Raw genomic sequence first — 144,179 nt, 5'->3', positions numbered from 1 at the left:
AAAGCTACAATCCTTTGATCCTCCATTTTTTTAGTGTTCTTTACCACCTCGTGGTCTCACTTTGCTTCTTACCCAGCTTAGACTCCCTCGCCCCTTTTCCTTTGATTAAATTTTCTGGCAAAGCATCTACTCCAGGTAAATTCACCTGCACTTTGCTTGGCCCCCTGAATATGGATGGAGAAAAACACAAAACCGTGCTGACTAGTGTGTCTTCAAATTCATAACTACTAACCACAAGGGACCCTTAGGGAAGCTAGGTATCACTATTCTCTGCCTTCTCCTCTCTCTTTATAACTCTAACATTTTTTTCACACCTTCTCATGTAGTCTAGTGACCTTGCTTCTTATTTCAGTGAACACATATAAGCAGTCAAAAGAGAAATTTCATAAGGTATCACCACCACATCTACCAACATGCCTGTATCTGAACCCACATGCCATAACTTCTGTTACAATGAATCAACTGCCCATGCTCCTACCAAGGCCAACTGCTCCACCTATATACGAGATACCCTCCACTTTCAGCTACTCAAGGTTATGACTGCAGCAATTCTCCCATTTCATCATCATCTTCTCTCTGGAGATATATTGTGCAATTCAGTAACCACTAGCACATGTGACTATTTAAATTTTAACAAAATTTAAAATGCGCTCGCTGCGGCAGCACATATACTAAATAAAATTTAAAATTCAATTCCTCAGTCACACTAGCCACATTTCAAGTGCTCAATTGCCACACGTGACTAATGATTACAATAGAGGACAGCACAGATATAGACAATAGAACATTTCTATCTATTGAGAGTTCTAGAAAATTATCCCCATCTACATATAACAGGCTGCAATCTTGCATCTTAAAAAATCATAATTAAAGGAGAAAACTCTGCTGGCCTCTCTTCTTCCTCTGAGTACTATTCTACTCCCCTACTACCACTTACAGAATAATTCTTCAAAAGAGGATCTATACTTGCTGTCCTCACTTTCATTTCTCTTTTGAACTCACCAAATTAAGGCTTCCATCCTCACTATTCCACATAAAAATTTTTTTGTCAAAGTCACCAAAGACCTGCTGCTAATTGCAATTGTCTATATCGGTCCTCATCTTAATGAACACAGTTGATCTGGAAGCATGTTCCTTCCCTTGATTTTCAGGACCCCATTCTCTTGATTTCCTTTCTACTTCTCTGCTACCCTTCTCAGTCTCCACGAATAGATCCACTTCATTAACTTCAGGGCTCCATCTTCTGATCTCTTTTTCCTTTCTGCATTCACTCCCTTAATAATCTCATGCAATCTCATTGCTTTAAATACCATCTTTGCACTGATAAACAAAAAGTTTATCTCCAGTCCAGACCTCTTTTTAAACTCCATACTCCTTTATCTAATTGCTTCTTCACGATCACCATTTGCATGCCTAAAATGCATCTCAAATGTGGAATGCCCAAAATTATTCTCTGGTTTTTCCTCCTAAACACAGCCCCGTGTCTTGTTAAGTCTTCCCATTTCAGTAAATATCTAGTCCATTCTTCAAATTGCTCAAGCTAAGTGTTGATTTTAGTAATGACTTTTCCCTTTATCCTACTCCCACATCCAATCCATCAGCAACTCTTATCTGCTCTCTAATTAACATACGTATATCTAAAATGCAGCCGCTTCTTAGTTCCTCTTCCACAACCAGTGAAGTTCAGGCCACCCTATCTCTCACCTGAAGAATTGCTATAACCACCTAATTGTCTAATTGGTCCACCTACTTCATCCCTTACACCTCTACAGTCTATATTTGGTTGGAATGTATTCATTCATTCTGAATGAATGAATGAATGAATGAATGAATGAATGAATGAATGAATGAAAGAAAGACTTTTGTTACAATATAAGCCTTATCATGTTACTACTGAGCTCAATATCTCTGGTGGCTTTCCATCTCACTAAGATAAAAGTTAGAAGTCCTTCTAGTTGCTCTGTAATCTGTGAGGCACCTCTCTGACCTCATTTTCTGCCATTTGTACACATTGGTCTGTGTATTATACCACAGCCTCCTTGAACTGGCCTCCTTACAACTGCTTGCACTTTCTAAGCACACCCCCTCAGAATCTTCCTCTGCTTTGCATGGTCTTCCTTGCTGCCTTCTGTTCTCTGTGCAAATGCCCCACTTTGGAGAACTCTCCTGACTACACTATAAAAAACAGCAATCCGCCAGCACTCTCTCTTCCTCTTCTCCCATGATATTTGAATGACCAATTTGCTCACTCCAACACTTTTTTCTTTTCAAAATAATCCATGAAACCATCAAGATTCAATAAACATTTTATAAAAGAAATAGCAAATAAAGCTGTTGAAGAGGTGTCATAGTCCTTACAGTCTCCATTTTTCTCCTTCTCTTCACACCTACAAATCATCCTGGTCTATTATGACTTATCCTAACATTGTTTTTGATTCTAGTGTTCACACCAGAGCTTTCATTTCTGTGTGTTGCTTGTATGGAGTGGCTTCTGAACTACTTAAGTCTCTCAAATGTGAACTTACTCATTATAAGTAGGTACAAGCATCTATCTGCTTTATTTTGTCTTCTAGTGTATCTATGGTTGAACATTTATATAAAACTCATTTAATTATAAGTTACTTTCCCTCTCTTCCTGCCTTATATTATGGAGAGAATGTTATACCAAGATCCAATAAATTATGTGTGTAGAGATTATAGTGCTTCTGCATTTAATTTTTGCATAGTATAGTATAAAATATTTTTTAATGAGAAGGAGATTCAATCCATATGGTTGTAGACAACTGATCCAACCTCACACCCTCATTTAGCAGATGAAGAAACAGAAGCAAAGACTTCCAAAGACCATAATGTTGGTGACAGACAGAGCTGGCACAGAAAGTGTGGAGTGACTTTCATTTACTCCTCTTTTTCTATAGCAGATTGCTTCAATATGGTTCACATTGTAAAATTATTAATAGAAACACTTGTTAAATTATCCTTCTTGCCTAAGAATTTTTTCTTTTAAAGGGAAATTTTATTCCTAATTGGATTCTCTGAAATTACATCAATGAAATTTTAATCCTAATTGGATTGTCTGAAATCACTTTAATTCTTAATCTTCTTACAGAAGTCTGTAATTTGAGAGACTTGACCTTTTGTAGAAAATAAAGTATACTAGCTCATAAACATAAGCTTTCAAAGGGCCATCGCACACATCCATATTGTGCTGTTGGTTGTGAGTGTTCGGTTTCTATTGATTGTTTGCTGAAGTCACCCCACTGGCACTCTTGCATGTCAGTATCAAATATACAGAAAATGCTTATCTTGTGAGAATGTCTTTAATTCTCATAGAATAAGTCAATACTGCAGACGTGAAATTACACATTGCACAGAGAGATCAGTAAAGTAGCAGCTTTTCAAATTTAACATGCAAATATGACAGAAGTAACAAACTAAGCTCCAGGTTGTAGATTAAAATGTATTTTGCTTATAAGAATGGTATTGGTGGAGGCCAATGCATGAGGTACAATACATGGTAGTCAGCTTTGAAATAGTTTGAAAGGACTTGTCTTAGATGATCTTAAAGTTGTCTTTGAGTTTCACTTCATATAAATCCATAATTTTACTTACTTATCATCAAACAGATTAATTGTGTGCTATCTGTACACAGATGTGAGCATTTCCTCAACAAATATTGTCAGCAATATTAGTGTTTCTGCTATAACATGAGTCACAGTGCTCTTTATTAAAATTATTGGATATGTGTGTGGTCTCATTGCAACACTCATATATTTATTAAGCAAATATGCTTTGAATACCTTCTGTGTGCCAGGTGCTGGGAACATGGAGATAGCGATGATGATCTCTGACTGCTTTCGTAGAACTGTCTGCTCCTGAAGAAGAGAAAGCCATGGTCCTTGCATTCCTAATGCTTATTTGTGAAAACAATCTGTGTCTAAACCTTGCTGACCTCTTTTTGTCCAATAAAATATCATTTGAGAAGCTTTCCACCTAGGTAGTGGTAAGTATAACTGCTCTCAGCACTTCTAGAGGTCTGTGAATCTTCATATTGATTAAAATAAGTAGTGTGGACACGTAGACAGATCTTTCTTTCCTTATACTCTCTCAGGACCACTTGATCCTACTGCCTACCACTTGTTCCTGAAAATATTTCTTTCCTGACATTACACAATTATGGTTCCACTATGTTCTCTGTGACTACACTGTACCGGTTTATTTTGCAGCCTTTGTTCCATGTTTTAAAATATTGCTGTTTCTCTCTCTGGTCTTTCCCTTTTTTCATTAGAATTGTCCTTACCCAAGAAACCATCTATTTGCTAATAAGTCCCAACCCATATTTTCCATGTAGAACTCTCTTGAATCAAAGAACTATGTATCTGTGGTCTCCTGGACACACCTGTTTGGATGGCTTGTGGTTCATCCCAACCAAATAATCCAAAACTAATTCATTAGCTCCCTCTTGATCTCCCTTTCTCTTGTTTGTAAATGGAACTACCAGTTACTTAGTTATCCAAGCAACTGGAAGCTCTCCTTGACTGGCCCCTCTCTCTCAGCCTTCCGAATCCTATTAACAACCAAACATCTTCTCCACTGACACTTCACCAGTCCACACACCCTTTATTTCTTGCTTGGATTACTAGAAAATCTCCTTCCTTGTCACAAGTCTTATTTCACTCTACTTCATTCTCTCTGCTGCAAGCAAAAATACTCCTAAAACATAGAATTCATCATGTAATAACCTGAAAATTCTGTGATGGCTTTTCCACGCTTTTAAGATAAAGACTAAATTTAATTTGGGATTTGTAAGGCCCTTCATTAAAAAGCCCCTACTGAGTTCTCCCCAGTCTTCTCCCACACTGCCTGCTAATACTCTAAGACCCAGGTTAAACTTCCTTCAGTTCTTAAAGTGATATGTTCTCTGTTGCATTGGACTTCTTTCTATACCAGCTTGTCCATCTTTTTGGAATACTCTTCCCTCACTCACACAGGAAGTCTTTATACATAAATTTTTACATTACTTATATCTCAGTTCTTGGATTATAGGTAGTTCAAATATATTTTTGCTATTGTATTTTTTAAATGTTAGACAATGGACATGTATTAATTTTGTAACTTAAAATTCAATAATATATACATACCCTGTGACTCGGTAATTCCACTCTGAATAGATATACAACAGAAATGAAAACATATATATTTCACCAAAATCCAATTACTTTTGGGAGAATTTTTGCTTTTTCAAATTAATTAAAGGTGAATATTTTAGGGTTTTCAAAATGATAATTGCTACTAGGTACAGTGAACCTCTCTATACTATCTTTGCAATTTCTTATTAATTGATTTCAAAATAAAAACTTTAAAATGAAATAGTCATTGACATAAATATTATCTTGTAACTTTAAATAACATCCTCTGAAAAATTAAAATTCAGCTGGTAATTGAATATGTGAAAGGCAATGAATCATTGATAAGATCTGTTCTCAATGCTACTTTATGGTTTAAAAACATTCCTTTAAATGAATCATTTGAATTCTTTATATTTATTGAAACACAAATATCAAAGAGGTAAATGCTGGACTATTATTCAAAACGAATAATTGTATTCTTTTCCTGGTTCCGAGAACTCCGTGAACCCAGAAGTCCATAAATTAGGAAGCCTTAAAGTGACAAATAGAATGACAAATAAATCAAGAAAAGTATGATAGAGTTTCAAAGACTGAGGATTGCAAAACAAAAAGGATCTAGGCCAACTGCTATTTTCCTTTTTCTGGGAAGTGCCTCTTATCAGCTCCCAGAAAGATGGTTTAGACAAGGCACGGGAGAGGAAAAGGAAGTGGCCTTCTCGGGGTCACAGACAGAGTCAAGGCTGGTTTGCTTAGCACGGGAGTCAAGAACAGCAACTACTAACAGTGAAGGTGAGCACCTTCTCCTCCATGCTTCTGTATCCCTCTTCTCTCTCTCTCTTTTTAATTTTTTAAAATGTATTTTTCCATGGCCATTTATATATATTAGTTTCAGGTGTACAAAACAACATAGTGATTAGACATTTCCATACCTCAAAAAGTGATAACCCCAGTAAGTCTGACACCCATCTGACACCCTCTTCTCTTTACTTATGTCTCCTTCTTGTCCTCCTCTCTCCATCTGCCCATACAATCTATCCTTCAGTTATGCAAATAAAAATATTAAAAGTAATGATACCCTTTATAAATGGAAGGGATCATCAGCAATAAAACTCCACTTGGAAGTCTGAGAGAGTTCCCCAGGATCTTATGGCCAAAAGAGAGCTCTTGATACTCCCTCCACAAAGTGACAAAGAGAAGGATTTGAAATGGTCAGAGCCAAGAGAACACACTCAAGTCTGAAATCTGGGACAGCATAGAGAGCTCCTGGATATTTAGTGAAGGGGAGAAATAGCAGTTTTGCAATGAACGTCATGTTTTCAAATGAGCATGCTTGGATTTACACACTCATGAATTTAAAAACTCTTGCTTCTTCTTTCCTTTTTGATTCCACCCATATTTCCACCTAGAACCTGTCTTGGTGTGCTCTCTCCATATTCCTGGCTAGTCCCACAGTGCTGCCACCAGATATACTCTCACTTAAATAGAAGGAAGAGCCTAACTCCTTGTATGAGCATGTTATTAATAGACAGAAGGGCTTTTGCACTTGCTGTTTCTTTTGTCTGGAAGGTTCTCCACCCAGGTACGTGGCTGGCTCACTCCCTCACTTCCTTCAAGTCTCAGCTCACATGTGGCATTACCCATGAGGCCTCTCTTCAACCTACTGAAAATGCCATTACCCTATTGACCTCTATCCACTCATATGCTATTTCATAGCCCTGATAACTCTTGATAACATATATATTCATCTAAATGTGTTCATTTGTTTTTGTGTTTTGCTTGTGTTGGTGACTAGAATGTAAGCTCCACAGGAGAAGGGACTTCCATTTGCCCAATCTCAGCACCTGTAACAGTGCCTGCAATATAGTAGGTGCCTAACAAACCTTTGTTGAATTAATTAATTAGTTGATTAATTGAATGAACCTGATACATTTGATAATCTTTTAGAACATGAAAAATATCCTTTAGAACATGAAACAAAACAAAAAGTAAACCACTGGGCAGATGGAGAAAGAAATTGTCAGGGCTGTTTTCCACCCCCTTGTTTTTATTCATGCTACCTCTTCCAAAGGCTTTACGATAGCTTTCTCTTAGGAGACAATTACAGTTCATGAATAATATGGTAGCTTAGTTGTTTCTTATTTTCTGGATATGACCATAAAGCCGTAATATTCCTAGAAGGAACATTTACAAAACATGCTTTACAAATTTAATTGTTCTGATAATAAAATAATGGCTAAAGTTCAAGAATAGGACCTTGTTGAAATGTAGCTGATGTATAAGGTAACCTATATCCCCCCAACACATTTTTTTTTTTAATTTTAATATTTCAAACCTTGGTTTGGTTGATCTGGCTTAGCTAGTCAGGTTCAGGAAACAAGTTTCAATGTTTAAAATATTAATAAAATTTAGCAATTGTTTAGACACTTTTCTCTTCCCTAATCTTTGCTGGAGGCTACACCAAAAAAAAAAAAAAAAAGTGAAATATAGTTTGCTAGCTTGACAGATCTTAATGAGAATAAAGAGAGAGGGGAGAAAAAAAGGAAATGCTCATTTTGTCCTTCTCTCTTAGATTTGGATGGCAAATCACCAATGTGTTGGGAGCATTTATAAGTTTTAGTTTTCTGAGTGATCCTAGATAGAGGACATTCTCACAGGAGGTGTGTCTGATATTATATTTAGTTTCTGCTTTGCACCAGAAAGTATCTTCTATTCAGATGACTCAAAGCCATTATTTCCATTTCCACTCCAGTCTCTAGATAGCCTGTTGGACTCATCTGTTTGAATATCCCATGAACATCTTGAGAACTCCCTGTTCCTGAATTAAACAGCAGTGGGACTGCACACACTTACTGTGTCCCTATGTGAAATAATGCTGGTGCCAAGAAAAACAACTTAGCTTCTTGACCCAGGAAATTCTCTTTCCTAGAAATTAAGACTGTGAGCCAATTAGACAGATTATTTATCAAGACTTACCAGCTTCTCACCAAGACTTACCTCAAAACATTTGTCTCTGTGTGACCACTAACCCCTACCACTCTCCTCTTTGTAAAACCCTCCTTAAAATCCCCAGCCCAGGCCCTAAAACGCTATCATTCCCCTACCTTAATTCAGTATTTTGAGATATCACTATAACTGGTTAGTTTTCTAATAAACTTAGCATTGTTTGATCACCAGGTTTTTCTGGTAGCCTTCTGGGGAATTGATAGCTAACAATCGACGTGCAATTGTTTGAATTTGACCTCATTATTTCCTCCCCAAACTTACTCTTTTACCTTTAATGGCATTGGAATCCACCCAACATGGTCAGTGAAAACTAGAATTTTTCTTGACTAGCTACTCTTACCCCCAATAACCAATCAATCCTAAAGTCAATAATTTTATTCCTTAAGTATTTCTCAACTTTTCCCTTTCAATTTATTGCTGCTGTTTTTCCACTCTTTTTCCATCCTCACCCTGAGTGTTTTAGGTAATTCCACCTACCTGGCGGGAATGGTTGCAGGCTGGTATTGTGGATGCTGCCTAAATTCCACAGATGCTGCCTAAATCCACATCTCCCAGGCTGAGGGTTTTGAGGGCTTCTCATCCCTTCAGTCTTCTCCATGGATCAGGAAGCAGGATTTGCTGGGCTCTCTCTTCTACCTGAATAACGTATCCCCTTTCTTATACCACAGTGACTGACTCACATGGTTACTGTTACCACTGCTTGTTAAATTGGTTGTGAAACAAGGAATGTTGCTTGGACCACTCTAGATGAAAGACAAGTTTGAAGCTATGAAGGTGATTCTGAATGGGAATGTTCTCTTCTTTCCAGAGTCTAACATTCCCTCAAGAAAACAGCAGGTTTTCACCCCATCAACTCCGTAATAGTGGCTTTGGGAATGAAAAAGAAAGAAGTAGGATTTACCTATTTATAGTCCCATGTCTACCCCATCACCTCATTGGCCACAATTTTTAACATTTTTACTAAAATCTGACATCTTTTTATCATCTTTTTTTCTAAAACTAGCAAGGTGCCAAGCTGATGTCTCAGAACTGAAGTGTCTGGATCTTGGCTTGCGGAGTTCTCAATGAAAGGAGCAACTGAGATGGAGAGCCTGTCATTTACCTATAGAGACAACCTTGCTATTCGGACTTCTTATGGAACAAAATTTCAGCCCCAGGTGAGAAATTCCCAGGTCCTAAGAAGTCAGAATTATAGACTGATAACATGAGCCGCCTGTAGGTTGTAGGAAGACCCACAGGGACTCCCCTCACCATATAAGGAACTTCTTGCTGTCTTTAATTCTTACATAGTTCCAGGTTATTTTTAACAGCACCATTAATTTAGTCAACAGCACATTTGGGCATGGTTTACCATGAGGTAATGATTAAGGTTGGTTTTTGTCTGTTTTTGTTCTTTTGTGGGGAGGCTTCCCCCTTCAAGTCAGCAGATGACCATTTAAGAGGAAATAAGATTAAATGACATGACAGTGAGGAAATCAACCCCAAAATTCAAAGCTGAAAGGTCTGTTTTCAAAGAAAACAGTTTATATTGATTAAATGCTAACCCTGATTTTAATTCATAAAACCTGATGACTTAGACTTCAGTTTTATATTAATTTTACTAATGAAGAAACAAAGGAGGCAAGGTGATTTTAAACAACTTTCCCAAAGTCCCACAGCATTTAAGTGGTGGAAATTGGATTTATCCCTGAGCCTACACACTTAAGCATTTTTACCAGGGTTTCTCAAAACATGTTCCACAGGAAAGTAGTCACAGAAGAATCTCCATTAAAAAAAAAAGGATCAATAGACGTCATCAAAATGGCTGCGTGAGGTGAGCCTCTGTAAAGCTCCCCTGGAATTTACAACTAATCGAACAACAACAACTCCACAAAGGACTCCCTGCAGAGCAGACAGGCAAGACGAAGAGGCCCACTACTGAATTCACCTAAAGGTGGGCGAATTGCATGAGCAGGGGAGGAGGGAAGGGAGAAGTGAGGAGATGGAGCTGCGGGGGTGCAGGACGCAGACCTAGCTCAGTGCTCCGAGCTCGCTGGATCCCGGAACTACCGCAACTGCGGGAGAGGGAAGAACTCAGACTGCTAGGGCTCCGCTTATGGCCCACAGGGCTGAGGGGGCAGCATATAACATGACTGAACCCTCGGAGAAAAGACTGAGGGAAGAAGGCTGAAAACGGTGGTGTAAGCCCTTACTGCTGAGCAGAGAACGGAAGCCTTAGGCACTGAGACTAGCCGCCCCCTCCCTACCCTCCCAGAGCTCGCCTCGCCCCCTCCTGCCCGGTGCTAGAAGTGGAACAGTAGCAGTGTCAGATCAAAAGAACAGAATATTCGCTATTCTGAGAACTGTGGACTGCAGACACAGATTCACAGCCCAACTAGTTCCGGCAAAGGGGAGGGAGCTGTGGAAGCAGGACTGGCTGTGGTGGTGGTCGCTGCCATTGCTCTGGGCCACCTCTCACAACTCACCCCACCCCTGGTCCCACCTATTTGGGTGGATCCCTGCAGGAGTAAACAGAACTGCTAAAACATACGGGCTTTGAATCTGGTACAGGAAGAGCTTTGGAACTTCAAAAGCTCTCCGCATGCCCACATGGACACTGCGCCCTGTGACCCAGGCAAACTATTAACAGAGGAGTAGCCCATCTCTCAGAGAATCCCCCCATTGTGTGAGAAGCTGGAATAGTGCAAAGAAAACATAGCACTACCATGTGAGAGAGAAAATAAAGGTTGTAGTCCAAGAGAAAATAAAACATTCTACCAACAAGTACTGGAAAACAAAAGAAAGACCTCTTCCTATCAACCTGTTGCAGAAGCCACTCCTGTAGATGTCTAGGAAGAGCAATAATAAATCAGCAGTTGCCATGAATAACCAAGGCAACAAGACAGCTCAGAAAGAAAGTGAAAAGTCTCCAGAAAAGGAACTTAAAGATATGGAAATATGTGACTTAAAGACAGAGAATTCAAGATTGAAGTTCTGAAAAAACTCAACGAGATGCAAGAAAACACAGAAAGGCAGTTTAATGAATTCAGAAACGCAACCAAAGAACAAAATGAGCATTTTACGAAAGAGATTGAAATTTTAAAAAAGAACCAAATGGAATTTCTGGAGATTAAGAACTCAATAGAAGAAATTAAGAATGAAATTACCAGCTTAGGCAGTACAGTTGACCAGATGGAGGAAAGAATCAGTGACATCGAAGATAGAAACCTGGAAATTACACAGATGGAAGAAGAAAGAGACTTAAGACTTAAAAGAAATGAAAGAACTCTACAAGAACTTTCTGACTCCATCAGAAATAGCAATATAAGAATAATGGGCATACTTAAAGGAGAAGAAAGAGAGAAGGGAACAGAGAATATATTCAAACAAATTGTCGATGAGAACTTCCCAAACTTGTGGACAGAACTGGATCCTTGAATCCAAGAAGCAAATAGAACACCTAATTACCTCAATCCCAGCAGACCTTCTCCAAGGCACATTGTATTGAAGCTGTCTAAAATCAACGACAAAGAAAGAATCCTCAAGGCAGACAAGGAAAAGAAGACAGTAACCTACAAAGGAAAGCCCATTAGATTATCATCAGATTTTTCAGCAGAAACTCTACAAGCCAGGAGGGAGTGGAACCAAATATTCAAACTGTTGAAAGAGAGAAATCATGAGCCAAGAATAATATATCCAGCAAAGATATCCTTTAGATATGAAGGAGGAATAAAGACCTTTTCAGACATACAGAAGGTGAGGGAATTTTCTAACACACGACCAGCACTACAAGAAATACTAAAGGAGGCTATTCCACCACCATCGACAAGAACAATTTGTGGCAACCAAAACATAAAAAGGGGGAGAGTAAAGGCCTGAACAGGAATATGAGAAAGGAGAAAATAAGCGTGCTGAAGAAACTGGAATACTCTAAATATCAAACTTTCTTTTACATGAACTTAAGGGTAACCACTCAAAAAAAATCCAGAACTGAAATATGTACTGTAATAAAAGAAAAAACAGAGGAAAACATCATAGAATATCACCACACAGAAATAATAGACAACAACAAAAAGGCAAAGAAACAATGGAGACACAGCCTTACCAGAAAACTAAAGATAGAATGATAGGAAATCCTCACATATCAATAATCACCCTAAGTGTAAATGGTCTGAACTCACCAACAAAAAGGCACAGAGTAGCAGATTGGATCAAAAAAACTAAACCCAACCATATACTGTCTCCAAGAGACACATCTCAGCTACAAGGACAAGAATAGACTCAAAGTGAAAGGGTAGAAATTGACACGTCAAGCAAATGGTACCCAGAGAAAATCAGGTGTAGCCAAAATGATGTCAGCTGAAACAGACTTCAGGGTGAAAAAGATAACAAGAGACAAGATGGACATTTCATAATGGTAAAGGGGACTATACAACAGAAGACATAACAGTCATCAATATTTATGCCCCCAATCAGGAAGCACCAAAATATACCAAGCAACTACTAACAGAATTAAAGGGAGAAATTGACTAAAACACAATTGTTCTAGGGGACTTAAATAAATCATTGACAGCTATGGATACATCATTCAAACAGAAAATAAATAACGAAATAGCAGCCCTAAATGACACATTAGATAAAATGGACATCATTGACATATATAGAGTACTTCATCCTAAAACATCAGACTATACATTCTTTTCGAGTGTACATGAAACATTTTCAAGGAAAGACCATATATTGGGACATAAAATCAGCCTCAGCAAATTTAAGAAGATTGAAATCATACCAAGCATATTCTCTGATCACAAGGCTTTGAAATTGGATACCAACTGCAAAAAGAAAGCAGGAAAAAACACAAATACATGGAGATTAAACAACATACTTTTAAAGAACGACTGGGTCAAAGAAGAAATTAGAGGAGAGATCAAAAGATACATAGAAACAAATGACAATGAAAATACATTCTACCAAAATTTTTGAGATGCAGCGAAAGCAGTTTTAAGAGGGAAATTTATATCATTAGAGGCCTATCTCAAGAAACAAGAAAAACCTCAAATAAATAACCTCACGTTACACCTTAAAGAACTAGAAAAAGAAGAACAAGTGAAACCCAAGGTCAGCAGAAGAAAGGAAATAACAAAAATCAGAGCAGAACTAAGTGAAATAGAGAACAAAAAGACAATAGAAAAAATTAATGTGACAAAGAGCTGGTTCTTTGAAAAGATTAACAAAATTGACAAACTCTTGGCTAGACGCACTAAGATAAAAAGAGAGAAGACACTAATTAACAAAATAAGAAATGAAAAAGGGGAAGTTATCATGGACACCACAGAAATACAAAGCATCATCCAAGAATACTATGAAGGTCTATATGCCACCAAATTCAATAACCTAGAAGAAATGGACAAGTTCTTAGAAACGTACAGCCTTTCCAGGCTGAACTATGAAGAACTGGAAAATCTAAACAGACCGATCACCAGTAACGAAATTGAATCAGTCATCCAAAACCTTCCCAAAAGCAAAAGTCCGGGACCAGATGGCTTCACTAGTGAATTCTAGCAAACTTTCAAAGAGGATCTAATGCCAATTCTGCTCAAACTCTTCTAAAAAATTGAAGAGAGACAGTACTCCTTAACTCATTTTATGAGGCCAACATTACCCTGGTACCAAAACCTGGTAAGGACAACACAAAAAAAGAAAACTACAGACCAATATCTCTGATGAATACAGATGCAAAAATCCTAAACAAAATTCTAACAAATCGAATACAACAATGCATTAAAAAGATTATTCATCACGACCAAGTGGGGTTCATCCCCGGGGCACAAGGATGGTTCAACATGTGCAAATCCAGCAATGTGATACATCACATAAACAAAATAAAGGACAAAAATCATATGATTATATCAATTGATGCAGAAAAAGCATTTGACAAGATACATCCATTTATGATTAAAACACTTAATAAAATAGGTATAGAAGAAAATACCTTAACATAATAAAGGCCATATATGACAAACCCTCAGCTAATCTCATAATTAATGGTGAAAAACTGAAGCCGTTTGCTCTACGTTCAGGAACACGACAGGGCTGTCCCCTATCACTGCTGCTTTTCACCATTGTGTTGGAAGTCCTTGCCAGAGCAATCAGGCAAGAGAAAGAAATAAAAGCCATCCAAATTGGGAATGAAGAAGTTAAATTATCACTCTTGGCAAATGACATGATGCTATATATAGAAAACCCTAAAGACTCCACCAAAAAGCTATGAGAAACAATCAACGAATACAGTAAAGTTGCTGGCTACAAAATCAACATACAAAAGTCCATTGCATTCCTATATACTAACAATGAAATACCTAGGAATAAACTTAACCAAGGATGTGAAGGACCTATATGCTGAAAAGTATACAAGATTTTTGGAAAAAATTGAAGAAGACACAAAGAAATGGAAATACATTCTGTGTTCATGGATTGGAAGAATTAACATAGTTAAAATGGCCATATTACCCAAAGCAATATACAGATTTAATGCAATCTCCATCAAAATCCCAATGGCATTTTTTAAAGTAATAGAACAAAAAATCATCAGATATTTTTGGAACCACAAAAACCCGAAATAGCCAAAGCAATCTTAAGAAGAAAGAACAATACTGGAGGTATCACACTCCCTGACTTTAGCTTGCACTACAGGGCTACAATAATCAAAACAGCATGGTATTGGCAGAAAACCAGACACATAGACCAATGGAATAGAATTGAGAACCCAGAAATAAAACCACATAACTATGGACAAATAATTTTTGACAAAGAAGCTAAAAACATACAATGGAGGAAACACAGCCTCTTCAATAAATGGTGCTGGCAGAATTGGATAGCCACGTGCAAAAGAATGAAACTGGACGGCTATCTGTCACCATGTACCAAAATTAATTCAAAATGGATCAAAGACTTAGCATAAGACCTGACACAATAAACTGCATAGAAAAAAACACAGGTACTAAACTTAAAGACCTTGGGTTCAAAGAGCATTTTATGAATAGAAGTAAAAGCTAAAATAAATGAATGGGGCTATATGAAACTTAAAAGCTTCTGCACAGCAAAAGAAACCATCGACAAAATAAAGAGGCAACCAACTGAATGGGAGAAGATTTTTGCAAACGGTGCCTCCGATAAGGGGCTAATATCGAAAATATACAAGGAACTCATGAAACTCAACAACAAAAAGCAAACAACTCAATTGAGAAATGGGCAGAGGATCTGAAGAGACATTTCTCCAAAGAGGACATACAAATGACAAATAGAAATATGAAAAAATGCTCAACATCACTAATCATCTGAGAAATGCAAATAAAAACCACAATGTGATATCACCTCACCCCCGTCAGAATGGCTATCATCAACAAGACAAATAGAAACAAGTGTTGGAGAGGCTGTGGAGAAAAAGGAACCCTTTTGTCCCTGTTGGTGGGAATGCAGACTGGTGCAGCTGTTATGGAAGGCAGTAATTTTTTCTCAAAAAATTACTAATAGAATTACCATATGACCCAGCAATCCCTCTCCTGGGTATCTACCCAAAAAATCTGAAAACATCTATACATAAAGACACGTGTGCTCCAATGTTCATTGCAGCTTTGTTTACGGTGGCCAAGACGTGCAAACAACAAAAATGTCCTTTGATAGATGACTGGATAAAGAAGTTGTGGTATATATACACAATGGAATACTATTCGGCAATAAGAAAAGATGATATAGGAACATTTGTGACAACATGGGTGGATCTTGCGAGTATAATGCTAAGCAAAATAAATCAGACAGAAAAAGCAGAAAACCATATGATTTCACTGATATGTGGTATATAAACCACAAACAACAAAAGAACAAGACAAACAAATGAGAAACAAAAACTCATAGACACAGACAATAGTTTAGTGGTTACCAGAGGGTAAGGGGGCTAGGGGGTGGGAGATGAGGGTAACGGGGATCAAATATATGGTGATGGAAGGAGAATTGACTCTGGGTGGTGAACACACAATGGGATTTATAGATGATGTAATACAGAATTGGACACCTGAGATCTATGTAATTTTACTAACAATTGTCACCCCAATAAATTTTTTTAAAAATCACCTTAATTCATGGCAATTCACTATGAACACTGTCAAGTAAAGAAACTTGTTTGTCTTAGTATTACACAAAGTTTCACAAACTTACTTGAACACAGCACACTTTTCTACATAACCACCCGTGACACCCCAAGAAACACCAAGTTGCAGAAACAGAAGTCTACCATGTCGATAGAGGATATGATCCCAGACTCACTTTACATCTTTTCTGTCTTCAAACACAACATATCACAAAGAGTCTTGCTCCACATTTCCCAATTGAGTCACAGATATGTGTGTTTGCGTGTGTGTGTGTATGTGTGTATGTGTGCTCTTTAGTTTTGTCTCGTTGGAGGACCTTTTTTGAGAAGATAGGCCTATCAATTCTTAGTACATAAGATCACTAACCACATTGCTAGACGTGGGTCATAATTGCTCCATGGCTTTCTAAAATTGAAAATATTACATTGAACTGAGCCCAGCTGGCTACCCTATGAGGTCAGCCAAAGTTCCCATAGGTATAAATAGAACAGATCAACAGAACAGAAGAGAAAGCCCAGAAACAAACCCATGTATACTTATGGTCAATTAATTTATGATAAAGCAACCAAGAATATATAATGGAAAAGGACAGTCTCTTTAACAGATAGTGTTGGGAAAATGACAGCACATGCAAAAGAATGAAAATGGACCACTGTCTCACACCATATACAAAAATCAAGTTAAAATGGAACCAAAATTTGAACTTAAGACCTGAAATCATGAAACTCCTAGAAGAAAATATAGGCAGCAAGCTCCTGACATTGGTCTTGGCAATGATTTTGGGGGATTTGACACCAAAAGTAAAGGCAAAAATAAACTAGTGGGACTACAACAAACTAAAAAATGTTTGTACAGCAAAGGAAGCCATCAAGAAAATGAAAAGGCAACCTACCAAATGGGAGAAAATATTTGCAAATCTCATATAGGATAAGGGGTTAATATCAAAAACATGTAAAGAAATCATACAACTCAATAACAAAGCAAAAACAAAACAAAAACAAAAGAAAAAAAACCCAAACAATCCAATTACCAAATGGGTAGAGGAGCTGAATAGACATTTTCCCAAAGAAGACAAATAGCCAACAGGTATATTCTCTTAGCAACTCTCAACTATACGATATGGTATTATTATTCATTGTAGTCCCTGCGTTGTATTTTTCAGCCCCACAACACTTATTTTACAGTTGAGAAGTTGTACTTTTTAATCCTTCTCTCCCATTTCACCTCCCCCCATCCCCTCTGGGGACCACTTCTCTGTTTTCTGTATCCATGAGTTCAGTTTTTTAAATTGTTTCTTTGTTTTTTTATGTTTTTTTAAAAAATTTCATCTATAAGTTAGAACATAAAGTATTTGTCTTTATCTGTCTTAGTTCACTTAGCGTAATACCCTCAAGGCCTATTTGTGTTGTCACAAATGCCAAGATATTCTTCTTTTTATGGTTGAGTAATATTGCATTGTATATGTACGACTTCTTTTTTGTTGTTGTTTAAAAAATGTCCTGGGTGCTCAGATGATGAGGTAATTAATTCCAACCCTCAAGATTTAGGAAGTTTATAGAAAAGAGTTGAAACATCAAATGAGTCTGTAAGTGATCAAAAGAAAGCTTTCTTCGATCTAATCTATTCTTCTTTGATATTTCTAATTGTTTCTATGTTAGGAAATGAATGTTAACTTTTTTTACTTAAAAAGAATTCTGTTTATATATAAAAAGAAAGGAAAATTTAAGAAGTTAATCTTTTCCCTTCCAAAAATTATGCTCCCTACAGGTAACAGAGGGACAAAAATGTTTAGACACAAAGTCCTTGCGTTCAATGTTGTATAGTATTCACAGTACCCCTTGGTCCTTATGAAATGTGGGGATCTGGACAAATAGTATGCCTTTACTTCATTTCCTCAAATGAAAATGAGATAATAAAAGTCCAGTTCTAAAATGTTTTTGAGTAGTAAGAGAGATAATGCACATAAAGTGCTTGTCTCAGTGCTAGCACTTAGTAGATGCTCATTAAAATTGACTATTATTAAGACAATCTGAGTAGTTCTATAAAAATTTGACCTCAGGCAAGTTATATCCTCCTTCCAAGAATCTGCTCTCATGTGTTAATGATTTTCTCAGTAGTTCCTTGGCCTATCTGAGAAAGCAGTGGGGAAAGGTTGCCTCATTAGAGAAAAATAGCATAAGAAGGTGGTAGCTAGTCTCAACTTGACTCAGAGGTTCTGAGAAAAGCAGCGTGGGTATCCAATTTCAGGACCATCCAGTCTCACAAGTATTAAAATCATTTAACAAAATTCCTTTTGAATAAATCAGGACTTGGTAATAACAGGAAGAGTCTTCTTTTCATCACAACATTAATTATTAATTCAGGGTCAAGGTGAGAAGTATCTTCAAATGATAGTAAAAAGTAGTAATAGCTGAATGTAGTGAGCTTTTATAGTCTCTGGGCTATGCACTTCATAGACATTCTCAAATATTTGATGCTCACAGTAACCTAATGATGTAGGTACAGTTTTTATGCTAACTTTCTAGACAAGAAAATAGATCCTGAGAGAGATTAAGGCACCAGCCTGAGGTCACACACCAGGTAAGTGTGTCAGTGCTTTGATCTGATCTCAGGGGTCCAATTCCAAAGCCAGTACCTTTAACAGCTCTCCTGCACTGTCTGCCTGGGTCAAACCCACTGACTCATTGAAATAATTCATTCTGAGTGGACTAGAAAAAATTGTACACACATGATATAGATGCAGCTTTTAAGTGTCCAGAGAAACAACCAAAATATTATGTTTTAGACTAGGACACACAATCATGTTTCACCAATACTTTGCCCACATTTGCATGGTTTCCAATCATCAAAAACTCTTGTATTACTCGAAAAATGCCAACCGGATTAAAATGATTGATTAAAAATGATCCTAACTGCATATGATGTGAGCCTTCCTAATCTCTCAATACTACAACCTCTGTGTTCGGGTAAGCCAATCTTAGCATGCAGTCCTCTGTAAGATGAAAGGCAGTGACGAGTTCCAGGTATTCTAAAGTCATATGGATGTTACTTGGTGAGATTACACGATAAAGTCATCATATTATTACAATGAAAACAATGAAATCAACCCCAGAATTTCACTCTTCTGAAACTAGGAGCCTTGTGACTGAATTGGTGAGTATTCTATTTTGACATTGTGGAGAACTTGCCTCTCAATAGACTTTTTTAAATTTTGAAAATAGTTCAGTTTTTGTTTGACATACATGTAGCACTTTGGCATCAGGTATATGAAGAAATTAATAGAGAAAGTTTCAATCCTTGAAAATCTTAAATTTTGACTTGAAAATAAAGAAATTATTTTAAAAAAAAAACTACTTAAGAAAATTTAAAACAAAAATACTGATGCAAAATAGTGATCAAAACCAATTTGTTATACTGATTATTTGGGCACCTATCTTATGTAGCCAAGCAGTTTTCTAAGTTGATGCCACAGGTATATAGGCCCTGTATACAACTGCTAACATGATACATGTCTGAATTTGGATACATGCAAATGACGATAATCTCACTTACTGCCATAGTGCTTTCTCTGTGGCAGAGAGTATTCTCATTTAATCTTCATTATAGACCTATGATGAAGGAAAGTGAGGCAATGAGGCCAAGAGAGGTGCAGCAATTCATCTGAGGTCACGTAGAGGTGGCAGAGCTGGGATTTAAACCTGGAAAATGTGGCTCCAGAATCTGAGCTCTTTACCATCATACTCTGACTCAGTGTTACTCCTAAAATATCCGCTTAAAGCCCAAGGCAACACCTAGTCATAAGGAAGTTCATGCACTAGTCTTTCATTCAAGGAACACTGCAAGAGTGACCCAGACTGAAACTGACTGGAAACGCGCAAACTAACTGGCCTAGCCAGGGCCTACCAGAATAATCAGCCCTCACTGAACTGCCTCCTAGCAAGGGAACGCTAGCTCAGGAAGACCAGCTAGAGGTACTGATGGATGCATGTGCTCCTCTGCCTGCAGGGTTTATGTTTGAAGAGAGAAATGTGTTTCTGACACAAGGAAGCCCCCCTAATGATTGCCCCTACAGGTTATAAACTGCTGCATTATGTGACTTACAGGGACTGAGGATAGAGAAGCCATAGATCTCTGCTTTCCAGAAAATCACATACTAAAGTTCCTTAGTGGCAACTATTCTTCAATCTCATTTCCCTCAGATTTTCCTCCGTTATCTTAAGTATTTCATTTTCAAGACATTTCTACTACTACACAATGGTTCCATCTTTATCAAACTGAGAAGTGAGTTGACTGCCATAAGTCAACGTATGAAAACCAGGCAAAGAAGTTAGAGTGAATCCTACACCCTCCTGCCTTGCTCTGCTTCAGCCTAGGCATTACTGAGGCTTAGGGAGTGAGGGGCTGGCCCCCAGCAGTCCTGCTATCCCTCATCTGGGAGCTCTGGGAATGGTATGACCCAACAAGCCTGGGATAGATAGAGAGATTTGGGCTGTGAAAACGACCTGATCGCACACACGCCGAGTGACGTCCATTCCTGAGTTGCCACTGTCAACACCTCTTGCTGTATTCAGAACAGCTGGAACGTCATTGCCAAACTGCCTGACGTATGGTAATACAAAAAATTAAAAGTATTCAATTATGTCAAGACAAGAACTTTGTCTTACAACTTTGCCAAGTAACTTTGCCTGAAATCGTGGGTTTTGGTATTATCATTTTCACTGCAACATTTATTGAACATCTACTGTGAGCCAGGAACTATGTCAGCTTCTTGGACCACAAAAATAAATAAGACATAGCCACCTCCAGTGAAGAATTTATAATATAGTATTAGTGGAAGAAATAAATATTTATGATTAATTGATACAAGGGGAGCAAAATATGTCCCCTTTTCTCCTTGAGAGAGACTTACTTTGATGTTATCTTAGAACACTTGTTTATAAATAGTTTCACCTTCTTAGTCTTAGATTTTGAACAGAGCAACAAAGATCATACTGTTCCCAATTGCTAGGTGAAAACTTTTTAAAGTTTTTGATGGTGACAAAATAAGAAATGACTCTTGTTACTAGAAGTAAAATTTTCATGATGCAAACTAAGAACACTCTCATGTAAAGAAATACATCACTTTGGAGGTAACAAGGTTGCTGACGCTTGGGCCGATGTCTAATTGCTTAATGCAGAATAGTTTGAACAGGGAAGAAAAACATTTATTACTATGATAGCGACTAATAGTTGTCAATCCAATAGCTTATCCCCCTTTTTTCCATGCTAAGAGGATCCTGATTTGACTGTGTGCCCTCCACACTGTGACAGTGTGAATTCTGCCTCCTCAGGATTGAATTGATTGATCTAAATTCAACGTGATAATCCCATTCTCCTCTTCCAGTGACCGGTTTAGAGGTTGACCTGTGACCTATTTCTAGCCAGCTAGATGACAGGGCAGTGTACTAGGGAGGCTCCTGAGACAGATTTTCTTTCCTAGTTAGATAGAAGCACATGATAAACATGCTTTCTTTCTACTCAGAGCATTGTCTTGTGCAGGTGTGATACTTGGGCATTACCACCGCCATCTTGTAATCATGATGAAAGATATTGTCAATGTGATAGGACCATAAGAGCTTTGATAACGTGGTCAACCTGCTGAACCACTCTTAAAACCAACCATTTAATGAATTTCTGTTATGTGAGATCATAATAAACAATGATTTATGCAAATAAGCAAAGTACATTATCCCAGGTTCAAAGACAGCAAATCAGAAAGGCTGAGATTTCAAACACAGATACAAATGATTCAAAAAGCCATTGGCTTGGTCCTGTATACCAGGATAAGGAAGTAAAAACCCAAGAAAGTAAGAAATTGATATTAAATATCCTGGCTGTCTCCTTTAGAGGGTGTCCTGGCACACTACTAAAGTGAAAACCCTTATGGCATATACCGGGCAAGTGCAGAATTGTTCAGGAATTTCTGCTTCCTTTTCCCAAAGTCAAGGTCAGCTGTAGAGCAGCTTGTAGCATTCTGACCAATGGAGTTTAGCTAAATGATCCTGAGCAAGACCGTTTGTTTTAAAGCTGCATAAGGGACTCAAATCCAAATGTCAGAAGTAGCAGCAATTTTTGATAGTTTTCAGTCTAGACAGATACTGCCTGAATATGCGTTCTTTTCGGTTTTTAGTTGTGCATAAATTATGTTCTTCAAAAACTTTCCAGAGCAATCAAACACATTTCTGAAGGTGTTCATATATGTCAAATACTTTAACAACTTCTTTTTCATGGTAAAATTGAGTCACCTTGTACTGAAAACAGAGGTATCTATTTCCCACAAGTCAAAATTACTTTAAGAAGGGTAGAGAAATTTGAAACACTCCAGGAGAAAGAATAACATTCTACTGTCACTGATAAAGATGACTTCGGGAGAAAAAGCAATTCCTAGAAGAAATGCAAATCAAAACTGCTACTTAGGCAGAAAGAACAGTGCACAGAGCCATGGGAGAGAAGGAGGAAGAGAAGAAGGAAGTGTGAGAAACAAAGGAAGTGAGACTATTCTTAAGAAAAGTCACCGCTACAGCAAGTTGTAACAGATTATAATACTATTGACATTGCAGGCAGGTAAAAATCTCCACCCCCTATATCACCATGCCAGTTCTCACAAAGGCCAAGTAAGAACAAGGGAATCCCATCTCCCCATGGGAAGAAGTGGTCAGCAGAGACCCGCCCTGAGAAACACCCTGGGAATGCCTGCGATACTACCCCTGAATATTTCTCACCCTCATTCAAATATAATCCTAAATTTCTTGGTTCTCCAGGGCAATTGCCCTTTTTCCTGGCCTGCCCACATCCATATTTTGGGAGTGTATTCTTTTTCTTTGTTTTAATGAATCCTCTGCTTGCTTGGCTTTGTTCATGTGAATTTATTTGTACATTCTGGAATGCCTTCCTGTAAGGATATAAGAACTTCCTCTTTTCTCCAGGAACAAAACCACAATGAGATATCAACTCATGCCTGATAGAAAGGCTATCATCAAAAAGACAAGAGATAACAAATACTGGTGAGGATGCAGAGGAAAAGGAACCCGGGTGCACTGTTGGTGGGAATATAAATTGGTGCAGCCACTATGGGAAATAGTATGGAGATTCCTCAAAAAATTAAAAATAGAACAACCATATGATTCTACAATTCCACCTCTTGGTATTTATCCAACGTAAATGAAAATGCTAACTTGAAAAGATACGTGCACCCTGTTCATAGCAGGATTATCTGCCATAGCTAAGACATGGACACAACTTAAGTGTCTACCAACAGACAAATAGATAAAAAACCATGTGATACACACACACACACAGGGATATTATTCAGCCATATAAAAGAAGGAAATTCTGACATTTGGGACAATTTGAGGACATTATGTCAAGTGAAACAAGTCAGATAAATAAAGATAAATACTGTATGATATCACTTATATAATCTTAAAACAACAACAAAAACCCTAATCTCATAGAAAAAGAGAACAGATTTGTGGCTACTAGAGGCAAGGGTAGGAGGATAGCAGGGTGTAAGGAAATTAGATAATGAAGGTGGTCAAGAGTTATAAACTTCCAGTTATAAGAGATATATGACCTGGGGATATAACATACAGCATGACTATAATTAACAGTACTGTGTGGTATATTTGAAAGTTGCTAAGAGAATAAATCCTAAATGTTCTCATCACGAGAAAAAAAAATCTGTAACTATAAGGTGATGGATGTTAACTACCCTTACTGTGGTTATTATTTTGCAATATATTATTGTCAGGTCATTATGCTGTATACCTTAAGCTTATACAGTGCTGTACGTGTATGATATTTCAATAAAACTGAACGGGGATAAAAAAGCAATTTCTTTGAAAGAGAAAGAATCTTTCGTAAAAGGCTTGTTCCCAGAACTGGGTGGCGATGGGGAAAGGGGGGAAATAAGCACCTTGGAGCCTGGCTATTCAAAGCAGAGTTCAGGACCCAGCAACATTGACTGCCTAAGAGCATATCAGAAATGCAGGAGCTTCCATCCCAGACCTACAGGATCAGAACCTGCAGGTTAATAAGAGCCCTAGGTGATTTGTATGCAAAACAGCTTGAGAAGCAATGGCTTAAAGCAATGGTTCTCCACCTTGGTTGCACTTTGAATTTTCTTCAGAGCTTTAAAAAGCACTGACCGCTGGATCCAACCCCCAGAACTTCTCATTTAATTGTTCTTGAGTACAATTAGGGAACTGAGATGTTTTTGAAGCTCTCAAGTAATTACAACGTGCAGCCAAGCTTGAGAACTACTGATTTAGTGGGGCTATGGTGGCAGTTCCAGTTTATTTCTTCTACTCAGTGACACTAGGAAGTATGCAAATTTCTGTTTTAGACCTGAAGCCATGAGATCCGGTGACAGGTGAATGCTTTGCAATGAGATGTAGGACATTCAATAAGAGGTCATGGATTTCTGAGTGAAGGCTCACTTTGCCTCTATAATAGATTTCCCCTTACAATTGTACATGTTGAATGAATCTTTATAAATAAGAATAATCTTTGTGCTCTTCACATCTATCATACACTGTGCTAAACAATTATATCTCATCTTCCCATAAACTCTACAAAGAAGGCAATATTGCCCTTCTTTCTCAGATTTGGAAACTAAGGCTCGGAGATCTTAAGGCATTTACCAGGGTCACATATTTGATAAACAGTGCTGTCAGGATTTGAGGACCAGTCTTTCTATCTCCAAAGCTGATATTCCTTCCTTCCATCTAATTGCTTCCATGTAAAGCACAGATCATTTCAAATTCACCAAGTTCATCATTTCCATAAATGTTTAGATAAATCATTTTGAAAAGCAAAGTTATTTGATGCCATCACCCCTAATTCACCTACTTTATACATTACAAAGTTTATATGCAGCATTCCATTGAATCCAGATAGCAGCTCTACAGGGAAGATTCTACTGATTTCAGTTTACAAATGAAGATGGCGAGGCAGGAAGAGGTTAAATGACTTGCATAGAACCACACTGCTTATAACTGATGGACCTAACAATCGAATGGCTGCTACCTAAGTCCAGAGCCCATGTTTTTAGCCAAATACTGCCACTTACAGGGAAGATGGGATGTCACTTCCTATAGGGATATGGTTTAAAAGGAAAAGTTCTGGAAAGGCCTGCCCAGCATCAATTCCCTCTGTTGCCCTTAGCCAGCAGATCTGTGATTTTCCTTTAAGGAAATACCTGTAGTAACCATGTTGTCATCAAGCAGTAACTGTGCTCTTTAAGTGGATTTACCTATTTCCGGTTCCAGGTTATGATTATTCAGCATATTCTCACATCCCTTGCAACAATGTTGAATGTACCCTCGTTCAATCTGCATGAAGAACTGGAAATAATCATTTGACATTGTGAGTAGTGCCAGCAATGGACAAGGAAGCATGTACGCCCAGGTGCTGCAGACAGCCATCTTTGTGACCACGGGGTCACATCCTGGCTGAGGAGTAAGCCAGAATGAAGAGATAGAACCAAGAACTTGACCAAAACATGTCTGATGCTAGATCTTCCTTTGGTTTTCAGTTACATGAACCAATAACTCTACATTATTGTGTAAGTCCCACTGACTCAGGTTCTCTGCAACTGAAGGCTCTTAACTGATATATAGATCGTAGCAATACTGTAAACTTTGGTACTTAAAATAACTTTAAATGAGGGATTCACTTTCTACATTAAGTAACGAAGTCTTCATTGTGGACATCTTCATGAAGGTAAACGATATTGTCTCCAGACCGAAGCAGTGACCAGATCATTGTTAGGCAGCTCATTTAGATTTTGTAATTTAAAATTCATCATGATAAGCTCATAAGAATAAAGGCATCCACAATGAGTTAATCACGTTACTATGCATCAGTTTGTGCAATTGTGTGAAATGCAATTTGGGTCAAACTCACAGAATACAACTTCATTTTTCTGAGAATTTGGAGACAATGTAAGCAGTCATAGGTACCTTTGAGTCTCAGAACAGGAAATGATGTGGAGAAATAAAACATGACCAGACTGATTGCTTCTCATTGAATTCAAAACCATTTCCCCCAGGAAGTCTTTCTCAGGAATTCAGAGAATTACACAAATGGGGCATGACTCAGTCTCCCCACTAACCTCATTTATTGTCAGTTTGCAAAACTTGGCTTCCCACATGGGACCTATAACCTACTTCATAAGCACTTGCCATCATAAGAGACACCTCCCCAATCTATTTCCCCTTCCGCATGTTTCCTGTTGGTGTCTCACTGGTCTTTCTACTTATCCGCAGGTAGTTGGATCAGCTCTAATCAACGTTAGAGGAAACCTCAAAGTTTCAAAATGTCATACAAGCAAATGATAAGAAGTGCACCCACCTAACACAAACTGGATTATCATCTCTCCATAAGCAGTTCTATGATAAAAATGTTTAAAAAGAGAAATATATGACTATATATGCATATATATGCACAAACATATATACACACATATATAAATATATTAAAATATTTGCAGAGGAGGAAAAGTGCCAAGCATTTAATAAAATCTTTGTTAACCTACTACTTGTTGGTCGAAAAGTATACTGAAAATTGGGGAAATTGAGAGAGAAAAATATCGTGTAAGTTAGAGAAGTTAACCTGGAAGGCTAGATTTAGATAAATCAACCTTGCCTCCAATGTTCTAGCTACATTAAATTGAAATTACTAACAGGTGTGTTACCGTGCAAAGGTCCGGCTGCTTGCTGCAGGAAAGCCAAAACTTGAGAGGTGAGGTTGGTGGAAGGAAAAGTAGGTTTTATTCCAAAATGTCGGAATTAAGGGAAGACAGTGGACTCCCTGTCACAAAGACTGTCTTGCTCTCTCATTATTGCCAAAAGGTTTTATAGACACGAAAGCAGGGGCAAAGCAAAGGAAGGAGCATTTGGCCAGGCAACTTCAGGAAAAGGCATTTCCTAGAGGCTAGTCTGTCCCGGGGTCGGGGGTGAATTCCATACAGACATACACAAAAAAATCCCTCCCAAGTTACCAGACCAGGTGTGCACACTGGCCTGAAGTAAACAGAAACATTGAAACTGGTAGGCATAGTAAACACACAGTAAACAGACAGAGTCATCAAGGTTTGGAGGGAGGGGAGGAAAGTGAGGGAGGCAAAGAAAGGAAAAACTACTTTAAAAAAATCCCAAGCCAAACCACTGTCAAATCGAATTACATCAGAGGTCCAAATTTCAAAAATAGAAGATACAGGGTTACTGTTACAGGTGAATTGAAGAAGTTGTCATGCCATCACCCAGGGCACCACAGTAGTTGATCAGTTGACTGCATTGCTCATCATGTGTGAGGGGGAAAGCACACCATGGGGAGAGTGTGTCACTAAAACGGCATTGGGAAGAGCTTACCAGGTCTGACAATGAAGTTCACAAACAGATTCTAGCAAAAGTGCTACAGACCTGTGGGGACAAAGCCCCAAAAAACAGTTTCCAGGCTCTCGGCCTCACAATAGAAAGGTGCTGGCTCGGGTAGTAAATGGCCATCAACTGTGATCAGATGGCCAGCAGCTGTGGCTAGTTGGCCGTCAGCTGTAACCCGTAAGCCATTGGCCACTAATATAATGGCTGTGGCTACGCTAGCAGAAAAGTATGGGGGCTAGCAAGAAGATGGTTGCTGGCAAGCTCAGACGGCTGTTAGGACAGCGGGTTGCAGATTATGTAGATCCTGCTTCCTGTGTCTGCAGCCCAGCCGCCAGCGAGAATATATTGGTTTGACTCCCCTACTTATGGCTCCATGGGTGTTCCTTTTTGGCCTTACCGTGTCCTGCGTTCTTGGGCGGGGAGTGGGAGCAGAGACACTGCCTGACACCCCGCATGACAAATGGCACAGCGAGCAGGGTCCCCTGCATAACAGACCTCACTGCTGAAGATCACTATGGTCACTTTCAAAGTACTTCCCTTGGGAAGCTGTGCACTGACACCAGCACCTAGTCCACCCTTCAAAGCAATTTTGGAACTCTGTTTCTGGAATGGCCATCAGAGCTGTTGTCATATTGCCCTTGATGTTCTGAATGTCATCAAAACGTCTTCCTTTCAATATTTCCTTTATCTTTGGGTAAAGAAAGAAGTCATTGGGGGCCAGATCACATGAGTAAGGAGGGTGTTGCAATACAGTTATTTGTTCACTGGCTAAAAACTCCTTCACAGACAGTGCCATGTGAGCTGGTGCATTTGTTGTGATGCAACAGCCATGAATTGTTGGTGAAAAGTTCAGGTTGTCTAACTTCTTCACGCAGCCTTTTCAGCCCTTCCAAATAGTAAACTTGGTTAACTGTTTGTTCAGTTGGTACAAATTCATAATGACTCATCCCTCTGATATCAAAAAAGGTTAGCAACATCATTGCAACAAGTTCACGAATTTAATTGTCAGACCTTGTGTTTTAGAATTTGGGCTTGTGGTAGGTAATTTGAAATGGGATTGGGCAGTGGGGGGCTTTGCTTTGGGTTGGATGTTGTCAGGGAGTGGGATGAATCATATCCAGACAGAGGGAAGACTAGAGCCACGCTAAAACTGTAATTAGTAAAGAAGCAGCAGGCACTCTGAATAGCCAGGATAGGGGGATGTTTGATTGTTTTTGTGGCTTAAACCATGTTCATGACGTTGTGTTCAGATGTGGTTATGGACTTGGATCAACATGGTGTCTTGGATCAACATTGTCACCAGGTAGATGTCTGACATCAGTGTTCTATGAAATCATTTATTTCAAAAAAGAAAACAAAACAAAACAAAAGAACATTAAGATCTTGCTGGGAGTGCCAGGCCAACTGTTAAAAGTGAGGGGCAGCTTTTCTCTTTCTGAAAACAATTCAAGTGTTTCGGTATCTAATCATGTGAAGTAAATCATCCCACCAAATGAAGAAAAGATCCAAAAAAGGTTAAGAAGGAGATTTGTAAATTTAAAACGTGAGTAGGTAATTGTTTTATTAAGTAGAGCAAGTTGATAAAATTTCTTATGTTTGTCATTCAAGTATGAATATTTTTTTTAGTCTTTGTCCAATTTTTTTGGACAAAGTTTCAAAATTAACTGAACAAATTTTCTTCATACCAAGAAAAATAGGGCCTAATTTTAAGAGTCCACAAATATCAGAACTGGAGATGTTTATAAAGCCTGGGCTATCTGGAAACATATATTTTGATGTATGTTACAGCAAACCTGCAAAACCCTTTTGAAAAGCAATTAGGCCATAGAGGTCAGAAGGTGTAAAAACATACCTGTGCATTGAGTTAGTAATATTAACAATGGGACTTTATTCTCTATAAATATTCTTTTTAAAAAGAAAAACTTCATGCTTAAGATGTTATCACCAAATTATTCATAGTAATTAAAATTTAACAGCATTCTCATTTCAAACAGTAGCAGAAATTTTAAATAAATTTGCATCTAAATTTCCTAGGTCTCTTACTAAGTCGTAACTTAAATGATCATTACCGGAGCTGCAATAGCCAGTCAGAATTGTCCTGCTTTGAGTCAAATGCATCCTAGAAGGGTATGTCCTTGGTGAGGTGACTCCCTGTCACTGGGACGATTGCTGAAGGAGCTGAGCTGAAAGCCATCTGCTCACCATACTCCCATAGCTGGGCAATGAAGGAGATTCTGGGGCACAGCTCATGTCTACTGCAGTCTGCCCACGCACTACCGGGATCCACTGCCTCGCGAACATACAGAGAGCAGCTCTTCCAGGACTCTAGGGGTCTCTTTTTCTTGGAGAAATTTGGGAGAGGAAATCAAGTGGTTAGGACTACAGTCCCTGTCATTGCAAGTAGCCTTGGCATTGCAAACGATTCTATCTCCCTCCTCAATTATCCATTATAGATTTTCTTTCTCTTCATCTGGCACCTCTGCTTGTCTTGGTGACATGATCCAGAAACTTGTCCTCAAAGACCCTAAAGCCCTGGTCTCCGTGACCTTCTCAAGCCAGGATTGCTACACTTGTCTATTTATCATCAAAATTGGGCAAGAGAGTGCCAAGAGACACCTAAGTGGATCACCTGAGTTTGATCCACTGGCCTGGGATCCCACAGAACATGTCCAATCAGAGGACACATTGTCCACAAGGGAGATAAGGGGGCAGCCATGAGCTCCATGGTACTGTACTAATAGTGCCTCGCACCAAGAAAGCTCTCATTATCTTCAGCAAATGTGTGAGGGAAGAAAATGAGCCTACTATGCAGGTAAAATGTCTGAATGTGTGTGTGTGTGTGTGTGTGTGTGTGTGTGTGTGTGTGTGTGTTGTGCTTCACTTGAGCAAACGAAAGCAGAGTAGGTGTTCGATAAATATGAATTGAATGAATTATAATTATACATGTACATTTTGCAAAACGTACATTGTTTCCCTGAAAATAAGACCAGGTCTTATATTAAGACGCATTAGGGCTGATTTTCAGGGGATGTCATCCTGAAAAATCATGCTACGGTTTATTTTCCGGTTAGGTCTTATTTTCGGGCAAACACGGTTTAGTTTTATCATTGACATTCTCTTTTCTATCTCCAAACACCACAGGAAAAGCTGCTCTCCAGACACAGAGAGAAGATGACTCTACAATGGAGGATACAGACTTTTCTATTTCTATTATATTCAGTTACATATTCTATTTTTGTGTTTATGTTAATCCTTCATAGGGTTTCTAACTCTCCTGTATTTGCCACTCCAGTCTCCTATCTGCAGGCTGGAGGATCAAGCTGATTACTATTTTTCAATGAATTAGACATGGTTCTATGCAATATATGCTATTATCTGAATGAATTTAGGCAATCTAATTATTCATCACAAATCAAAAGAATATAGTGAAAACAATCAGTAGTGTGGAGAGCACAATTACTTACTTTATGACTAGCTCAGTTGGCAGATCAGGTCTCTAAATCTATGACCGCTGCTGTATAATGAAACAGTCAGCTGAACCTCAGCTCCTTTCCATTCTAACATGTTGTTAATGTTGACAGTTCTCATTTAAAGTGCAGCTGCAACCTGCACAAAAAAAGCATTTCACTTCTGCCACGAGAGGGCACCATAGCCTAAAACTTGAGATGAGTTTGCCGCTAAGCCTACTGCATTGCAGCTGCAGGGAGACACTGCATTGTATTACATTGTATTGTTTTTTTGCTGTGTTGTACTGTAATGCATTGAATTGCATTCGATTAAATTGTACTGTATGATATGGAAATATATGGTATCTAATTGTATTGCCTTAAAGAAAATGCTCTCTATCTGCTATATTTTTTAAGTGATTCCTATAATTGATGCCCTTAATTGTCATTGTCTTAAATAACAGTGGCTGAAATTAAAGCACAACAAAGAATAATTCATCTCAAAAATTCTTCATCAGATTCATGTAGAAAGTTGAATGTTACAGTTGAAAGGGTGTGCATGATTCAACCTATTTTGGGAACCATGGCCTCTTCAGAGCCTAGAACTCACAGCAGGCACTTAAGAACATGTTTCAATGACTTTGACATGGTTCTATTCTGGGTGAACTTGGACAATTTATTTAATCAAATAGTTCTCAGTGTGTCCTCTGATTACCCTACCCATAGTTAAATCATCGGGGTGTTCAGTTATAATGTCATGTCTTAAACTACCTTAGATCTAATATATCAACACTTTTGTGAGGTGATGGTGGTTGTAGTGGGTAATTTGCATTTTAATCCGCATTTCAATATACAAATCCCTTGTGTATATTGAAGTTTCAGAAGCACTGGCTGAATCTACTCCCTGTCTCACTTTTCTCCCTTTGTTTATCTGAAGAATTCATGAATTAACTAAACCAATCCTTTGTTACAAGTGCCTCTATGGAGTCATCACCAACTGTAAGGAATAGGAAATGTCAGTCCTCACAGTGGCAGAAGCAGAGCTCAGCAGGGGAAGAGTGAGATTGGGGCCCCACCCATCACTTCTAGTCCCTTTCTAGCACAGCCACCAGCAGGGGCCTTGGACGTGACAGCATGACAGCGAGCAACCTTAACCTGGGTACAGGGTCCAGCAGCGAGGATGGAGCAGGATTTTTGCACCCAGCACTGGAAAGAGAAGCAGCAAACAGCAGTTGATTTCTAGGCCAAAGTCTCATCACTGCACCAGCAGCATAGCATCACCTGGGAACTTGTTAGAAATGCAAGTTCTTAGATTTCATCAAGGGCTTGCTGATTCAGAAACTCTGGGAGTGGGGCCCAGTAGTCTGTGTTCTGAAAAGTCCTCAGGCGATTCTGATGCATGCTGAAGGTCTAGAACAGTGCACTGTCTGTCTGTCCGTGGTCCCCTAGCACAAGCTGAGCCTGCAGAACTTGATTTACTATCCTGAGTCCCTAGGGACCCCATGGCTTTTGGGTGGGCGGTGGCCACAAAGCTGGGCCTCTCCTTCATGCGGCAAACAGGATCTTTACAAAGACGATCCTCTTGGAAAGTCTCGCAGACCCTTAAATCATTACTAAAAACACTTCTGTAAACATAAGTGCTTATTTATTCTCACAATGCCACTTTGAAAGAAAAAAAGATATTATCATTATTTTGTTAGTGACTCCCAGGTAACTAAACAATGTGAAAAGGGTTCAGTTTGTTAAGATACAGGGGAAATAGTCCTTTTAAAATTCTCAATCAGATCATATTGTCTATTAGGCTAAAAAATTTCCCCCCAAAATATATCAGCCTAAGATATTCATATGCATGGATGGCAACAGTACTCAGCTTTATGTCTGAGGCTTCAAGAAGGGCTTCATTGTATGTTTGGAAAAATAGTCCATCAGGAGCAAAATGACTCCCTTCTGCAATAGAGGGCCCGATACCATAAGGACCCATTAAACTAAAATTTAGACTATGTCTTTCACCTCATAATGTAGTCCAAAGTAAATATAATTATTGGCATATTCAATCATTTGTTAATCTACTCAATTGACAAATAATTTCTAGTGTCTACTGTATTCCACACACAGCTGAAACCACTAAGAATACAGCTGTGAGCAAAAGAGATGAAAATTCCTGTCCTTGTGGAGTTCATGGTCAAGTGAAAGCAGGTGAACAATATGCAAATAAAGAAACAAAAAGTAATAAGTGCTATGGAGAAAATAATGCAGGGAAGGGAGATAGATGATATTGGGAGGGAATGGAGTTGCAATTTTAAGTTGTTCAGTCAAAGAAGGAATCTTTACAAAAGTGACAATCCTGTAAAAATTTGAGATAAGCCATATGTATGTCTCATCTGGAGGAAATGTATGTCAGCTAGAAGGGACAGCAACGGCAAACACTCTAAGTGATCTCCAAGAGGCCAATGTGGCTAGAAAAAACAGCAGTATAGACAGGATTGGAAAACATGGTTAGTCGTATGAGAAGCCAGATTGCATAGTCTTTAAGGCCATTGTCAGGATTTCAGCTTTTATTGAGTAAAATAAAGAGCGCTTTGAGCTTTTTAAAATATGAATAACATGACCTAGAAGGGGATCTAAAAAACTTGTTCTAAAAGGAACACTTTAAGAATAGGCTGTTTAGGAGGAACAGGATGGCAGCTAGAGACCGATCATTAAGTTTTACAAAATTCAAGAGTGAAGCGATGATGCATCTGACCAGGTGATAAAACAGAGGTGTTAATAATTGGAGCATCCTAGATAGGACAAATAGGATATTTCCATGGATGGGATGAAGTGAGAAAGAGAGAGGGGAGTTGAGCCTTTCTCTGTGTTTCATGGCTTAAACAATTGGAACGATAGATTTACCATTTACTAAGATGGAAAAATTGCAGCTCGGGGTGGGTACTGATCAGGAGTTTGCTTTCAGACATTAGATCTGAGATGCTTGTTGGAAGCCTCAGGGTGAAACACTCAGGCTTGAACACCAGCCTCTCCATAAAGAAACCCAAGGCAGGGGAAACAGTGTGGCCTTAAATGGTTGCATTTGGGGGTCAGGGAAAAGAATATGGGAAGACTGGGTTGAAATCCCTAGAGAAATCTAGACGCCCTTAGAAAAATTTTGCTGGGGCTGATTTCTGGTGCTACTTGTCAGAAAACACATGCCAGTAAATTGTGAACTTACCTTCTGCCATATTGAGCCACATTTCATCCTGACAAGAGTGTCCACATCTTCTTTTACAGTGGTTTTGGGGCTAAGACAAATGTTTAGAGTAAAGAAAGTTAGGAACACAGCCTTTCTCAGTGGCAGCAAAGAAAGTGTCTGCAAAGAAGAGGAACACAGCCTCTCTCAGTGGCAGCAAAGAAGGAGCCATGAATAGGTTAAGTGGTAACGTGTAGAAAAGAGAAACCTGATATGTGTTCCAGAACTGCAGCTTCAACTTCACTGAGCATGGGTTCCTGCAGCCTCAAGTCCCCCAACTTTATAAAAGAATAGCAAAGAAACCAGATTCAAAGACTGACAGGTACAAGGGAACCCTCTGGCTATAAAATTGTAATGGAAATATGAGCCTTTTAGGTTCACGTTCCAGGACCTACACCAATAGGAGCCTGAGCTTTGAAAAAATAGCCAACCTCCTGCTTCTCAGGACTCTTTCTACTTTCACCATCTCGCTATCATATGATCACTATCATATGATCAACTACAGTTGAGGTGGAGTTTAGAGGAGAGGTTGTGTTGTGTTAGGAAATCACTTCTTGTGCACTCAAAGGCTGGAAACACATCTTGAGAAGGGCTCTCAGCCTCCTGCTAGCAGGTGATCAGAAGACCTTGGTCTGGATGGAAGAAGCCAAACTGTGTGCAAAAAAAAAAAAAAAAAAAAAAAAAAAATAGTGCAATGGGTTTTCAAATCCTATCCCTGCTCTCTACCTCTTTATCTTTTCCCCAGGCCTTAATTTTGCTGGGGTGGGTGCCAGAGAATGGAGTAGCTGGTAAGATTGATGTGGATTGATGATCACACATAAAATTAGGAAGAGGAAGAAGAGTTGCCCCCAAAATAAACCCCCACTCTTTTATACCTCATGCACTGACAATTATGAAACAATGCTCGTCCATAGAAAGATACTGTAGAAATGAAAACATTCTTCCTTTTGTCTATTGCCCTTAATAACTACGGTATTTGAAAACTCATTAAATCCAAAGTCCTTTGAATTGTATACAATAAGAGGATTATGTCTATCTTGACATCAATATCATAAAAACCTTGCATATGTGTCTGTTTATATATGTATATGGATGTGCATGTGTATATGTTGGAAAGGAGGAGGGGGCAAAACTGGCAACTACTTCAGGATTTAAAATAATAGCTAACACACATGCTTGCTCTGTGCCAGGAACTGTTCTAAAGGTTTTGCACATTCACTCTGTTTACTCATTCCGTCTCGTCTTCACAATAACTCTATGAGGTAGATATTAATTACTATTTTCATCATTATCCCTGTTCTATACATGGGGAAACTTAGACACAGAGAAGTCAGAAGCAGAGACGATTTAGATTGAGGCTATTAGTGATACAGTCCCTGCCCTCCACGGCCTTTCTCCCTGGGGTCCATTTGAAAAGTACTGGATGGGCAGAGTACCTAAATCTGCACATCTGATCCTACTTAAAGAGATTTTTCTACAGTAGCTTCCTTGTTCAGACTTTTGCTTGCAGGAACATGTTGAGAGTTTGGAACCTTTGCCTGTAGAATGAAAAATGAAAGATTAGGGGAATGGAATGTCACATTTCAGGACATGTCTGGGGGGAATAAAAAAGATTTAGAACATTGAGCTTTTCTACTCATTCATTCCTTCCTTTCAACCGTGATTTTCTGACATTCCTTTTCTTACTGACAAGCATCTGCATAGCCCAAGACCAAAAGAAAACCCCCACTTTCGCCCTAAAATACAGGTCTGGTAGGCATTGAAGGAACAGTATTTGTCAGTCATAAAAAGTGCCTTGAGAATGTTAAAGACAACGTTGATTTAATATTATGTAATTCAAGAAATGTCTTCATCTCTCCCGCAATTATGCAATGATTGCAGCCACCATTTAATGAGTAGCCACTATTGGTTGGGCAGTATCATATGCTCTCACTAACCCATAAGATAACCCTACAAGATATTACCTCCAGTTTACATACAAGGAAACTGAGGCTTACGCATTCTCCTTTGGCTACCTTCACCCTATCTACACTGGATTTTTCTCAGTCTTTTTGTTTCCTGTGCCTTTTTGTTTCCCCTGCTCCTTTCTGCCATCTTTTTTCACATGCTCTTCTTTCTGACTATAATGCTCTTCCACCAATCCTCCTTAAATTATAATACAGTTTAGAACTGATGTAAGAGTGTAATTATACATTCATTAGTGGTATTTTCAAATAATGTCTCTCTCCCACTTGATATTGTGAGGTCCATGAGAGTAAGGATTATCCATCAGTGTCTTTGCTCACTATCATATGATCAGAAATTAGAGCAATACCAAGGACAAGACAGGAACTTAATTAAGGTTGCATTAATTAATCTGCCCAAATTGGCAGAGCTACAAATCCGAACAAGTTCTCCTTGGCTCCAAAGCCTAAACTATCTCTGGTATTCTGCTATCTCCAACATATTCATGACATTTTAGGTAAATAAATCAACCTTAACTTATGAAATTATAAGGAGATGTCAAGGAAATGGAGCCTGGCAGATGACAGCACAACCATAGTTGCAAAACATAATTATGCCTTGGGTTGAATAACATTGCAGAGCCTTTCAAATTTGGAATTCATGGAGACACCCTGTCTTATTGACCTGTCTTCTCTCACAGTTATCTCTCCATCTGTCTACCTAGAAATCTGTGACTTTGGTTTGCATAACTCTTTCTACTTTCACCATCTCAGATTTAATTTCAGTTTGTCACTTAGATAGATAGACATAGATGATATAGCTATAGACACAGATATAGAAATATGTATATATTGTTATGCTTTTGGAAAGGATTAAAACGGATACTTGAGTCACAATGGAAATACAAAAATTTTAAATTTTTTTCTGCATATTTTATTGTTCACTCTACCTTTGTTTTTTGTTCTTCGTTTTTGTTTTTTTTTTTTAAAGTTCCATCCCTCAGTTATAACTCATAATGTCAGTCTTGGAAGCACCATTTTGTCACATCTTTGCTCTTTCATGCTCACACCTCAGTAAACAGAATATATCATTACAGGCCTATCTTAAGGAACAAACAAAATCCCAAATAAATAACCTCATGTTACACCTTAAAGAACTAGAAAAAGAAGAACAAATGAAACCCAAGGTCAGCAGAGGAAAGGAAATAATAAAAATCAGAGCAGGACTAAATGAAATAGAGAACAAAAAGACAACAGAAAAAATTAATGTGACAAACAGCTGGTTCTTTGAAAAGATTAACAAAATCGACAAACCCTTGGCTAGACACACTATGATAAAAAGAGAAAAGACACTAATAAACAAAATCAGAAACGAAACAGGGGAAGTTATCACGGATGCCACAGAAATAGAAAGGATCATCCAAAAATACTATGAAGGACTATATGCCACCAAATTTAATAACCTAGAAGAAATGGACAAGTTCTTAGAAACATATAGCCTTCTAAGGCTGAATCATGAAGAATTGGAAAATCTAAATAGACTGATCACCAGTAACGAAATTGAATCACTCATCCAAAACCTTCCCAAAAGCAAAAGTCGAGGACCAGATGGTTTCACTAGTGAATTCTACCAAACCTTCAAAGAGAATCTAATACCTGTCCTACTCAAACTCTTCCAAAAAATTGAAGAAGAGACAGTACTCCCTAACTCATTTTATGAGGCCAACATTACCCTGATACCAAGACCTGGTAAGGACAACACAAAAAAAGAAAACTACAGACCAATATCTCTGATGAATACAGATGCAAAAATCCTAAACAAAATTCTAGCAAATCGAATGCAACAGTGCTTTCAAAAGATTATTCATCGCGACCAAGTGGGGTTTATCCCAGGGGCACAAGAATGGTTCAACACATGCAAATCCATCATTATGATATGTCACATAAACAAAATAAAGGACAAAAATCATATGATTATATCTATTGATGCAGAAAAAGCATTTGACAAGATACAACATCCATTTATGATTAAAACACTTATTAAAATAGGTATAGAAGAAAAATACCTTAACATAATAAAGGCCATATATGACAAACCTTCAGCTAATATCATACTTAATGGTGAAAAACTGAAGCCCTTTGCTCTACGTTCAGGAACACGACAGGGCTGTCCCCTATTACCTCTGCTTTTCAACACAGTGTTGGAAGTCCTAGCCAGAGCAATCAGGGAAGAGGAAGAAATAAAAGGCATCCAAATTGGGAATGAAAAAGTCAAATTGTCACACTTTACAGACGACATGATACTGTATATAGAAAACCCTAAAGACTTCACCAAAAAGCCATTAGAAACAGTCAACGAGTACAGTAAAGTTGCTGGCTAGAAAAATCAACATACAAAAGTCACATTGCATTCCTATATACTAACAATGAAATCTCAGAAAAAGAAATTAAAAAAAAAAAACAATTCCTTTTGCAATTGAAACAAAAAAATAAAATAAAATACCTAGGAATAAACTTAACCAAGGATGTGAAAGACCTACATGCTGAAAACTATAAGACATTTTTAAAAGAAACTGAAGAAAACACAAAGAAATGGGAAGACATTCTGTGCTCATGGGTTGGAAGAATCAACATAGTTAAAACGGCCATATTACCCAAAGCAATATACAGATTTAATGCAATCCCCATCAAAATCCCAATGACATTTTTTAAAGAAATAGAACAAAAAATCATCAGATTTGTTCGGAACCACAAAAGACCCAAATAGCAAAAGCAATCCTAAGAAAAAGAACAATGCTGGAGGTATCGCACTCCCTGACTTTAGCTTGTACTACAGGGCAACAATAATCAAAACAGCATGGTATTGGCAGAAAAACAATGGAATAGAATTGAGAACCCAGAAATAAAACCACATAAATATGGACAGATAATTTTTGACAAAGAAGCAAACAACATACAATGGAGAAAAGACAGCTTCTTTAATAAATGGTGCTGGTAGAATTGGAAAGCCACATGCAAAAGAATGAAACTGGACTGCTATCTGTCACCATGTACCAAAATTAATTCAAAGTGAATCAAAGACTTAAGCACAAGACCTGAAACAATAAACTGCATAGAAGAAAACATAGATACTAAACTTATGGACCTTGGGTTCAAAAAGCATTTTATGAATTTGACTCCAAAGGCAAGGGAAGCAAAAGCTGAAATAAATGAACGGGACTCTACCAAACTTAAAAGCTTCTGCACAGCAAAAGAAACCATCAACAAAGTAAAGAGGCAACCAACTGAATGGGAGAAGATTTTTGCAAACAGTGCCTCCAACAAGGGACTAATATCCAAAATATACAACTCAACAACAAAAGAAACAAACATCCCAATTGAAAAATGGGCAGAGGACCTGAAGAGACATTCTCCAAAAGGACATACAAATGGCAAATAGAAATATGAAGAAATGCTCAACGTCACTAATCATCAGAAAAATGCAAATAAAAACCACAGTGAGATATCACCTCACCCCACTTAGAATGGCTATCATCAACAAATAGTAACAAGTGTTGGAGAGGCTGTGGAGAAAAAGGAACTCTCATACACTGTTGGTGGGAATGCAGACTGGTGCAGCCGTTATGGAAGGCAGTGTGGAGGTTCCTCAAAAAATTACCAATAGAATTACCATATGACCCAGCAATCCCTCATCTGGGTATCTACCCAAAAGTTCTGAAAACGTTTATCCATAAAGACACGTGTGCTCCAATGTTTATTGCCGCTTTATTTATGGTGGCCAAGGCATGGAAACAACCAAAATGTCCTTCAATAGATGAATGGATAAAGAAGTTGTGATATATAGAGACAATGGAAAACTATTTGGTGGTAACAAAAGATGAAATAGGAGCATTTATGACAACATGGTTGGATCTTGAGAGTATAATGCTAAGCGAAATAAGTCAGACAGAAAAAGTAGAGAACCATGTTTTCACTTATATGTGGTATATAAACCAAAAACAACAAAAGAACAAGACAAACAAATGAGAAACAAAAACTCATAGACACAGACACTAGTTTAGTGGTTACCAGAGGGTAAGGAGGTGGGGGGAGGGAGATGAGGGTAACTGGGATCAAATATATGGTGATGGAAGGAGAACTGACTCTGGGTGGTGAACACAAAATGGGATTTATAGATGATGTAATACAGACTTGTACACCTGAGATCTATGTAATTTTACTAACAATTGTCACCCCAATAAACTTAAATAAATAAATAAATAAATAAATAAATCTCTTCTCTCCTGTGACAGAGAAGACGAATGGAATACATCTTGATGTTGCAGATTGTTAGCTCCTGGAGGGCACAGGTTATCTTATTTGTCTTTCTGTGATCATCTCTGCACCTGCCTGGCACATAGTAATTTTTCTTTTTTTCCCCCTTTTTTTTCCTAAAAGAAGGCAGACTTCCCCTTCAGCATCTTATTTCAATGTGTCTGAAGTCTTGGAAGCATGACTACCTTATGTTCTCCGACAGATGGACCTTGAGAACTTGTTTGGTGGTTTTAGCAGAGGAGCGCAGCTACTCCTACACCCTTGACCGAAGAATGGTCCTCCTGTATCACACAAGATCATTCTCTTGGACCTAGAGGATCATGCAGCTTTGGGAGGGATGGACACGGAGTCGGTGAGGGAGGAAGGGACACGGCCCAGCCAACCAGATCAGCTGAATCAACCCTGGTGATCAGTGGAATGATAGATGTCCCAGCAAGATTGCTGACACATTCCAGTAATTTTACAGTGACTAAGCTGAATTCTTCCCACTGGCCATTACACTAACAAAAAACGATGTATATTGAAGATAAGAAGCTGCCTCTTGGGGTGAAAAAATGCAGTAGAAATGGAAATTATTTTGATCGTTTCTCAATTAATATAACTATTTTTCATTATTCAAGTGTAAATGTAGTTGTGTGGCAATTATCCTCACCATTAGAACAAATCATAGCCTGATTTAAAAATCAATATAACTACAAGAACATACAATCACTACAGAAGGGTGAAGCTTTTTAAAAATGTATGAACTACCTAAAAGTTTTTAAATAACCTGTATGTCCTTCAGTAACAGCATGGCTTTAATTAAAGTTTCGGGGGAATTTTAAAGGGGAATTTCTCCTCCCTTATCATTTTTCTCAACAAATGATTTTTTTTTTTAAATAAAGTTCTAAAGTTTTGTTTTTACAGGAAAGTAATTGCATGTTCCTTAATTTTAAACAGGAAATGACAGTTTATTCTACAAGCTCAAGACAAATTCTGGGATTTTTCCCAGAGACTCAATGTTATAATTGCTGTAATTTATTAAGATCTCTATGACAAAATTCCCAATTGTAAATTATATTTATTTTATACTTTGCATATTGAAAAAGTAATTTACCATGTTGCCTCATTATGAATGCTTTCTTATTAAGGTAATTTCTAGTTAGATTTTTATTGAGAGTCCCCTGAATGCTGGGATCCACTCTGCTTCCTTTCCACTTCACTTAATGCATAGCCTAGGCTCCACCACAGCCTCAGATATAAAATGGGGTATTAGGCCATGAAACAAATTGATATAAGGGGCCCATGGCAACTGGGTCACCTAGTGTTAGACTTAGATGATTTCTCGTTCTCCTTATATTTTCTTCAAGTTATAATCATCTCTATATATTTTTCAGCAGTGATTTAATGGTCTATGGAAATGACCTAATATTAAGATACCTCACATCATCTTTCCTTTTTCTTTTTCCTCCTGCTTTTCTGTTCCATTTCTGTGGGTCATTGCATCCCTGCAACAGAATTGTGGTAGGAGCATATTGTGATACAAGTGTATCTCTTGATTTCCAATTAACAATATATTGGTAGGTATGCACATTCGTGTGTGTGCATGCTCACATGTGTGTGTGTGTGTGTGAAAAACACACCATATGTGTCAGTTAACCTGTACTCTAAAACATAACATGTTAGCATTTAGTGGCTTAACACAACAACCATTGATACAACTCATAGTTTTCTGTGTTGGCACTTTGAGCTGGGCTCAGCTGGGCAGTTCCTCTGTTCTCAACTAGACTCATTTATGGGTCTTCAGTCAACTGCAGGGTAGCTTAGTGGCTCTGCTTTTAGGCTGTCACCTGGGGTAATGGGACAACTGGGCCAAGCGTCTCATAATCCCGTAGGCTAGCCCAGGCTTGTTCGTAGGTAGTGCAGGGCCTTAAGAGCAACAAGAGTGTAAGCCCCATTGCACAATTGATTTTCAACCCTCTGCTTATATCACTTGGTATCGACCCATTGATCAAAGCAAATCACATGGCCAAGCTCAGAATCATTTAGGAAAATCCTTCCAAAAGATATAGAAAGGCAGGAAAAAATCAGGGCTGTTACTGTAGTCAACCCAACACTTATTTCAATGCCCTAAAAGAAGTCATTAAACAAGAAAAGTATCTGTTTTTAGGAGCCTTTCTCCCCTGGTCCTGAAGTTATCATTTACTGATATGGATTAGCCTGCTAGCCTAAGATAAATTGCCAATGATACTGGTGAATGGTGCAAATACTAAATATAAACTAAATAATTTATCTATGTGAACAGTTATCTATGGCATTACAAGGTTACTTGTGAACAATTTGTATTTAACACTTATAATAGTGGTTTCTCTAATCAGGAAAACAGTATGATCTATATTTATTTACTCAACACATATTTATTAAGCCACCATTATTTGTTCTGAACCAATGTTTCTTAAGCCTCTCACCTGGGCCTGGCATTGTTCTAGGCACTGAGGACAGAGTGGGGGAAACTAGAAGTCAAGGTTCCTCTTCTATTAGAGCTTATGTTTTAAGGAGAGGAGGCATAAAATAAACAGGTCACTCAAAACAGTAGATATGCATTCAGTAATAAAACAGTAAAATACATTCAGATAGTGATAATTGCCATTAGTACAACAAAATAGGGGACTGTGATAGAAAAAAATGGAGGCCTTATTTGGATTGAACAATCATGGAAGGCCTGTCTAAGGAGGTAAGATTTGGGGGGGGCGGGGGGACAGAAAAATTAAAACTGTGACAAGAACAGAGCTTGCTTCGCAGAGGCAATATCAAGTACAAAGGCAGTGAAGCAGGAACCAGTCTGGTCTGTTCCAGGAAGAACATTCAAACCAGGGCAGCAAGTACAGAGTCAGTACTCAGGAGTAGAGTACTCTACAGTAAGGTTGAAGATGTTAGGGAAGGGCCGGGTCACGTGGGCCTCGGAGGCCATGGGAAGAAGTTCAGATTAAGAATTTATCACAGAGGCAGGAGGGTTGGAGGCGGCAAACAACAAAAATGTTTTCAGCAAAAGAAATCAGAGGTGGTATGGGACCTGATTTTTGTTTGTAGAAGACTACACTGGCTACGGGTAAGGAATGGACTGTAGTGGGAAAAGAGTGGAAATAGAGACCGATTAGGAGGTCATCGGAAGTATTTGAGCAAGAAGGGATACTGGCCTAATCCAGGGGGTAATGGAGATGCATAGACAGAGATACAACATCAGGACTTGTCGGGAGTGGAAGGAGGAAATAAAAGGAATCAACAATAACTATTCAACTTTTGGCCTGAGCAACCATGAGCTTGCCAGTCACTGTATAAGCTTTGGGGACAAAATAGAGAATAAGACATAGTACTTGCCTTATGGAGTTTATAATCTATAGTTATTTAATAAATGCTACTTGGTTAATAGAGTAATAATTTAAAAATTAAGTTATATTTAAATATCCCAGTTTTTAACACCATAAAGCCCAGATGGGTTGAGATGTTAAATTTAATAAATAAATAACTAAATAAATTAGAAGGAAAAAATACTTGTATGTATATTTTAAGGGTGGAAAAGCATTTTAACACTGAGACGTAAACAATAAAGAAAAATATTAATGGATTTACTACTTAAAGTTAAAAATTTTTTTATGTCTAAAGTGTACTATAAACAAAATTAAAAAGCAAACAATAATGGGAAATATAGTCAGAGCATATATGACAAAGAGCTGATGTTTTTAACATATAAAATAGTCTTATAAATCAATACAGAAAAGATGAGCACAGAGTACGATAAACAAAAAAGCAAAAATACAGAGTTAAGTCTAAAGAAAGAGTTCAATCTTAGAGGTAATCAGTAACATACATATTTAAAATAGGATGTGTTTTTCTACCTTTCAAATTGATAAACGTTTAAAAGAAGAATAAAAATCCAAGAGTTAACCTAGCAGTATAAAATTCACACTTTTTTTTGAGAAAAATTCTTTAAAAATATCATTCCCTTTTACCTGGCAACTTTATTTTTTGAAGTATAGCTAAAAGGCATAATTATCATTGTGTGCAGTTGTTTGTAAACATTTACTGCAGTGTTGTTTATAATTATATAAATTGTCACCCTAGGGAACTGATTAAACAAATAATGATATGTTTATATGGTGTAATATAGTGCAGCTAGTTAAAATCACATTGCAGAAAAATGATTGACATATGGTAAATTGTTCATAATATGTTTTATGTGAAAAAAGCAGGTTATAAAACAATAAGCCAAATGTAGTAACATTTTGGTAAATACCCATAGAGAAACTATGACAATAAAGACAAATTGTTTATAGTAACTAAATTTGGGAGATAGAATTGCAGATGATCTTTTTCCTCTGCATGTCTGTGATTTTCAAATTTCCCACATTGCACATGTGTAGTTATGTACTTTTGATATTACAAAATAAAAATTACGTATTTATAAAAGCGTAAGTACTCAAAAACAAAAGGAGTCACTGAACCTCTAACTAAAGAAAGTGGTTGCAAATCAGTAATCAGAATAAGGGTTTCCAGGATGCTTGCAGATAAAAAATGCAAAACAAGGTTGCCCTGATACGGATAATAAACAAACGATCCCCACAGAGTGCAGACAATGGGGGTGGAACATGGATTTGAACAAAGACTCCTGGAGCCTAGGAGCTGTAGAGACTGTCCTGTTAGTCATCATCCAAAGGTCAGTCCATACCAGTAGGGGGTTGTGGTGCCAACAAGACAATCAAACTAATACCCACAAGTAATAATACCAAGTCACAGTGTCCTCATATATGAGGTTGTAGAAGTTTTAATTGTGACCCAATAAACCTATTTGCTTGATTCTGTTCAGTTTATTAAAATAGCCCACAGAATGATAAACCTGATTGTTTCTGGTCTGTACATACCACAAGTTAACTAGATAAATTGGCTGACTTTTTGAACATATAGAACCCTTAAACTGCTGTATCTGTCAAACATAACCTGCAAATCTTGAGTAGTGGTCAGTCTGTAAATTTGACACTTGAACACGCAGGACACCAGAAATGAACTCTGCCAAATGAACTCATTGAAGGAATTATATTTAATTCTTCCTGAGGATTCTAAGGTTTATAGTTGAAAAATAACCTTTTAAAAAATTACCAGTTGCTTTACGCAGGAAACAGGTAAAATACCAATTATACCAAAAAGTGTGTGTGTGTGTGTTTGTCTGTGTGTGTGTGTGTGTGTAAATAATGGCACTTTGTGTTTCCACAGCATCTGTCACCTGAGGCTTTCTAAGTCTTTCGTGTCTACCTCTTTTTTTTGAACTGATCTTATTTAATTTTAAATAAAAATAAAAAGTTCTGGTATTTCAGTAGTTTTCAAAGAGGGAACTCCTATTTTCTTTTCTTTTCTTTTTTTTTTGCTGTGTCAATGTTTTTATCCCTTTTTTAAAACTTGAGGTATAATTGACATAACATATTAGCTTCAAGTGTACAACATAATGATTTGATGTTTGTATATATTGCAAAATGATCACCACAATAGGTCTAATTAACTAGACATGGGTGCTCTTTTTGAAATTGGAGGTACTAAGGAAAAGCAAAATCCCCATATTCAATCCAACAGATAACAACTCAATTGTTATTCATTTCCTGTTATACTTTATTACAATAGTTTTTAAACGCTGATGTCTACCAGATTCTAATGAGAAGCTTATTGAAAAGAAACACAGCAGCCGACCCCAGGTCTCCCAGATGAGAGTCTCATAGGTGCAAAGGCCTGAGGGTGTTCAGGTTTAGCAAGTTACATTAGGGTTCTGGTGCACCCTGAGGCCCTGAGGTGTGAGAAGCATTGCTCTGGGTGAAAAGGTACTGGGGGACAAAGGAGGTGGCACAAAAAAAAAAAAAAAAGAAAATTATGGAATTTCTAATTGAAAGAGAAAAGATTTGAAAGACAAATGAATGATGACAGTCAGTCCTAATTGGTGTCATTTCTTTCATAGATTATTTCTCTACAGTCTGGATAGACTAGAAAGTAGAGATTAGAATTAGTCCAGTTCAGTGGTTAAAGCGTTAACCAGAATGTCAATTCACTTCTCAAGAAGTGTGACAAGGAGCAAAGGAGTGTTCCTATCAGCCGCTCCGAGGAAAGAAAGTAAACACTCCCAACATGCACTGAGGCACAGGGAGTGGCTCAGGTTTCTGACACTTCCCTGCGGTGGCGAAAAGGAGTAATAGTTAACTGCTTCCTGAGCTTGATGACCGTGAGTGTGGAGGGGCAGTGCCAGCAGAGCCCCAGCGGTGCTCAGGTAAGACGGGGGCGCCCCTCCTCCAGCACTTGGCACCGACCTGCGCCGTGACAGGTGAGTGAGCACTGACTTTCCGACAGTCTGTGACCAAACAGGGGAGCAAACTGTGAAGCAAGTTCAGCCCAGCAACTAAGGTGAAAAGGCTCCTCCGGCTCACAATGTGAATAACAGGTGAAAAATGGGGGTAGGGAAAGAACCCCTCTACCCCACTCCCTGAGGTCAAGTTGAGGACAAGTTATTAGAAAGCAGAATCGATACAGGCAGCCAAGTTAAATGTGTGCATGTATCAGAGAACCTGAAACCCAGACATTACTTTCCTTCTTGATTTTTTTCAGAATACCTATTCCTGACCGAGGTAAGCATGTGGGGAGGAGGAAAAGGAGGGAATGAGGGAGGGAGGGAAAGGCAGTGTGGGGTCAGTGTGGACACTGAGGCCCTTCTCCCTTTTCCTCAAGGGAAATAGCTCAATGAGCTGGAATTGCACGTTACTAGATATTAGAGTTCTGCATGACACCTTTCTCTGAGTATTCTTATGGTTACAATATTGTATTGAATGAGCAGACATGAAAGGATTCAGTTAAACATTTGTCTCCACAAAGTGACAGAGAAATTCTCCACACCCTCACCGCCCAGATAAAATTGAAAAAGATTTCTGATATAATTTAAGTCCTCACCACAATGAGAGAATAAACATAAATAATTAAGTGGGATCCCCTGAGTTAAGGATACAAATTCTGAAGCAGGAGAGCCATAGGTTCAAATCCTGCCTTTTGCCACTTAGTATTTTGTTCCTTAGCAAGTTGCTTAACCAATCCAAGCCTCAGTTTGTCATCTGTAAAACAAGCATCCTAACAGGATCTGCCAATAGGACTTTGATGGGAATTAAACACTTAGCATGTATTCTATAAACAGTTCCTCCTATTAGCATTAAGAAATAAGCTGCTCTTTAAAGGGGCCAGATCAGGGAGTGTGAGCTGAGCTGGAGTTGAGCTGGTTTCCAGAGTGGGTCCAGGACACATGAACAGATGGCAAGTGAGCACAGCATGACCTCTCTGAGTGGCAGTGAAGTTTTTCTGGCTTCTTGCCACTTTTCAAATTGAGTACATGGCGGCAAATTCAAGCTTATTTGCTACTCAATCACTTTTACTTTGGAAAAATCCCATTTATACTAATCTGTTATTTCTAAAATGGAGACACAACTTTATAGTAGGAGAGTTACACACAATCCCGTATTGTGGTACCCATGACATTTGAGTGTTATAAGACAGCTTGCCTTTGAATAATTTTGAGAAAATTAGACCATAGAGTCCGTGTTGTTATATTGCAGCATATTTTGTACTGTTTGTATTGCAGTCATGTAAACTTACGCCTATATTGATGGTCAAGAAATATAAAACAATGATACCTGTGTTTTATTGGTGTTCACCTCTTAAACTTAAATTACAGGGAAATGACCTTATTTTATAAAATTTTGTCTAAAGGGCACTTGTTAATATTGCTGTTAGTTTCATTACATGATAATTTTGAGGCAGGGACAAACTTGGTAGCTGTGACTAGCAAAGTATTTCCATTGATGACATTTTATATTTTTATTAATATAAAACATTAAATGATTTGCAGTTGATCTTAGCTTAATCATCACTGTTTTAATGGATTCTTTTTTCCGAATTGCAGAGTAAATTCTCCAATGTACTTAAATTCTCCAGTTGGATATTGACTGGAGAATTGTGAATGGAATTCTAAAGCCAACCAAAATGAAATTTATTGTTGCCCTCTAGGGTCTGATTTCATTTAGTGTGGTTTAGCTGAAAACTTATAAAAGAATCATATCCATTTAGAATAAATTATAGTACTGGTCTTCACTAAACAGTTTTTAAAAGAGGAAATATATCTTTATGCCAAATAGGTATTGTTAGAACTTCTTAAACCAAGTTATTTGATTATGATATTTCTTAATAGACATATGTCTAAACAATGCATAGTAGCCTCACGAGATAAATCTACTTAACCGTATCTGAGATTAATTTGAGATTAATTTATTTAATCACATAACTGGGGGTAAATCTTCTTGGTTAAAATCTATTTTAGTATACATATGTTTTTCTACTATTTCTAATGCATATAACATTTTATAATAAACTATTAAATGTTTTGGTATAGAGAGGGAGAGAGAGAAATAACAGTAATAAAAAAATTAACTTTTCCAATTATATTCAAAATAGTATAACATGTATATAACATGTCTTTTAACATGTAATTCAAAGATTTATGTCTGATATTTGTTTTAACTTCCTAAAATAAGAAGTATCCTATACATTTAATTGAAATAGAAATCTAATGCTAACAGTCAATTTACTTGTACAGATTCATTGGTTACAATGCAGATAGGGAATTTAGGATTGTTAGAGATACATGGATTTCATATAAAAGTTTATATTTTTAAAAATATTCAAGTATGGGTCAACTAAAAATACAACCTCTGAGAAAGAACGTCTTCTGAATATTCTCTCTTTGCACTGAAGTCTAGAGTTAGAGACAGTTAGGCTTTGTTGCAAAAATTAATGTTATGTTTTTCAAAGCTATTAAATATAGTGATTTCATCACTTCATAATATCATCTCAAGTACCAAACTAATACTACTGCTTTCAGTAGTTGAATATGAAAATGTCTCCTTTTTAAGTGATGAGAGTGTTATCTTAGTAGCTTAAATGGTTGAAGGACAACTTCTCTATCATCATCCCAGAGCCTAGTAAATGGAGAAGAGAGTCCCAATTCTTTAGCAGCCCATATATGAACAGGAAGAATGAGTCAAGATTCTAATGAAGTCAACCTTAGAATCTGTTCTTGGAAACTCAGATGAAGTAGAAAATCCATGAGTTTTACCACAGCAGAATTCCAGAAGATGCTGTTAGCAGACTGAGCATCTCCCTTCCAGACTAAGTTCTGGCAAGATGTGTTAAATCTTTACATGGCTTAAGCTTGCTTCTCCTACTGCTCCTGCTTTTCTCACTTCCCTGAGGGCACTCTGGGGAGAATAATGAGCATGGCATTATTAGCATGGTGTAAATATGCAATAGAATGTTAATGGCTTGGTATTTCAAATTAGATTCCACTGGAACTGACAGCAGTGGCATGCTGACATAGAGGTCTGGTTGTTTGAACTACATCCTGTTTAGTCCTGTCTTTAATTCAAGCACTGTAATACGTTTTTATTTATCTCAAAACAAACAATTCCTAACTGCTATCACTATCACTTAATAAAATGATAGTTTTGATACGCCAACTCTCAACTTTTATTCCCATCTATGCAAATGAGACACATTTCTTAGAAAAAATATGGAGTGAGATGTTTCCCAGAAACCAAACTTTTCTTGACTCTTTTCCTGTTTTGTAAGAATTGGATGATGGATTGAATTATAGATTTTTTTTCTCACATCCTTAAAATGTTATAATTGTATATAGATCTTCTCTTCTCTACTTCAAGTTTGCAGGTCAGAGCTTGGAGAACACTTTATTTTTTTTAGAGCTTTATGTTGGGGCTGAATACATATTTGTAACATTTCATTGTTTATTAGGGCCAAAACAATAATAAGAAAAAGAAACTCCATGTGTACAGCCCTTAATATAATCTTACTTAATAATTGAAATATACACTTGCTGTTCTAATGTGTTACTTTCTGGTTTTTTAATGGTGTATGTTATGTAAGATATGTTTCTTGTACATAATTTAAAAAATACAGATAGAATAAAAAAATAATTATCACTCATTTTCATAGCTCTCAATTATACTATTTTAATATATCTCCCCATATATTGAATATATTCATTATTTTATATATGTTTTATCTATATACTTGTTCATATATATGTATACATATATACACATATTTTGTTTTCTTTTTTTTTAATTAATAAGAGTGTTATCTTAGTAGCTGAAATCTTTGAAGGACAACTTCTCTATCATCATCCCAGTGCCTAGTAAATGGAGAAGAGAGTCCCAATTCTTTTGCAGCCTGTGTGTGTGTGTGTGTGTGTGTGTGTGTGTGTGTGTGTGTGTGTTTGTGAGTGTATTATACATATACACTGTAGGTAATACAAAACTGAAATAAGCAGTAATCTTATTCGAAAGGAACTAATAGTCAAATTGAGTAAAATAAAATATAGTTATAGAGAGAAAGCAGTAAGTAATTAGAAAGCTACAGACATTTTCCTGTGAAAGTTTAGCAGCAGGAGAAATTTGTTTTGGCTGGGGAACATAGAGAAATTGACACCTGTGTGTTTTTATTTGTTTGTTTGTTTGTTTTAGTTTATTGTGAAATTATGACTGTCTTGACACTGCATGTACCCACTGGCCTCAGAAACAAGGGGTTGTAGATACAGATACAGGCTATACTTCCTGTGGTTAGCACAGGACTGGGTCCAGAGAAGGAACTCATGAAATATTTGTTGACTACAAATGAGTGAACCAAATTTTCCACTTTTAAACAAGTAACCATTTAATTAATCCATGCTTGGGCACAAGAAGATACTTTAAATGCCTGGCCCATTTGAATTAATTGGGGCTTGGATTCCCCTTCCATCCTCCAGCTTCCCCACATCTAGCAGGATACAGAGTGGAGGGAGGTGAACCACTGATGCTCTCTCATGCTCTCTGATGCTCTCAGGTCTCACTGCTGCCTGCACACTCAGCGCTCCCGTTCTGCTTCCTCAGGTTCCTGGTTCTGTCTTCCTGCTCAGACCAATTCTACCTACTTAGTCTCCTCCCTTCCCTGCTGAGTCACATAGGTCTATGTGATCCTAGACCAACCTAGTACTTCCAGGACTGTGTATTTCTCCAGGACTTAATTGCTGACTATATAATTCTTATCTCTTGAGCTCCATTCTGTCTGGACAAAATGAAAAAGTAAATAACCACACTTATTAAATAAGAAATCTTACTTCATACACAATCTAAGTCAATAAGCTCTGGCCCCAGGACTGGAAAGCCCTGTACGATTCACCCTCCCAGGAAAGTACATAGATTTGTAACAACCATCTTCCTCCTCAAGTCATCGTGTATTATGTTCTACCAAAATAATTGTGAACTTCCAAATTAAGACCTCCAGGTTTCTAGACCTGTGCTTTTTCCTGTTTTCGTATTTCCTCTCTATTTCTGCTAGTCATGAACTCTGTTATCCTCCTCTTAAGCCTTTGGAGGAAACGAGCTCAGACCCTTAAATCCGCCAAGTCTTTATACTTTAAAAGATAGTCACAAGGGCCCTTCCAGGTTTTAATTTGCTATGAATCATGGGTAATGGGAATAGAGAGGGGAAACTATTTGAATTCATAGAGATATGTCTCACTTCAGCAATTAATAATAAAATGACTTATCAAATCACATTGTTACCTTTCAGGTATTGAGACTGAATACTTTCTTTAGCCATATTTTAGATTCAGACATGGTCAGTATTATTTCTTATTCAATTAGCATATACTGCTTATTCACAAAAATTTTATCCCGTTTTTATTTTCTTCTATAAATTCAATTCTACTGTCTTCCTAAGTTCAGAGAATAATGTAAAGGCTTTTGAAATTCTTTCATCCCATCTGAAGTCTGATTCCCTTCAGCATAGGTCACAGGTTTATATAGCTGTTGTTTGCCATCTTTAATGATACCTTAGCTGTTTTTCAATAAATACAAATAAGGAGCCACTGCAATGATTCTTCAGCCCATCACTGTCAATTTGCACTTTTTTATTGTAAGAAGCTTCCATTGGTGATTCTTCAGTACAAGGTATCTTCCACTTCTAGTCTCAGCTAAAATATAACGTTAACTATGAGGTCAAGAAAAGTTTTATAAATAGTACTTAATCCTCTGGGCCACATCTTCAACTTTACATTTAGTCAGTCACTCAACAAGTATGAATTGAATCCCTTCCATATTCCAGGTATAATTTTAAGAGCTGGACGTATACAGGTAAATTTAAAAAGCCCTTATTGTAAGAAATTCATGTTGTAATTGGGGAAGACAGACAATGTAAATAAATAAGATCGTTTTTCAGATATTAATACATAATTAGATGAAACTAATGTGATAGTGACTGATTGAGACTTGTTCCTCTGAGAGAAGAGACACTAGGACTGACATCTTCATGATGGGAAACAGCCAGCCATGTCACAGTCTAAGGGACAGAAGCTCCAAGTAGGAGGAGGAGCAAGTATAAATCCCTGAGGCAGGAATAAGCTTAGGGAGTGACTGAAAACCAGAAAGAAGGCCAGTGTAAATGATATATAACCAATGAGGGAAGTAATGAAGGGAGTGAATACTAAGACAGTGACAGGACCTTGCGAGTCATCGTAAGGAGGTTATATTTTATGCTAGGTCATTGTTGGAAGTCTTTGCAAGGCTTTAATCATGAGATGACAAGATCTGATTCTATCTTTAAAGTTACCATTCTGGATGATGTAAGGAGAATGGAATACTGGTCACAATGGGATGCAGGGAAACCAGTCAGGAGGCCGACGCAGTAATCCAGAAGAAAGATGGTGGTGGCTTGCCTCAAAGTAGTAGTGTTGGAAATAAAAGCTTTTGAGTTCAGGTTATATATTAAGGTACAATCAATAGGACTTATGTTTGGATTGGAATCTGGTTATGATGAAAGAGTTAAAAATAAGACTGAGTCTTAGTTTTTGGTGCTAAAAGGAAACAATTGTGGAGCAGAGAATTCTGGAGCATTGTACAAAGTCAGTGTTTCTGTTTTGGCCATGTTGATATTGAGAAGCCTGTTAGACATCCAAGTATAGATTAATTAAGTAATGACATGAGTCTGGAGCTCAGCAGAAAGGCTGGGCTGGAGATGGATTAGATTACCTGGAAGAAAGTATAGGTAGTGAAGAGAGGATGGCCACAGACAGACTGGTAGGACAAGCAAGCATTTTGTGATCATCTAGAAGAGTCGGCAGAGGAGGCTAAAATGTTGAGGCCAATGAGACAGCAAGAAAACAAGGCAAGATTGTTGTGGTTGCTGCTTTGTCTCAAAAGCTGTAAGAAAGAATGTGTTTCAAAATGAGGGAACAATCAACCTTGTCAAATGCTGTTCAGAGGCAGAGAAAACAAAGAAAGAAAATGAACTATTGGAATGTGGGAGAAGAAGTACATGAGAGGTTGAATTAAAGAAATAATAAACAATCTGGATCCAGGAAGAAGAAAGTCATGTTTGAGCAGCAAGGTGACCACTGGGGAACTCACTTGGGCACATCAGTAACTCTTTCTGTGGGTGATTAGAATGACAAAATCTAGGGGAAATACTCAGGTTTTAGAATAAAGAGCAAGGGTTATATAAGCAAAGCCAGACTAAATCCTGTGAATGAGTAACTGGGATTTGTTGGGTTCATAGAGCACGCTGTGTCTCTGTCCCAAGGCAGCCTGAAATGCTCACATAGCTTCTGATCTACAGAGTTAATTTACCCGTTTTGCTGAGCTTGAGTCCTCTCCATGAAATCTCCTCCTCTAAATGATATGACATCAAAGAGGATGACATTCCCAACTAGAGGGGCAACATTCTTTGATCAAGAGGATATGAGTAGGAAAGTAGAAGACATAAATTGATAATATCAATTCAAGATGGAATGTGGAAAATGACATCACAGCAGTGTAGATAATAGGCTATGGGAGATTTGATAATGTCCCCTTTGAGCAGAGACTGGAAGGAAGCAGAAACCTGGACCTGCAGTGACAAAAGTCCTCTTATGTGAAAAAACTGGTGAGAAGAGGCTCAGTGGTATGAAATTCCATTAGACTAGAAGGTCTGGTGTTAAAGAAAACTTTAATATTAAGTCTGAAAAGGTAGGTTTGGGTGGGATTACAGAAAGCCTGAATGTCAGGTTAAGGGGCTTGGGCTGTATTGGCTAAGAATGAGATCCCAAGAAAGTCTGTGGACAAGAAGATGATGTGAAATCATAATGGTAAAACTAGTCAAGCATTCAGCTTAGAGACTATTACATATGCCTGATGAGATATGCTCATAGCCTTCAAATAGGTTATATAATTTCAAACTAACAATGGGCTGAGGGGAAATATGCATCAGGAATTTTGTGAGAATAGCTTTTTTCTTTCTTCCTTCCTTCCTCCCTTCCTTCTTCTTCTTCTCTCTCTCTCCCCTCCCCCTTTCTCCCTCCTTCTCTCCCTCCCTCCCTCCTCTTTTCCTTTCCTTTCCTTTCCTTTCCTTTCCTTTCCTTTCCTTTCCTTTCCTTTCCTTTCCTTTCCTTTCCTTTCCTTTCCTTTCCTTTCCTTTCCTTTCCTTTCCTTTCCTTTCCTTTCCTTTCCTTTCCTTTCCTTTCCTTTCCTTTCCTTTCCTTTCCTTTCCTTTCCTTTCCTTCTTTCCTTCCTTCCTTTCATTTTTTTTGATTTTTTTAGACTGGTATTCTCCTAGAGAAAATGACGTGAAATGCCTTCCACACACCTTACCTCAACCAAAATAATCTGATTCAGAAGGGAAAGGAGGCAATCCCTCTTGTTCTTTTTTTAAATAAAATAATTGATCTTGTCTCTCCAGCCACCTTTTTTTTTTTTTTCCAGCCACCTTTTTATTTTGGCTATATTCCTTATGACTGCATAGGCTTAAAGTAATGGTAATTAAATATTCAATTTCTGCAAAATGGAATGACTAGAAATTATTATATTTTAAATCTCTGGTTATACCTTAATGCCATTTATATGAAGACATAAAGGAGGATATTATTCATGTCTGACCACAGTTTCCAGGGCCTGAAGGAGACTTAAAAGCTGTTATGTCACACTTAATCAATCCTGCGTGTCCAAGCTTGATTTCAGTTGCCTGGAAACTTCAAATTATGTTTGCAGGACTGGGCAGGGTTCAGCCAGTTTGGATTGAGTTTCCGTAATACAAGGAATATGTTTCCTTGCACAGAATCATACAGGAAAAAATTCTTTCTAGAATTACCCCAAAACAGACTACCCATATTGGCCCATCTTTCCTTGCCTTGGGCCACTGATTCTGTAGTTTTTCAGCTTACATAGTACAGGCTCCTCTTTTCTTCACACCTCCAAATATTGCCCTACGATCTCTTCTCTACTCTAGCTATCTCGTATTCCCATGTTGCCATAAAAATTTCAGTGATTGCAAAATGCCTCTTTATTGAGTCACAGAAGCCTTTGAGAAGTTAATATCTTCTTAAAGAAAATAACACTGAGCTGCTAAGTAAGCAGAAGTTTAAAAGTGACTGGCTTTGTTTTTCCACTAGTCTCTGGAAATTTTACTTTAAAATAAAGTAACAGCAAGACACCTAACTTTTTTTCATGTATTTCTGAAAGTTTCACTATGAAATATAAAAACAGCAAGGCTTCAGAAACATTATTCCAGCCAGACAGAATTCCTCATGTGGCTTCTCTTTTGTTCTTTTTATACTTCTCAATAAAAAGTAAGCTCTGTAGCAGGAAAGGACAGCTTCAAACACCCCAAGCACATCTGTGCATTTATAGAGAGATGAAACAGGAGGATAATTTTTAAATAACAAAAACCTGGTAGTATCAGAAATGTGAATAAGATGAAAAAAAAATTAGCATGTATTCCAAATTAAATACTAAAAATTCAGAAATAGGACTATTTATAATAGGAGTTATGCCAAATTTGGACACACTGGATACATTCATTACTAGGAGCACAGCTCATACAACCATCAACTGTAAAGTGATTATCAGCATAAGTTTGATCCAGGATTTCACTTATAAATTTTCAAATCATTTGCACATATCATGGGACAACACTGTGGTTTCTATTGTATTTTCATAAAAAAAATGCTTTGCCCCTGTCTGCCTTTCCCTCTCTCTGTCTCTTCATCCCACAGTTATCAGTCTCTCAAATTGATTACCAAGGGGAAGACAATATGTCAAGGTATACATTTGTGGCTTATCTATATTTCTTCATACGTCCTCTTTATCATCTTTTTTTAGAATTTGTCAAAACTGAATTGTATGTTTTCTCTTCCTTTACTACTATTTTCCCCAATTTATATGAAGAACATAATTTTCAATTTAAGGTGGAAGATGATATCAAAAGAAATAAAATGGATTTTTCTCAAAAGCACATATTGAGTAATAAGAACAGAGGGGAACATCTAAACATCTTAAAATTATATGGTAGGGACGGGGTAGGAGGAGAGAGAAAACAACACATTATCACTTGTTCCCAAAACAAGCTATCTTATGAACAATCATGAAAAAGAAGTTTAGAGGATGCCATTAAGAAACTCACTCAAAGCGAGTTATAGTTAAAACTCTGAACCCTAAGCTTATTTTCTGATAATTGAAGATTTTGGAGAACATCTCATGCATGCTCAATATTAGTTCCCTTCGATATATATACATATATATATATATATATATATATATATATATATATATATATATATTTTCAGGGATTTTATATATATATATATTCAGGGATTTATATATATATATTTATATATATATATATTATATATGTATTCAGGGATATATATATATATATGGAGTTTTTAAAAATGTTTTATATATATATATATAAAAAAAAAAAAAAAGCTTCTCTTTTCTTCCCTCCCCAACCCAACCCTCAGGCCAAACATGAAACACTACTTTAAAACTCCCCCAAAATACTTTTACACACTAGGGACACAACAACAAAAAAATTCAATTTAAGTCAGAAACTAATTTATGAATGCATCACAGGAACATTCCATTAATATTATTCTAATGTTTTAGGGTATCCTCAGATGATCTCAAAAAGAGAGTAAAGATAACTATGACGGCTCACCAGTTTTCTTCTTGGATCTTCGTAAATGAGAGGACGTTTATTACCAGGTAACTATATACCTGTATAATATGTTATTCTACTTGCCAGTCATTTGTGGGTTATACCCCAGCACTATGTCATTCTAAGCATGATATATGATCCACAAAGTCAATAATAAGAATCATCAGTTGAGACATTAAATAAGAGGTTGAATAAATACATCCCTAAATACTGCTGAACCATAGCTTTTTATGGAACAATCACTCACATTTCATAACATATTTCATTTTTACTGTTTCCCTCTTTACATTGGGTTATACAATTTATGGCCACATCTACAGCTATTTTCTTATACACAGCACATAATATCTTATGTTGCTTTGGAAATAACACAGTAAGGATTTGAAAATTATAAGAGTAAAGATGAGAAGTGAACCTCACTGAGCTAGAGCAGAAGCTAAGAAGGGGAAAAACAAAATGGTAAGGGGAGAAACAGTGGCACTGGAACATGACCCACTTCTTATAAATAAGAGAAACAAAGCCAAATAAGTAAGAGAGGGAAGTAGATGTAAATGATTCAGGATTGGGAAATAGGAAAGCAGAAGGAACAAATATGGTCAAAAATGGAATTAAAGCCACAGCTGGAGGATTGCGTGAAGTATAAGAGGTGGGAAGAAGACATAAAGTAAAAGATAGTGGATTCATGTATTCTTCTGGATCCTGAGCATTCAGCAATGAACCAAACAAGACCTCGACCCTCATGGGGTTGCCTCCTAAAAAGGAAACACAGTAGTCCTCCCTTATCCAAAGTTTCACTTTCCAATTTCAGTTCCCTGCAGTCAACTGCAGTCTGAAAATATTAAATGGGAACTTCCAGGAATAAACAATTCATAAGTTTTAAATGGCATGTCATTCTAAGTAGTGTTATGAAATCTCACCATCCCACTCCAGCCCACCTGAGACATAAATCATCCCTTGTCAAGCATATCTACTCTATATAGGCGCCCCGCCAAGTAGTCACTTAGTAGTTGTCTGGTTATCAGATAGACTGTCATGGTATCGCAGTGCCTGGTTTAAGTAACTCTTCTTTTACTTAATAATGACCCCCGAAGAGCTAGAGTAAGAGCTAACAATTCAAATACACCAAAGAGAAGCCATAAGTGCTTCCTTTAAGTGTAAAGGTGAAATTTCTCGGCATAATAAGAAAAGAAAATATTTTTTTATGTTGAGGTTGCTAAGATCTATGGTAAGAACAAATCTTCTATCCATGAAATTGCCTAATTTATAAATTAAACTTTATCGTAGGTATGTATGTATAGGAAAAAACATAACATATATAGGGTTCAGTACTATCCACAGTTTCAAGCATCCAACTTCTATGGGTCAGGGGGCATGACTGTATACTAAATATGTAAGATACATGAGTTACAATATACACTGTCAGGTGCTGAAAGGTATGAAGAATAAAAATAAAGCAGGAAAGGAAGTAATGAGTACTGGGGGTGGAGAGCAGGCCAGTTATGATTTCATATTAAGATAGCCAGGGAAGTCCTCAGTGAGTATGAGAGCAAGCACCTAAAGGAAGCGAACGAGAAAGTTGTGCAGGTATTGGTCAGGGAACATCCAGGCAAAGGGGACAGCAGGTTTATAGCCCTGAGGCAAGTGTAAGCCTAAAAGGAGGGAGGAAGCCAGTGTAGGGAAGTGAAGTAGGAACTACAGTAGGAGAAGCTGAGGTCAGAGACATATGGGGCCAGAACATGGAAAGTCTCACAGGCCATTGTGAGATTTCGTCTTTCCCACTTAGGTGATGCGAAGAAGCCATTGAAGGATATTGCGTACATGAGTAATTGGATCAGTCTGGCTGTTAAGAGCAGACTGAAGAGGAGACAAGAATGGAATCAAAGAAACTGTTGAGGAGCTGATGGTCCACAGGAGAGACTATAGTGCCTTGGACCAAGGTGGCAGCAGTGGAGGTAGAAAAAAAATGGTCAGATTCTGGATATATTTTGAAGGAAGAGAAAACAGGATTTCCTGAAGGCTGAGATGTGGGGTGTGAGAGAGAGAGAATAATCAAGGATGATTCCAAGGATTGTGATCTAGAATGGAGTTGAAATTTTCTGATGTTATAAAGACTACAGGAGGAATAGGTTTGGGGTGAAAGATCAGGAATTCGGTTCTGAATATGTTACATTTGAGATTGAATAAGATCACCTAGGAAATAAGTGTAACTAGAGAAGACTCAAGATCCAAGGTTATAAAAGAGTGAAATGAAGTAGGAAAAATCAGAAACAAGAAGGCAAGGCAGAAATATATTGGGTAAATAAATGGGCAGAATGACTGTGGAGACTGAACAGAGAGGAAGCAGTTACATAGCACGTAATATTATCCATATAAATAAGTGACACCACTTTAGGATGTCAAGGTAACTGAAACATTGATGGAGATACAAGGAGAAGAAAAAAGTTAAGGAGATGGGACATTGAAATAAAAGACTGAGAAATTTATTTTTTAAATATTAAGTACATCAAATATATGGTGATGGAAGGAGAACTGACTCTGGGTGGTGAACACACAATGGGATTTATAGATGATATATTATAGAATTGTACACTTGAGACCTATATAATTTTAATAACCAATGTCATCTCAATAAATGTAATAAAAATTTTAAAAATATAGTAAGTACAGATGACTGACAATGAAGGTCAGAAAAGGTAGCATACACATAAAACAGAAGGTAAGAGGGACAGAAAGTTCTTAGAGATGGGTAAGAGATGGACATGGTAACAGGATGGGCCTTGTTGAGAGTACCTGAAAGATGACAGTTTGAGAAGAGACAAAGATGAAGGAACAGATAAGAAAAAGATGTGAGTAATCTGCAAGAGTAGCAGGAGGCAAAGGAGGTTCAAGATAGATGGATGATGGAGAAGATGGGGGAGGTTGTGAATAAAGGGTAAGAGGCTCCCAAAAGAGTAACAGAGGTGAAGCATGGGGTAAGAACCCAGGACAGCCCCCAAAAGTTCCCCCTACCATATTCGTCTCTTCCCAGGGAAAATTACAGAAGGCAGAGAGGAGTCTCCAGAGACAATAGTCCTGGGTCTGTACTGGTGTTCCTTTTTGCCTATGTGTCTTCTGTGCAGTAAGTTTGCCCAGCCAGGAAAACCAATGTACTACACTAGGAGGGAATTTCAGAGAAGAAAAAGTAGAGTATTAGAGAAGAATGTAAAAACCCCTGTACATAATTTCCTTTTATTCAACTCTGTATGTTTCAGTTCAGCTCATGAAATCATGATTCCCATATGTCCCTGCCAGTACCTTGATAAACTACTCCTGGGGCCCACCTCTCAGGTGATAACCTCTGAGGTTACAACAATTGTCCCTTAGTCTACTTCAGCTATGACACAGCAGCTCTACCTACTGGATCCCTGAGGAAGCAAGGACATTTCTCACTTAAACCTTTAGACTCACCCTCATGATCAGATTAAAATATAGTCCTAACAAGCATGAGGCATCCTCAATCCACAGTCCCCTGTATGCAAACCCTGACACCAACATGAAGTAGGACCTCTCTTCCCTGACCAAACTTCAAGACAAATGTCATAGGGAAATGAAGCAAATTACATTTTATGTATTCATATTTTATATAATTGTAAAAACTGTTAAAATATTAAAACATGTTCAAAAAATAAAGATTATCCACAATCTCATGATTGAGAAAAAATATATACCCTAATTTTGTCCTATTCTTCATCTTCTAAGGATTCTATTTTCCATATTTCAGATTATACTGTATTTTGTTTTACCCACCTGGCCTTATATTACAAATATTTTCACTTACCATTAAAAAATGGTTCTAAAGATGATTTTAATGACATTGTAGCATTCAATGATATAGAAATGCCAAAATATAATCATTTCTTTAATTTTGACCCTCAAGACGGCTCCAATTTTTTGAATACACAAACGCTAGTTCATAAAAGTGGAATTACTGGATCAAAGAGCACAAATAAGTCTAATGGCATTGCTACAAATTAACTTTCTAAAGATGTTTGATGAGTTTCCCTCTCGCCAACAGCTGAAGTCTCCTGGCTTACCTTTATCATCTCATAATAGATGCTTGATTTCCTGAGGTAGAATGCACATCCTTTGAGGGTAAGACCTAAGCATCTTTTGCATCCTATTTCCCAAGGTGGGATACCTGGATGACTTTGGTACATGAGATGATTTTAGATGAAACATAGACGATTGTTTCTTATTTGGACACTGATGGAAAATATTAGAAAAATATAACTAGCACATGAAATTTTTAATTTTACAAACATATTGCACTCGTGACAAATAAAAAACTTACTTAAAAGAGGAGCCAATTAGAAAAATATTGACAACAGATGATAGTTGAAGTTGGCCAAAATCATGAAAACAATACATGAATAATTAGTTTCAATAGCATGGCCATAGTTCTCAGCCAGAATGTATTAATCACTTTCCTACAAAATAGCCTTAAAGTTAGCACTCTATAATGTTTTTTTTTACCTCTGAAAATAGTTTTCATGAATACTTTCTATTAATCAGTAACATAAGAGGAGAAAGAAAACTACCCAAATTTGATAACCTATATGCCTTCCCATTTTATAATTGGCCTGAAGTAAAATATGTCACAATGAAGCCACATATTTGGGGGAAGATATTTCCAAAGAAGGATCTGTGATTCTAGTGACCCTTATTTTGTGTCATATTTTTAATTGACTGAATTGAGGACTTACAGTTTATGTTCTATAACCCAGAGCCTCTTTCAAGCCCTAATTAATTGGAACTCCAAATGGTAAAGTAAAATATTTTAGCATTTATACCAACATCTGACTTGATAATAGCATTTCTTAAAACATGGTCCATGGGCACCTGTCCCAGTCAGATGCTTGTTAAAAATGCATACTCTGGGCTTCACCCCAGAACTAATTAGGTAATTCTGATGCATACTGAACTCTAAGAACCACTGCTCAGAGGGGGAATGGATTAAAGTTTTAAGTCTTCTGGCCACCTGAAATAAACAAAATTCCTGGAGCCCAGGGCAATATTTACAAAATAGTGGACAGAAATTATAATGATACCACTGACCACCTATGATATCCAACATGTCACAAATCTGGCAAACACTTCCATTCATTTATTCACTTAACAAGTAGTTTTTCTGCACTAGGCATTGCTCTAGTGAACAAGACAGAGTTACCAATTTATTAAGGGATTTTTATTTTTCTGCAAAGAAATACATGAAAATAATAAAATAAGAAAATAGAATCTGCTTAATGGAAATTTTGGTTTCAGCAAGTATCATGAGAACTATATACGAATAATAAAATAAAAGATCTTAATATTAAGCACAGTAATCAATATAACATGTATGTCTTACTACTGGATGAGAATTCTCTGAGTTTAGAAATGTCCTTGGGTGAAGGGTGTTGGTATAAATTAGCTTCATGCTCAAATGACTAAGGTTCCACTTGCTGTTTCATTGCCTGGGGTCATCACTACTCTATTGTTTCACACAGTAAATATTCTACGGGAGCTGAGCTTTTTTCTTTTCTTTTTTTTTCTTTTCTTTTTTCCATATAGTTGCTTTCATTTCAGGTCCTAAAACCAGGGCACTTTAGAGGTGAGTAAATGCCAACTTTGTGCTTGAACACAATTCAAACCCAGCTTTAGAAATGCGGATGAGATTTCACTCTCAGAAACTGTTAGACTTTTTCTCCTACTTAGGGACCTGATGCAAACCCTTGCAGGCTGACACTCTTTTAACAGCAGCCCACAAGGCGTGTGTGCATTCCTGTCCTTAGTAAATAAGTTTAATTAGCATGATGTAATGCTTTTTAGCAGAGAGTGCATTATTCCAAACAGTTTCTTTTCCAAGGGTGTTGGCCAGCACCCTTTGCTGAAACAAAGGAACCAGCACCTGCACCTCTGAGCACAAATCCAGCACAAAGAGCCAGTGTTCAGAGCTTGCTTCTACCTGGCCGGTAGAGCCAGAGGGCAATGTTTGCCCAGGTTCATGGCCAGGGTCTTCTGTTGAGCAAAGGAACTGGAGCGAATACTGCGTGCCCCAACATGCCCTGCAGGTAGGTTTATAGAGGACACCGCTCTCCTGGAAGCTGCTGGAAGCTTGCCTTTAGTAAAGGATAAAGGAACCCTCTCTGACATATTTTTATGAGTCAGGATCCTAGAATCAGCCAGTGGTAAAATGTTTGAGGTATGGTTAGGACCATCTTTCCTAAGAATGAGAAAACTTTGTCTATGTGGGGATTGTTTTTAAGTTTATTTTAAAATTCCCATTATTCATGTTTGATGACAGTGAAAATAAAAGAAATTTTCATTATGAGAAATTGGATATCACATCTATTTCTAGGTCACCAGAGGTCAATAATTTACCTTCTAAATATGTGAAAAAAGGTCATTTATTAATCTTTCTTTATATCAGATAGTTTTCAATGAGCACATATTGTCAACGGTCATTAAGCATATCGATGACTGTTATTCCCAATGTATTTACTACACATTTACCTATTTTATCATTTCAGTATGCTAAAAAACAATATTATCTGCCAAGATCCACCAAACATATTTCAATAGAAAGTCTGATTAAGTCAAAATTCAAATACTCTAGAAATATATTCACTTATAGAGTTTACTTGAATGTCTGGATATGTTAACTAAAAATAGGTCAGGATTTAATTTTATTCCCTAAGCAAATCATTAGTGAGAGCAGACTACGTGCCAGGGGCTGTACTAGAAGCTGTGGTGTGTAATTTTTGAACCAAAATATACAAGAGCAGCTTCAAGCTGCCGCTCTCCATTTTGAACCTTCATATCAATCACCTGCAGAGCTTGTTAAACTAAAGATTGCTGGATTCCATTCCCAGAGTTTCTGATCAGAAGGTCTAGGTAGGAGTGAGCGTTTGGATGTCTAATAGATGCTACTGGCCTAGGAATCACACTTTGAGAACCACAGGTCTAAAGGCCTGATAACAAACTGAAGTAAGTGTTCAGAAGGAAAGGGACCCAGTTTTCGGACAGAATAAGGATGTAGCCTAAGCAGGGGGTTCTAAAGACCTGAGCAAAGAGGGAGCTGACAAGTTTAAGGGGGTGAACAGGAGAGCGTTCCTGACACAGTGAGCCAGCGCACAGTCCTTATGGCCAGAGGGAGCACAGAGCTCCAGCAAGTGAAAGATCCCCAGTGTGGCGGAGGTGCAGGATACAGGGAAGAGCATCTCCTGAAAGGAGGCGAAAGAGGGAGAAAGACCCAGCAGGGCTTTACCTCCTGTGATAAGGATTAGGGGTTTTATCCCAAGAGCAACAGGAAAGAGTTTAAGGACATTAAGCAAAGCAGATGATATGTTCTATGTACTCTATAGAGGGTAGAGAATTAGATGGAGGATGTCCCTAAGAGAACCCGGGAGGTTGCTTAATATGTGTATTTCAAATGTAAGGAGAAGCTGTGGTAAGTCATGGCAACATGACAGAAGAGCAGGGGAAGAGCCTGTGTGTGGAGAAAGCTCCTGTCTAGCTCATACTCCTGTGGACGGCCCTGAAGATCACTGACCACCTGTTCAGACACTCCAGTAACAACCCCCGTGGTCCAAGAGGCTGAAAGGCGAAGCAGTAAAATAACTGAAAGACCTCATTAACAGAATAGATAGATCATTTCCCCATCTCAAAGGAACAAGGGGCATCAGACTGTGAAGTCAAAGCAGTCGTCCTGAACAAGCACAAAAGCCTCCAGCTGTTCAGACACACAGGGTGTTAGTTTACAACCAGCTTGCATCTGCTCCAATAATGACTGGTGTTGCGTGGCACAACTGTGTTTACTTTTCAATTGGCTTTTTAAAAAAAATCTATACGGCATGTATTTGAAAAACCTGAAATGAAAGTTTAACTCATGAAGAACGAGAAACAAGACCCCAGTCGAAGTGAGGCACCTGCCTCATGCCTCCATTCCCTCATTCCTATACGCAGTCCCACAGCAAATCCAATCAGCTCCACCTCCGAAACTCAGCCACTTCTCACCATCTAGTTCAAGCCATCGTTATCTCTTGCCTAGACAAACTGCAGTAGCCTCGACTTGGGATACCTGCTTCCATTCCATGTTCCCACAGTCCATTCTCTCACGGCAGCCTAAAGGTCTGTTCACAATGTAAGTCCCCGCATCTTGCTTGAGCCCTTCAAAAGTTCCTATTGCAGAATCCCTACCAAAAGGAGTCTCTAAGGCCCATCGTGAGCTTTACAACCTCACGTGAGCTTTACAACTTTACAACCTCATCTCGAACCACTTTTCCTTTTTTCTCTCCTTCCAACATGGCAGGCTTAGTCTTGTATACAGGATATGGCACTTACATCTCTGCCTGGAAGGCTCTCCTTGAATTTTTACGTTGCTGCTGCTCCTTCTTATTTATTGAGGTATCAGTTTAATATTTCAGGCCTCTTGATCACCCTTTCTAAAATGTCATCTTCAATGCACCGCATCACATGATCCTATTTTATTGTCCTCATGTAAAATAATACCTATGTAAAAATGAGTATATTTCTTTTTTTTTTTTTTTGAGTATATTTCTTTATTGGCTCTTTTGTATTCTTCTATCTTCCTACTCCAGAAAGTAAGTCCTATGACAGCAGGACCTCATTGCTTGAATACATTGCAGTATTCCAGAGTCTCTGATACTGTCTGTTACATAGTAATTCCTCAATAAATTTTGGTTATAAATAAGTGTGGGAGTAGCCAACCTCAAAGAATTAATTTGGGACCTGGGGAATCTTGGTTAAAATACAGATTCTGATATCTAACAAGATGTCACCCAGATGTTCAGACAATATTTGGATAGAAGAATATTCTTAAATTCTATGATAGGCAGAATAATGACCTCCCAAAAATGTCTACTTCCTAATTCCCTGAACCTGTGAATATTTTACATTACATGGCAAAAGGAAATTAAAGTTACAAATGGAATTAAAATCTCTAATTAGCTGAGATTAAAATAGGGAGATTATCCAGATGGGCCCACTCTTTTCCTTAAGGGTCTGAACTGTGGAAGGGGAGCTACTTGAAGAGTTAGTATGAGAGTTTTACTGGTAAGAATGACTCAATGGCAATGGCTGGCTTTGAAGATGGAAAACGGAGCCAGAAGCCAAGGAATGTGGGTAGGCTCTGTAAACTGGAGAAGGCCAGAAAATGCATTCTCCTCTAGAAACTTCAGAAGAAATACAGCCCTGCTGACCTTGATTATAGCCAGTAAGACCTGCCTTCTCACCTAAAGAACTGTAAACTAATATATTTGTGTTTTTTAAAGCCACTAAGTTTGTAGTAATTTTTTACAGCAGCAATAGGGAACAAACCTCCTCCACAGGAATGTCTGAAGAAACAGTGTTCTTTGGCCCCTGAGTTCAGTAATAGAGGGGGAGGAGTAGAAGTTTTAGTAGGCCAGTTATATGTAACTATTACAGTTTTCATTGGAATGACCACCTATTTCAACCTGCAATCTGGCAGTAGAAAGGGTTCCCTTCCCCTAAGAAAATAATATCACATTGATTTTCAGCACCCTGAGATCTAAAAGAACGGATCTTAAAGTGTGGTCCCTGGAGTAGCAGCATCAGAATTACCTGGAAACATGTTAGAATAGCAAATTCTCAGGACCTACCCAGCCTTAGTCGATCAGAAACTATAGGGGTGGGACTCATAATCTGTATTTCAATAAGCCCTTCAGGTAATTCTGATGCTCACTCCAGTTTCAGAGCCACTGTTCTAAGATAAGCATATGTACCACTGCGTTTCATGTTGTCCACACATACAGGGGCACATGATTTTTCTGTAGCTTTCAAGCACTATTTCCTCGGACACTAAATATTTATCTGTTCTCTCCAAAACAATTGGCTACAGCAAGACGCAGATTATTTCATCAAAGTGGAGGCAGTTTCAAGTCCCTACTTCGGACTGAATAGAAATATAAAAATCGGTGCTGAATTGAAAGTAGGGTTAGGGCTGTGAACCAGAGACCGTACTTCTCTGGGTTTCTGGCCAGAGAAGGAGATTATAGAGCATGCACTCCCCTCATTCTTCCTTCCCTGTTAACAAACTGCTTGGTCTGCTCCTAGGAAGTCAACTGCATGTGATAACGGAAACCAAGGTCTGACGTGGAAGCAGCTCACTGTAGCCGCCAATTGGAATAATAGTAATAGGTTGTGAATTTTTAAAAAACCTTTTTCGTGAAAGTATTTAGAAGCCAGACCATAGAGGGAATGGCAATAGACAAGTGTCTTCCCTCTTCTAAGGTTGTTGGAAAACATGCTAGTGTATTAAAATGTCAAATACTGACATATACCCTTATAAAGGGATTCTCTTAATGCCGGGGTATCAGATCGAGAACACATTCCTATTTTCTTCAGAAACACTAGTGCTTTAATAAATGATGCAGTCTTCTTTTGCCTCTCCCTTTTTATCCCCTCTTCCGTGTCTTATCAACATCTAGTGACAGTGTTCTGAGTAGTTAGTCTTTCCCTTAAACAGTGGAGTTTTTATAATCAAGAAAACATTTTGGGTGTTTTCTTTGTTTTGTATCTACTGAGTATCCATCACTTCAAGTTTCTTCTTAATATTGTGAAATTATTCTTCAATCTTCAATCCTTTTGCTCTTATCTGAGTTCTAGGAGTTGAAAATAGGAGAAAAGCTGAAAGTTCTACCCACTAATGTCTCCAGGGCCATATTTTATGGGGGTAATCTTGACAAGATGAATGGCCCAGAAAATATGAATGTTACAATGGCCAAAAGCAACCAGAGTGTAGCTATGCAGTGGAGGTTATATTATCGATTAGATTTCCAATGGAGTTCATGAAACTCCCAGATCCTTTTTATTATTGGTAGGCAGCACTAAAGAGGGAGTCTTAGCATAGACAGATTTGGAAATACAAAACAAAAAAATCTCAGGCACTGTCATCCCCGTCAACAGCACTATTGATGATACTTTGGCAGAGTTGCTAGAAATGTTAGAAACCCTTTTCAAAACGGGTAGCCTCTTCAAAGGAAGTCAGGAAGAGTTAGACAAATCTGGAGCTCCCTGATCATTTAGGGTTTGCATTTTTACTTCAATCAAGATAGTCTTCCTCTTCCCAATTTGTCAGTTTTTAAACTGTGGAACTCAATCCCGTCATTTTGCAATGGAAATGTGATGAACCTACTTTGTTAGCTGGGGCAGGCCTCCATGAAAATGTTGAAAGTCACTCTTTCCTCACCATTTGAGCCAGGAAATGAGGCCATAGGCAAAAACGACCTAAGGCTGTGGCCACTTCTGGAAGAGGGTCTGCAGAAATTTGCGATTTTCATTCCAGGATTCAAGTTGACAGTAATGAAGGATAAAGTGGAGTAAGAGAATTCTGTTACTGATTGCAGACCTCAGGAATATGGAATGATATTTTGTCTTAGCAAATGATAAGGCTCTACTTATTCTCTATTCTCATATTTCCTGGTTCCACCTCTTCTAGAACATTCAGGGGTTTATGTTTTCATGAAAGTACAATTATGAAAATATTATAAATGTATTATGCACTTATTATATAGAATTGGGAAGTATACAGAACTGTGACACAAAATGAAAAATCACAACCTTAATTCCCAGCAATGATCCATTTGTTTCCTTTACATGTTTAATTCATAGTTACTTTATTAAAACATCACATTAAGTTTTAAAATGTTTTTCAAACCTAATATAAAATTATTAATCTTTTGCTAAAATTTAATATTATGAACAAAATCAGTGTGGGGGTGTCGGAGGGGTGGGGGTAGGACTAAATGTATAAGAGCAAGTTAGCATTTTTATTCTGCCTCAATTTTTCACCTCTTTGAAGAGACTCTTTCACATGTTTTAGGTACCTGCTCTTAAACAGGGCAACACACAGAGCGGAATGTTGTTTGTAATGCTGCAGTCACAATGCAGTTCGGTGGCTGCTTGATTTGGAGCCTGAACATTTTTTAGCAAGTCTCCGAGAGACAGAAGTAACACATAGTCAGGAAGCAGAGCCATAGCCTTTCGTGGCTATGTCTTGTGGTATTTTCCTCTGACATGTATTTTGTGTTATGTGGCAGTCTTTGAAGTTTGTGTTGGGTTACAGCATACAACAATATTTCTGGTTTGCCTTTAGTGAATCCAAATTGTAAGAATCACTTAGTAAAGAGTAGGACAGCGTTTTTTGGTTTCCAGGAAAGGGATCGGATATCTACTTAATTATGCCATAAATCATTACTAAAACAAGAAAGAATTCTTATTACAACTGATATTTGACATCCATTCAATCTATGGATGCAGGGCATAACTCACTTCCACCTATCATACTGTCCAATGTGCACACATATTACAGTTTTATAAAATCAAATAAAGATTGTTTCTTCCAGCCAGCCAAATGCACAGCATGATAAGATTGAGGAACTCATTTCTTGCTAAGTCTGTTATTTATGGCAAACATCAGAATGTGGGTAATTCCCATCTGCTGAGCAGCTGCAATTCAGACCATAAAGTGCAAAGTACACCTAAGCATTTTACAGTTAACACTGGATCTACTATTACTCATTGAAAGCGAGCTGGGAGCCTTAAAGGAACAGGAGCCTTGGGCTCTCCGCTGCACCCTTCCCCTATATCTGTCACCCCCGTGTTAAGTCTCTTGCTGGAAACCATTCTTCCAGGAGCTGTAATGAATAATTCTGGGTGTCTATCAGGATCCTCTTTCTGCACTGCCACTGCACGGTGCCAGCTTCTGTCCTGGGGAAAGTTATGATTCTGTGTTCATGTAGTTAGAAGTCTAGTTTATATAGAACTTTGCCATTCCTTAGTTTTGTAAACTATCCAGATTATAGATTGTGTGATGATGTTTTCTAAAAAATCCAGCTCTTAGAGAATCAATTTCTTATGTGTTACACATAAAATGTACAGGCTGTTTCAGCCTTTTTTCTACTTCATGGGCACCCCTGTGGCTTCTAGACATCATAGATTTGTAAACTGAGAAGATTAGGCATGGAATCCATTTCTTATCCCCCTGTTTATAGCTTTGTTAGGGCAATTGAACAGTTGGTAAGCAGTCTGGTGTTGGCTGGGTTGGAAACTCTTTGGCTGAAAGGGAAGAGTGCGCAGATGCTCTTTTCCCCTTTATGGGGGATGGGGGGATGGTGGGGTGGTGGACAGGTCCATGTGTAACATTTAAATGGACCCTAAAAATCTGTTACAATTACCATTGACAAGTTGATGTATATTAAATCAGTGTCCTTTTTCCTGACTAGGGACTGCCCAAAAAAAACACTTTAGTGATTACATTTGGATCTCCTAAACCATATAATCCTAATGCTTATTTTTGGTCACTTCTAGATGTTAGATCCTTCAATATATGTGAGACGTTTGATCATTCTTCCATGGAATATAGCCTTACTCATGCAACTCTGTTCCAATACTGTTGCAATGGTCCCACTCATCTTGCTGCATCTTGTCCTGTCCTGCAATCTTTTTCCATAAACTCCCTAGTGGCCCTTACCATCATCATGTCTTTCTCTCTCTTTTTTTTAATTAATTGAATTTATTGGGGTGACAATGGTTAGTAAAGTTACATAGGTTTCAAGTATCCAATTCTGTAATACATCATCTATATATCACATCGTGTGCTCATCACCCAGATTCAGCTCTCCTTCTATCACCATATATTTGACACCCTTTACCCTCTTCTACCAGCCATCATGTCTTTCTCTTGCCTAGAACCTTTAGTAACTGCCCATTGCTTGCAGCGTGAATTCTAAACTTCTCAAAATGGTTCATTAGTTTCCCGTCTATTTTTTCAGCTCATTGCTCACTCCCCTCCATTTTATATGTTGTATTCTTAGAATCCCAATTCTTTGACCTTTCTCCACAAAAACTGTAGAAAGAGCTACATGTCCTGTCAATGTTTTCTTTGCCTGGTAAACACCTCATACCCTTCTTGCTTAATTCTTACCCTCCAAAGCTTGCTATAGGAAACATCTATTCCTCAAAGCTCTCACACACCCTCATAATATGACTGAGGCCTCTTGATTATGCTCACACAGCAAATGTATGAATGAATGACCATTAGTACAGGTCTTCTGTTAGAGGACATGATTTAAATCAGTCAGCAGATGATCAATTTGACAGTAATGCTTCAGCTCCCTGGGCCGCTGATACCAGCAAGTCAAGTTAGAACGTCACAGGCTACATTTTCTTCCCAATGTTCTTTCATCAGGTGCATAAACAAATCATCTTCAAAAGTTCCTCTGGTAAGGTACATGAAATTAAAATGTGATGATGTTTTAATATTTGGAATGCATTTACCATTACTATAATTGTTTACCAAACTTCTTTTTTTGTTGTTGTTTTTTAAATTTTTTCATTATGTTTTTTACTTATAGTTGACGTACAATATTATATTAGTTGCCAGCATATAACATAGTGCTAAGACATTTATATAACTTACAAAATGATCACCCTGACTAGTCTAGTACCCACTTGACACGTACATAGTTATTACCATATTATTGACAATAAGTAAAAAAATTAAAAAATTAATGAAAAAATATTCTCTATGCTGTACTGTACATCCCCATGCCAATTTGTTGTCCACCTAGCTTCTGAATTGTCTTTATTTATTCCTCACTTTATTGCACAATTAACTTCCTAATATTATCTCAACATTATTTTAATGAGCTCTACTGTTCTTCATACTACAGTATCTTTCAAAGTGCCATTAATAGTCAGAAAGATCCTGCCTATAGTGAAAACACTATGGAAGACTTCTGTGGTATTCAGTTATGATGTGTTACACATGGTTGATAGGTTGGCTGACTTTCTCTAGAAAGGACCAGATAATACATATTTTAGGCTTTGTGGGCCATATGGCTTATGTCACAGCTACTCAATTCTGTAGTTATAGCTGGAAAGCAGCCATAGACAATAAGCAAACAAATTAGTGTGGCTATATTCCAATAAAACTTTATTTACAAAAAACAGATGGCCCAGGATCACAGTTTGGCAACTCCCTTGGTCATTTGGAGGCTTATTTCTGTGGAAGAAAATTTAGCCAAGTTTTGTTCAGCTACAGAAATATTTTTCAAGTAGCTGGTTCCCAGGGAATAAACTTTCTAATTATATATGGTCCTGAGGTAAATACTTTGAAGGATACTTGTACCACACCTTATAGTGCAGTTTTATCAGAAACAGAACCTGAGGGAATAAGATTATGTAAAACTTCATTTGCTTTAATAACAACTCTCACAGATCAGCATATCAGGAGCTGTATCCCAGATGAACCAGAAATTTCAGTATGATGTCCTGGCATTCAACAAATGAGAGCAATAAAAGTGTTTATGCTCTTTACAGGTACTATAATTTTAAAGGAATATCCCACAGCTATGACTCCAAGGGAACAAGATCAGTGTGCCCAATGATACTTAGAACATAAATATTCATTAACACTAAAATTCTAAAGTAACCCAGTTGCAGAATGGAACAAAAGCATACAGGAATTCTGTATAATTTTTGTATGTGGTGATTATGTGGAGTGTATTGATCCTTGAAAATATACACATGAAAAATTACAAGTGAGAAAAGTCAAATGGAAAAAACATATTTACAGGATCTCAAACATGTAAATATTAATATGCATTAATTCTACCGTTCAGTATTCAATAAGTATTTATTGAATAAGAGCCTACTATGAGCAGGTCTCTGCTCTAAACACTGGGAAGAAGATAGCAACTAATAAAATAAATAAAAATTCCTGCCCTCTTAGAGCCAGTAGCCTTAGGGGAGGAAGCCATATATTGAGGACTAAAGAGATTTTAGTGATTGATATATTTGGTAATTTAATATAATAAGATTTCTCCCCATAAAAAAAATGTATACACATTTTAAGAAAGGAAAAAACTGTGTTAAAATTGTAATACTCAATATATACCGATAACAAGAGATGAATACAAGTCACATTTGACTTCTGCAATTATGAAATAGTTACCATCAGTATAATTTTAATATAGTTTTTTCCTTTCTTAAAATATGTATACATTTTTTGGCACCCTCTGGGTGTGTGTGTTTGTGTGTGTGTGTGTGTGTATGTGTGTGTGTGTATACCTTAGGTAAAAAAAAAAAAAAAAAATATATATATATATATATATATAATATATATAATTATATATGATCCTGAGGTAAATTATATATATATATATATATATATATATATATATATATATATATATATATACATACATATATTCCTTTGTTTGATATGTTTTGTTTTGCTAGGAATAAAAATTTCTCTGATCACTTCATTTAACCACTATTTGTTGAGTTCTTCCTATGTGCCAGGTCCTCTTCTAGGCACATGGAATATAGTGTGAACAAAACACAGAAACACCTATTCTCATGGCACTACCGTCTAGTGGGAGAGACAGATTATAAGAGAATATAAAACTACATAATCTTAAAGTAAGAATATATAATACATAAGAACATATGATAAATGTTATAAGAATATTAGTGAAATATATACAAGGTTAGATGGTGACTAAGAGGTAAATGTAATAAGGAACGTGAGATATGAATGCTGAGAGAAGGCCAACTTCCAGATTGGGAGGTCAAGAAAGACTCCTTGAGAATATGACTTTTGAGTAAATATTTTTAAAAAATAAATGTGCTAACTGTGTGATAATATGGCGAAGAGCATTCTGGACAGAAGGATCAGCAAGTATAAAGACCCTGAGGTGAGCGTGTGCCTGGAGTGTTCCAGGTACGCCAAGGTGGCCAGTGGTTGGAGTACAGTGAGTGAAAGAGAGAGAAGTAGGAAACGAGATTAAAGGTGTACCAGACCACATCACATCTGGCCTTTGAAATCTTTGAAAGGATATTAACATTCATTCTAATAATATAAAGATATTGGAGAGTTTTGAACAAAAGAGAACTGTGATCAGGTGTGCATTAAAATAACTGAGAATAAACAATAGGTACAGGGAGGCTTTTAGGAGAATTTTGTAATAATCCAGGTGAGAGACAATAGTTTAGACCAACAGAGTAAGTAGGATAAGCATTTCCAACTATGGTGGCACAGAGGAAAGGATGAAGGTATGTCAGGAGACTCTGTTCCCCCTGCCAGAGCCCACCTACCACAAAGCGGAGAGAGATTCAGGAGCAGAAACCCTCCCTGAACCTTTGATCTATTTCCAGTGACGAGCACAACATAGGACACATTCTAGATGCTTAACTTAGGTTGGTTGAATATTGCAAAACAAAACAGGGATACGTAACCAAATTTCTATTTCCTGGCTGCCTCTTGCTACAGAATACTCTCTTCACAACTTTCGTCCTCAGTCATTTTCCCTTCTTTGGTTATTTACTTATGAATTAGCACCTTTAACATTTACTGATGTCTGAAGAAAGCTTCAGTTTTCAACGACCTACATTAAGTTAAAATGACAGAACAATAAAGATTCCATTGAATCATCTTTTCTATCTCATATCCTTATGGACTGAAAGCACTATGATTGCCTTTACCATTAAAGAGCCTAAGACTGATTGTAACTGTATTTTTTTTTTTTAGGGAAAAACTTAATATTTTATTGAAGACCTATAACATTTTTTATGGGAACCAGACAAATCTGCATATTGTATATGGACAGGTAAGTCCATCAGAGAAATGCAACATAGTTAATTCACAGAAAAATAATTCCATGAAGTACACAGGAGTCAGAATGAGTGGGAGTCCATAAGCCAGCCGCATAAATGGTCTCAGAGAAACAGATGAACCTTTAACTTTATCATGAGTTTTTTAAAAAGTGTATCCAAAATCCCAGTCCTGGAACACCTGTGACTTTCTAAGCATTTGGGAGCAGGGGAGGATAAGAAAGCATTTAAAAATAACTTCAATGATATACTTGCTTTCTACTTTAAAGACAGTGTGTTAATATCTTTTGAACAATTCCACTAGAAATTTTCTTACAAATGCACCAGGTTGTATTTAGAAGAATATTCATGTCAATACCATTTGTAATGGAAAACATCTGAAGATATCTTGAGTCTTTATCAAATGGAGATTATTTGAATAAATCATGACATATCTGTAACATAGTTCGATTTGCTTACTAAAATGAATGGATGTTAAAATGAACATGTACTATGTCATAGTAATAAAACATTTTAAAACTGTTAAATGCAACTGACAGGCTACTGTACACACTGGCCTCAGATCCTTCCTTCTTCCTTCCTTCCATTCTCCCTTCCTTCCTTTTTTCTTTCATTCCATCCTATCTTTTTCTTTCTTTCATTTGAATGCCTCATTCTCCATAGGTCTGTCCACTCAGTCTTGTATTCTAATAGAGCTCACTTCCCATCTTTACAATATCTTCCTGGTCCCAGGGAACATCAGAATTTTGTAACTTTCTGTTTTAAATCTTCAAATTTGATGGTACAGCATTGACTTTAGGCTACCATGATTTGGCTTAAATCTGCAGTTGGGACAAAAGGAAATTTACAAACTGTTTTGGCCTTTACTAGTGAACTTAAATGATTCAGTTCAATTGAGTATTTTAATTACCTTCCAAAATGTAATAATATACAAAAGAATAACTGATCCCTTTATTAAAAATGGACCAAATTTTAAATTATTTTAATATTGTCTTACATCTTAGATCTCTAATATGTGTAATTGTGAAAGTATAAAATTTAGGAAAAGATCAACACTTTAAAGAAATGATGATTTATATTTTAATTCATTAGTTTCCACAAAATCCACAATGTTGAGACATTTATTTTATTAAGGAAAGTGTTTGAATTTTGATGTTATGAACATATATAAGTTGAAGCATGTCCTTTCCAAATCTGTGAATCAGTCCTCAATTTGCAACATAAAAGTCATTTAATTTTTTAAATGAAGTCTCATCTTTTATAACTTTTAAAAATTATCTGAAGTAAAGTATACAGTGAGAATATCAGACTGTTTAGTCTTTGCCTCTTTACTCACTGGTCAATAAAGTAGAATCTGGTACTATCTGAATCTTCTGATTTACTGGCAATGATGGACACTGTAAAAGAGGAAGCCTATGGAGGATAACATGTAGCTTTCTTAACCTCTGATTAATTAAATAAGCAAATATTTATTGTCTAATAGGTACCACTCCCTATTCTATAAACTGGAGATACAGGAATGAAAGAATTAGACAGAATGTGCTACCTTTGTGTTGCTTACATTCTAGTAGATGGACAAGAAACAGAAGTAAAATGTATAGTATGTCAGATGGTAATCAGCAAAGCGAGGAAGCAGGCTCAGGAATCTAAGTGGGGTGGAGGAAGAGGAACATTTAACCAAAGACTCTGAAAGATGTAAGGGAGCAAACTTTGCAGAAGTCTATGGGACACACATTCTGGCAGAGACAGCAACCTGAATGAAAGTTCTGAGGCTGACTAGTGTAATGAGGTAGAGTGCTAAGTCAGTGTGGCAGAAACCTTATGAGAATGGGAGTTAGTAGACAGTAAAGCAAGAGAGATAACTGAGAAATGGAAGGCACAGAGTGTGTAGGGTCTTGCAAATCATTGCAAGGACTTTAGCTTGTACTTGGAATGAGATGGGAAGCCACTGTGGAATTTTGACTGGAACAGTGACATTATTTAAAAGGATTCATTTTAAAAAGGATCTCTCTAACCATTGGGAATATATGAAGGGACAAGAGAAGAATGAGGTAGATCAGAAAAAAACTATTACAATAACTCAGGCTAACAATGGCATGGACCAGAACCAAGGTAATGGATGTGGCAAATGTGGCCATGTTAGGGATTGTTTTTAAGGTGGAGCTAATAGGATTTGTTAATGCATTGGGTGTTGAGTATGAAAGAAAGACTAACAGTGACTGTAAAATTCTTGGCCTGAGCAACTGGAAGGAGGGTGGTGCTATTTACCAAGATGGAGAAGACTGGGAAAGGAAAATATTTATGGAAGCATTATCAAGAGTTAGTTAGAAACAAATTAAGTTTAATGTCAAGTAAATGGTTTGACAACTGCAGTTCAGCGGGGAGGTTTGGGCTGGAGATATAAAATTGGGAGCTTTTTGTTTAGGGATGGCACCTAAGGCTCCGTAAGATCACCAAGGATATTGGTGTAGATCCAGAAGAGAAGAGGTGTAAGAATTGGGACAATGAAATTAAATAAGTGTAAATAAACCTCCAGGGCTAATTATTTAGTTAATCTCTAAAGAAATGTTTTCTGAAATTAGAAAGTATTCTGATATTCCTTACATGACAAAACATAGTATTGTCTAATAATAGTTGGACTATTTCTTCTTGAAAGCAAGAATTAGATATCCTCAGAATAGCAGTTATTCTTTTGAATTTTTGATATAAGCAATTAAAGTATCACTAGACATGAAGGATGCTATACATCAATAATTGAAACGTAGTATCTGCATCATGTACTGACATTTCAAAGAGCAAATTACGTTTGGTTGTTAAAAACAACTGATTGATAACCTAACTTCTCAGTAATCTGAAATGTGATCTCAAAGGTGGTAGAAAAAGCAAAACTTTGTTTCAGGTGGCTCCAAAGCAGGTTTATCTGCCAAAGAAATAATAAACAATAACGCTCATTGAGCATGTATTAAATACCAGGTTCTAGGCATTAGGCACTACTATGATGCTCAATCTTTAGAAGAAGCAGCCCAGGTTTAAATGTGTTCAGTCACTTGTCCCAGGTCACACAGCTAGGAAGTAGCAGAGCCAGGGTTCAAAGACAGGTCTGTCTGATACCAGAGTCTGGAGTATTTATTACACTCTCAAATAAGAATTGAGTCATTTATGGTTTTTTAATAATTTATTATTCATAATAACAATAGTTATTGGATGGATGGAATAGGACTCTTCTTAGTTTCTATATTTTCCAAATTGCCTATAATGATAACACATTACTTTAATAACAGAAAGAGCTTTACATATGTGAGAGAAAAATACATTACAAAATAAGTTCTATGGGAATGTGCTTTGGTATTAATATTTACATCCACTGAATAAGTGTGCAATATATGTTTGCTAATTTTTCTTTGTTTTCATGGAGTTTCCTTCTTGTGTTATAATATTTCCAACTTAAAAGAAAGTATTCAAATGTTACTGATTTTTTTTAAGACTATAATTTCTGTTTTACATTTTACACTGTTTTTACATATATTATTTTACTCGTTCTGCATAATAACTTTGTGAGTTAAATTTTTGCTATGCAGAAATGTGGAAAGAGCCACTAAATCTCTCAGCAGCTGTTCTGATTTCTAACTTAGTACCGTCTTTAATTCTACTTTAAGTTTAACTTAAAGAGAATTAGAGAATTAAACTTCCACAACTGAAGAATCATAGAGTTCAGAAAGCATTTTTAGCATACTGTGCCTTCTGATGAGCTTGTCATTATCAATATGACTTCATTCATTAGAGCTGGTGTCAAAACTAAAAGAATATTTCAGAAATAGAATGAATTTATAGGTAAACTGAAAAGCCAAATAATCCTATCTAGGAATTTACTTTTTTATCTATTAAGATGTCTTACAGACGTAATTTCTACACCTTCAGTTAAAATATTTACTTTCTATAAATAATACAGAAACAATGTTTGAGATGGTTGGTTTTTTCTCTAGACTGAAGATGGAAAACCAATTGTTGAAGGAATGTTGGACATTTTCTGGGGAGTAAAACGGCCTATACAGCTGAAAATACAAGATGAGAAACAAATCCCTTCTTGTACTGTGTTGAAGTCACCAGATGTCTTTTCCAAAAGGTAATGAAGCTCTTTTGTGTTTTTAATTCTTTAGAAGATGATCTTCATATTTATTTTATTTGTATGCATGCTTAAAGATAGGAGCTCTATTAAATGCTTATATATAATCTCATTTAATCACCCAGCAACTATATGAAGTAGCTATGCAGAAACCAGAGCTATGAAAGTTTAGGTAATTCATGCAAAAACCGCAATTACTGTGTGCAGAACTGGACCAAACCTCAGATCAACAAGGTCCAGAGCCTGTGCTCTTGACCTTTCTGCTGTACTGCTTCTCTCTTGGAAGACTGCATTTCTTCTTTGGAAAAGACAAAATGTAAAGGCAAGATTTCAGTAGCCCTGGCCTGGTCATCAAAAATAAGGAGATAAAATTTGAATTTCTCTTCTAGGAACAAAGGGCTCTTCCTGCTTGCTGGAAACTTCATTATGTTCCACCTGATTGTCCTAATCCTGTTCAGCAGGTTACAGCAAAGTGTATTTGAACCTCAATAAATGTACAGAACAGTTCTCTGCGTGGGTGTTTGCAACTGTACCTTGAATATATAAGTTGACTGATTTTTCATTACCCTTTACAATTTTTAGAAAAACTAATAAATATTCCCAGAAGCAATCATATGCATTAATTTTTTTTCTGTTTTCATCCTCCCTCTCTCCCTTCTTCTCTTCCTTTTTGAATCCTTGTATTTCCAACTCATCTCCCTTTTATGTATACATAAAGGTTACCAAGGCTTCATTTCATCCATCCCCCCATCCATAACTAGGCTGGCTGGAGTTCTAGCAGAGGAGAGGATGGAGAGAGAGCTGCCAGGACCATTTCCGTAATCTGATCTTTGACCATAAGCAAGGAAAACCAGAAATCATTTTGAGGGAAGCTCTGCTTTTTCTTTGGAGAAAACATGGAAGCCCTGCTATGATTTTCACCTTGCCAATCTTTCTCAGACATGATGCTCCAGCAATTCTGAACATTTTGTAATTCTTTACACATCCCATGCAGCTTATTACTTTCCTGACCCTCTGCTTGGAAGTCTACCTGCTTCTCAACACCCATTTGCCTGACTCTCTTCTACCAGTCCTTTAAGATTCAAATCAGGTAACACATTCTCCAGAAAGCCTTTTCTGACCCCTCAGTTCTGTACTAGGTGCACTGACAACTTTTCTGTACCACTTTCAGAGCATGCCATTAATTGCATGTTTATGCACCTATCTCCTCTTCTAGCCTGCCAGCTCCTCAAGGGTAAGGAGCATGCCTTCTTCATCTTTACTATCCTAGTGCTCAGCAGTGTGTGTGGCACAAGAAGAGACACACAATACAGTATCAAATGAAGTCTATAGTATCTATAGAAGCCTGGTAGTTAAATTACCTCTGCTCTGTTGTACGAACTGTCTCTCCATCTACCACTTCTGACTAATCTCCCATCCAAACTAAGGATTGCCAATTGGCAAAGGGTCCAGGACTTATGGAAGAGTGGAAGTGAGACCACAGGCTTAGGCAGCTTGGTGATGCCCTGCGTCCCTCACCTTCCGGGACTAGAGATTTTAAATGAGAAGGAGCATCATTTAAAAGGAGAAATTACTCATGGGCCCTGCTTTTGGAAAACTGTATAAGATATGATTTGAAAAAATTATCTATCATTCTTGCTGTTACCTAAGGATTAATTTCAAAGTTCTCTGAGCCATCAGCTCCTTTTGATGCATTTTAATTATTTGATTCATGAAAACTTGATAAGTGTGGAACATAATGGGAAGATGTCAAGGAGATGTAGTAAGATGTTTGTATTCTCACATTAAGCCATTGTTATTTTGAATGGCTATCCCAAGATTTATTTTTTTATATTTCTTAAAGTCAAATTTAAGAAACTTGTTCCTAGAAATCTCGAACAAGGCAATAATGATGCCTCTTTGCATCATGTGTCACATTAATATCCTCACAAAGTACCTCCTACGGACTCCATTTGCATTTTTCATTGTTTATCGGAATATTGCTGTGAGTCAAACAGGAATTAGTTTCAAGTTGAGAAAGAATTCCCTAGAAAATGGTCTTTGTCCTTTACCATAGTAACAAGACTTAGGGGAGAATGTCGGAGGGCACTCTTGCAGTGTATCAGATCTTTCTGGTGGGTAAGAATTGTCAGAAAAAAAGATCCCATTCCTTTCTCTTACACACACACACACACAATATTAGATTCATTCATGATTAATTACTCAAGAATACTTTGTGGGAACCAGCTAGACATTCAGCAGGAAGGTACAGCATGATTTGGAATGGCTGACCGGGGCCTTTGATTTCCTAGTGGGGTGCAGTCACCTAAGGTTCTGGTCTTTGTTTCAATCCAGTCCCAGACACCCTCACTCTGGTCACCACCCCTAAGGTAGCATTGATTTAAATTCTGCCTCAAATGAAATCATGTAAAGAAATGGACTACTCCCTCACTGTAAAACGTTTCTCATATTCCCTTTCCCATACTGGGTTTCTATGGGCACAACTTACATATCTGTTCTCACAGGATCATAGATTTGATATCTCAGAGGGTAGATGTGGAGTAAAGGAAGTGGAAATTTTTACTCAGCTGCAAGAAGGGCTGCCATCTTGTGTCTTTCACTTCACCCTTTGAGAGAATCATCAGTTTGTCGTGCTAGTTTGTCTTAATTATCTTTGAAGTGAGTTACACTAAGTCAGCTTAATGGGAATGGTAGAAGCTCAAAAATAAATCAGTTTGATCTAGGATCATTTGTTATCCTTTATGGATTCAGTTCTATGTGCAGTACGTTGATCTCTCATACCTGGTCTAACTATTTTCTTTTGAAAATCTTTCATTTAAAAAAAACACCACAGCTTTATTGAGGTTATTTTTTGTGTGCCAGTTTTTATTTCTGTTTTTAATATCTTTTCAAAATCAGCTTTGGCATGTTTTGGACAAGTCGTGGCAGAATGAAATAAAGAGCAGAAACTGAACAGGTGTACATTTGAATAATATTAATAGTGTTTCTTCTTTCTTACAATATGGGTGGAGAAATGTCCTCATTCTATCTGTCTGTCAAATTTCTATCTTCTTTTTCTTCTGCAACTCATTAGAAAACCTCCCCACAGTTTAAATTTGCTAATGATATACATCCTGAAGCTTGGTCAGAATAATGCAAATAGTCTCGCACTTGGGCAAGTTAAACTATTTGATATTCTGTAAAGTTCTAACCAATTTTCTTTGGAACACTCTGGGTAACTGCCCTCAAGTTTAGTCATGTGCACAGTTGTATGCAGTGATACTTCAAATGACACAACAAAATTGGTGTAGTCTCCTAAGATAGGAGGAAGGAAAAAGGGCTAAACATTTCATATATTGAACCACATTGGTCTCCCTGTATTTGTGTGACACCCCTAAGCTGTAAGAAAGTGAGGACAGTACCAAGTCTTCCGGGGTTTCTAAGAATTTATAGTACATCGTTGCTCTGGCTGCTTAGGCATTCTCATCTCTCCCATATCAAATAGCATCAGGTTCCTTTGCCTTTTTAGTTTCTGTTTTTCTTTGGTATTCCGTCTTTCCCATCGTTGACCCTCTTTCTATATCCACCTCCTTTTGTTTATTAATCTTCTATATGTTGGGGATAATGGATAATTTCATCTACCCTAAGAAAAACTAGATCCTGAGTCAGGGCCTAAAAACTTCTCCTTTTAGTTAAACTTATTACTTATAGTTCTTGGACATTATGATATTTGTTTTGACTGGCTATATTCCAGATAGTAGAGTTTACTGGGAAATTAATTAACAAATATATTAGGATTGCCTTATCTCTTTCACAAGGCTATTGTGAGGCTCAAGTAATGTAAAAGTTTTAAAACGAATTAAAAATAATTCAAAGATGAAGAGAGAAAAGGATCACGGTTATTCATATTTACCACCACTAGTATTAACAAACATTTTTTTTGTTGCCACCAGAATTCATGCCACAAATTCCCTATGGGTGAATACTTTTTTGGTCATAAGGAAACAGACATTATGGAAGAGACTCTTAGTAGAACTAAGACTGTTCCTATCAGTAATAGTATCCATTAACCTAGAGATATCCCGGAATATCTTAGATCCCTAATAGTTCTTGGCCCATCATGAAGTGGATACAGATGATGGTGATTATTATGAGGATGACAGTGAAGATGAGAATGATCACGATAATTTTTAACACATACTGAGTGCTTACTATGCGTTGGGCACTGTTTTAAGAATTTTACACAAATTAACTCAGTTTTCTCAACAACCTCTTCCTAACTCACACTGTTATGGTCTCCATTGTAAGATAAGGATGTTAAGGCATAGAGAAGAAAAGTAACTTATCTAAGGCCAGATAAACATAATTAAGGTGAGTATTGGCCCAAGTGATAAAAATAAGCAGTTGCACAGTTTTATTTATTCTGGGCATTAGAATGCATTGAAAATTGTTAGTATCCTATATAAATTGTAATTTTCTAGAGAAGACATTTCTGTACACTTTCTTACGTTGTAAATTGCATTCTTCATAATAGTTAAGAGCCCTAAAGATAGGCACTCTATCTTAATTTGGAGCCACAGTACCTAACAATGCTTTGAATACAACAGAAATTCAATGCGTGTTGGCGGAACGAAGATTTGTATCTGAATTCTCCTAGGAACATTTTAAGATATCTGTATAACAATGGATTATGTTGGTTTCTACTAATTCTATTTACACATATATTTTACAAGATCTATATAACCTTGAGTTTTAGTGTGTAACTGAATTATTGTGTCAAGATATGCTAAAAATAAGGATGTATTTAAAACATATGCTGACCACTTTAGTATAAATATTATTTTAATAAAATTGTTATAAATTAGAGTGATATGTCTACCTATAGAGGCCCACAGAATTAATATATATACTGTATTTCTGAAAATTATCATAGACCACATTATAAATGGAATTAATGTCACTTACAAGATATATTATTTTTCAGGGGAATGACACGCTGGGGGGAATTTGATGATCTTTATCATATTAGTGAACTGGAAAGGACCCAGATTCCAGTGTCTCAACCAATGAATTCTCAGGAAGGTCAGTGTCAAACTGTTATTAATGAGGAGATTTAAAGCATGAATCATAAATGTTTCGTGGAAATTTTACATTTCACACACTGCTACATAATAAACTCTTATTTCATATGGTTTTAAAAAGCCTCTTAGGAGCACATTAACTTAAGTTGGTATAGTTCTGGCATGATGTTTAAGACCTTATTTTACTATATAAAAATATGATGATTTCTAAAAATTACATCAAGTCACTTAGATTTATTAGATTAGGGAGAGCTGATGGTTTGAATAAAGTTTGTGTCCATTTGAATAAAATTGTGTCCATTAAAAATTACTTTCCCCAAGGATTAGTATCATTTATTATACTCAGTAGCTTTTTATGTTAGGCCATGCCTCTCAAACTAAACTCCATATGTTTTTAGAAGTTGAATATTTTAGTTAGTTCATACTTACTTACATAATACTGCTTCTAGGGAAGAGGCAGATATACTTGCGTCACTATTTATATTGGAGTTGTTTATATATGGAGTTGTTTCAAGCATTTATTTTAAAAAGAGAGAAATCTACTTGAACATCAGATGAGTTCATATCAAACTTGGCAAACCAATGGAAGGAAAATGCCAGCTCTTATGACATGTGACATCAGTAGTCATAATAGTAATGATGATGTGATCGTAATGATATTATTATAACAGCTGTGATTTACTGAGACTCTACTGTCAGGCTTGATATCTATTTTCCATGGATTTTGTTTTTCATATAATATATAGATATCTAAGGAGGAGCTGATGACTGAGGCGGGGGCCATGTTCATGTCCCTGGGGAGCAGGGGGTGTGATATTACCAAGCTGGCCTCGGACAAGTGTTCCTATTGGCATTACCATCATGAATCTACCAACAACTTCCAATGTTTAGCTATTTATTTTTCAAACGATTTTCAGTTCAGCTTCCTCTGCTGTCACTATAACAAGCTAGATTCGATAACAAACATGATGTTCTTTTCAGGATTCCCTTTTCTTTATCGTACGTTCTCTTAACATCTTGTATATAAGGATGCTTCCTTAGCCCCTTGAAAATACTCCTCTAAACCCAGGGGCATGCCAACATTTTGACACCAAAGATACCATAAAAATCTACTTGCATTTAAGCACTAGTGCTAGAGAAAGATGAAATATCTCATGCCTATTTAATGATACTCTAAATACAGTAGAAAATTATTTAGAATCCCCAGGTAAAATGGAACACAAATGCCACCAGAGGGCCCTGTTCTTACATAAGAACTGCTATTTAGTCACTGTTTAAAAGCATTAGAGTCCATTGCTTAGCTATATATTTACTTATTAAATACACATCAAATCCTCTCAGGATGCAAACAGCTGGGCAGCTAAATGATATGGATTTATCACATTTATTCTTCCCAGATTATTTATCTTACCACAACAGCACTCTGAAGCCTCATACAGACGAAGAGCCAGAATCCCCCTTGCTCTATAGAACCATGAGTGAAGCAACCCTGGTGAGAAAAAGGACGAAGCATGTAATGATCGACAGAAAAATCAGACAGGACCATAGGGCCTCTATTAATGGACACTTTTATAACCATGAAGTGAGTTACGATTCCACTGCTATCGTTTAAAATAGTGTTGTCTATTATGCTAATAATACCATTCAATTCAACCTACAATTAAAATAGTAATAATTACAATAGTAGTAGTATATTTAATATTTATTGGGTACTCTCGATGTGTTAAGTATTAAACTACCTGTTTTAAATCAATTCTTGGTTAATTTCCTCATTAATCACTAAAACAATGCTATGAAGTAGGTACCATTATTTCCCTCACTTTACATATGAGTAAACTGAGGTTCACAGAGGTTAAGCAATTTGTCTTAGGCCACACTGCTTTTAAGTAGCAACTATGCCCTTGAGCTCAGCTTTGTCTGACTCCAGAACCCAAATTCTTAGCCACAGTGATGGTTGAACCCTACCTAAGTGGCAGGTTCTGTGCCAAGTAGTAGAAATATAAAAATGAGTCAGTTGATGCCTCTGCCAGCAGTGAGCTCAGGACATGAGCAAAGAAACCTGCATATCTACAGATGTCATTAGAATAATGTAAGTGCTACAATAGAGATTGGTTCTACATTTGATCATTAACATTTAAATAAAAGGAAAAAGTCAGCCACAGTTCTATTTATTCCAATAAATCAAATTTCTCGTTTTGCCATGTTCCCTTCCAGTTCTTACATATACAAAGGGTGCCAAAAAAAGTGTACACATTTTAAGAAAGGAAAACTGTATTAAAATTGTAATACTGAATATATACCGATAACAAAAGATAAACACAAGTCACGTTTGACTTCTGCAACTACAAGAGGTGCTCCAAGTAGTTACCATCAGCATCCAGACACTTCTGATTACGGCGAACTACTGCTTGAGCAACATTGACCAAAGTGTCCACTTGTATACATTTTTTTGGCACCCGCGGTATATATACGTTAGTACAGTTTTTATATAAGTACAGTTGTAGTTTAGATATAATTTGCATTCTGATTCTTCACTTAATATGTGTTAAATTTACATGTACCTTTCCATAGTGTTTTTAAGACACTACTTTGCTGAAGGTAGAAAATACATTATTTTCCTAAAACAAATATTTTTCATGTCATGTACTTTAGCAATCATTCATCCATTCACTGAATACCTATTTTAAAAGCACTTACTCTATGCCAGGCACCACTCTAAGCCCTTTAATACAAAATATTAACTCATTTATCTTAAGGTCTTTCCTGTAGAGCTTTTTTTTACCTTATTCTTTCTTTTTCAACCCTTATAAGGGTATCAATATTGTGTCTTTGGTGACTGGTAGGAACAAACCTCCCTTCTAAATTCTTTGTTCAAATTAGACATATTTCTAGGTCAAGAATTACCCTCCTGGCCATAAAGTAACATTGCAGTCTCCCTCCTGCCCCCCTCCACCCCGCCCCACACAGGTGTGCAACTACAATTGTCCTGGTTTCTTCTTCTCAGCATTATGCTGTGTGTGGTCATCTTGAGGGGTTATTTGTGCTAAGGAAGGCTGTGAAAGCCACATTGTCCAAATGGGTGGCTTCCAGATGGGACCCCCTGTGCTAAGAATAAAATTGGAACTAAGTCGGCAGCATAGCATAGTGGTTAAATGGTTCAGTGCTTTAGGGATACAGCTTGATGAACTGATTTCAAATTCTTGCAGAGCAAAGGTAAACATTTACTCAATTTCTTAGCCCTAGCTCCTTCATCCTTCCTACTTTACAAAATTATTGATGGGATTAAATGAAATAAAGTGAGATAAGCACAGTGGGTGGCACAAAAGAAGAACTCAATTTACATTAGCCTTATTTTTGTTGCTTGAAAAAGATCAAGTTTATATTATAGATATTTCATACAAATGTCATTCACTGCAATTTAATAACTAGCAAAAAGAAAAACAAAGAAAACCCCAAACCCAAAGTAGTCTATCAATAGGTATGCAATTATGAGCATATAGAGACTTAAATTGGTATAGTTTTTAAATGTGTTTTTATATTGTGAAATTTATTGATAATTCCAATATTGTTAGGCTGTGGATAACACCCATATTAGAGGCTTAGGTTGTGACATTTGCTGAAAAATTATAGATATGACTTGACCGGTGGCATATTTCTATCCATGCAGTAAGAAATAATCTTATAACAGGGTTCTATTATGTGTTTTGGCCAACCAAACAGATATTAAGAATTTCGTTTGAACATTAAATTCTGAAAAACATGATTCCAAATTCATTGTATGTTGGCACGTTAGAAGGTCTCTTGGAGATCATCTAGTCCTACTCTGTTATAAATGAAATCACTGAGGACACTTCAGGTATCAATGTCAAATCAGTTGACAAAGTTGGACTTAGTGGACACTAGAGTCTAGGTCTCTTGAATCCTAATTTAGTGTTATTGCCAAACTCCACAAAGATATCAAACCACCTTAACATACCTTCGCCTTAGTGCCGCAGGCACATATGTTTCTCAAGGGCGCCACAGAGTGTCCCAGTGACTCATCCATCCATGCCTTACAATGGCCACAAACACGGAATTTTCTCATACTTAACAAAAGTTTATTCTAAACATTCTCCCTATGTCTTCTAAAAACTTCTTTTCTTTTTTTTTTTTTAAACTTATTTTCATATCCAGAGTTTTACTTACACAAATGTCATGGATATATATACTTTAATGTTTATTTACTGACACCCCAATATAGAGCTTATCTAACATTCCATTAAGCCACCCCAAAACCCACTCATCTCCATAATTTCTGAACCCACCCCATTTCTTCAGTCTTGGAGCACTTGGAGATCACAGACATAAATTAGATATATGGAACTAAACCTATACTTAATGTACCTCTATATTTTAAAATATACATTTCATTCCATTCTTCTTACATTCCGCTACCTAATGATTGAGAATGTTTTTCCTTTTTCATGATCACATAGTCATAGTTTCCTTGAGTGTCATAAATTATACATATACCATCAAAACCTTGTGAGTCTCCACTATTTTTTAAACTTTGAACATATATCATTTGTATCATAGGAAAAAATTAATTTTGTCTACTTACAGTTGTTATAGGATTAAATTAGTATTTATAAAGGGTTTAGAATAGATACTGGCATATAATTGGGACTATATTAAATTAATAATTTTTTTCAGAATTCTATGTCAGTTTTGGAATAATATCATTACCTTCAGGAATTATATATTCTGCCTAACAACCATTAATTTACTTACATGTTGATTTACCTAAATAGATCATCCTTTGACTAAGCATACACACATCTTAATCCCTGGGTAGATATATAACCGGGAAACATGTATAAGTTTGGGAAATTCTAACTGAACAAATATTATTGGCCAGCACTTTACAAAGTATAGCCAAGTTCCATTGGCTATTGATAAGTATATTTTAAAAGGATATTGTTCATTTTATAATAGGAATAATGATCAAATTAAGAGTGAATAATCCATGGTTATATGTTTGTTATGATGTTTTTTATGATACATTACTAATCCCCAAGAGGGCTGTCTCAGATTTATCTGACATGGAAACACTTAACCAAGTATCATCTGGAAGGCAGACTCTTGATTAGAGCAATTTGTGGGAAATATTGTTCTAGAGTTTCAATCAGTAGCACTTTTATCCTAACTGTCAGGCTGAACCATGTGAAATTGATAACATTGGACCGTTTCTGACCAACCAAAATACGAGTGATTTCATATGGTTCAAACTAAAAACAATTTAGAATAATTATTTCCAAGCAGAAGGAAGACATGGCATGTGAATTTGATAAAGCCTATTTTCATTATGTTTTATTTGTGTTTAGTTACAATAGTTAACTTATTTTGAAATTTTAAATTATACTGAAGAATGGTGTGATTATCTAGTGAAAATGTTTTGAACATCCTCAATATTTTACCTAACTTACTCTAGAAACAATATAAGGCTGCTTAAAAATCAGACATAATATTTCAACAATAGCAAAGAAAGCATATACAATAAAACACTTTTTTTTAAACTGGTGACTCTGGATTTATTTGTTTGTTTGTTTGTTTGTTTGTTTGTTTGTTTTTGTCCAAAGAAGGCCAGTTTCAAGATATTGGCTGTTGTTAGTTTTATGTAATTTTAAGGACTTATAAGACAATCTGTTGTTGTTTTTTAATTTGTTTTAGACATCAATTTTCACTCCAGCCTTTGGATCAGAAACTAAGGTCAGAATAAACAGTAACATGAAAACTGAAGAAGTAATAAAGCAACTTCTCCAAAAATTTAAGGTAATCTTTATCACTGAACTGAGCTGTAAATATCTTGTATATAATTTAACTGTCAACACATAAATGCCCTCTTCCAAAAAAGACCTATGAACATGTAAATTCTGAATTAAATATTAAGTTCTAAAGAATTCTTTTCTATGTATGTGGATACATAGTTTGGTCATGGTTGGCTTAAAAAACATCATATGAGAATAAAGAATTCATGTCTGTTCATTTTTTTCTACTGACAGATTGAAAACAGTGCCCAGGATTTTGCACTTTACATTATTTTTGCAACAGGAGGTAAGCAAGCTTGATTACTCTTTTTACATGACTCTAGTGGGTTATAGATTTCTGCCCACTGGGAAGGCAGAAGAGCAGTTTCCTTCATTCTGTGGAAGAAAGGGAGAGAAGGAAGAAGTAAGTGAGGAGAGGGTATTTTAGAAGGACCAAAGAATAATGGCTCTTAGAAGAGTTTATAATATGAAAGACATTGCATTTTGGCCAAACATTCAATTATTTGAATGGTGATCAAAGCCCTCTAGAATTCATGGAAGTTCCCAGGAATTGTTAAGCATTGACCTGTGTACTCCCTTCCTTTTTGCTTTCCCTTCTCACTCTAAATCTTACTAGAGTCATCCTTGCATACCATTTTTCTTTGATCTTGTTATCATTATCTTTTCCTTAGTAGTGTGTCTGACAAATGTGTCAGGAGTGTTTCTCTTCCTCAGTAGAGAAATATTCAGAAGTTATTGGTAGGGAGTAAAAGGTTAGAAGGAGGGCATCAAGAAGGCACTATATGTGGGGTGCTAAGAGCAGGGAGTGAAAGAGATTAAAGAAAACATAAGGTGATACTAAAATTTTTTAAAACTTTAAAATTGAAAAAAATTTAAATGTTAAATTGTAGAAGTATCCCAGGTTATAATTTAAGTATCAGAATGTTTAAGCCAGAAATGAATAGAAAAATATGAATAATACATTTTAATGTCAGACTAACTATAAGAACATGAAAGCATAATCTACAAACATATACAAAATTAAGCCCTTATTATTTAAAAATTTAAATATAAGAAATATACGTAAATTTTTGAAAATTCTAATGATTTATATATATTCATACTCTCATTTAGGAAAAATAAATGAAAGGTATAAAATAAAGATAGAAACAGTGAACTATATAAAAATGTAAAAGATATAAACAGCATATTATGAAGAACATCAGAAAAAAAGATTAATATCTGCAATACGGAAAAATTCTTGCAAAATGATAACAAAATGACAACCAACTCAATAAAAATAGAAATAAGTATGATAAAGGAATTCAAAGAATGAAAAATTAAAATGACTAATAAATATTTTTAGGAAAAGTCTTAAACTTAAGGAAATAAAAGGATTTTAAAAATGCAGTAGTCAAAGAAATACAAGTTCAACCCAAAATGTAATATCATCTTGCACTTATCATATTGGAAAAATGTTTTTAAGTGATTCTACATATCGCTGATGTAGATAAAGGTAAAGGGTATTTTCATTCAATTTTGGTGAAAATATGATTGTCTTTGCTTTTCCAGAACTCATTCTAACTAACAGTCTTTATTAAAATTTACAGTATACATATCTTTTATCCTAGAATCCCACTAGTGGGAATTTATTTCATAAAAATAGAAGGCCTAGTACCTACAGATTTATGTGCAAGGCTGTTTACAATGACAAAAAGTAAAGACAAATTTACCAGCGACAGAGGAATGATTGAATAAGTGATTATTATTCAGACATTAAATAGAATGAGTTAAATTTATACCAGCTGAATGGAGGAAGTTCTATAATATGTATTAAGTGAAAAATGCAAGATGCCTCAAAATGTATATCTATAACCCATTTTTGTAAAAGAATTACACATCCTTATTTAACTATGTGGTATGTATGATCATATGATCAGGGAGAAAGGTATGTAAATACTAAGCCATTAACAACAATAACCTAGTTAAGGTGTTAGGGAGATAGATACAAAAAAGAGAATGGGAAGGCAGAAGAACACAAAAGCAAAACAACACACTAAATCATGTTTTTTTAAAAATATGTCTACAATAAAAACAGAGTATGATATTACCATCTTTATGTATTGTGTGTTTGTGTGCACAAAGAAATACAGAAAGGGGTGGCCACTCAGTGGGTAAGGCTAATTGTCTCAGAGTTCTAGGATTCTAGGTGATTTTTACTTTCTTCCTTATACTTTTGTCCATAGTTTCAATTATGCATGTGTGTGTTTGTGTGTGTGTGTGTGTTAACCTTATTGAGGAATAATTGGGAATAATTTTATATATTGTGTATATACATATATAATTATTGTATTATACATATGCAAATATAATTGTATATAATTAAAGTGTACAACATGATGACTTAATGCATATATACATTGTGGAATGATTACCAAGATAAAGATAAGAAACACATCCATCACTTCACATAGGTAACCTCTTTTTTTCTTGTGGTAAGAATGCTTAAGATTTACTCTCAGTAACTTTCAAGTGTGCAATACTATATTATTAATTATAGTCACCATGTGATACATTAAATCCTCAGAACTTATTTTTCTAATTACTGAAAATTTGAACCCTTTGACAGATATCATACCATTTCCCCTCCCCAATAGCATGTGTTATTTTTCATAATCACAAAAAGTCTGTCTTCAATCTAAAATGCAATTCTTTAAAATTTTACCTGTGAAAATTATGGTTTCTTTTATATTTTGTATCAAAATTCAGACATAAAAGCAAAAACTGAAGATAATCATAATCATAATTAGGACATTTTAGGGACCATAAACAGAAAAGAATGCAACATATAGTACCTGCCTGGGTAGTAACGTGGAAAATAGGTGCATTTTAACAACTTATATCTACTAAGCCCATGATCTATAATCATGTATCTCAAATTGTAGTGTATTTCAGAATCACCTAGAGAGTTCATTTAAAATACAAATTCCCAAGCCCTTCCAGATCTGGGGACAGTCTAGGAATATGTATTTCTAATAATTATCTGTGATTATGAAACAAAATAGTGAAACAAAAAACCTTGCTGTATAATATCAAGAATGGAACAAACTAAAGATGCAAAAATAAGTTAACATAGATGTAGAGGTCAAAAGAGGATTCTTGTGGGGTAATGAGAGGAGCTAAATTATGAGGATTCCCTATTGCTTCAGAAATGGTAGAAGAATAGGAGAGGAGATCCAAGATGGTGGACTAGATAAACACCGTGCCTGCTTCCTTCCATGAACACATTAAAATTATAAAACAACTAAATTATAGAACAATGAATCTGGAAAATCATCTGAAGCCTAGCCGAACAGAAGTTTTATAAATAACGATGTAAAAAGAAGCCACGTTGAGACTGGTAGAAGGGACAGAGACACGAAACAGCTAGTCCCAAACCTCCGTGTGGTGATTGAGAACCAGGAGGGATATCTTTGCCATGGAGGTTCCCTCCAAAGGAGCTAGAGATCCCAGCTGCACACCAGTCTCCCCAGCCAGTCTCCCCTGCTACCGGAAAGAGGAGCCCCCACAACATTTAGCTATGAAAACTGAGGATTCTGACCTTCTGGGTGCCTGTGCACAAATGCACTCCTTCGCAGGTACTCACCTTGGATTCCAGTGGAGGGACAGAAACCTGAGAGTGTTGGAGACATATGGTGCACAGACTGAGGTATGTGGCTTTGTAGCAAGGTCTGGAGGAAAGTCAGCATTTTCCCTGTGTGGGGTCCTTCTCCTGGGCCGCTGTCAGGCAGACGCCATCTTTCCTGTTTTGAGTCCGCCCCCACAGGCCAAATCTGAATTTGATTGGCCCGGTAAGCTTCACTCACTCCATTTGCTGACTCACTGGGACCCTGCCGTACCCAACTCACCCAACACCAGAGGCACGTTCTCCAAGAGCAGCCAGCCCCACCCACATTGCACTCTTTCTTGGAAAACTATCAGAGTCCACGGGTCCCAGGCAGGCAGTGACTGGCCTCAGTGTGCTCTGAGACTTTTGCTGAGAAGCTCCAGGCTCAGCACTGAAACCAAACCAGAGTCTACATTAACCTGGTGACCACACTCTTCCCACTCTACTGACTCTGTGAGATCCTGCCTCACCCAACTCGTATATTGCACAAGACTTTATAAGTGGCTGAACCTTAAGAGAGCCAGCAGGTGGCAGCAGACCTCGGAGATCCTGGCTGTCATGCGGCGTGGCAGGTGGGGTCTCTCCTGGGGTCTCTGTCCCCACATAAGAATGCAGGACAGGGTGAGGCCAAAAAGGAACACCCACGGAGCTATAGATAGAGGAGTCATACTACTATATTCTCGCTGGCGGCATTATAGTCTCACTGGAAGCTGGATCCACAGTGTCCGCAACCCGCCATCCTAACTGCAATCCGCACTTGCCAGCTCAGCCACTATCTTCTTGCTAGCCCCCATTTTTTGCTAGCGTAGCCACAGCTGTTATATTAGTGGCCAATGGTTCACTGGCTGATGGCCAACTAGCCACAGCTGATGGCCATCAATCACAGTTGATGGCCATTTACTACGGAGTGAGCACCTTTCCACGTGAGGCCGAGAGCCTGGAAACTGCACTCCTGTCTCTGTCCCACACACTGGCATTTTGTGAAGCTGCCTCAGCCCCGGTACTGGTGACAGACATCCTCAGTTCACAGCATGGCCTTTCCCATGTGCCTCCAGGCTGGCAGGCAGTGAAAAACTATAGGTTGCTTTGTAGCTTCTACCAGTTCCTGGCCAGTCACAGGTAGTGGTGACCTGGAGCCCCTCATAAGAAGCATCAGAACCAGTATAAACGGAGGTTGGCTTCAGACTACAGCAAAGCACAGTCCAATTATCCTGACAAGCATCACATCCAAATGGTGGTCTCACCAGGGACCACAGCCTGCTGGGCTGAATGCCACTCAGTGGGGTAAGCCTCCAGAACAATTGCCTGTAAGCTGGGGGTGTGGTCAAACCACACAGCCAATCAGCCTGAAGGTCATTCCACCCCCTCCCCCCCACAACATGCCCATAGCAATCAAGGCTCAACTATAACAGGAGGGCACACACAGCCCACACAAGAGACACTCCTAGAGCACTTGGAGCAAGTGACCAGAGAGACTGTGCCAGGGCCCCACAGGGCACCTACTACATAAAACCACCTGACAAAGACTGGGAGATGTAACAGATCTACCTAATACATAAAAACAGAGAGGTTGCCAAAATGAGTGGGAAAAAAGAAATACATCCAAAATGAAAGAACAGGAGAAAACTCCAGAAAAAGAACTGAATGAAATGGAGGCAAGCAAACTACCAGATACAGAGTTCAAAACAATCATTATAAGGATGTTCAAGGAACTTAATGAGAACTTCAACAAAGAGATAGCAAGCATAAAAAAGGAAATAAAAACCATAGAAAAGAACCAAACAGAGTGAAGAATACAATAACTGAATGAAGAATGCACTGAAAGGAATCAACAGCAGACTAGATGAACCAAAGGATAGAATCAGCAATTTAGAAGACAAGATAGCAGAAAACACCCAATCAGAATAGCACAAAGAAAAAAGAATTTAAAAAAAAAATGAGAATAGTTTAAGAGCCCTCTGGGACAATATCAAGTGTAACAACATTTGCATGATAGAGGTACCAGAAGGGGAACAGAGAAAGCAAGGGATTGAGAACCTACTTGAAGAAATAATGACTGAAAACATTCCTAACCTGGAAAAGGAAATAGACATACAAGCCCAGGAAGTGCAGAGAGTCCCAAACAAGATGAACCCAAACAGGCCCACCCCAAGACACATTATAATTAAAATGGCAAAAGTTAAAGACAAAAAGAGAATCTAAAAGCAACAAGAGAAAAGCAACTAGTAACTTTCCATAAGATTGTCAGCTGATTTCTCAACAGAAGCTTTGCAGGCCAGAAGGGATTGGCATAAAAACATTCAAAGTGATGAAAAGCTAGGATCTACAACCGAGAGTACTCTACCCAGCAAGGCTATTATTGAAAATTGACAGACAAAGAAAGAGATTCCCAGACAAAAAAAAAAAAAAAAGCTAAAGGAGTTCATCCCCACCAAACCAGTATTCAAAGGAATGGTAGAGGGACTTTTTTAAAATTAAAAAAAAAATAAAGATCAAAAATATGAATAATAAAAGGGGCAATAACTACATGTCTATCAATAATCACTTTCAATGTAAATGGATTAAATGTCCAATCAAAAGTCATAGGATGGCTGAATGGATAAGAAACCAAAACCCTTACATCTGCTGCCTACAAAAGACTCACTTCAAATTGAAAGACACACATAGACTGAAATTTAAGGGATAGAGAAAGATATTTTATGAAAATGGAAACAAACAAACAAAAACGTTGGGGAAGCAATACTTATACCCCCCAAAATAGACTTTAAAACAAAGACTGTAACAAAATCCAAAGGACCCAGTATTTCCCATTTCTGGGTACCAGTATTTATCAGAAGAAACCCAAAGCACTACTTCATGGGGACGTGTGTATCCATATGCTCATTGCAGCACTATTTACAATGGCCACGATGTGGAAGCAGCCTGGGTATCTGTCGATGGAAGAACGGATAAAAGAGGAGGTGGTACCTATATACAATGAAATATTGCTCGACCATAGAAGGAAATGGACTCTTGCCATGTGCGGTGGCATGGATGGACCTGGAGGGTACTGTGTTGAGAGTATGTCAGACAGAGAAAGACAGATGCAATTTTATTTTGCTGTGTGTGGACTCTAAAGAACAAAATAAACAAACAAACAAAACAGAAACAAACTCATCGATACAGAGAATATTTTGATGGTTGCCAGATGGGAAGGGGATTGGGGAAGTGAGTGAAAAAGGGGAAGGGATTAACAAGCACAAGTTGGTTGTTACAAAGTAGTCACAGGGATGTAGAGTGTAGCCTAAGGGTTATAGTCAATAATATAGTAATAACTATGTGTGGTGTCAGGTGGGTACTAGATTTATCAGGGTGAAAAAAGTGAAGGGAGTAAGTACAAATTGATAGCTACAAAATAGTCATGGGAATGTAAAGTACAGAATATGGAATATAGTAAATAACATGGTAATAACTATGTATAATGCCTGGTGGGAAAAGGCAGGGTGATAACTTTTTAAATTATATAAATGTCTAACCATTATGCTGTACACCTGAAATTAAGATCTAATAATTCTGAATGTCAACTGTAATTGAAAAATTTAATAAGGGCAGGAGGAAAGTGAAGGTGAATAAGAGGTCCAAATTTCCAGGTATAAAACAGATGTCACAGGGATGTAATGTACAGCATAGGGAATATAGTCAATAATAATTTGGTAGTGTGGTAGGGTGTCAGATGGTTGCTGGACTTATGGTGCTCACTTCTTTGGGTATATAAATGTTGAGTAACTATGGTGTACATCTGAAGCTAATATAATGTTGTATATTAGCTATATTTTAATAAAAATCTTTTTAAAATGGAAAGAAATCTACTTTTAGCTTATTTAAAGATTTTAATTTTAACTTAACTCTTTTGAGTGAGTGCCTCCTATTGCATGTTCTTTTTTCAAAGCAAGCTAAAGAAAGAAAATGAGTGGATAAATTATCTTTCTTCTGTTTCTTTAATATGGACTCCTGATGTAGTTGGTTCTTGGTTTCATTTGCAGAGCAGAGACGGCTAAAGAAGACAGACATTCCACTACTGCACAGGCTCCTACAGGGACCATCCAAAAAGAATGCTCGCATTTTCCTCATGGATAAAGATACAGAAGAAATTAGCAGTGATGTATGGATACTATCATCCTGAATCTTTCTTTGCTTACCCCTGACTCAGACCCTCTTACATAAATTTTCTGCTTTCTTTTGTGTTTGTGTGTGTATGTGTGTGTGTTTTTCAGGTGGCTCAGTACATTAACTTTCATTTTTCTTTCCTGGAATCCATCCTTGAAAAATTAAATGAAGAAGAGAGAAGAGAGATTCAAAGAATAATAACAAAGTAAGTCAAGAGCAAGCAAACTGGGTGCTCAGTCCTTTAATAAGTGTAATGCACAAAATGTGTCCAATTTTTAATACTCTTTTTCTCCTTTTCATTTTCAGATTCAGTACAGAAAAGGCTATTATACTGCAATGTCTCCAAAGTAAACAGGTACTAAAAACAGAGACGACAGTTTAGTAGCATAGGGCACTATTGCTAAAACACTTCAACAAAATTAGAGGTGTTACTACTTGATGAATGCACACATTCTGTATTGCATCCGTATAACTACATATGAACTTTAATCTGTAGAAAATTGAATGTCGAAAAAGCTTGTCTCTGAGATGATGAGGTAAACTAGGGTTCACAATTGGACTGAAATGAGCTTGAATTTAGTTTCAGTAACTGAAATAAACTTGGATACTGTGTATTCCAAATAGTTTTTATAGTGGAACACTCAATGGACTTGAATTTAAATAGCATCTTCAGATATTATGCAGTTCTCTTGAACTGTCAAGAGAACTTGAATATCATCAAACAACTCTCGAAAATAATTCAGAACTAAAAGCTGCCAACTCTCGAAATAAAACAGGAGCGTATTCTTACCGCCTCCAAGGAATCTAATGGTGACAGTGTTTTACAGCTCTTTGAAAACTCTAACATTTTCATAAAATCTAGGGCTGGCTTTTTGTGGGTAGGTGACTTTTGGCTATCTGTAACTTAGGAGCTATCTGTCCTTTGGGAAGGAAAAGATTATGGACACTGTTAAGAAATCCAAAATATAATTTTCTCAACCTGAGCCTTTCGTTTGCTCTATTCTATGATAACTTCCAAAACTATGTTTAAGCTTTTTTCTTTTAGGTCAGTTGAACTAGTTTATTTTTCCAAACAAATATACCACACAGACTTAGTATATTTAATCTGCTAGAACAAGACTTAGCCCTTAATAACCATTGTTACTGAATAAATACAAAGGATAAAACAAAACTTTAGTAGCTGAAGCTAGATAGGGAATCCAGAGTGTTGACTTTTTTCTCCAAGGCATCTCATTCCATAACGTAATGCTCAAGATACTTACAAGTCTGCTAAGCCAATCTGAAAGAAAAAAAAAAAAAGCACTGAACGTGCCACAAGTACCATCTATGATTTTATTTATGAACTCTTTATCAAAATGGCATTGTATGCAGCTTTCTTCCATTCTCTAAACTACTTCCATTTGCATTTCTCATAAGCATTGTATTAAATTGTTGGATTACATTACATGTACTATATGGGATAATGTTGTATGTACAAAGCCCAGTTAGAAGATTAATTATCAAAATATGAAACTTTTTATAAAAAAGGTATTACTTCTTAGTGTCACCAAAAGCTAAACTGGATGAAAGAAAAAATGTGCTGTGATCTTTTCAGTCCTAGAAAATCTTTTTTACTGAGTAAAACAGAGGTTTGATCATTATCCTTTCATTTATGTATTAATAAGAAAATACTTTCATCTCACTAAAATAAGGCAAATGTAATAGTTAAAATTCACTGAATTTATAAAAAAATTTAACTTAGCAGCAAGTACCTGCCATAAACATGACAAAAGATTTATGTTGAATATATTGAAAGTCTACAAAATACATTAGAAAAATACCAAGTGTTGAATGGGGGTGGGGGGAAGGCAAATGGCATGCAAAATAAAATCAAAGAAGAAGAAATGCCAATGGCTACTAAGTATGTGACAAAAGTTATATCTTTACAGTGATTAACTCTATTAGTCTGTGTCCAATCAAGAGACAAAAACTATACAGTAATTTAAACGGGGTGTTTAGTATAAAGAATTATTAAGTTGTGATAGGAGAGTAGCTACTCATAAAAGGTCGAAAGAGGACTCTAAATGGTAGCCTAAGGCTGAGGGAGCGTGCTCCAAAAAAGGAAAAGCTTGGAATGAGGGGTTCAGAATTCACTAGAGAAGGTGTGGTTGAGGGCCACTGGATAGAGAAGTTCACGGGTTGCCCAGGCCAGAGCAGAGCCACAGTCATAGGGCAAGCAAAAACAATCCTCCGGTGTGCAGACCAACCTGGGCAGATGGGCAGGTGTGCAAAGAGACTTGTGCAGAGAGGCTTCACTGCAGTTGCAAGGCTCAGATTATATAGGGTCTATGTCTGGAGGTCCCCAGGAAACAGTTTGGGGGAGCAGTCAAGCCAAGGCTGAAGGGTGGGCACAAAGATAGAGTCAGGGGTACTGTTGCAAGTGCTGCTAGAACTGGGAGTTGCAGGGGCCTCCTTTGAAAAAACCTAGTACAACTTTGTATATGACTTGGGCTGTGGCATCTTCAAGGCTTCATGAGACAAAGGTCGGCCATGTGGCTCACTAGATGGCCAGCCCCACAGGGCCCTCTCTGAGAACATGCACCTAGTTGAGGAGAAGATACAGAGAACAATGATTTAAGCTAGGGTACAGGCCTGCACTAGGTTTCCAGGCAGCGCCACCACAAACCAAATCAAAAACTGGAAAAGGAGTTGGGAAAATAAAGGCTAAAGAAAGCTGCACCCTACAAGCAACTGCAGAAATCACACTGTGCAGAACAGTGGAGAAAAATAAAGTCAGCTTCCCAGGAGGCAGACCAGCCAGCCCTTAGGAATCAGGAAAGACCAACTTTCTCCTGCAATGTTTCTCTAGTTCCCTTTAATGACAAAGCATGACATACAAGCTGCAAAGCAAACACTTAAAGGGTCCATATCCATTTCACAGAGCTGACAGCGAAGAATGAATTTGGAGTGTAGAGGCAATAAAATAACTGACATGTCAACAAAACACAAAGTAAAGTGAAATATACTTTTGGTCTATTAATTTATAAAGATTAAGAAATGATAATATTACTCAACAGATACAATGAGATGGGCTTTCAAACTACTAGTAGAAATGCACGTGTATACAATTTTTCTTGAAAACAACTGAACAATAAATTCATCCTATAATTCTACTTTTAGAATCTTATATTGAAATAATCAGACATACAAAGACGTTATGCAAAGATACTTATTATATCCCTCCTTATTGTGATAAAAGGAAGTAAATTGCCTACATTTTCAAAAATAGAAAGATTACAGGAAAGAAGCATTTATCCATAGAATGTTATGCAGCTATTAGAATTGTTTCCAAATAAATTTTAATCATAGGAGTAAATTCTCCTTGTGTATCTAAATAAGAATATACACACAAATATTCCCAAATATTTACTATCCCTAAAAATATGTGTTTATATGTGTGTAAATACTAATATTTGTAAACACAACTCACAAACTAAAAACAACATGTTAAATGTGGTTGTGTCTGGATTGTAGAATTATAGGTAATTCACCTTTTTTCTATGCTTATTAAATATTCTCTAATAAACATGTGTTACTTTTTTAAATCAGGAAATAGAAAAGTTATTATTAAAAAGTTACCAACAAAAAGTAGCAAGTCATGCAAATACAGAGTTCTACTACATGCAAAAAAGTATTTAAGTGAGACATTAACATCACTTCTGTGGTAGTTTTAAATTTATCTATAAAGTCTTTCATACTTCTTCTTTCAAGAGGTATAGCCTAATTCTCCTTATCTTGCAAGTGGATTGGACTCAGTGACTAAATTCTAATGAATAGAGGAAAGCAAAACAGGGCAGTGTGCAACTTTGGAGACTAGGTCATAAAAGTCACTGTGGCGTCCTCCTTGCTCACTCTCAAAGATCACTGACCCTGGGGGAAGCCAACTGCCACGTTCAGAGCAGCCCTGGGGAAAGGTCTACATGATGAGAATGGAAGAGACCTTTTGCCAAAAGCCAGCAAGGAATTGAAGCCTCCTATCCACAGCTATTTGAGTGGGCTATGTGCTAGCTCTAGTCAAGCCTTCGGATGATTACAGCCCTGTCTAATAACTTAACTACAACTTCATGAGAAACCCTGAGCCAGAAAACCCAGCTAAACCATTCCAGATTCCTGATCCTCAAAAATTATGTAAGATAAGAAATGTGTGTTGTAGTACCCTAACGTTTAGGATTATTTCCTCCACAATAGATAACTAATCCAATTTCTGAGACAAAAATCTGTTCACTTCAGAGTCATCTTTGTATAATAGAAGACTATAAACTTCTGCCGCAAAACAATTTATCCTTGTTTTAGATGGTCCAAATATTTCACCACCAGTTAGATAGTAGTTCAAATTCAATTCCAGATAATGTTATATTTATTAATGGTAGAGGACCTGTCACATCTTAGTATGGACCTGTCACTATCTTAGTATACTTTGCTGTACCTAATTGTTGTGTCTTATGTATAGGATGTGCTCCATAAATATCAGTTGAATAAAGAACTGAATGAATTAGTGAATGAGTGAATAAAAGACAGAGCAAATGAAGTATCTCAAACACTCTTGTAAAATTGCCTGCATATGTGCCTCCTTTTTCACAAATCTGATCTAGCATCTGAAGAAATATGTACAGAATCTGTTCTATATGGTTTTCCCTAATATGATGGTACATTTTATTATCTCTTGGCTGTATGAAATATTCAGTTAGACAGTGTTACTATGGAATTTTATTTAGGGCTGTTCAGATTGGTTTCAGGGACTGAAGGGGAAAGAAGTCCAATTGCAAGGCAGTTGATGATGTGGAAAAGATGGCAGATGTAACTACTGTGTTGGCATATCCACATATGAACGAAACAAAGGAATATGATGCAATTAGACAGGACAAAACTCTTCAGTGGCATCAATTTGTCTTCTAAATTAATAATAATAGCTAAAACCTAATAGATTGAGACATTTTAAATTGTTGATATTTGATCTAAAAAGCAGCAATTTCATATTGTTCAAACTAATAGCATTTACCATTTGCCAACCACGATTTTAAGCGCTTTACATGTATCAAATCATTTAATGTTCATTATAGTACCGTAAGGAAATTATTCTTTCAACCCAGTTTTGAAGATGATGAAAGTAAGCCATGAAGATGGTAGGAGATTTGTTAAAGTCTTTAGTAGAAGAAGTAGATAGGATTTGAACCTATGGCTCCAGAATCCACACTTTTAAACATCATAATATGACCTCACCCTAAATCTTACTCCCTCAATCTAGCATTCTTATGTTATCCCTATTTGTAAAATGGGAGTAATAGTATCTACCTCATGGGATTTGTAGAAGTTATAGGACTAATATTAATACATGTAATAACACAGTATGATAATACAGGGCTGGCAGTTTGCACAGGAGTGAGAAATATTAACTGTTATAATTAAACTACAATATGTCCCCACCCATTATTGTAGCCCTATCTTCCACTATGTCTTCTGCCCACGACTACTTAATTCTTGTCTTAAAACTAGCCAAACTGGCTCACTCATTATTCTGTGAAACACCTCACACTTCACCACATCTCTCTGTTGAAACCATGCTCATTGTCTAGTCCGTGACCAGGGTCACTTCTTCCATGATCTTTCCTGGTCTTTGTGACACTGTGTGATATCAAACTCCTATGCATTACATTATCAGTTAGCTCTGCTCGTGACCCTGGACATTTGAAATGTACCCTTTATTATACTTCCTTATGTGTTTATATCTTGTATGAATTCTTGAGTGCTCTGGTCTTAAACGTATTCATATGCCTCCCTGCAGCATCTAGCACAGTGTATTGAATGCAATACGTACTTAACATCTGTTTATTGGATTTAACTTGCTAATGTATAGGAACACGTTGAAATCACTGGAATGAGGAACACTGTTTAAAATCAAGTAAAGAGCACTATAGTGAGAATTAAATTTTTTCTCTAATCAAGATAATTCACTTACTTAGGAAGCACTAAACTAGTACTGATTATTTTTTATTACCCCCCAAACATCTGGAAAAGTAAAAATAAATCCAAATAAGATTTTATATCATCTATGCCAGGATTTCCAGGGAAAAGACTGTCGTTGCACAACAGCCTAGCCAACTGTCCCCCGTGTCTTTCCTTAAGGAAAGAAGAGTCTGTAAGACTGTGCCTTTCTGGGACTCTGTTCCATCCTTGTGTTTACACCTTATGTCTCTCTGTCTGGTCCCCAAAAGATGGTTTGCAGCCAAAGACGGGTAAGAGATCTCATGGGAGATACAACCTAAGCCAGGCGGAGCCCTGTGGGGACCCCCAATGAGCTGCCTCAGATTTGTATGGGAAAAGGCCTTGCCTCCCTTTCCCCTGCCTGGGAAAAGCTGTTGCTGGCTTTGGCTTTTCCCCTGTACCTGTTTGTGAGAGAAGTCATGAGGACAATAAAGATCAATTCTCTCCACTTATCTCAACGGAGCTGTTACAATATGAGAGACTTGACCCTGAGAAGGTACATACCTTAGGTAAGACATCATGGGACCTTGTGCTTCGGCTGTTTGAAGATCAACATAATTGGTTTGGGATGTTTCTATAACGTGATAAGTGAGTCTCACAGACCGTGCCAAAAACACTGCTACTCCCTTACATACTTATCAATAAAAGCCTCCAGTCAGCTTTATTTTGGGCTCCAGTCCTCTGAGACTGAGAGACCCCTGGCCTTCTGAGAGATTTAACTACATTAAGTCTCTGTTTGTTTCTTTCTTAAAAACTTAACCCAAGCCGCCCCTTCTTGCACCCTCACTGCCCTTGTTGCGCGGGACGCGACAAAAGACTACTATTAGAAATCATCAGTGGAGTGGTACATTTATACAATGGAGTACTACGCAGCCATAAAGAAAAAAGAAATCTTATCATTTGCAACAACATGGATGGATCTAGAGAACATTATGTTAAGTGAAATAAGTCAGAAAGAGAAAGACAAGTACCATATGATCTCACTTATATGCGGAATCTAAAGAAAAGAACATGTGTATGAACTAATCAGAAACAGTTTTGGGGACACAAAAAACCGAGAGTTGTTAGATGGGCGGGGGGGAAGGGGTTGGGGATGGGGGGAAGGGTGAAGGGAGTGGGGGGCGGCTGGTGACCACAGGATGGCCTCAGGGTTTTTTGAGAATTACTTTGGGGAACTTATTCAATAGTGTTTGGGGATTTTGTTGGGTGTCCGATGGACATGTGTCCTGTTTGGGAGACCACCTCAGGGATGCTGTGGATGCCTGGTCATGGCATTGTACACCAGAGGATGGACATTAATGAATGCCAACTATAATTTTCTGTGTATAATGTGATGGCTCGGTGTGAGGTCGGGGTGGTGGTGGATGGGGGGAGGGGGGTTCACGGTGTGAGGGATGTAAAAATAAAATAAAATAAAATAAAATAAAACTATAAAAAAAAAAGAAATCAGTGGAGACTCATATTAATAGAAACATATTAGGAATGCTCGGTTCTAATGTCAGTATCCCATACACAGGGTAAAGATGAAAGGCAAAACAGTTATGAAGGTAACTTTATTATAAAGCATATTTCATTCAATTCATCAATAATCACTTTTAAGAGGTGTAGATAGAAACTCCAGTGGCACTTGGGGTCTTTTTCTCTCTGAAAATCCCATAGCCAGTTCCCAGTTCATGGGGCAGCCCATTACATCTATCTGAGGCATCACAAAGGTTCCTTGATTTCATATTTCATTTTGCTGTTTCTAGGAAGCAGGAAGCTTAGGAAGGACGAGAGAATGAAAGTGGGTTTTATGAGGGTAACAATAGTAGATTTCTCTGCTGAGTAGGAAAGGAAAGATTTAGTGTAGACTGGCTAGTGTTCTTGAGTAATATTGTGAGTAGTTGAAATATTATTTTGTTGATTCTTATTTTATTTTGCGTAGTAGACATAAGAAATAAAATGCACGTCTCAGCAAAGATTCTATGTCGACGTTTGCTGGGATCATTTACCTCCCAAGAGAGACTGGCACTTTTCGATCAGTTTGGATTCCTGAGGAAAAAAGCAAATAAGCACATCTGTGAGGGAGAGAGAGGGAAAACCAACAAACAAAAACACCTACACAGCTAGGATCCCCAAATAGAATATCTTTAAGATGTCCCTGTTGTATGCCTGAGTTGCCTTCTAATGTGCCTGCTTCTCAAGGTCTTAGAATTACTCACAGGGCTAGTCTGTGAGCTTAAGGATTTAATTAACTGCAATGCCTCTCTAACTTTTAGGACCCAAGACTTGGAATAAATAAAAATTTGCTTCCTCCTCACAAAAATATGGGACTCTTTTGCTGCAGGGTAAAAATGGACAACATCAGCTTCTCACTGAATGTTAAAACTGCTCTAGGCTAATCCCTGACTAGTCAATAAGGAGTCAAGTACAGGGTCTCGAGAGGAACAAACACTAAAATAGATTACACCTCTATCATAGATACTGCTGTGGACCTCTATACATATAAATTCCAACAGTTTTCCCAAATTTTTACCTGTATTGTCATTATTCAAATAAAAATCATTTGTGGAAGCCCAGATAGATAGATGAAAGTGAGATCTTTAACAAAGTGAGAATGGGACCTTCAGAACTCCGTGGCTAAGATATGCACAAGCGTGTCCGCGCGCGCGCACACACACACACACAGACACACACTCTGACGGTTAGATGACTTGCACTCCTAAGAGCCCCTACAATGCTGTGGAAAATGGTTAGAAGTCTATTAATTTAGTCCTCCTTTCTACCCTCAAATAGTACCACACCTAAATCATCTAGAGAGACTGGAATCTGTTTAGGCTCATTGTAAAAAACAAAACAAAACCTCTGGAGTTTAAGGTATTCTTACTTGTTTGGTAACCCAGACTTTTTAAATCAACCTTCATGGGAAATTTTCCCATAAGCAACCACCAGACCCTCATATTTGATCTTACTCATTTTCTCTGAACCTAGCAATAGTGGAGGAAATCACGTTTCTCCACGTTAGCTGTTCCTGACCTTATTTATTCCATAGTTCCTTGGTAAATTTCTAATTTGTTACGATAAGCAATGCTGGGGTGGGGGAAGATTTTCTGGTAAGGCTAAGATAGAAGAAAGGCATTATAATGAATAATGTCCTACATGGAATAAGAAATGATATCTCTACATCCTGAGGTAAGGCCCAAGCAAGATTTTGAAATACAAAACATGAACTCATGATGAAATGGAGGTAACAGAGAAAAGAAAGAGGAAACCTTTTCCTTGCACTGAGACCAAATCAGCCACTCTGACATCCCATAATCCTGGACATGTTGGGAGACGGCTAACATGTCACTTATCCTAAGACTTAGGGATAAAACATTTCCAGTCTATTTCTCCATATTCCATGGGACAAGCTTTTCAATTATTTTTTCCATTCTACTCTTTGGACATAAGGATTTGCCAGTATCCTTTCAAAATGTGTTGTCTCTCATCTTTTTCAAAATTCCAATGCAGTAACAGTAAAAATATACAAAAAAAAAAAAAAAAAGAAAAGAAAAGAAAAGAAAAGAAAGGAAAGAAAAAAAAGAAAGAAAGAAAGAAAGATCACTATCAATGTAAGAGATATTGATGAACTTCTAGGGGGGAAAAAAAGCCATTGGTATGATCTGAACCAATATATCAAACTGCAGAAAAAGGAGCTCAGAATAGTAACATGAATAGATATACCAGCAGTAAAAGACCAGAACGTCATTGATGTCTGAGCTGCTTTTGTTCTTGTCTACTGTACAGCCTGTTTTTCAAGATTTTTGTTTTTCAAAAACTTCCTAAAGATCCCTGAAGCTACCACTATCCTTTCAAAAACTAAATTTTACTTAGGTTAGCCAGAATTTGATCCTATTATTTACAACTGACTAGACCCAACTGACATACTAGCCAAAATATTATGAAAATATTTGGATAAAATAATGTTTATAAATGAAGAACCCAGAAAGTTTATATTCCATGTACCCATTTTGAAAAAGTACATACATACATATACACATATGAATGCAGCCCAACGAAACTTAAAAGAATCCAAGAAAAAAACAAAGAGGATTTTAGAAATAATTAAATTTACCTAGGATTACACTGAAAAGAAACCCCATGTGGACAACCATGAATTAGTCCTAGAAATTAGTCGATTCAAAGGGAAAGATTAAGTCAGAGGACTTTTTGACATACAGCTTTAAGATGATAGAATATTCTATTATAAAAACTGTGTGATTAAGAAGCTGAAATATTTTAATGGTGTGATTAAAGTAGGTGCTTTATTTGTGAACATGGTAAAACAAAGACAATTAGAAACTCTCAGAAAAGAAGGATATACTAGGAAATCATAGTACAAACATACAAAAGTAAATAAATGTGGCATGATTTTCTACAGTTGATAGTAAGTAAGGAAAGATATATCATTTAATCTTGACACCTTTTAGGGTATACAGGATAAGTCAGGAACCAATTGGTCAATTCCTTCATGGTATTGCTATAAATAATTTTCCAAGTAAATGGGCATGGCAGTGTTCCAATCCAAACTTATTGACAAAAACAGGAAGTGGAATCAATTTAGCCTGAGGGGGTGTAGTTTGCCTACCCTTGACTAGACTACAGATATATGACTTTTAATATAACATACATGTACAGTTTAGCTGAATAAGTAGAAAAGAGTCACCAAAGGTAATTAAGGCATTCATGAAAATTGTTACCTGTGAAATGACTTTTCTGGGCCATGCTAAGCTTATCCACTGTCCTAACCAGCCCCAGCCTGTTTTGACTGAAAAAGGCTGCTTTATTTTTTTAAAAATGCACACTTGCATTTCTCTACTCACATACAATTATCTACTGTATCTAAATTTCTGCTCCTCAACTCATGTCCCTGGGAGAGCAGTCCATCCCAAGTCCGCTGCATGACTTTACATGAATATGATATGCCACCATGATATTCTTTGAAATTTAAGTCACACAACTTTACCATCTTATGAAAAATAATTTATTTCTTAACCAAATGCAATTAAATTGCAGAAAACAGTCTCCTGGTAGTTAGTTTGGTGTGTATGCGCAGATAGACACTCTTTTCTGGCCATTGCTCTTTCCTCTCTCTGTTCTCCTACCCTATTCTAATGATCTTCTAACTACTGAGAAAATGAAATCCTTAGGTTCCCTAGTTAAGCTGCAAACTACTTTTGGTGACTCTTCCTGATTGTGCCCTCAGAAATTTTTAGAACAAAACTAGCATTTGCTCAGACAGGTCCTTAAACTGCTATTTCTTATAAATTTTTCTATATTTCCAAGGACACCATTTCTCTACAATTACCAGAGTCTTCAATTCATCCTTCTTTCTCCCACCCCCAGTTATAAACACGTCCAGTCCATCTGATGCCATGACTCTTGTATTCATCTCTATTCATGTCTAACACTCCTAGTTTCCTCAAATAAACATAACTATTACCATATCCTAAAACCAAATATAATCAATTACACCAGCCCATCTAGACAGTGATTTTCTCCTAATTCACTCATAATCGGAATGGAGAAGAGATTTTTTTTAACTTTAATAACTGCTAAGAGTACAGAGAGAATAGACAAGGAAACAGGGATACCTCTTCTTGGAAGCACGTTTCACTTTTTTCTGCTTGGCAGCACATCTTCACCAGGTGAGTGAAATCCACAATAATTGATTGGAACTGATTCTCTGTTGCATATGGTTTCTGCTTCACAAGGTTGCTGAGGAGTCTGAAATCAGAAATGAGTGGTAAAAATACAAGCACTTCCTGAGTTCTAGAAAGGCTGCTTACAAACCAGACTTAGTTATTTAAAGCTGCATAGGACCATGCCTTTTCATCACTCCCACTCCTAAGCTTAAAGGCCCTCAACATGCCCTGATATCTTCATGCTTTTCACAATGTCCATCACCAGCTTCATGTTTTATTCAACATGCTTTTCTTCAAGCACATCTCTTCAATGTAAGTATTATATTAAATTTAATTATCTTCATGTAATTTTTACTAGGGTAAATATTTTTGTTTTCTATTTTCATTGCATGGAATGCTAAATAGATTATATAGTAAATCAGATAGTTTTCCTATAAGATTTGTTATAAACAACACTTATAAACAACAGCTTCCAAATAAATATTACAACTATACACATCTGGAAGTTGAGGCCCTGCACATGTTATTAATGATAAAAACAGTAAACTAATTTGAAATTTCAATGGCTTGACAATCATCTCAGATTTCTCTCACAGAATGAGTTTCCCACAAGTGTTTATATAGTTGTGTTCAAACCACTCTGAATATTTAAAATTGTAACCAGGTTTCTGTCTATTTAATAAAATAGTATTCCAAATCTTCCAATGTTATCTTTCCCTTCATTTACTGTTTTAGGCCAAAAGAAACTTAATCACAAAGGAAACAAAGCATGAAGGGCAGGGGAAATGTACATTAATTGGTATTTTACTGCTTATCTAAACATCCGTGGCACCCCAAAACCATTAATATAGTAACTCCAAAGACCACTGGGATCACCGTGACAAATATAATAGTAATGAAAAGTTTTGAAATACTGCAAAAATTACCAGAATGTGACCGAGAGACACAAAGTGAGCAAACGTTGCTGGGAAAAAAAATAGCACCAATAAACTTGCCTGATGCAGGGTTGCACAAACCTTCAATCTATAGAAAAAGAAATATCTGCAAAGCATAATAAAATAAAGCATGCCTGGACAAACTCACAGCTAACATCATACTTAATGGTGAAAAGCTAAAAGTGTTTTCCTTAAGATCAGGAACAAGACAAGGATGTCCATATTCACTCTTTTATTCAAAATAGTACCGGAAGTCGTAGCCACAGCAATCAGACAAGAAAAATAAATAAAAGGCATCCAAATTGGAAAGGAAGAAGTAAAACTGTCAATATTTGCAAATGACATGATACTATATATAAAGAACACCAAAGATTCCACACACAAAAAAACTATTAGAACTGATAAATGAATTCAGCAAATTAGCAGATGCAAAACTGGGGAAGGAAAATTTTGAGAAATAGTGACAGAAAGTTTTTCAAATTTTGAAATAAATATTAATCCTCCAAGCAGCAAGCTCAAGGGATACCAAGTAAAATAACCAAAAGAAACCCATACCTAGATACATTATAGTCAAAGTGTTGAAAACAAATTACTACAAGAAATCTTAAAAACAACCTTAGAGAAAAAGACAAATTGTTTGCAGAGGAACATTAATACATAGTTATGTTGATTTATCATAAAATTAGTGCAAAGTACCAAACAATAGGAAGGCCATATAAAGTACCAAAATAAAAACACATTTGTCAACCTAGACAATGCCTTCAAAAAGGAAGGCAAAGTGTCAGGTAAATATTTCTTACTGTATTTATTGTTTTTTATTGTTTTTTAATTTTTAAAAGATACTTGGCTGTTTGAAATAAAAATACAGTGTAATGGAATTTATTGCATATGTAGAAATAGACAACAATATTACCAAAAGTGGGAATATAAAAGAAAAAAATATGATTTAAAAAGAAACAAACAAACAAAGTATGCCTGTACTTGTGAGACTCATCCTGAGACAAGAAGTCAGGCTCACTGACTTCTATTCAGTGGGAAAGGCTTGGTTAGTGGTAGATATGAGAAATTCTGTGATTCCAGCTGGGTCTCCATTGGACCCCTATCTGAGTCATTTGGGATCAGAATAACTCTTTGAAAAGTGTTATAAAAGTACTTCATAAAAGTCCTGCATAAAAATAAAATAAAATAAAACTATAAAAAAAATAAAAAATAAAAAATAAAATAAAATAAAATAAAAGTCCTGCAAACCATAAGACACAAGCAGCACTGCCATGGCACCTGCTAAAAGCATATAATCCTGGGGGTCAGTGGAGGGTATCATTTTCTTCTTACAACTAAACATAAAGCAGCTTTGTCATATCAAGGGAACCAGTCTTCAGCTGAGCAGGAGACAGTGGTACCTAGAGGGTATGACTGTTCCCAGGGGTACAGAAGCCGTGCCAGGAGAGCATGCCTGGAGAATTCCTGGGCCATAGGAGAGGTGAAGGGAATTTCATAAGCTCTTCCCTGAGGATTCTGGGGATATTTGCTAGAACTGAAATTTTGTATAAGTGGGTAGTAGCAAGAGTATGCAAAACTTGCATTACTAAATATTAGAATCATAGACTGTGGACAGAGGGCAGTTGTGGACAGCCACCTCCCCCGTGCACTTGTATACATATGTGACATTATATGTTCTTTATCTAGTACATATATTTATAATAGATACTTCTGCCATGCTTGTTATAATAGATGTTTCTGCCATTTCTGCCAATACATGGAATAAAAGTATTATAATTTTCTTCTCTCTACTGTATTTTCTTAATATTCTGCAAAGATTATATATTACTTTAATAATAAAATAAAACAATATTTTAAAAGAAATAGAATAGTACAAGTATTATTTTTTCTATCCATCTGTACCTATTCAGTCTTCTAATCAGACCTAAACTTGGTTGCACTTGAAAGAAAACATTGTAGTTGTTTGTGTCCCTGCATAATTCAAGTCTATATGGTTAGCTATATAGTCAAATCAGTTTATGCTATCTTCAAATAATAATTATCAGTTTTTAACAAATTAATTATTTAAAGTGAGAAACACGGGCTATTTCTCATTGGAATTTGGTGGATTTGGGCTCAGAATATATTTTACTACAGAAACAATATTGCTCATGATGCTGAAATTCACTTACCATCCCATAATAACCTTGAATAGCAAAAGTCCCAGGTTACGGAAACTACCATCATTGGTACCTACACAGTGAGATTATCCTGTTTCCAAACACCCATTTGGAGCATCTATGGTCTTGCTTAGGGATTCAGCACCACAAGGGGCCAAAGCTGGTGTAGGAAGAGGACAGAGTTTACTGCTAATTCATGCAAAATCTGGAATTCTCTTTTCTTCTAATGTCATTAAAAGGGCACAATCTGAAGTCAAACTTACTTTGGTTCAAGTTAGGTCCTCCACTCACTCGTTTGTGTGATGGTAGGTGAGAGACTTAACCTCTCTGACCCTCATCTATATAAAGAAAATTTGAATACTTACATTGCAAGGTTTTTTTAGAACCAAAAATAATATATTCAAGGGTTGGTATACTGAAGGCACTCAATATATAGTGGCAAAGATAAAGAATTATGATACTAATAATAACAGCACAACTTGCTTCCATTTCAAATTATTGATTGCTTCTAACCATGGTCTCCCTCCTCCATGACTCCCACAATAAATGGTACATCATTATAACTTTTCTTCTACTCATCCATGTATTAATTCAGCACATAACTGATGAGCATCTTTACAATTTCCCTGAGGATCTGAGTTGTAGATTCAACAATTACAGGGAAACCTATACATACACTACTTCTCTTTGCTCACTTACAAGCTGTGGGATTCCAAATGCCTTCATGGTTTGGTCTTTCTCAACCCCTCTAGTCTCATCCCAGAAAAGTTATCTCCCTTCTCTCACCCTATGCCTCCACACACTGAACCACTCTGCTTTTCTTTTTTCCCCTGCTGAGTCAACTGGTTTCTGAATGCACTTACCCAGAGGAACAAGTAAAGGGAAGATGAGTGTAACTGTTAGGTTTCCAGAAGACCAGCCCGCAGCTGCTTATTTAAACAAAGAAAACCACTCCCATTGTACTGCTATAGGCAAGGAGAGAAAAAAAAGAAGAGAAGGAGGAAGAGGAGGAGAGGAGGAGGAAGAAGAGGAAGGGGAAGGGGAAAGGGAAAGGGAAAGAAGGGGAAGCGGAAGGAGAAGGAGAAGGAGAAGGAGAAGGAGAAGGAGAAGGAGAAGGAGAAGGAGAAGGAGAAGGAGAAGGAGAAGGAGAAGGAGAAGGAGAAGGAGAAGGAGAAGGAGAAGGAGAAGGAGAAGGAGAAGGAGAAGGAGAAGGAGAAGGAGAAGGAGAAGGAGAAGAAATCTCCCATTATGAGAAGGCAAAATGTCTGGGAAGGAGATTCAGAGCAGGAGTATCAGGATGTCATGTTAGTTCTCCTTGGCACTCCAGATGTAAAGGCTGCCATTTCCACAACTGGGGACTCTGTGCCACTTGGAAGCTGGACACCCCCTCCCCATAACTATGTCATCTGCTTGTCATCTGCTTGCGGTTGCTTTACCTCTCCTTCTCCCTCCTCCCTCCCCCACTCTGATCTCTCAGCCTACCACTGAACTGCTTTTATTTAAAAATATTCCCCTAATCCTTTCTATTGTTTTAATTTTACATTTTTAAATCTTAAATTTTATTTTAATTTTCAATGCTATCAAATTCTTTTTGGTTTTTCACTTCTATGATATTAACTTTTACTTTCATTAAATTTATCCACCATTTTATTTAAAATACATTTTAGTCTTTACATGCTGTCTTAAATTTTAACATTTCAACTCAATATTTATTTTTATTTTCTTAATTGGATTTGAAATTCTTTTACTTTGAACTTCTATGTCCTTTTTTATTTTCTCTGTTCTATTCGGAGACGTTAACTTCTACCTTCCCTTTATTATCCTGCTGAATTTTGTTTTTCCTCTGCAGGAATCCTAATCCCTTCACTTGATTTTGTTTTTGGTTTTGTTTGTTTTGTTTTGTTTGTGTATGCGTGTGTGTGTGTGTGTGTGTGTGTGTGTATTTTTGTTGTGGTGGTGTCAGCCAGAATTATATAAGAGTGAAAGCCATGGAGGGAGCCCTTGCCACTATTCCAGGAAATTGGAGAGTTTTTTTCCACCTGGCCTTTCACTCCCAATATGGATCCTCTCAGAATATTCCAGAAATCCTCAATTAACTCTCTCTATGCTACTCTTTTCTCTATCAGAGAACACAATTAATTCACTGGAACAGGGATGATTCCTAATATTTCACACTTATTATTATTTCACCCTTATATTTTACCCTTATATGAAGAGCTCCATGTTTTAGAAATTATAACAGTATTATAACCCCTCAATTATATTTCACACTTATATTTCACACTTATTATTATTTCACCCTTATATGAAGAGCTCCATGTTTTAGAAATTATAACAGTATTATAACCCCTCAATTAGGGCACACTAACAGCTCGATGTTGGCAGTTAAGTTTATGCTTTTTGACCCAGACTGCTTGGGTGCAAATTCCAGCTCAACTACCTAGCTACCTGTCGCGTGATCTCATACTAGGTCTTCTTCCCTTCACAGATTCAGTTTCCTCATAATTAAAATGCGGTAATAATATTACATACCTCATAAATTTGTGACAAGAATTTGGTGAGATGACATGTAGAAAGTGGTACCTATGTATGCCCAGAGAACTTCTTCAAGAAAAAGCTGAGCCTGCACTCTAGAAATAAAAATAGACTTCTTTCTCTTCATGTTCTCACATCAAGCCTGGGCTAAAGGAAGAATGACTAACTAAATGCTGCTACAGTGTTCTTCGGGTGCTTATTGGAAAGTTTTGAAGTCTAGTTTATGAGCAGCTCACCTCAGCTGGGGAAATGAAGAAAGGACTTCAAGGATCAGCTGGCTTATAAGAATGCAAGGACTGATAAAGCAGAACCAGTAACAACCTTGTGTTTGCTGGCCACAAGAATGTGTTCATCCCCAAAGCAACAAATACTTTGTTTCACTTGGCAAGATGATATTGTCAGACTAATAATATTTAGACATTGCAAGAGCAACTCTTAGAGTAAATAAGGTAATTAGAAATGAGGTACCACTTCTAATGTTCTTGAGAGAGAAGGAACAGGGAAAACTAGGGCCTGCTTTTCCTGAGGACAGGGTCAGGGGCCTGTAGGAGGGCAGGAAACATGGTGGGCACTCTAAGGGAACTGCCCCACTGTCAAAGGTGGAAGTGCTTTCAATGCATCCTGCTGATTCAGAGACACTGGAATTTCACCCTTTGGCTTTTCCTAAAACAGTCACCATTTGTCGACTCCAAATGGGGCCTCGAAACATCACGTCCATCATCAGCAGAATTCATTCCCAGGGAGAATGCCTAGACCATGGGAGTAACTTGGCTCTAGCTGAGTGGGGTGGGGGTGAAATAGATGGTCGATGTCACTAAGAAGGACATTTCTTTGCAGCAGCAAACAAGTAGCTTCTTTTCTAAGACCTGATAATAAGGGTTTCATTCAATCCGTCAGTGTGATGTGGGATAGGGAAAGTTGGGAGAAATGCCAGCCACTTGTCAGCTCTCAGGAGCTAAGGGCAGGACCAGCTGCCCTAACGTTGTGTGTGCTGCAGGTGGTAGTTCCAAGGCTGAGCTCGTCATGCCTCAGTCACCTCAGTCACTTCAGAAAGCTAAATCTCCCAGATCATCTGCCATCATACTGATGTTTCTACATCCCTAATCTGAACCATCTCCTGCCTCCTTGCTCTCCCTAACTTATCCTCTGTCTGCTTTGTGTCTTGAGACTTTCTCATCAGAAAATTTTCCTTTATCCACAGCTTCTTTTTGGAACTTCTCTTTCTTGTTCTCTATGAAAACATGAGGCTTCCCAGAGGACACAGCTTCCTCTAAGATCTCTCAAGAGGAAGCTAATTTTGCTTGAATTCTACTTACCTTAGCACCTAGTTCTCTTACTGCTTCCAACATATTTCTCCTTCATCCTCTTTTAAAAATCATAACTCCTTTGCAGTGTATGTCACCAACCTCGAACATCCCCCATCCCTGTTTATTTCTGCTGTACAAAGTTTTGTCATGCCCCTCATTTTGGATGACTTCAGAACCAGTTAATTGCTGTACATTCCACTATTATCTTGACATTCATCATTTTCTGTAATTTCAATAACTACATTAATAATCCACATGTGACAGAGTTTTTTTTTAATGGGCCTAATTGGCTATCTTTTTCTGTACCCATGTCCTTTACATTGTGAGTTTCCAACTCTTCCTATCAAGAAGTGAAGTCTGTTCCCACACCTGTTTAATATGGCCTGTGCATATGACCTGCCTTCCAGCAAAGCTGGCATTGCTTTGTTCCAAACCTGGGCCTCAAAAGGCCTGCACACTTTCTGCCTTTCCCCAGCTACTACATGAAGAAGCCTGGATTAGCTTGCTGGAGGACAGAAAGCCACATGCATCAGAGACAAGCCATCCTAGCCACGGAAAGCCTTCTGCCAGCTGTCTTAGCTGTTGAGCATTTAGCAGTTGAGCAGAGACTCTTAAGCAAGCCCCACTGAGAATGGTTGAGGCTGGCCCAGGTCAACAGACTCATCCAATCAGCCCACAGATACTTGAGCAATAATAACTGATTCTGTGTTGAACCACCACATTTTAGCGTGATTTGTTATACAGCAAAAACTAACTAAAATATCATGTGAGAAATGGACGAGGGAAGAGATTTGCCAATGAGCTGCAATAGCAGGAGGGCAAGAGGAGGGATAGCATAATGGAATGACTACATATTTTAATCGATGCTGGAAAAGCAAGGTTGGAAAAGACCACTGGGCTGAATTCTATTGCTGACTTTATCCAGAAACCCTTTTTACATAGAACACACATTGGGAAACCCTGATCAAATATAAAATGACTATGTTCTTCTGGCAATATTTCTGATCAATAACCTTCAGTGCCAGTAAGAGCAACCAAATCAGAATAGCACTTTGTAAAGTAATAACTTATATCCATATTTTTTTTTAGTTTACAAATGTTTTCATATGCATGATACATATCATGTATATAATGTGTTCACACACACACACATGCGTTTCCCTTGGAGATCCATCTGCAAAGTAAGAATATAACAACCCAACCTCATTCTCAGTTAGCAGTGAAATAATAGGGATCTATCCTTAATCATCAACACAGAATATCTGTAAACAAATTATTTCTTTCTGTAGCTCCAGAAGTAGAAATTTGGTTGGAAGTGACAAGGAAACAGATTTCTACTTAATAAAAAAGATAAGCTTTTTAGTTAAGTGTATCTGGAGATAAATAGGCTGCTTTAAGCAAATGGTCTTTCCATTACTGGAAATATTCATGGAGGAACTGTACATGTGTTTTAGAAGGATTTCCTCAACTTCGGGGTGGGGTTATTGATTAATATCTAAGCTTCCTTCCATTTTCAGTATTCTTTGATATTATATGTTTTAGAAAATATATAAATGGCATTTAAATATTTATTTCCGTATTGTGAGTTTTTAGTGATATCCTGTTTTTCTGTATTCTGAGACGTTACTATAAAGACTCATCTGGTGCAAGACACTGTATTATAGGATGTGGGTGAGTGAGAGGAGAAGGGAATCAAGGATTCAAGGAGTTGAATTCACAGGCATTACATTATCAACCAGCAGCCACCCACTACCAATCACCCCAAACCTGTTCTAAACAGAGAAAACAGTCACTCCTAGTAACATTAGTAAAAGTAGTAGCAAAAGTAATGACATACTATGAGGTGATACACATCACTCCAATGGAATGTTCCGAAACACTTTCCCAGCATACTAGTCCTGCATAATTTTAGTAGTTTCTATGGCCCAAATGATGCTAAATTAGAACAAGCTAAACAGATTATTGCAAGACTTCTCTGGCTTCCATTGTTAATGGAAGGTCTGAATTTCTAAGAAGAGCAAGGAAATACAGTATTTCCAAACTTATTTGATCATGGAACCCTATTTGTATGAGACCCTCTTATAAAACAAATGTTCCAAAGTTCACATCTTAGGAAAACTACATGAATGTACTTCTCTGTCAATATTTTCTGACCAATGGACTTCATTCTCATTAACTGATCAAGCTGGAGGTAGCAACCATGTTAGCCACAACTGCAAAATTGCATAATATTCTCAATTTTACTTGACCTCCAACGTAACATTTCACCACTGCACTCATTATGCAGTACTTATATCTGCACCCACTGTACAGTTCTCTATACCTACTCCTTTGTTAGCAGAAAAGAACAAATTAAGCAGAGATCCTTACTTTTGCTTTTCAGTTTGGAATTCCTCCTCCTGAGCTTTGCACAAGCCCTCTTTAAGGCTGATAATTTGGTCACAGGATAAAGGTGGAGAAATGTAAGTTCCATCGACTTGCAGATCATCAAAGCACGGCTTCCTGAAGGCATAGGAGTCATCACAACAGTGACCCACACTGACATTGATAGGCTCCGATTCATGTCTTCTGCATAAATCTCCAAGAATTAGCTTAGCCTTTCCCAGGAGAAAATTAAAATAAGAGTCATAAAGTTTGTGGTCGTTATTTACTTACCCATAGAAAATAAGGCTATATTTACGTATTCTCAAATTCTAATTTCTGCTAGTTCAATTTGGGTTTCACTGTTCGGGAAAAAGCAAGAGTGTTAGGTGCAGTCTTACACTCCATTAAATTAAAATAAAGCCTCAAGTCAACAGTACTGCTAATTTGACTCAACTGTAAGAAAGATGATTGGAGTGCTAAATGAAGAAAAAATGAATAAATGAATGATGGAAAAATTTTTTAGATCCTATTTCAGCTAACACCTTCATTTTCTTGTTCTTTTCTAGAACTGTCACTTTGCCTTGCTCCCAGTGTGTCTGATACTTATCCTAATGCTGCCTACAAGCCTGCCTGTATGACTCTCTGAGGGTAATGGACACCCAAATTTGCCGTCACTTATGTATTTGGGAATGAAGTAATTGGAGCCAGTAGGCATCATCATTTACTGTATGACTTTATCCATCTTGAAGAAATGGATCACCTAAAAATAAGGCTTTAGGAAAATATAAGTCTTATTGAAAGACTTCTCCAAGGAAGGCATGACTATATAATAAAAATTTATAATAAAATAAAAGGAAGGCAGGGCTAGATAATAAAATTTTTTAATCTGAAATTTTTTAATACCCATATTTTAATTCAACTTCCCAAGTATTAACATTTTGATTCAGGAATAAGTGTAGCATAGCTATTAGGCCCAATTATGCCTGCCATTGGAAAAACATTGTTCATTGTAAATGAATATACTGGTGTTCTATCTTATAAATTTCATACTTGTGAGTTTGATGTAAGATGACAGAAAATATAAATATTTGGCCTTTGATCCCAGTTCTTGACACAGGGCTTCTGAAACCCCTGTTTTGATAAGAGCAGTAAGAGCATCTTTTTTTCTAATAAGGTGACTCTGGGTGAGCTCCTTGATTGGGGCTGGTCACCAAAAAGACCAACGTGATTAGAAGCTTGGAATTCTCAGCCTTACCCCTCATTCTCCAGAGAGGGGAGAGTGACCAAAAATGGAGTTAATAATCGATCATATCTACATAAAGCAGCCTCCCAAAGATCCCAAAAGTACGGTATTTGGAGAGCTTTCAGTTTGGTGAACACATCCACGTACTGTGGGGATGGGGGTGGGTGATGGTGATGTACTCCAAATCCACAGCCACAGGATCTCCTGCACTCAGGACCCACTCAGACCTCACTTCATGTATCTCTTCATCTGGTCGTTCATCTCTATCCTTTATCATATCCTTTAATAAACTGGTAAACATAAGTAAGTGTTTCCCTGAGTTCTATGAGTCACTCTAGCAAATTAATCAAACCCTAGAAGGGGGTCGTGGGAACGTCTGATGTATAGCCAATTGTCAGAAGCACAAGTAACAACCTGGACTTGCAATTGTCATCTGAAGGGAGTGGGAGAAGTCATGTAGAACTGTCATGAGCCCTTAACCTCTGGGATCTGATACTATCTCCAGGTAGATAGTGTCAGGACTGAGTAAAATTGTAGGACACTCAGCTGGCGTCGCAGAGAATTGCTTGGTGTGGGGGAAATTCCCCCACATCTGGTGTCAGAAGTGTGAGTGTGGTAGTATTGTGAGAGTAAAGGAGAAACACAGGAGGAAGACTGGGTATTTTTCCTATACATTTGATTAGGATGAGTTAGTCTAAAGTCAGCATTATCTTTAAGTTGTTGGCAAAATCACTTTTGTTGACTTGAAAATCCAAGAAATAGACATGATCTAGGCAAAGGCCTGTTGAATCTGACACTCCCAGGGTTAGGTCAGAGGCTTACTTACTTCTGTTGCTAATCAAAGACAATTGGCCTGAGCTGACCTAAAGAATTTCTCTCAGGGACAAAATTATTAGGCTCCATTGACAGTTCAGAGATGTGTCCGGTGACAGGAGATTGATTGCTGGGGATCAGAGATTAGAACTTCAAGAACAGGCAAACATGAAGTCACAGATGTGCTCACCGTATCCTCCATGCAGAGAAACTGTTGCTCATGACTCAGAGGGCAACATCTGGTGGCAGCAGCTGCCATGTTCTTCGTGAACATAATCAACTCTTGAGCAGATAGCTGTGGGGCTTTTTTAGTATAAAGGACCATGAGCCTGAAAGAATAATTTCCTCTTACTCCTGGAAATGATTATGTGCCTAAAATGAAGACTTCTACAGAGGTATCCTCAATATCTGACATTGTCTGGGGTTTAGGATGAACAAGGCATTAAACTGAGTTTAATTCTATCCTTTCAGTCCTTCTTCCAATAGCCTAACGACTTATTCAATATACCTGGCATTCTCTTCCAAAATAACACATTGCGATGTTAATTATGTTGCCTAGAGAAGGGTTCTTCAAAAAAACACCAACAATGCAACTTTCGGTGTTTTCTCTTTTGTTCTCATGTGACCTTATGTATGTGGAAGATTAATACTGTGACCCTACTTACACTAGTATTTAGTAAAATCCTATTACTTTTTCTGTTTCTGCTTACTGGAAAGATTCAGCTATGTAGATTTTCTTTTGCTTTCAACTGGGGACATTTGGAAAAATATCAATCTCTTTCCTATACAGTATAGAGACAGGTGAATATTCATAACAGTTTTCAATTTGTTTATGTTAATAATTTATCTTTAAATATACAATTTTAATAACTTGGTTTTGTCAGACTCTGAAGACTTTAGAAATTATTGTCTTCAGGTAAAAATAACCTATAAAAAATTTGCTTCACCCTTATCCATCTTTTTCTATTTATCAAGTTTAACTATGATAGCTAATTCGGATGGCTACAAAATCAGACTCGAGTAAACAGCTTCCTAAATAAATATATGCATAGGCCATTAAAGCTTTTATTGGTTGTCTACAATGTGTAGGATTAGAGTCTACAACAATGGTCAGGAAACAGTCCCTACTCTCATGGGGCTCACACCCATGTGGGGGAGATAGACAAGTACTCTTGGCAGAGGGAGAGGATTACAGAAGTGCCTTAGGTACACATAGAATGATTGAATCCCAGGGAAATCAGGCAGGCCTCCTAGAGGAAATGACATGTGAACTGAAAGCTGACAATAACTAAAAATGACCCAGTTAGAGGGGAGTGAAAGTGAGAGGGGAGTATTTGGGAAGTCATTGAATGTGATTCTGTTTTCTTGATTGAAGGAGATTGAGGATTGGAGAGTGGAAAGCTTAGTTACAAAATCAGATTTATATTGTTTTTAAGATAATTACGGTTGATATATTAAGAATGAACTGGAGGTGGGCAAGAGGCAATGTGAGGGAAGAAACAGTTTGAAAGCCATTCCTGTAATCCAGGTGAGAGATGGTGAACTAGAAGAGTGGTGGTGGGAATTGAGGGATATGGAGAGAGATTTTAAGGAGAAAGACTCTACGGATCTGGATTTGAGTACAACAACTAAAATAAAAACCAGAGTCAATTCCTGCATTTATGTTACATAAAAGAATTTTATGGGGCCAGCCCGGTGGCTCAGGCGGTTAGAGCTCCATGCTCCTAACTCCAAAGGCTGCCAGTTCAATTCCCAGATGGGCCAGTGGGCTTTCAACCACAAGGTTGCCGGTTCAGTTCCTCAAGTCCCACAAGGGATGGTGGGCTCTGCCCCCTGCAACTAAGATTGAACACGGCACCTTGAGCTGAGGTGCCACTGAGCTCCTGATGGCTCAGTTGGTTGGAGCGCGTCCTCTCAACCACAAGGTTGCCGGTTTGACTCCCGCAAAGGATGGTGGGCTGTGGCCCCTGTAACTAGCAACGGCAACTGGACCTGGAGCTGAGCTGCGCCCTCCACAACTAAGACTGAGAGGACAACAACTTGACTTGGAAAAAAGTCCTGGAAGTACATACTGTTCCCCAATAAAGTCCTGTTCCCCTTTCCCAATAAAATCTTTAAAAAAAAAAAAAGGAATTTTATGGGGGAAGAAATTAGCTATAACAGCTACTGAAACAGTCAATCTAATCCAGTGGTTCTCAAATTGTGATTCCTGGACCAGCAGTATCAGCACCCCTGGGAACTTGTTAGAAGTGCAAATTCTCGCCCATCCCAGAAACTCTGGGGGTGGGGCTGTATTTTAACAAGTCCTCAAGGTAATTCTGAAGTTTGAGAACCACAGGTCTAATATTTAAACTAGACATTAGCAGCTGAATACAGCATAAAAGATAAGTAATAAGTCAAATATTCTCTCTGAAACAAGAGTTCTTTTTCTGGTTCCATTAATCTGAACATGCAATTTAAGCTCAATAATAGGGGACATTATATTAAACTGAATTTTTCCTTAACAGTCTGCTTCCAAATAGACTATTATAGCATGATTCTAAAGATTCCTAAATATTGGCTTTTGTTTTTTGATATATTAATCTTTGAAATACATTGGGATTTGTCAGTCTCTCTACACACAAGGAGTTGTGTGTGTTTCCTCTGGCAAATGACTAAGGTAACTAAGGTAAGGGGTACATCACTATTCTTGGTGGTAAAAATACAAAATTTGCTATGTGGACCTGATTTAAAACAGACAAAAGAACCCCACATTAGCTCTCTGTTGCAGTTTTGACTCAAAATTGCACGCAAAGCCCCAAACTAAATGTCTACGTGTGAGGGAGTGAGCCCCTGTGTGATTGCAATAAGGCAGCCAGAGGCTGGTTGGCTCTCTAACCTCTGGGCATTAACTAAAATCTGGAAACTGGTCTGGAAAGCAGTGTAAAAACACCTAAAGTTATGTGGACACTATCTTATCTAGACAAAGATAGCTAGGTTAATTCAGAACTGGCTTTTACCTTGACCTCGGAGACTTTTAAGGTTGGATGGAGACTCTTTAGTAAATTCCAGCACCAGGAGTTAACAAAAACTCACTAAACAAGTATAAATCTGGACAATATCTTACAAACATACCTGTCGTGGAAGTTATTATCTCCTAATTTTTCATGTAAACCACAATAATTTTTAACACGTTCATGGCTTTCAAGAACCACTCTTTGAAACATCTCTTTCTGAAAAATAAAAATAATCAGTGTTTATCATTGCAACAATACATCTTGAGGTAAGATTGCAAAACCATCTTCTGTAATCATTAAATGTAACTGTTTTCCTAAACTCAGGGCTTTATTTACTTACTGAGTTAACAAATCTTGAAAAACACACTTTGCTAAAACAGGAATGGCTATGTACTTTGTGGAGAAAAAAGTGGAACAGTGACATTGATATTCGGCTTCCTGTGATAAAAACTCATTTGTGATTAAATGGTATATTTTACAAGCCTCAGGCAAATCATTCATCAAGCCAAAAATAGATCATTAAAGGTAGTTTATAGACCTAAATTTGATTGGTCTGTGTGTGTGTGTGTGTGTATGTGTGTGTGTTTATGAGTTGTGATAATATAGCCTTACAAATAACCAGCAAATATAGAGATAAAGATATAGATATAGAAATACAGATATGTATTGTTGAAAGTAAACTGCCATCTTAAGACACTTAACCATAGAGCTGGGAGGACTATGGGTGGAGCTGGGCCCCTTGTTAACTCTCTAGTCTTGACTTCCTGTTGAACTCTATGGTAACTTCCTGGGGAAGGATGCAAATAAAGGGAGGAGCCATGGTGTGTTCCTCCCTTCTTCCCACATGGGTGGCCGGTGGGCAAGACTGGCTGGTGGGTGTGCATTCTCTCCTTGGTTCTTTTTCTTCCTGGAATAAACCGTTTTCTTTTGGTGGATTACCTGGAGGATTATTTGGCCAGTCGACAGTATTAAGAAGTCATAGTTTAAAGAAAACATGTACCAGCCTTGAATATAGTAAAGCTACAGAAATACACATTGAAATGAATCAAATGGAATTCTTAGTTCTAACTGCAAATTCAGAGTTCTTGAACCACACAAATAAATTCCAGTGGAAAGATACAAGTGACCTTGCAGGCTTAGCTGTTTGGTAGGATCACCAAATCCAATCCATCAGATCCTAATAACAATATTTGTTATAGTAAAAATTTTACCAGACTTGCAAACTATTTGCCTGGATTTAACCGTTACCTTTGTCTTTACTGTCTGTGTGACATTGAACCTCCTGAAAAATCATTACTCCCACCTATAAAATGTTGTTAGTAATTCTGGCATTACCTATGTCACCAGGCTGTTATGAGGATCAAACAGGATACCGGTTGCAAAGTTGCTTTGTTGACTCCAAATATCCATGCGCCTGTATGTGTTACTATTAACATAATGATTGTTGTGGAGGTCTGCTGGTGATGCTATTAAAGCGTGCTAACCTACAAGAGACTGAATCACCTTCATTTATCCTTCTCTCTGGGAACACCAAGATACTGGAGTCCAGACAGGACAAGAGATGTCTTCATCCTCCACTCCCACCCCTCTTCTCCGCCTGTAAATATGCAAATCATTGTTTAGAATAACAAAAGCCAGAACCACCTGGCTCCTGGTAATCCCTAAATAATGGATGATCTGGTCAAATTTGTAAGGTCACCTGCTTTTTTCATGTCAAATGTATAACGGGAGCTGATGCCTGTAAACAATACGATTTCTGGCCTGAAATAGGGACAGTTTCCAGGACTGCTTGGCGGAAATAGTTGACATTCCCCTAATATGCTGTGCTTTCATGCTACCTGCTATTGGGCCAAGCAGACTTTCACTTTAAAGAGGAGATACACAGACAATTTTCCATGAAGCACAGAATCTATTAGACAGTAACTTGCAGAAAGACTTGCTACAGTATGACCTGTGGTCTTCGTTTTAGATGGAAATTATATTTGTTGTGCAGTGCTTGCAATTAGCAAGAACATGCATAATCATCTCACTAAAGTATGGCACTAATAGCACTGTAATTTTTCATATGTTTCTAATCACTTCTGTATAACAGGTTAAAAAATAAAAAGGCATTTACCCCATGGCTATAGCATTCCAGAGGATCTTCTAATTTACAGCATTTTCCCAATAAATTTTGATATACTGTAACCACTCTTAAAATCACTAGAAGTGGCAGCTCTGGAAGTCTTCTTGAATATTCATAAAGAAACCTGTAGTAATATGAAACATATTAGAAAGCAAACAGTAAAATTTAAAGAGTTTTCTTTGAAAAGCCAATTATAATTATGAAATTTCTTCAATATTTTAACTGACCTTAAGACATTTGGAAACCTTGGGGGGCTGGCAGGGAGGTTTTATTAACTATATTTTGACATAAGGACCCCAAATCAATAAAATTACGTGATGCTTCCAAATTCACACAGTAGTGAGTGGCAGCTCCATAACTTGAACCTAAAATATGTTGATTAGCTGATAGTTCCCGGCTCTGGATCGCCACTTACTTCTCTAGAAATTAATTTCAAGTGTTTGCGTGAGATTACATGTTTCTCAATGATCTTTGAGGCTAGATTTTATAAGTATTACAACTTTTTTGAAACTAAGTGCTAGCTAGGTATTAAATCACCATATTCCCCTCTTTTCCATGAATAGACCATGCACAATCTGCAATTTTTCTGGGGTACAAGAATGAAAAATCTGGACTCTAGAATATTTTGAAAGGAAACATACAATCATGGGAGGCATTTTAGGAGTGATCCTAGCCAACCACCTCAGTTTACAGTTGAAACACAAAAGCCTAGGGAAATTAAGTGGCATGACACATTCCAAAGCTTATATATGACAAAGCTAGACTAGAACTCAGCTCTCCCAACTCAGTCTAATGTGATTTTCACTAGGAAGTTGTGCCTATCAACTTTTTCAGTATCAAATGCATGTTTAGGAATAAGTGGGCACAGAAAGTGACATTTACTTTTATAAGCCAGTATCAAATGAAATTTCAGAAATATAGCTACACTCATTCTATAAAGAACTTTAAATAAAAAAATTTTAAAAAGACTCAAATCTTATGCTTTGTTAGAATGTAGTTGCTCCAAATAATGCTTCACAAAGTGACTTTGGAAATATTTCAATCACACAGCAATATCATCTTAACATTACATATTAAACTCAGTTTGTCTTATGCACAAATTAATATGCACTTCTGAATGGACAACAGAGATATCAATACTCTGTCTTTCTAATCTTTAAATGCTACCCCATGGCTTTGATAGTAGGTATTAAATTAATTAGAACAGAAGAGTTGACCAGGTATACCAATCTGAAGCTTTTAGAGATGACTCTAAGTCTCTTAGAGTAAAGCTTTCCAACATTTGATCTCAATTGCATTTTTAAAGATTCCTGTGTTAGTTGTCAACATTTAAAAGTCAAAAGACTTCCAGCTTTTTTCAAAATGCAATAGACTCAATCACCCGAAGATTGCATTCCAATATGGTAACAAGTGGCTGGAGCTATATAGAAGCTGCCAATAATGGACTCCACAAAACATCTCTTTTTGGTCACAATTCCCATTCCATCACTCATTTGCATCATTGGCTAACCTCTATCATCATTTAAGTTTACAGCCCAATATAATATTCCAAAGAATTCATAATCATAATATTCCATCATTAAGATTTTACAAAAATCTGTATTACTCTTGTAGGAAATCGTCTTGCTTGTCAGTGAATTGTTTGCATACAAATTGACCTTCTGTAAACCTGCTGAGTGACAGGGATGAAAGATCAGGTTTATCATCATTTTCTGAATTAATAATGCATTCTCCTCGGAATGGCACCGGCAGTGCACAGCATGGAATGATCTTGCTGGATAGGATAGCCTGTTTAGAGCAGATATAGTTCATAAGCTGACTCTATAAAACATAAAAGGGAACAGTTATTTTGATGACTTCATTCTGAACTTATTTATTTGTATTGTTATTAGTAGAAAACCAGAAAAACTTTGCTTCTTATATTGCTTTATCCTTGGCAAACTGAGAGCCCAAAAACATCATTTCTAGTGATTCATTCTAATAAGAAAAGCTTCTCTTTTTGACCTTACTTACTCAAATGTCACAAATACTTTTAACATCTCTTAAAGAACTTTAAAGGGAGACAGATCATCTTATTGTTTTCATGTTTAACCCAACAAAATACAAATAGTTTTATTGTCTTGCTATTGCTATTATTATTTTAGGATCCCAGTTAGGAAACATTTGTTTCTGTCATTTACTATATACATTACGATTATATTACTATAACATTACTATTATCCTTACATATTTAACATGTTTACTTATACATAAATATGTGTTCATGCACACAAATAATTGTGTGTGTGTGTATAAAGAAATTAGTCTCTATACTTAAGGAACTCACAATCTAGTTGGAGAGTCAAATAATTAAACAATAATAATAATGCATTATAATAGAAGTTGAAAGAGAAGTTCATGATGCTTTGGAAGAAAAAAGAGTGTTTTGCAATACAAACCAGATGGAGGTCAGAGCAAAGATCTTGAAAATTTTGAGTCTGGAAGAACAAAGAAGTTAGTTGGAAACAAATGAAGAGGAAGAGCAGACTAGAATTATTCATGTTTATATTAAAGAATCTTAGAGGTGAGAGGACATCATATTTTTGAAATGACATATAGAATATTTGGAGGTTATTGAGAAAATTTAATTCAAAAATGAGGAGGCTTGAACTAAGTGAGTATACTTAAGAGCTATTGAAAGGTAGAATTGACAAGATTTTAAAAAACAGTAATTAGATTGGAGTCAGGGAGTGAGATAAGGACAAAGGATCTAGAATGACATATGACAGTGGGTTGATGGTAGCACAATTTACTGAAATTGGCATTCAGGAGAAAAGAGCATGTTTGAAGAGGATGGTTAAAAAGGAAACCAACGAGTTCAATGTTGGAATATAGAGTTAAGATGATTTAAGGCATCTATTAGACATCTTCATGGAGATCTCTTCTCAGTAGTTGATACTGTAGCTTAAGGACTCCTGAAAGAAGAATAGGCTGAAGATATAGATCTGAGTGGTAAATTGAAGCTATATTCTGGGGTCAGGTTGAGATTGATAAGAGTGTGTGCTAGTTAAGTAACTAGCACCCCTCAGTGGCTTAATAGAACCAGGGTTATTTCTTTCTTAGCAAAGTCCTATTGAGAAGGGAGGAGTAGTGCCTCTAGGCAGTAGTTCTAGGAAGCAGGCTGACAGAGCCTCTGTCATTTTCAACCTGTGGCTTCTCACGTTGCCTTCAGATGGGAAGTTTTTCAACCAGGAGATTTTTATGGACCAGGCTTAGAAATGGCATAAATCACTTCTAACCAGAATTCAGTCAGGTAGGTGGTCCCATCTAGTAGCAAGATGGACAGGAAATGTAGTTCATGGCCCAGCAACTAATCTAGGCTATGGAACCGGAGAGTGAATACTTGCTGGATGGCTATCCAGTTCTAATTATATGTGTAAAATAAGAAAGGACAAGGCCAAGATCAGATCTATGGGAAATACCAATTTTCAAAATGTAGTAAAAGAGGGGAAGAAGACTGATGAAAGAAACAGTAAGAATACATACATTCTGGGTAGAAGAAAAACTTCTCCTACAATCTGTTGTCCTCCATACAGCACCTTTGCAGGCATCATTGGAAAAATAAACTAGTGCAGTAGTTGACAGCTGTAGCTCTGTACTCAGATTGTCTGGGTTCTAATTCTGACTTTGCTACTTCCTCGCTATGTGACATAGGCAAGCTTGTGCCTTGATTTCCTAATCTGTAAAATGGAGATAAAATAACACTTACTTCCTAAGGTTGTAGGAATTAAATGAGTTAATATTTGTTGAGAACAAAGGAAGGAGTCTGGCTCAGAGTAAGTACTAAAATAATGTTTTTTAAATAAAAGTAAAATGCTTAGAATTACTGCCTGACACACAGAAAACAGTTTTTAAAAACCAGTACTACAGCAATTATTATACAATCCTAGAATGTTGGTCTAATAATGCCATGCAGTCAGAGAAAGAGAACCTTACTATGTAAAATTGAATGATGTTGATACAACATATATGTGTTTATATTGATTTATATCACTTACTATTAAAAATTAAAATCTATTTTAAGCATATTTGCTTTATGAGTTGGTGTGATATTTTGTAGCATCATGCTACGATATAATGAGCACTAATAAAAGTAGGAAACTCTCTAGGACACACAATTCAAATGTATACAATCCATACACCATTCCTGAGAGCATTAGGAGAAATATTCTAATCAAAAGAGAATTAATTCAATATAAAAAAAAATAAACAGTGGAATATAGTGCATAAAAGAAATGATAGTTCAAATGAAATAAATATTAACTGCTATTTAAAAACAATGAGTATAAAGAAACTAAGAAGTCCACCAAAACTTAGAAGTCCATCAAACAACTGAGATAAAAGCAACTTAATAAATGAGAGAATTAATAAAATTAAAGGCAGAAACACAGTAAACTGATAAATAAGTTCAAGAACTTTGCCTTGGAAAAGACCAAGAAATTAAATAGTCCCTTCGCAAAGCTAATTAATTAAAGGAGAAAACGCAAACACATGGGAAAAAGAGGTAAATTACATAATTGATATTTTTAATGCTCAAATAGTAATATTATCATGTAGAACCCTATATTCCTAAATGAGAAAATGCTGACGAAGACGACGTTTTAAAGGAAAATGTATATTTAAAATCTTGATAAAATATAAGTACACTCTCATTATTCACAGTAGTCACATAAACACTGAATTCACGACTACTGAATCATTGACCCTAGGGGAATACAGGGTTCTGCAAGTCTCTGGCCACATTTTCACGAATCACAGATCAAGACATAAACTCATGTTATGTATCTTTCTGTTTAAAGACACCTTATTTAGTACATATTGATGATTCATTCATATTGAACTCACAGCTGCCAGCACCGTTACTCAGGCATAAGCAAAGCTTATCTAACACAGATATTTTCTCTTTAACACCCATCATGGTCTTCTTGTGTTTCAAACACTAGCCAGCACTTCAACACCACCTTTGGGGCCATTTCAAACAGCTAAATCACCAACAAAAATGAGGAAAATGTGGCACTAACTAGATTGCAAAAAGAACTCTATCACAGTATGGAAACTAAAACAGGAAGGCAGAACCTCATTTGGTTCTATCTCAGCTAGGACTACATGTATCAGGTGACTTAAATTTACCAGTTCTTTGAGCATGCACAAGTCTGTGAATGACCACAAAAGTTCTGTGAGTATAGATTTTGGAGTTATAAATAAATTTTAGTGAATTCACAAGTATAGAATTCATGAGTAATGAAGATGGATTGAAAAATGTGAAAATAAATTGTCGTGTGGGGTACCCTGCTTGCTGTGCCATTTGTCGTGCAGGGTCTCAGCTCCCACTCCCCACCCAAGAACGCAGGACACGGTAAGGCCAAAAAGGAACACCCATGGAGCCATAAGTAGGGGAGTCAAACCAATATATTCTCGCTGGCGGCTGGGCTGGAGACACAGGAAGCAGGATCTACATAATCTGCCTAACAGCAGTCCGCGCTTGCCAGCCACCATCTTCTTGCTACCCCCCATTTTCTTTCTGCTAGCGTAGCCACAGCCGTTATATTAGTGGCCAATGGCCTACGGGTCGCAGCTGACGGCCAACTAGCCACAGCTGCTGGCCATCTGATCACAGTTGATGGCCATTTACTACCCGAGCCAGCACCTTTCTATGTGAGGCCGAGCCAGCACCTTTCTATGTGAGGCCGAGAGCCTGGAAACTGTTTTTTGGGGCTTTGTCCCCACATAAATCCATAACAAAAGAAATGGAAAGGCTGTCACACCAGTTTCTAATCCATCCCTGCTTGTTTAACAGACAAGTTCTTTCAAACCTTCACAAAACAGGTTAAGTCTTAATAATATTTCATTTATTTCAGAAAATTCAAAAGGAAAACAATTCTAATTCATTTTTTAGAAGTTAGCATGACTGCATACCCAAAATACCAAAACCTGATAAATGACAATTACTGTTTTAGAGTCATTATATACCATTGCAACTTTTATTTAAGAATTATTTTAAAGGCTGAACTGAGCTTTAAGAAAAGAGGATCTTACCCTGCCCAACACACATGCTACTGTATTTCCTTCACAACAAGTCTGATGAAGATTTTTAATATCAACAGCCAATTGGGCAATTTCAGAAAAGTTAGCTTTAAGTTGTTTTTTAGTCAACAGAACCAATTCCCTGAAACGAGAAAGAAGTATATTTCAAACAGTGTTTTGAATTTGATATTTTCTAAAATTAGTTCTAGTTTATCGAGTAACCAAAAGAATAGAAACCCACTTGCAAATGTCGGGTGAAGAGAGTATTAGAAATGCTTTCTATTTCTTCAATGTTAGCACCCAGGGCCATCTATGGTCTAAGTGACAAAACAAACACAGTTCAACTCATAATTGTGGAAAATATAGTCATTTTAATCATTTAAATTATTGCTTAAAGAAGTCCAGTTATTTCAAGAGGTAATTTGGATGTTTATCTGACATTACCTTTCAAAAAAAGTTCTTCATCATAAAGACAATAATTTTAGGAGATTTGGGTCTCCTTTTCAATTGAGCAACATCCCTGAAATTTCTCTGGAAATAGGAAAAATGGGCATGCCTTATAAGAACTGAACTTTCAGGCAGCCCAATGTTGTCCTCAATTGTGGAGATGACACAAGGAAGATGCATGTCTTCCGGGGACAGAAACACAATCTGGGCCAGGAAAAAGGTACATTGAGTAACATCAGATTTTCTTCCCATCCCACACTCCTCCATTCCCCCTCCTAAATACCATTGTCTTTTGTGTTCTGCATAACATTGGAGCCAAAATCTTTCCTATCTTCCAAAAGAAAGGAACACCTTTTATCCTCCAGCCTTTACCATGCAGAACAATTAAGTGGCTGCATTTGAATGTACAAGAATCTTTTGTGCAGTGAGGAAGAATCTAAGGAATTTGAGCAGATGGAAGAAATTGAGGCAGAAGTTAATGGGTGGAGATGAGGACTGTGTGATTTCATGCACAGCCGTCTGCGCCTTATTGAACAGGCAAGTATTAGGTTGGTGCAAAATTGTGGTTTTTGCAATTATTTTTAACCTTTTAAACCGCAATTACTTTTGCACCAACTTAATAGCATACGTGTAGAGAAACTAACCAAGTTTGTACTGAGAGATTATTAAATGAAAGATAAATTATTTTTCAAATGACTTTAATCAAAAAGGTGATCCAATAGCAACGAAGTCCACAAATGTAAATAGGCAACTTACACTGATTTTGCTACTTTGTGGTTGAATTTAATCCCAATTTCACATATATGATGATGCCTCAAAGATATTTCTCTAATGTATTTTCTGATAGGTTCTACCTGTAATTAGAAAAACAATGTATCAAAGAAAGAAGATAGCAACAGAAAAAGTTAATTTCATCATTAGTAAAAAAGGAAGAAAAGTAAAAATTGTGTATCTCCTCAAAATTAGAAAGTTTTTAGTGTCTTATTTAAAAGAGGCCAAATGCAAGAGCATAATGTGGTTTTTTGTTTGCTTTTTTTTGGTTAAAAAGTAGCTTCTCACTTCCTCAGAGATCACTTGTTCCAGTGATCAAACATTTGAAATATAAAGAGAACAAGAAAGTAAGCAAACAAAGGTCCAGAGGGCCACTAGAATATGTTTAAAATGTTTTACAGTTGAATTTTTGTTTTATTCAAGTTTCTAACTCATCCTGGACATGTTTGCTACTGCTTATACATAATATATGCTCCAGTTTTACAATACATGTTAATGCAGTTCCCCTGCCATAAATATTCTTTAACTCAGGATTTTTACTTTTGAAACTATTACAACTAAACTTTTCTAAATAAATAAAACCATAATTATGCAAAAAAAAAACATACATGTTTTGTTATAATAGCAAAAATATGGAGACAAATAAAATGTCTCAACAGCTCAGTGATGGTTAAATAAATGATGGCACAATATTTTTGAAAAGATGTATACTTCTAATAAAAAGTAGGTATGTTTTAATTTCTCATCAAAACTCTATGTTCAGTGTGATCACAACAATGTGCAAAACAAAATCTGTAAATGGAAAAAATAAATGAAAGGAAATATACCAAAATTAATATCTCTGTGTGGTAGAAATATAAGTAATATTTTTAAATTTCGAAGAGCTTTGTATTTTCACTTAAAAGATTATATTGACTATATAGTATTTTTACTTTAGATAACTGTACCTTACAATGCTATTTTTAAAAACAATGTATTTAAAGGAAATATTCAAACCACAAAACTGGCATAATAATCATAATTATATTTATAATTAATTATAAATATAAGTATTTTTATCCTTATTTTGTTGTATTATACTCATTTGAAATCAAATACAGGCAAGCTTATTTACTTCATAAAATAGTGTCTGAGCACTTAACTGAGAAAATTGTGTCTGATCATAGACATAATTTTTGCACAATTGGTTATGTAATTTTTTCTGAGGATGGAGCCGGAACTACTAGAAACAGACATCCTAGAAGCAGCAAGACTAAACATCACAAAGTGAGGTAGAGGAGGAAAGAACTCTTAGCTAACTTAAAAGCATTTGCTTACGCTTAACAGTATAGGGGCATGTTATACATTAAGGAAAAATTTCCACTGAAGAGGGTTAAAGTTAAGAAAACTTTGTAACTTAAATTAGGAAATGTCAAGTTACCTACAATACTCATCTGAATGAAATATCATTCTTCAGAAATTCTAGGTAATGAGACATAAGTCTGCATGATCACTTGCTTTTAGTTTTTAATTAATATGAAAACAAAAGAAAAAAATGACTGTACTGCTTAGGAATTCAGAATTGGCTTCAGAATTGTACTGTTTAGGAATTGGAGTTCACCAACGAAAGAATGGAAAGGGAGGTAAGAATAAAAGATGATAGATATAATAGATAGATATGATATGATAATAGCTACAATTATTGCATACTTAGCATATGCCAGAAACTCTTTAGATACATTATTTCATTTCTTACATGAGATAAATAGATGATGAGCTCATTAGGAGAAATTGGTTTAGGGTAATAGAGAAATAGGGGGTTAAAGGAATATGAGATAAATTAGCACTGAAAGGGGCAAAGAAAACAGTAAAGAAGAAGTGGCATTGCCTTTAGCCTTCAGGAATTCATCGAAATGATGATCAAACTACTACTAATTTCAACACAACCTTTGGAAAAGCCATCTGGTGCTCCCTTCCAGTAAAGGTGGTTATTTTATGTTGATATATTTAGAAACTAATAATTATGCATAAAAAGTACTTTTATCATGGAACTAATCACTAATTTACATCTATTTAATGAAGGAGAAAAGGCCACACAGTTAAAATTAAGTGTGGCCGACTGCATTTTCCAAAGATGGCTGCAACATCCTCTATCCCATGCTCTTTTTCCAGGATACTTGGATAATCTTCCCAAACAAGTGTGTATATACTGTCCCCTTCAAAATGACAAGGTTTTTTTTATGGTGAGTCAACCAATTGAGTTTGGCAGAAGTAACTTCTGAGGCTGGGTCATAAAAGGCCATACAACTTTTGTTTATCCACTAGAATACTTATTCTTGAAGACTTTGACCATATGCAAGCAATCCAACTGCCCTCAGGCTACCATGCTATGAGGAAGCCCAAACTAGTCAAGGCAGTGAGCCCACACGGAGAGGCCCTGAATTATATGAGAAGAAAGAAATGATGAAGATGCTCCCAAGTGCTCCAGCCTCTCAGTTCCAGTTCAAGCTGGAACTGTCTGACTATAACCATATGAAAGATCAGGAGCCAGAACTGCCCAGATGAGCTCTTCCTGAATTCCTGAACCATGAGAGATAATAAAACAATTGTTTTGAGTCATTAAATTTTGGGGTGTTTTGTTATATAGCAATAGTAACTGAAATATTAAATATTTATTATGAAGTAATATCTGTGCTAGATCATGTTTCTACAATTTTAATGACTATCCAACTTGCCTGGGTATCTTGCTTATGAGCTTGTTCAGTAGGTTTGCAGAAGAGCTTAGATGCTGCATTTCTAACAAGCTGCCAGGCGATGCATATGTTTCTGGTCCACAGTCCACACTTTGCCTAGCAAGGCTCAACATAACACTTGAGAAATGAGTATTTTACCTTTATCTGGAAGCATTCAGTCTTATTTTCTTCTTGGCAACATGACGGAATAGCTGTTTCATAGCAAGCAGACATGGTCAAAACAGTGGGTCCATACAGGAATGGATGCTTTCTAGAAGTTTCATAAATGAACCTAAAATTTGACAAATAAGAAGTTGTATAATTTAGAATTCAAGAACATGTGCTGTTACTTACTGTTTCTTAAAAACTTAGGGTTCATTTAGTCTTGTTGACCTGAAACTTCTAAAGTATCATGTTCAAAGAGATGAGATAGCACTATACTTAAATACATCAAATGTTCGTGCTGGATATGTCACTGAGAGGTGAGTCACACATTCGCTGAGTGCCCATGAAGTGACCGACTATAGCTTCTGGGCCAATGGGGAAATAAAATCAGTAATCAAAACATTTCACCTTTCTAAAAGTAGTAGAAGGTAGAAAGTTCAACAGTCTAAATTGAATTTTTGTAAATGCAGAATTGTATAGCAGGTTCAGGGGAATTAAATTTAAAAGCCATTGGTGGGCAAAGAGAAGTCTTTCAAGATCATCATGAAGTTCTTTCTAGACTAGGGAAGAGACTATGTTATCTTTTGTTAAGTCCAAAATAGCTGACTTTTTCTCTAGCTTTGATATGTTACTGTTTCTGTAGTTGAGAATTAATTAAAGTTCTTGGCTTATAATTATGTGGCAAGTAGGTAGAAAGTTATTTTCCCCTTAAATATTTATGGTTTTATACACATAAGTTAAAATTAGCATGTAAAATAACTCCTTAATTACTGACTTCATTGTAAATGTTCAAGAAGAGGTTAGATTCATTGCCTGAGTTTTGGTTAGACTTTTTAATCTCTGAATATTTAGCCCAAATCTGATTCTATAATTCTCATCTATAATGGATAGAACTACAGTAAAGAGGTAGCCAAGCTCACGTTTTGGTTCCCATTTGGTTGTCCCTAATGTCAGACAGGTTGGACCCTATCCAATTCCCCCATGTTTTAGTCCTTTCTCCCTAAGTGGCTGGGGCCACTTAATTTTTTCTTGAAGACTCAGTAATCTCTGGGTCAATTCTGGCCTTCTGTGGATGAATTAAAGGAATTTACATTTATTGAGTAGCAAGTTACCCTGTCTTTTCATTCGTCTCTGGTGTGAAGTTTATGTCTAAAATCTGAAATCAAATGTCTATCATGCTCCTTACACTGTAGATCCAGCAATCAGATATTCACTTTATTCTGCATCTGAGCCTGTATTGACAAGACAGCAAGAACTGCATTCCTGAAGAACTGAAGCTTGTATTTCTCTTATCATTTCTACTTTTCTAGGTATTGATGTCCTGTCTCTAAACACCAGGTATTTGCTAGCACCTTACTACCAAAAGGTAGACTTGTCCTATGCTAAGTAGGAAACCAAAGTATAAGTTGCTTACCCATTTGCTATAATGCTATTCACTCCAGATGGGAATCACAGAATCAGAATTCTTGAGTCGAAAATTCACCTCTGCCTAATCTACAATTTTTACTTATCTCTAGGTTCCCTAGGTTCCCAATGACAGACTATTTCGATGCCTATCAGTTACCCTTTCTGCTATCCCTTAATAAATATCCCAAACACCAGAGCCTGCCTCAGCTATGCACACCTGCTCTCTGTCCCCTGTAATCTCTGTTTATTATGCTTTGCCTACTTGACTATACCTTTCAATATCATTTGCTCCTGGTCTGACCAATCTAATCCTTAAGGAGATGGGTCCTTTACAGGTCCTAGTCATTTTTAATGTTTCATGGCACAGACATAATCATCATGCCCTATTCAGTTCACTAAGACCAACATTATAATTCTGAGGGAGAAAAATATATTGTAGCTTAAATTTTCAATTTAATTCCATATAATAAAGCATTGTGTTCTCAGAGGCTCTTATGTTTAAAAAAGACCTGTCTTCAAAATTGGAAAACACTCTTCTTCAAAGACAATGGTAAGGAGGAATGACTTACCTCCCTCTTACTGACACTTGATTCTCTTTGTCCATCTCACAGATTTGCTCTGGATTTGGAATTTGGAACATATCACTGTGACCTTCATCATCTTTTTTGTGTAATAGGAAGCACTTATGTCTTTCTGTGTTATTTATATTGCAACAGTTAGAAAACACATGTTTGTCAACCATTCCTTGGTTATTACAAATATGCTCTAGGAAGGTAGTCATCTGTAGGAGAAAAAAATAATTGAAAGGGAATACATGTACAGTCTACATTCCTAACCACAAGAAAGATAACGAATTTTTATTTTTAGAAAGGCAGCTGAGTACATGATGCTACACTTTGTAACCAATACTCCCCAGTCATAGCTTTTCTGAGCAAAAGCCTTTTAGGTTTTTAAGTCTAAATTCCCACATGCTGGGCATTGATCAAATAGAATTTATCATTTTCTCCTTTCCCGTGTAATTGCTTCATTTTCATACATTTGATAGATATTAATATAAACCTAAGCCAGAATGTCCAGGGCCTAAAGAAATCAAGGTATTTTTAATGAGAACTATCTACCAAGAAGTAGATGGTGATGTACTCTCCTTGATTCCTAATTGTTTTTAGTTTGGTATCCATGGGAACTTATTTTAAAAATTAAACTCTGAAGTAATGTGCACTTAGTACCAAATATTCAAATGGAAATGTAATAATTCAGTAACTGTGTGGGATGCTGCAAACCACAAATAACATGTTTTCAGATTTGGGGGACAGAGGCATAACACCTTCATCTTTTGAAATGGAAATAAGAAGAAATCACTATAAAATTAAGTGAGACTAGCCACTGGCAAAAGTACTTCATTTAAACTGTGTTTCTAATAAGACTGATAATTCTCCTATGTCTACTTAGATGCTAGAAATTAATAAAAGATAAATAGATTTTAGCCCCCAAGAAGATGGAGTAAAAAAAATCTATAAATAAAGGAGAAAACTACTGTTGTATTTTAAATTGTTTGGCATGAGAATAATTTACACACACACACACACACACACACACACACACACGATGCCAAAACAATGTATGCACATCTTAAGAAAGGAAAAATTTGTATTAAAATTGTAATACTCAATATATACCAATAACAAAAGATGAGTACAAGTCACATTTGGCTTCTGCAATTACCACATGTACTCAAAGTGGTTACCATCAGTGTAATTTTAACACAGTTTTCCTTTCTTAAAATCTGTATACATTTTTTTGACACTCCCAAAAGAGAAAGAGAGAGAGAGAGAGAGAGAGAGAGAGAGAGAGAGAGAGAGAGAGAGAGGTGATAAAAATTTGTTAGTGTTTATCAAGAATTTGTTAATTACAAGATAGACATACTTTACAAGACACAATAGTAATGCCCAAGATTATCTACTAACTGGGAAAAGGAGCCCATAATAATATGTACTTCTTCCTTCTTTTTCATATTCTCTAAGAAACTTTTTAAAATTATTTCAATTTCCCAGGAACATTTATATGAGGATGTCACACAACAGTACTTTAGAGATGAGACAGAGCAATCAACTTAAGTTAACACATTGACATTCTAGGCTCTAATTCATTCCTTTACGTGTTTGGTTCACAGAGTCTGATCTCCCAGAGATGAACTGATAAACTATAGGTTTACAAACCTACACAGATTCTATCTTGAGTATGAATCATGTATGTATTGTTGCCTTACAATCCCCTACCTAATTATTCAAATAGCCCCCCTGATAACAACGTCTTTTGGTGGTAATTTATTTGAGAGAGAAAGACAGAGAGAGACAGTGACAGAGAGACAGAGAGAGACAGAGACAGAGAACTTGATTCACCTACCAACTGGTAAGAGCATTCTGAAGGTGACTCATGCATCTTGAGGCTCTTGCACTTCTCTGCAAAATCTAACAACTCTTTAACTGTGGTTTGTACTTCTTCATAAGTCAATTTCTGAAGAAACTGAGCAACCATAGTGCTAATGCTGAAACAACAAAACACTATGTCACTGTTAAAGATAGAATCAAATTCTTTTCCTTCATCTTTCTTTGTTATATCACTGCCCCACTCCACTCCCCCCAAATAATTAATATGATTTCAAATTTCAGACAAAAAAAATATTGATAATGAAACTCACATGTTTCTTAAGTTCTCCTCCAGATAATTCTGGCTACCAGTGTGTTGCATGGCTGGGGGAAAAAATGAGATTTTATATGTATAAGAGGAAAGTTTCCAAATTAAAATCCCCCTTTACAATTCTGAATCTATATTCACTCATAAACTTCCAGATCTGTTTTTGGTTATCATAATAAATCAGAACAAAGTACCAGAATATATCTTCACTGGTATTTAAATTGCATTCTGTGAATGACTTATTTCTATTCAAAAATATTGTGTAGTTGAAATCTATCATTGGCCTACAAATAAGTTACATGTACTTGTGCTGACACTTCTGAATTAATTAAACTTGGTGATTTTGTTATTTAACTCTTTACATTAAAAGTTATAGCACACCCAAGAAATATTAATAAAATTAGAGTTTAGCTTTGGGAACCAAAGTGTAAACATTGACATTTTGTCAGGTTTATTTTGGCAAAAGCAGTGTCTCACACATCTTGGATTTACTCATCATCTTTATCTTCTTCATCACCTCCACCAGGACATACACATACACATGTTCTCTATTGAAAACAATGTCTTCCTTCTCATACTAATAGCTTCTAAAGAGCTTAGCACCTACTTATTAAATAAAGAAACCATTATTATTCACTGTATTAACATAGGGAAAGACTTTAGAGACTCAGTTATCCTAAGTTCAGTTATCCTAAGTTCAACTTCTAGCTCTGATACTTAATGGGGCCTTGGGAAAATAACTAAAGCTCTCAGGGTTTCTGTTTCTATACCTATAAAAAAGTTCTACTACAATGAGTGGTTGTTAAGATGAAATGAAATCATATGAGCACAACATGGAGCTCAACACCTGGCTCATAATAAGTACTGAATAATGTAGGTTTAATACTATTTTTGTTACTATACACACTGTAGCTTTGTGTAAAATCATTTATCCAATTTCAAACACAAATTTGAAATGTATCATTCCCTCACCTAGAGTGAAAGTAAGGCTAAAATGAGATCTTCTTGGGGGTTGCCTCAATATATTAGCTCTCTTTCTATATTCATCCTACAAGTTAATTTCCAGCAATTTTTAATGACCTTATTGAGAGTGATGAGAACTAAGATAAGCCTTTCCATATGCATTTTAGTAGCCCTGTCTTACTCCTGGCTCATGGGGTGTATAGATGGTAAATAGAATTCCCTACCTGTATCTAGTAAAGTTCTCTGAAGAGTTTGACATTTAATGTAGCTGAAGAAAAGAAGAGATATGAGTCTACCAGTCTTCATTATTTCAAATGAACCTTTATAGAAGGTGGTCTATCATTTGAGAGAATTAATACATCCTTTTATAGTCTTCTCAAGTAATTACTATTAATAATTAAGCTTTTTCTGCTGAATATTTTTTCCAGGCCACTAAGAGCCAGATCAAATTGAAGATTCATGCCAATGAAGAAATATTGTTGATGGACAGCCTTTTGTTAATGAATAATTGGATTTCAAAATGAATCATGTCAATGTACTTGGTTTTTCAAGATTATACAACGTAGGCCTTGTAATTATGCAATCAATAAACACTTTTGGTAAATATCTCATTTCCTGGAAATGCATATTGACATGTACAAAGTTCTAAGTGGCAGAGAAGAAGAGAAACGAGTACTACCCCAGATGCAAATCAATGGCTAAGGTCCAGGTTCCAGTACTAGGCACATTTTCAATGCTCTAAAGAGAGTGGGGAGCATAGGCCTCTGGAACAAACTCAAGACAATGAGGCCTAATATATTGAATCCTTATAGTCAGTTTGACACTTTATACAACTATATAATAACAATACTTTTATTTTTTGTATAAGACTCAGGGTCATATAATGTGCTTATGAAGTCACAGGTAGAAATTCAGGTTTGTCTGACTTCAGCGCCCACACCACCCAAGAGCTAATATTAAAAGCTGTGTTCCCAACATTACTCAGCTATCATCATCTAGTTCTTGGGTCTAAGGCAGGAAAGAGATAATTACGATTAAGCAAAAAGTCTGAGATAAATGTAAATTCCAACATTTTTTGGAAATGGGTGATGACTGGGTACTACTTTAACCATCCTGTCATCAGTTGCTACATTTATAGGTGGTGAGTTTGACCAGGTAATCTCTATGGCTGGCAGTCCATTGCTTGATTCTGCTACCCACATATTCTCATTTCTGGTCTCTTAGGCAAAGAAATATCACAAGTGAGAGAGCTATATTTGCCTAAAAACTAATAGCAACAGAAGTCTGTTATTATTTAGATTTGGAACACATTGATTTATGGTAAAGAACGTTGATGGCCACGTGTGATAAAAAGCCAAGTTGATCAAAGACTATCTTTGGCAGGTTTTCATTATCCTTTTCAGGGTCCTCTAAACAGGGTCCTAATGTTCAATATCTCTTCAGAGCCATTCTCTGGAGGTCTTACTCTAAGCCTCCAGAAACTCTCAGAAATGGATTATTTACTCTAAAGACAGCAAATCCTTTTGATGAGTGCTGACAGACTGTCACCCATTGCAGACATTAGTAATTGATCACTGCATTCATTCTGTCTGAACCAAAGCTCAGCCTTAGAAACATTCACAGCACAATGCCACAGGACAGCCACTATTAGTTGATTGGAGTTGGCACTTAAGAAAAAACAAAAACTGTTGTATGTGTACTAAGCTGATTCCTTAGGAAAAAAAAAAGACAAAATTAACTGCCCATGGAAACCGTCCTCTCAGAGTAAGAGACTCTTGAAAACATAAACAGATGTTAAGTCCTCTAATAGTGACTAATGGTGGAATTTTAGATGAGAGGAAAGACAAGTACTGGGGATGACTTAAGTAAAAGCAAGGGAATGGTTTTGTGATAAGATTCAAAAGATAGCACAGAATTCTTCTCTAAGAGAATAATGTCTTCACACTGAACTTTAAGATAAAAAGGAAAAAAAATGAATGGTATAAGTATAAGACACTCTGATTTTTTATAAATATTATTTGCCGAGCAAACCTAATTCTTGTCCAAGTCATAGAAACAGAGTTCAAAGGAACCTTAGAAAACCCAGAACTGGATCCCTAGAACCTACCAGAAACCTGGAGAGTGACTTGCTGATGTACATGCAGTCTTGGCACTCATTAATGCACCACGATCACATTTACAATCATCTCTAGTACTGGAAAGTTCTTCCTGCATCAAGTGTAGGTATGTTCTATTCATCGTAGGAGTTTTGTCTGAACAATACAGAGTATAAGTGACTTGCCCTCATTCTAAATTCTGTCTCGTCCATGCAAAATATGTGTTCTGAATAAACCATTCCTCTTCCTCTTCATAGTGCAGTAGTTATCTGCTTTTTATTGGTGTGTTCTCTGGCATATCAGTAGAGAATTGTATGTCAGTTTCCTCTGTGACAATAGAGCTTTATGATGGCAACAGGTTCCTAGGACTCTGGATTCATATCTACTCTTCTTAGCATAGCAGAACACAGAGCAGAATCCACTATTAGGTACCAAATAGAATTAGCTAAATGTGCGCTGTTTCACTTCTGTTTTATCCATTATTTATTATCCATTATTTAAGTAAAACTTTCTTATCTGTTATCCTCATTAGTAAATGAGAGTGTTTGGGAAAATGG

At 36.9% G+C, this 144,179-nt stretch overlaps 2 protein-coding genes across 12 annotated transcripts; one reads left to right on the top strand and one right to left on the bottom strand.

The window, feature by feature from the left end:
- The first annotated feature begins 43,481 nt into the window (after positions 1-43,481).
- Positions 43,482-104,219, top strand: RASSF6 (Ras association domain family member 6). Of its 11 annotated transcripts, XM_081046299.1 has the most exons (13): positions 46,831-46,893; positions 47,229-47,248; positions 57,632-57,730; positions 75,277-75,355; positions 79,343-79,482; positions 84,446-84,543; positions 85,940-86,124; positions 90,252-90,353; positions 90,584-90,635; positions 98,018-98,136; positions 98,249-98,346; positions 98,448-98,496; positions 102,041-104,219. In XM_081046299.1, the coding sequence occupies exons 3-13, from the start codon at positions 57,672-57,674 to the stop codon at positions 102,146-102,148; spliced, it is 1,089 nt and encodes a 362-aa protein (XP_080902425.1). In that variant the 5' UTR covers positions 46,831-46,893; positions 47,229-47,248; positions 57,632-57,671; the 3' UTR covers positions 102,149-104,219. The 11 variants fall into 11 exon arrangements, with proteins under 11 accessions (XP_080902421.1, XP_080902430.1, XP_080902422.1 ...); XM_081046295.1 differs by lacking the exons at positions 46,831-46,893; positions 47,229-47,248 and adding an exon at positions 43,482-43,698; XM_081046304.1 differs by lacking the exons at positions 46,831-46,893; positions 102,041-104,219 and adding an exon at positions 43,552-43,698 and having other exon boundaries at positions 98,448-101,700.
- Positions 104,220-106,145: 1,926 nt separating this feature from the next.
- LOC308496881 (alpha-fetoprotein-like) lies at positions 106,146-141,832 on the bottom strand (the record flags this gene model as incomplete). Its single annotated transcript, XM_081046665.1, has 14 exons — positions 106,146-106,193; positions 109,778-109,910; positions 119,135-119,361; positions 121,375-121,513; positions 124,299-124,396; positions 126,297-126,429; positions 127,912-128,126; positions 132,381-132,510; positions 133,572-133,669; positions 136,457-136,589; positions 138,439-138,650; positions 140,273-140,414; positions 140,568-140,619; positions 141,751-141,832. 14 exons carry the CDS (start codon positions 141,830-141,832, stop codon positions 106,146-106,148), a joined length of 1,842 nt encoding a protein of 613 aa, XP_080902791.1.
- Positions 141,833-144,179: the final 2,347 nt, after the last annotated feature.

This window comes from Rhinolophus hipposideros (genome assembly GCF_964194185.1).
Source record: "Rhinolophus hipposideros genome assembly, chromosome: 1".
Lineage (NCBI taxonomy): Eukaryota > Metazoa > Chordata > Mammalia > Chiroptera > Rhinolophidae > Rhinolophus > Rhinolophus hipposideros.
The sequence above is the reverse complement of the archived record's forward strand: the minus strand, read 5'-3'. Positions and strand labels throughout refer to the sequence as shown.

What these genes read in the sequence shown, in the direction of transcription:
- RASSF6 (XM_081046295.1), top strand. Translation starts at nt 57,672, where the DNA reads ATGACGGCTCACCAGTTTTCTTCTTGGATCTTCGTAAATGAGAGGACG. An exon ending in CCAGATGTCTTTTCCAAAAG is followed by an intron (nt 79,483 to 84,445) that starts GTAATGAAGCTC and finishes ATTATTTTTCAG; the next exon opens with GGGAATGACACGCTGGGGGG. An exon ending in AATGTCTCCAAAGTAAACAG is followed by an intron (nt 98,497 to 102,040) that starts GTACTAAAAACA and finishes TCACTCTCAAAG; the next exon opens with ATCACTGACCCTGGGGGAAG.